The sequence below is a fragment of the Oncorhynchus gorbuscha genome, linkage group LG17 (genome assembly GCF_021184085.1).
Source record: "Oncorhynchus gorbuscha isolate QuinsamMale2020 ecotype Even-year linkage group LG17, OgorEven_v1.0, whole genome shotgun sequence".
In the NCBI taxonomy this organism is placed as follows: Eukaryota; Metazoa; Chordata; class Actinopteri; order Salmoniformes; family Salmonidae; genus Oncorhynchus; species Oncorhynchus gorbuscha.
This window is the reverse complement of record NC_060189.1, coordinates 6816569-6960747: the sequence shown is the minus strand read 5'-3', so window position 1 is coordinate 6960747 and position 144179 is coordinate 6816569. Positions and strand designations below refer to the sequence as shown.

Sequence of the window (144179 nt, the reverse complement as noted above, 5' to 3'; positions counted from 1 at the left end):
CCATTTATGGTGTGAATTTCGTGTGTCGAATGAAATCTAAAATCATATTCTCGGCCCACGATGGCCTATTTCCACTCAGCAGGTTTGTTGACAGATATCTTTATCCACCAAGGGACAAATCAGAGGTGTCCGTATTGTTCTCGTGACCTTGAAGGTCTGGAATTGTTGAAGAAATCTCTGTGGCTGTTTTCTTTCGACAACTGCAAATGGACCTACAGATATAGGATCTGAATTTGACCAGTTTCTCACAGAAATAAAAAATAATCCTGCAGCAATAAGACATTTTAATTGTTGGGTGGATTATAATTGTTTGGGTTGATACATTTTTCATTGGCGCAAATCAAGTCTATGTTAAAGGGGAAATTACAAACTTTAGAAGCATTTTTAAACCTTGAAAATACTACAAGTTAGCATTTTCTGCTGTGCAGGACATTTCCTACAACAACAAGGTGATCAAATTAAGATCCTACATCTGTACAGCAAGAGTTAAGGCAGAGAGGAAGATGTGAAGCGAGAGTTTTCACTTTTGCCAAAAATCTTTCAAAAATGTGTCCAATGTGCTTCTATGGGCTTATTTTAAACCTAAGCTTATCAAACTGTCTTCCTGCCTTTGGAACAATGACTCCCATTGTTAGGGAGGAGACATGAGCATCTCATCATTATATACAGATCTCTGGTAACGGTAGACACACAGACATGAATTGAGTGCAGCCGTGTGGTATCCATATTAGGACAGTCACACATCACTGTACATCTGCATTAGATTCCAGATTCAATTTGATGATTAAACTACATTTTTCCTTGATCAGTAAGACATCTGCAGGAATAGTGCCTTCAGATTCTTCAGCGATTCAAACAATCGTAATAGACAAAGTGATTGATGTCATTCAATGTCATTTGACGTATTTGCTGCTTGGGTCTTAGCTAACACACTTAGGAATCTCTTTACTGCCTCTGGATTGAGTGACATAACCGATAACCAATAACCATAAAACCATGCAACCTTTAACCATCAGCCTGTGAGCCATCCCTCCAGATGTCTAATCTATTGCATTCGGGGGATATCTCAATCATGCCGCTTGTAAAAGTGAGGAAATACCTGACATATGATAAAAAGGGATGTCAGCGAGTGAGATGGCAATAAATCAATACAATTCCCTGTTTTCAAGTGTGACATTGAAAATACAGAAATGATACCTGTATGATGCGCTTTGTATCATACGATGCTGCACTTTGTATCATAAGATCCTGCGTTTTGTATGATACGATGTTGCTTTTTGTATCATGAGATGCTGTGTTTTTGTATTGTACGATGCTGCGTTTTTGTATTGTACGATGCTGCGTTTTGTATCGTACGATGCTGCGTTTTGTATCATGAGATGCTGCGTTTTGTATCGTACGATGCTGCGTTTTATATAATGAGATGCTGTGTTTTGTATGATACGATGTTGCGTTTTGTATCATGAGATGCTGTGTTTTGTATCGTACAATGCTGCGTTTTGTATCATAAGATGCTGCGTTTTGCGTCATACCTGGGATGATTTCTGTATTATGTAAATTACATATCTTGAGTGTTGACAAGCAAAACATTTTGTCACTATGTCAACAATTGACTAATGAAACAAATACCAAAAGATAACTTGTGGGTGAAGGTTTCCTTTAAATAACTATCTATGTCATGTAAACATACCAAACGTAACATATCATACTAATTTGAGTGTCCTCGGATTTACATTTATGTTCCGTCATCTGTGTTACGTCTCGTCTATGAGACCAGGCTGGGTAGAAACAAAAAACGTGTTTCGGCCCTCCAGGACCGCAATTGAACAGCCTGATCTAGAAGTTATTTCAACTATACCACACAGAAGAGCATGTTGCCATAGAGCATATTCTCCTCCAGCTGTCTGCACTCTTTAGCCCGGATTCACTAAACATGTGAATTTCAGGAAGAAGTATAAGGGAGTCAATAGTATGATGAATTTTGATTGTCAAACTTTATCTGAACTTGATTTATTTCTGCTACACATGGAAGCATCTTTGAATGGCTGTCAACTTGACATCTGAACTCAGGGGTACAACTGCATGGTCATAAAACACACTGTTGCCTCGTTTTGTATCACATTCCAATTATAAAACTGGGGGGGGACAAAATTGCAATTTCATAATGTCCCCCCCCCCACCCCACCCCTCCATCCTCAGTGAAAGGTGTCTGAACTATTAGTGCATCTCAAACACACTTCTTCGTTAGTCCAAAGCCTGCTGCTCACGCTCGTCTCCACTGCAAGCAAATCGCACAGATGTTTCCAATACTGTGGGGCGTCAGAATCGCCAGGCATTAACAGTGGACACAAAATCAATATCTCTTTAGCTCGAGGGAATGCCTAGGAGGCACTAACGTAGACATTTGTCTCTTGGCGTCCTTTTTTAGACACTTATAGAATCTTGGTTGTTCTTCTTCCAGGTGTATTTGTGGTCCCACTGTACACCAAGTGGTATTTGTAAAAATGGTGTATTTGCATGGTGGCTACATTAGACAGATAGTTACAGTATAGATACACATAGTTCCTTATTACTTGCATGTGTTATACCTATTTGCAGCAGCAACCAATTTCATGGATTTGCTAAAACATTTAGAATGTAGATAACTGGGCAATCTAAAACAGTCATTCTAGGATAATGGAAGTTTGAGAAAGATAGACAGACAGACAGACTGACTGACTGACTGACTGACTGACTGACTGACTGACTGACTGACTGACTGACTGACTGACTGACTGACTGACTGACTGACTGACTGACTGACTGACTGACTGACTGACTGACTACATAGAACACTTAAGACGCAGTGGTATGAGTCAGCTGAAAAGGGCTCTGGTTGCTCGTGTGCCAAAAATGACCTCTCATGGGTTTTTCTTTCAAGACATTGCTAGTCGTTTATTGACATTTTGTCATTTGAGCCTGGCTGCAGTGCAATCAAATCAAATCAAATGGTTTTGGTCACATACACATATTTAGCAGATGTTATTGCTGGTGTAGCGAAATGCTTGTGATCCTAGTTCCAACAGTGCAATAGTATCTAACAGTTCACAACAATACACAGTAATCTAAAAGTTAAAAGAATGGCATTTAGAAATATATAAATATTGAGCAATGTCGGAGGAGCATTGACTCAAATATGGTAAAGTAAAAATATAGTATATACGTATGAGATGAGTAAAGCAGAATGCAAACATTATTTAAACATTATTAAAGTGACTAGTGTTCCATTACTAAAGTGGCTAGTGATTCCAAATATATATATATATATATATATATATATATATATATATATATATATATATCAATGAGTATAAAGATGATTCTGCATTAGAAATGAACAAATTATTTTTATGATGATGTATCATTTCTACAGTTTCATGGCTTTAAATAATGGCTAACTAGCAGAAGAACAAACTCATCAGCCAGTATTAGATAAGGGAGTATATGCAGTTAAAATGCTGTATTTACAACTACAAAAAATCTAATCTAAAGTTTATCACACAGTGCCTGTGTCCGAAAACACATACTTGCACCCTAATAGTAGGCCGTTTTGAGAGTGTGGAAAGATAATAATATTCAACATTTTGAAAATAGAGTATACTTTAAATGCCCCGATGTCATACTCATTTTTGGCTTTGACAACAGCTGATCAATTAGATATTGGGACGTGCTACCGAAGTCAACGAATAGCGAGAAACAACGCAATCACGTAAGACCAAAAAAGAAAACGCAATTGTAACATTTAGAAAATTGCGTATGGTTTAAAAGCCAGGATGTTATACTCGTGTAAGCTGTCCACCTAGTAGGATTCGATGCACACTTTCCCACAATGCATTGGCTGCGAGTGGTTGGCCCTAGTTATTTTCAAGCAGCCAACAACAAAACTAGGTTACCTAATTGGGAAGACGCCCGAAACTTCTGCGCTGGTGTTCAAATGTAGGTTAAGTAGTTTTAGTTCTCCTTAAAATCATAACGAGTATCGCATCATAGGCTACATCTTTGAAAATGTTTAAATGTTATACCCAAAATGGATTTCTATTTTCTCACTGAAAAGTGTTTATTTTTATTATTTTTTTGGCCTTCGTCCAGAGCTTTTAAACTAAATAATAAACCATCTGTTGACTTGTGAATATGTCCGTTCCGGGGACTCGGCATGTGGCTGCATCACTGATGTCATGTTGATCAGACGTTTTGATTTGAACTGATTGATTGTTTTAGTTTTGTAGGCTAGGATACTTATTTAATTTATGGGTCGAGCATTAACAATCATTCTGATCTTGTTCCCAATGATCAGTGCTTTAGTTTATTATGTATTAACCACATGCTGTCCAGTGTTTCCACGTTTTTCTGTGCAATAGCCTTTTGATTTGAACATTTGAGAAGTTTTAGTGTTTATTTTTTATATAATTTATGTATGTTACAACACTTTGGTTTCACTAATAAATATGTTGAAACGGAACCAAATGATCAGTTTCTTTCTTCAGTCCTTTTTAAATAGGATAGATGGGCTGTATGGCAGAGGTGTGGACTTGAGTCATGTGACTTGGACTCGAGTCACAAATATGATGACTTGCAACTCGACTTTGACTTTAACACCAATGACCCTTGACTTTACTTGGACGTGAGCCTTATGACTCGACCTGACTTGATACCCTCCCCAAGCCCAAATATAAAAAATTATGCTATTAAAAAAAGTGCAGCGCATCAACTCTTCATTTAACGGATTACAATTTGAATCGGACAGCAGCCAATCAAATTGTGCCAGCTGAGAAAAAGTCGTGCGTGGCAGTGCAGAGGAACGTGGGCGGGTGAATTCAGATGGAGCCCTTGGAAAGATGATAGCCAAAATTATTATTTTCGGATATAAAGACAACACGGTATCAACAAAAAACGTATTGCAACTTACAAAACATGCGGGAAGAAAATCAGACCGGCGCAACAATTTCCAACTTTGTTCGACATTTGAAGCTGCACAAAGAACGGTAATTCGTGGCTAATATAGTTGACAGCTATATATTTTATTACTTTACTAGTGTATAATGTAGGCCAACGTTAAATCAATGAGCCTCCACACAGTCAGTCAGTGTGGCTAGGCAGTTGGTAGCCTAAATCCTGTCTGATGTTACTGCTGTTCCTAAAACCATTGACATATGTTAGCCTACTGTAACCCCACAGTGTGTGTGTGTGTGTGTGTGTGTGTGTGTGTGTGTGTGTTAAGGTTGGGCGATTGTGTACAAGCCTACGTCGCCCGACTGCGCCCCATAGTGATCCTAGTATTTCTCATGGCTACCCATGTATTTCCATGGAAATATAACGTTTATTTGGAAAGTAATAAATATATAGATATTTTTTAAAGCATTCATGATTTGTGTAAATGTAATATACTATTACTCCTGTTAAAAATACGAAATGGTAATACATTTGGTGAAGGGCACATTATGACTTGTTTAGGACTCAACTCAAATTTAGGACTTGAGACTTGACTTGATACTTGACGGTCTTGACTTGAGACTTGACTCGGACCTGCCTATCTTAACTTGGGACTTGAGTGTTAAGACTTGAGACTTACTTGTGACTTGTAAAACAATGACTCTGCTATATGGTCTACTAAGGTATAGGTCTAATATGTCTGCCTAGTCTGCCTATAACCAGCCTTCAGAAACTATTCATACCCGATGGTTTTCTTTCCACATTTTGTTGTTACAGCCTGAATTTTAAATGGATTAAATTGAGAATTTTGTCACTTGCATACACCCAATACCCAATAATGTCAAAGTGTAATTATGTTTTTAAGAAATGTTCACAAATTAATTAAAATATTTAAATCAAAAATGTCTTGAGTCAATAAGTATTCAACCCCTTCGTTATGGCAAACCTAAATAAGTTCAGGAGTAAAAATGTAACAAGTCACAGTAGACATAGTGTTGCTGGTATGAGGACATTGTCGATTATATCTGCTACATACATATATTGGTAAATAGATTAGGCTTATAATATTGTGGACGACAATAACGGTTTACTACAGCTGTAGTAACTGTGATAATCATCAACCAACTTCTGGGCCTACAATAAAAGGTCACGTCGTGGATATTTCGAAAGGGGAATGACACACACTCTGCAGTGCTGATGTAAACGTTTGTTAGAATGCCAGTTTCACCACCCGGCTACTTAGCCATCTCCGACAGCTGCAGTTTGCTGCCCAAAAAAAGGCCAATGTCCTTTCGATATACTTTCACATCAGTGTAGAACAGTTTGTGCTTGACTTAGCTTGTCCTCATTTCAGTAGATGCTTTCTCGTGGTCTGTATTCACTGTTTGCTGTGGTGGATAACATCAAATCAAATCAAATCAAATTTATTTATATAGCCCTTCGTACATCAGCTGATATCTCAAAGTGCTGTACAGAAACCCAGCCTAAAACCCCAAACAGCAAACAATGCAGGTGTAAAAGCACACCTGAATAGGACAGGAGAAGTACTCCAGATAAACAAACTGACCCTAGCCCCCCGACACATAAACTACTGCAGCATAAATACTGGAGGCTGAGACAGGAGGGGTCAGGAGACACTAACATAACAAATATGTAACAAATATGTAACAAATATGAAAACATCTGCTAACAATAAAAACATAGACATTCTATATGTGAATGTGTGTGTCTACTAAACAGTAACCCTTTTAATGCTTTTTCTTTCAAAGTCCCATCTTCGTTGCATTCATGGAATACTTCCAGAATTCCATTTTAAAGACAAACAATCTGTGTGTAATAATGGGTGATTACAGCCCAGCTACTCTGATGACCAGAGCTTTCAAGCATTACAACAGTTGTGTTTGTCTTCAGGTCGGCTTCCCAAAACACACAAAGTCTCAGATGGACTAATAATGTGCTATTCTAGGTGATAAACATTGTCAAAAATCGAAGAAATACAGATTTTGGATGTTCCTATACCAATCCAACCTCAATTACAATATTTTAAGTGGTTCTGCTTCTGCCTCGTTCGCGTAGAGAAAAACATAATTGACAGACGACACTAGTAAATACAGATTACTTTTATACTTGTATAGAGTTACCTGCTGCGACAGGTGCGATTGAAATTGAGTTGAGACACTTTTAATTTGATTTGAACAGAGACACTTTGATCAATGATCGCCTCCAAAATAAGATCAAATCAATTGGATTAACAGTGGCACTTGGGAAAGCACTTTTGTCTGGGTCATTACACTGTAATTCTTGGATGACCGCCCCAATGTTTGGCCTTTCTCTCTCTGATCGATCTGATATACACATCTTAATCTGAGAAAAGATAGAGAGAGAGAGACGTCCCTCTGAGTGCATTCTGGGAGATCAGATGGGTGGTATGAGGAGAAGTGAAAGAAAGAGATCGAGAGTGAGAGAGAGACGTCCCTCTGAGTGCATTCTGGGAGATCAGATGGGTGGTATGAGGAGAAGTGAAAGAAAGAGATCGAGAGTGAGAGAGAGACGTCCCTCTGAGTGCATTCTGGGAGATCAGATGGGTGGTATGAGGAGAAGTGAAAGAAAGAGATTGAGAGTGAGAGAGAGACGTCCCTCTGAGTGCATTCTGGGAGATCAGATGGGTGGTATGAGGAGAAGTGAAAGAAAGAGATCGAGAGTGAGAGAGAGACGTCACTCTGAGTGCATTCTGGGAGATCAGATGGGTGGTATGAGGAGAAGTGAAAGAAAGAGATCGAGAGTGAGAGAGAAATAGACAGGCAAAGCACATTTTTATGCACCTGACGAACAAATATCAAGTTGCTGAAATGGCGGTAGATGAAAAATGTGTTCAAAACTCTTAAGCTTCACAGAGGTTGTAGAAAACAGTCATGTGTAACACATTTTCTGTATGACTGTATGTCTGCCTGTCATATTTGCTGAGCAGTGCCTTTTCTGGCATGGCTAACTGATATGGGAAATATTTTAGGACCTAAAATAGGTAAACGTGCCATAACTGATTGTTACAGTGCATTCAGAAAGTATTCTGATCCTTTCACTTTCCCACATTCTGTTAGCTTACAGACTTATTCTAAAATAGATTAAATACATTTTGTCCTAATCATTCTACACACAATACCCAACAATGACAAAGCAGATTTTTCAATTTTTTTGCACATCTATGACAAATGAAAAACAAAAATTACCTTATTTACATAAGTACTCCTTTGGGACTCGAAATTGACATGTTTCCACAACTTGATTGGAGTCCACCTGTGGTAAATTCAATTGATTGGACATGATTTGGAAAGGCCCACACGTGTCTATATCAGATCCAACATGTGATAGTGCATGTCAGAGCAAAAACCAAGCAATGAGGTCGAAGGAATTGTCCCTAAAGCCCCGAGACAGGATTGTGTTGAGGCACGGTTCTGGGGAAGGGTATCAAAAAATGTATGCCGCATTGAAGGTTCCCGAGAACACAAAGGCCTCCATTATCTTAAATGGAAGAAGTTTGGAACCACAAAGACTCTTCCTAGACCTGGCCGCCCAGCCAAACTGAGCAATCGGGGGAGAAAGACAACCATCTCTGCAGCACTCCACCAATCAGGCCTTTATGGTAGAGTGGCCAGTTAGAAACCACTTCTCAGTAAAAGGCACATGACAGCCCACTTGGAATTTGCCAAACGGCCCCTAAAGACTCTACAGACCATGAGAAATAAGATTCTCTGGTCTGATGAAACCAAGATTGAACTCTTTGGTCTGTATGCCAAGCGTCTGGAGGAAACCTGGCACCATCCCTACGGTGAAGCATGGTGGTGGCAGCATCAAGTCAGGATCCAGGGAAAGATGAACGGAGCAAAGCACAGAGAGATCATTGATGAAAATCTGCTCCAAAGTGCTCAGGACCACAGACTGGGGCGAAGGTTCACCTTCCAACAGGACAATGACCCTAAGCACACAGCCAAGACAACGCAGGAGTAGGTTTGGGACAAGTCTCTGAATGTCCTTGAGTGGCCCAGCCAGAACCCGGACTTGAACCCGACTGAACATCTCTGGAGAGACCTGAAAATAGCTGTGCAGCCATGCTCCCCATCCAACCTGACAGAGCTTGGGAAGATCTGCAAAGAAGAATGGGAGAAACTCCACAAATAGAGTTGCGCCACGCTTGTAGCGTCATAGCCAAGACGACTCAAGGCTGTAATTGCTGCCAAAAGTGCTTCAACAAAGTATTGAGTAAAGGGTCTGAATACAAATGTAAATGTGATATTTCAGTTGTTTTTTTTATTGTATTTGCTTTGTCATTATGGGGTATTGTTTGTAGATTGATGAGGGAAAAAAATGATTTAATCCATTTTAGAATAAGGCTGTAACGTAAGAAAATTTAGGAAAAATTCAAGGGGTCTGAATACTTTCCGAATGCTCTGTATATAGCATGCCAAAGTAGAGGACTCTGGATTGATGCAATGGTGTCTTAAAGACAAGCCACAGCTGTACAATTTCAAAGGTCATACTTTATATTACTTTATTATAGCTCATACTTTATTACAGCAATCCCCCTATGCTGACTTTATCCTTAAAGCACACGTACAATCGTCTCTTTCAAATATTAGCATAGAACAGAAATGCAGTAGCATGCCATGAAGTACATTTAGCCAGATTTTTAAACATTTTTACTTTTGTTTCAGTCACTTTCTTCCTGGTTGAATCAGCGTTGTTTCAACATCATTTGTCAATGTATTGTGACGTGGAATCTACGTGGAAAATACACTGAACAAAAATGTAAACATGTAATGTGTTGGTCCCATGTTTCATGAGCTGAAATAAAAGATACCAGAAATGTTCCATACGCACAAAAAGCTTAGGAGTATTTCTGTCTGTAATGAGGCCCTTTTGTGGGGAAAAACTCATTCTGATTGGCTGGGCCTTGCTCCCAAGTGGGTGGGCCTACACCCTCCAAGGCCCCCATGGCTGCGCCCCTGCCCAGTCATGTGAAATCCATAGATTATGGCCTAATGATTTATTTCAATTGACTGATTTCCTTTTATGACCTTTAATTGAGCAAAATCTTGGAAATTGTTGTATGTTGCATTTCTATTTTTGTCATTAACTTTTGTTTTGAAGGTATTCAAATTTCAACATAGTCAAACCTCAAACCTAAAAATATACAAGATCTTCAACGTTATATCAACTATCAGGTTGTGCAGCACCTCCTACTGGAGATCTACTGTATCTACAGCTACCCTTTAGTCTCCCATCCAGGGTTTTAACTAAGCCCAGCCATGATATTTGTCACTGATTATTACCAATGTGCTATCATGAGAATGATTGTTGAGAGATCTCTACTTAAAAAGTCTTTTTTTAAAGTCATTCCAAAGGGTAAATTTAATTCAATCTGAGCATACTCATATCATAAATTACAATACATAAATAGACAATACAATAGGCTTAGAGTTTCAAGCTCTGGTTGATTTCAAGTGTAATGATATTTTGTGATATTGAATTGTGTTTGGTTGTCAAGGATATTTATCTTCTGCTTGGATGGTTCCATCTGTACCATGGACTTAGTCTGGCTTTAATTCTAGTTTTTCTACAATTGAATAATTTATATGTCGCATTCACTTCTCCATCTCAACCAAAACTCTAAATTAAAGATTAGGATTAAATCAAATCAAAGTTGCATTTAAAGTTTGATTTGATTTAGTCCTATTCTTTAACTTGGATTTTTGGTTGAGACGGAGACAAGAATCCAACATATCCATTATTCATTTGTAGACAAACTGGAATTAAACCCAGACTAACAAACTGGAATTAAAGACAGACTAACAAACTGGAATTAAAGACAGACTAACAAACTGGAATTAAAGACAGACTAACAAACTGGAATTAAAGCCAGACTAACAAACTGGAATGAAAGCCAGACTAAAAAACTGGAATGAAAGCCAGACTAACAAACTGGAATGAAAGCCAGACTAACAAACTGGAATTAAAGCCAGACTAACAAACTGGAATTAAAGCCAGACTAACAAACTGGAATTAAAGCCAGACTAACAACCTGGAATTAAAGCCAGACTAACAAACTGGAATTAAAGACAGACTAATAACCTGGAATTAAAGCCAGACTAACAAACTGGAATTAAAGCCAGACTAACAACCTGGAATTAAAGCCAGACTAACAACCTGGAATGAAAGCCAGACTAACAAACTGGAATGAAAGCCAGACTAACAAACTGGAATTAAAGCCAGACTAACAAACTGGAATTAAAGCCAGACTAACAAACTGGAATTAAAGCCAGATTAACAAACTGGAATGAAAGCCAGACTAACAAACTGGAATGAAAGCCAGACTAACAAACTGGAATTAAATCCAGACTAACAAACTGGAATGAAAGCCAGACTAACAAACTGGAATGAAAGCCAGACTAACAAACTGGAATTAAAGACAGACTAACAAACTGGAATTAAAGACAGACTAACAAACTGGAATTAAAGTCAGACTAACAAACTGGAATGAAAGCCAGACTAACAAACTGGAATTAAAGACAGACTAACAAACTGGAATTAAAGACAGACTAACAAACTGGAATGAAAGCCAGACTAACAAACTGGAATGAAAGCCAGACTAACAAACTGGAATGAAAGCCAGACTAACAAACTGGAATGAAAGACAGACTAACAAACTGGAATTAAAGCCAGACTAACAAACTGGAATGAAAGCCAGACTAACAAACTGGAATGAAAGCCAGACTAACAAACTGGAATGAAAGCCAGACTAACAAACTGGAATTAAAGACAGACTAACAAACTGGAATTAAAGCCAGACTAACAAACTGGAATGAAAGCCAGACTAACAAACTGGAATTAAGACAGACTAACAAACTGGAATTAAAGACAGACTAACAAACTGGAATGAAAGACAGACTAACAAACTGGAATGAAAGCCAGACTAACAAACTGGAATGAAAGCCAGACTAACAAACTGGAATGAAAGCCAGACTAACAAACTGGAATTAAAGCCAGACTAACAAACTGGAATTAAAGCCAGACTAACAAACTGGAATTAAAGCCAGACTAACAAACTGGAATTAAAGCCAGACTAACAAACTGGAATTAAAGCCAGACTAACAACCTGGAATTAAAGCCAGACTAACAACCTGGAATTAAAGCCAGACTAACAAACTGGAATTAAAGCCAGACTAACAAACTGGAATTAAAGCCAGACTAACAACCTGGAATTAAAGCCAGACTAAACCAGTAGCTCAAATAGAGCCATCAGCAGTGGATTATTTTTTACTTAACACTTATTTGTCTTAAAATTGCATTGTTGGTTAAGGACTTGTAAGTAAGTATTTCACTGTAAGGTGAAAGGCATTTCACCTGTTGTATTTGGTGCATGTGACAAATGACATTGGATTTGATTTGATTTGAGATACATGTCCTTCAAATGTTGATATTTGTTTGCGTTGTCAACCAAACACAATTTAATATTACTTTTGTAAAACAGCAAATAGCCTCAAATTAAGGCTGTTTTTACAAACTAATGTAACATTCAACCTTAAAATGAGTAACACATCCATGGCCACATTTTGAGGTTACCGTAACTATAAACGTTGTCTTATGTAATCATATAAAGCGTGCATGTTCAAGACAGCATGCAAGGGTCACCGCAGGTCAGTGGAGATCTTCACATTGCTGTAATAATCTGTCAGAATCTCAAACGCCATTGATCACTTGCACTATGTACTTTTATTGTAATCTCAACTGCAATCCAGGTTGTTTGGTTCTGCTATTAGACGAAGCACAGTGATAACACATTAATCTGATGTATAAATAAACAAAATATCTGACATTGTCTTCTCATTTGAACTTTGCTGTGCTTTTAAATGGTTGAAAGCGCAGAGATAAACATTTGGGTGAAAAATAAATTAAAAACCATACATTGGTTGTGAATTTAGATGGTTAAAAGCATAGTCTTAACACACAATTGGAAATGCAACACATTTTTTGTCTTTCTTTTTGAGTGGGTGAATATATGTTGTAATCTCATTGATCAACGTCTCAACCTAATATGACCTAATTATCCACGTTGAAATGACGTTGTGTTTCGTTCCATATGATTGGACGGGGGGAAAAAAAACATTGATTTAAAAAAAAACATATTAACAGAAACTGCTCAACTTCAAAATAGGTTCTCAAGTCATGGATGAAAAACAGGCCAATTCTTAGGCCTAATGGATCATAGTCTCTAAGGAGGAGAGCGTGGAGAGATACAGCTCACTTTCACCCTGAGAACCATAAAGTGCTTATTGCCATGTCCAGCGTATTTTAAGAAGCCTCGGGTGAAAACAGGGTGGCCCTATTTCCCCCTCCCTGCTCTCAACTGTGGCCACACTAAGAAAGACAGCATCCAATGTTCCAGTCCCCGACATCGAACCCACAAGGCAAAGGAAATCGTGGGAGACTAAGGAACACCTGGAGAAGATCTGTAATGCAGAGATGGAACTACTCATGGAAGGAACAAAAAAATAATAAGATAATTTGTGGATGACCTACAGTATGCTCCTCAATGAGTAAAAAAGGTTGAAGTCAAGTAAATTAAGCTCTCAAGTGCCCCTCAGGATACAAGTCGTCTCTCCACCCTGGATGCTCGATGCGTCCGTGTCCTCATCACTGCCGACGCTGCTCCTGACAGAGATATTGGTGATGAATGAGTTAATCTTTAAGGTGTACTGGTTGCCGACATTAAAGTATGTTAGACTGGGGTTGGGGATTTTAATATCGTTATTATTGCATTGGTCGGTTTCATTATTGCTCTGATTGGCATCCATGGCCTTTTGCCTCTGGTAGTACATGGAGAATTTGTTGAAGATAATGGTGATGGGCAGGGCCACCACTAGTATCCCACAGACGATGCATATGGTGGCCACCAGCTTCCCTACAACTGTCACCGGGCAGGTGTCGCCGTAGCCCACTGTTGTCATGCTAATAGTGGCCCACCACCAGCCTACGGGGATGGTCGTTATGTCCGACTCTTCTGACTCCTTCTCCACAAAGTAGATGAGCGCAGAGAAAATGGAGATACCCACAGAGAGAAAGAGAATCAGGAGGCCCACCTCGTGGTAGCTGTGCCTTAGCGTGGCACCCAGTGAGCGTAGTCCCACCGAGTGACGCGCCAGCTTGAGGATGCGGAAGATTCGCATCAGTCGCAGGATCTGAACCACCTTGCCCACGTTCTCCAGTTCCTCGTTCTCCTCGTCCACTGTCTCAAAGGCCAGTGTGGCATAGAAGGGAATGATGGAAACAAAGTCAATGATGTTGAGAGCGTTGCTCATGAAATTACGGGCGCACGGAGCCACTGCCAGCCGCACCAGGAACTCCACAGAGAAGCAGATGACGCACACAGCCTCGAAAATGGCCAGCACCGGGTCTTCAATCTCCTTGTCGTTGAGGTCTACCTGGTGGAACTCGGGCATGCTGTGGACGCACATGGCCACGATGGAGGTTAGCACCACAGCCAGCGAGGCCACGGCGATCCCCTTGGCCAAACATGAGTAGCCCGGGTTCTCCAGATGCAGCCAGATGTTCTTGCGGACCTCCGAGCACCAGGTACCCTCAAACTTCTCCAGGTCCTTGTCCATAGTTGAGAGCTCCTCCATGGACGAATCAATGCTCCCAAACTGCTGCTGCTGCTCACCGCTCCTCCGGTCCCAGTCCTTGTCCTCTGCAAACTGTCTCTGCTCCTGAAACTTGTTGCTGCAGCAGGAGTCCAGGTGGAGCTCCTTGATGCCCCAGTACTCAATCTCCTGGCTGAAGGAGAAGACACACAGCTCCTCCATCAGGTGGATCTTGCCCGTGTGGTAGAAGTTGAGGACATTGCGGAAGAAGCACGGGTTGCGGTCAAAGTAGTATTCCCTGTCGGTGGGGCTGAAGTCGTCGCAGAGCTCCAGGATGTCCTCCTCGGAGACACAGTACAGCAGGCGTCCCAGGCGGGTCCTGGGGAAGCGCTGCAGGATGCTGCGCTCCACGCGCTGCTTAAAACCACCCACGTTCAGGTTGAGGAAGCTATCGTCCGGGCCACACCTGTGAAGGATCTGGCCGTACTGCATGGTGAAACTGTAGCATGGGTGGTGCCTTTACAAGAAGGGAGAGGAGGTCACTGCTCAATGCTGGCTTAGGTCACTTCCCAGCTAAGGATCCATCACCTACACAAGGAAACAGGATGTAGACGTCAGGAATCGACACGAATCACAGCATTACTATACTATCTCTGTTTCAAACCGTGAGATCAAGAAGAAAACATTATTTGCACACTTTTAGAAGGTCCCCTCATTTCATACATTGTGTGAATTAATTATTGTTGCACAATAGAGTTTGGTTCTGAAACTCACCAAACAAATAGTACACCATTGATGTACTGTATCATAAATAATTGTGTCTTATAAAACATTATACACTGAACAAAAATATAAACACATGATGTAAGGTGTTGGTCCCATGTTTCATGAGCTGAAATTAATGATACATTTTTCTCTCAAATGTTGTGTACAAATGTGTTTACATCCCTGTTAGTGAGCCTTTCTCCTATGCCAAGAGAACTCATCCACCTGACAGGTGTGGCATATCAAGAAACTAATTAAATAGCATGATCATTACACAGGTGCACCTTGTGCTAGGGACAATAAAAGGCCACTCTAAAATGTGCGGTTTTGTCACACAACACAATGCCACAGATGTCTCAAGATTTGAGGGATCATGCAATTGGCATGCTGACGAAAAACATGTCCACCAGAGCTGTTGCCAGAGAATTTAATGTTAATTTCTCTACCATAAGCCACCTCCAAAGTTGTTTTAAAAAATTTGGCAGTACGTCCAACTGGCCTCACATTCGCAGACCACGTGTAACCATGCCATGCCAGGACCCCCATATCCAGCTTCTTCACCTACGGGATCATCTGAGACCAGATAGCTGATAAAACTGAGGAGTATTTCTCTCTGTGGGGGAAAATGTATTCTGATTGGCTGGGCCTGACTGCCCTGTGGGTGAGACTATGTCCTCCAAGGCCCACCCATGTATGAGCCCCTGCCCAGTCATGAAATCCATATATTAGGGCTTAATGAATTATTACTGTAACTCAGTAAAACCATTGAAATTGTTGTATGTTGCGTTTATACTTTTGCTCAGTATAGTACTGTGCCTTATCATTGTGCTTACATTACAGTGCTTTCTTTATATGATCATGATACCTTGATATACCTTCCACAGTGTTGGGTTAATTTAAACCCAAATTGAGATATCATGCAACAACAAAATAATTTAAAACAAATATCCCATATTCATGCTACAATCAATGTGCTTCATAAACGCACATTATCCAACTTTTAAAAACAAATCAGATTTAAAAAGTATAAAAGATACATTCTTTCAGTTTCTTCATTTATTAATTTTATCTTTAAAAAATATATAACATACCAATATGCCCTTACCTTGCAGAGAGAAGTATAACAAGCAGTTCAGACCAAGAACGTACCTAAATCAATGTAATAATGAATAATTCGAAATATTCAGAAGAATTGCATCTGAAGTTAATACGACACAATACAAAATATAATAAAACCAACAGCACAGTTCACTATCTAAGAAAGTTAATGATAGACTCCCCACAAACAACAAAAACTCAAGAGTCACATAGCCTACCTGTCTTTATATTAAATGACATTATTCCAGAGGCAATATATACATTTTGGCAAACTTATTTTGCTGAAAGGCACCTCAACTCGCGCTCCTGTTCCTTTCATGTCTCATCACACTGTTTCAGCCGGGATGCTCCGGGCGTTTAGAAGAGGAGCTAAGTGATTCAGTGGCCAAGGGCAGGATCAATGCGTCACTCACTGGTCCATTTTCTAGTGGCGTGCGCGCTGCGTCCCATGAGCCAACGCACGCGGCAAATAAACTGAGTAGAAATCGAAGTGAGATCTCACATATCAAGGATATTCAGTTTAAATTCAATTTGAAACTCGTAACGTGCAAGAAATTCTGAATTTACAACTCCAAAAACAAGATAAACAAAGCGTTTTGCACGAGGGCTTATTAGTCGTTGACATTGACACATCTTTAATATTTAGGCTACTTATATGTTCGACTACTTATTCACCCCAAAAACATGACCAATACCACAGTGTAGGACAATATTATGCTGTATAATATGAAATGCTATTCCCTTACTAGTCCCTCCTATTTTCCACATATTTCTCATGACATGAGCCTGCCTATGTTTCTATCATAACATTAAGATATAAATATATTCTGTTCGCCTATTATAGACTCATCTGGGGGCGTTCCTCAATCTACTGACAGCAAAGCCAACACTAACAGTGGCAAGACTGGGGATAACTGTCAACTGGGAAAAGTAAACCAATAGAAATGGTATCTTTGGTTGAATCAAGTTTCCAGGTCATTTGTCATGTGTAAAGAACAGATTGGACAAGCCCTCTAAATAAAGTAGCAAAGTAAAACAGGCCTATGCATCATCAGACATTCAGTCAGCTAGTAGCCACACTGCCTGTGGGTAGAAACTATCTCATGGGCCTTAAAACCTCTTATGGATCCATCCATTTAAAAAACAATGTGCCTAAAACAACACACCCAAATCTAACTGCCTGCAGCTCAGGACCTGAAGCCTGAAGCTCTTTTGCACACCAGTATCTCTACTTGCACATCATCATCTGCTCATTTATCACTCCAGTTTTAATCTGCTAAATTGTAATTATTTCGCTACTATGGCCTATTTATTGCCTTACCTCCTCGCGCCATTTGCACACACTGTATATAGACTTTCTTTTTTCTATTGTGTTATTGACTGTACGCTTGTTAATTCCATGTGTAACTCTGTGTTGTTGTTTGTGTCGCACTGCTTGGCTTTAACTTGGCCAGGTCGCAGTTGTAAATGAGAACTTGTTCTCAACTGGCTTACCTGGTTAAATAATGGTGAAATAAAAACAATCAAAAAATATATATCTATTAAGAAAAAGGATATGTATATTCTTGATACAATTTGAAAGAAAACACATTGAAGTTTGTGAAAATGTGAATTTTCAGGGGCTCATACATGGGTGGGCCTTGGAGAACATAGGCTCACCCACAGGGAAGTCAGGCCCAGCCAATCAGAATACCTTTTTTTCCCCACAAAAGGAGAAAATAACACATCAGATCTGATAAAGAGATAATAAAAGGAAAAACATTTTGTATTATATTTTGTACCATCTTTGAAATGCAAGAGAAAGGCCATAATGTATTATTCCAGCCCTGGCTCAATTTAGGCTTTGGCCACTAGACGGCAGCTGTATATGTGCAAAGTTTGACTGATCCAATGAACCATTGCATATCTGTTCAAATGTTGTATCAAGACTGCCCGAATGTGCCTAATTGGTTTATTCATACATTTTCAAGTTCATAATTGTGCACTCGCCTCAAAAAAATAGCATGGTAACCTTTCACTGTAATAGCTAATGTAAATTGGACAGTGCAGTTAGATTAACAAGAATTTAAGCTTTCTGTCCAGGGATTTAATTTTTGTTTCCTACAACCTCATGCTAATCACATTAGCCTACATTAGCTCAACCGTCCCGGGGGGGGGGGGGGGGGGGCACCGATCCTGTAGAGGTTAATTAAAGCTGGAGTTCTTAATGGTGAAACAGCCACATCCATTTGTGATATTATAATAGCAAAGAAATTACTGCAAACAATGAACAATTTCTCCCCAGGGACATCATCGCATGTTTGACAGAAGAGCACAATATGTGCTGCTGCACAACGCGTTTTTATCATGCTGCGAGATGCTCGGCAACAAAACCCATGACAACGGTAGTGGTGTAAACAAACACTGTATAGCTTCAAAACATGGTTAAAACTATACGTTTGATCTCATGGATGGCCAGCCTTTGCTTTCAAAACTATGTCTATACATTTGAGTGGTTACATTTTTCTTGCACTATCCCTCAGCTGCTTACCAAAACAAGTGGCAGGCAGCAGGTTTGTTGTTTTCCTATTTGCTAACATCATCATCTGGTCTGTTGAAAACATTTTATGACCTTGGTCCTTGATAATACAGAGAGTAGGAGTGGAGGGCAGTGCAAGAGCGGTTAGTGTATTGTCCTCTACAGAAGGCAGCTTCCATAAAATTAGCCTCTATCTCCATCTACAGGATTAACATGGGACATGCAATGGTATCTACCAGAGCCTTCTAGAGTCAACAAAAAGACTCTGGTATCCACAAGCGATGGTTGTTTTAACAGGTGCATCATCTCCCCATCGACTGAAATAATAATATCACAACACTACAACCATACCACACAATAACAGGATTGTTTATAAGGAGAGATGGTGTCCATTTTCTCAGCATGCAAAAGAAGCACTTCAAGTAATTGTCGAGTGAAGATCTCACCTTTAAAAGTTCATATTCTGTTGACTCCTACCCAATTCATGTTGTTGACATTCTATACTCGTATTTATTGCCAAAGCATAAATTGAAGACAAAACACTTTAAAACACACTTCAAATTTGTATCTCAGACTTTTAAAATAATGTCTGATATACGCCCACACCATTCAAACACAGAAAAGCTGTTTTTTTAAATACTTAATTTCAAAACTATTTAATTTATTGTAATTATTACAGGTCATATTTTATAAAGAAAAACACTGGACATTGATTTTAAGGCTGAGCAAGAGGTTAATGAAAAAAAATCATCCAAATATTGTTGAAAAACTACAGAAAGGAAATTCTATTGTGAAAACATACCTACAAAAAGACATTGGAAACTTAAGCAGGTCAGCCTAACGTACAGCACCAAAAGTTTGGACACACCTGCTCATTCAAGGGTTTTTATTTATTTGTACTATTTTCTACATTGTAGAATCATAGTGAAGACATGAAAACTATGAAATAACACACATGGAATCATGTAGTAACCAAAAAGTGTTAAACAAATCAAAATATATTTTATATTTGAGATGCTTCAAAGTAGCCACCCTTTGCCGTGATGACAGCTTTGCACACTCTTGGCATTCTCTCAACCAGCTTCATGAGGTAGTCACCTGGAATGCATTTCAATTAACACGTTTCCCTTGTTAAAAGTTCATTTGTGGATTTTATTTCCTTAATGAGATTGAGCCAATCAGTTGTGTTGTGACAAGGTAGGGGTGGTATTCAGAAGATAGCACTATTTGGTAAAATACCAAGTCCATACTCTGACAAGAACAGCTCATATAAGCAGAGAGAAACGACAGGCCATCATTATTTTAAGACATGAAGGTCAGTCAATCCAGAAAATGTCAAGAACTTTGAAGGTTTCTTCAAGTGCAGTCGCAAAAACAATTGAGTGCTATTGAAACTGGCTCTCATGAGGACCACCACAGGAAAGGAAGACCCAGAGTTACCTAATCTGCAGAGGATAAGTTAATCAGAGTTAACTGTACCTCAGATTGTAGCCCAAATAAATGTTTCAGAGTTCAAGTAACAAACACCTCAACATTAACTGTTCAGAGGAGACTGTGTGAATCATGGTTGAATTGCTGCAAAGAAACCACTACTAAAGGACACCAATAATAATAAGAGACTTGATTGGGCCAAGAAACATGAGCAATGGTCAGTAGACCGGTGGAAATCTGTACTTTTGGTCTAATGAGTCCAAATTGGAGATTTTTGGTTCCAACTGCTGTGTCTTTGTGAGACGCAGAGTAGGTGGACGGATGATCTCTGCATGTGTGGTTCCCACCGTGAAGCTTGGAGGAGGTGACAGTGTGGGGATGCTGTGCTGACTTGAATCCTATTAACAGTGGCAAGAAAAAGTATGTGAATAATTTGGAATTATCTGGATTTCTGCACAAATTGGTCATAAAGTTAGATCTGATCTACATCTAAGTCACAACAACAGACAAACACAGTGTGCTTAAACTATTAACACACAAATGATTGTATTTGTATTATTAATGTATTTAAACATTCACAGTGTAGGTTGGGAAAAGCATGTGAAACCCTAAGCTAATGACTTCTAACCTAGAGTACAATCATTGAGACGCGATTGGAGATGTTGGTTAGAGCTGCCATGCCCTATAAAAAAAAATCACAAAATTTGAGTTTGCTATTCACAAGAAGCATTGCCTGATGTGAACCATGCCTCGACCAAAAAAGATCTCAGAAGACCTAAGATTAAGCATTGTTGACTTATATAAAGCTGGAAAGGGTTACCAAAGTATCTCTAAAAGTCTCGATGCTCATTAGTCTACAGTAAGACAAATGGTCTATAAATGGAGAAAGTTCAGCACTGTTGCTACTCTCCCTAGGAGAGATGACTGCAAGAGCCCAGAGGAGAATGTTCAATGAGGTTATGAAGAACCCTAGTGTCAGCTAAAGACATACAGAAATCTCTGGAACATGCTAACATCTCTGTTGATGAGTCTACGATACGTAAAGCACTAAACATGAGTGGTGTTCATGGGAGGATACCGTGGAAGAAGCCACTGCTATCCAAAAAAATAACATTGCTGCACTTCTGAAGTTCACAAAAGAGCATCTGGATGTTCCACAGCACTACTGGCAAAATATTCTGTGAACAGATTAAACTAAAGTTGAGTTGTTTGGAAGGAACACACAACTCTGCATGTGGAGAAAAAAAGGCACAGCACACCAACATCAAAACCTCAACCCAACTATAAAATTTGATGGGGGGAACATCGTAGTTTGGAGCTGCTTTGCTGGCTCAGGACCTGGACAAATTAATTCCCAAGTTTATCAAGACATTTTGCAGGAGAATGTAAGGCTATCTGTCCGCCAAATTGAAACTCAACAGAAGTTGGGTGATGCATCAGGACAACAACCCAAAACACAGAGGTAAATCAACAACAGAATAGCTTCAACAGAAGAAAATACGCCTTCTGGAGTGGCCCAGTCAGAGTCCTGACCTCAACCCAATTGAGATGCTGTGGCTTGACCTCAAGAAAGCGGTTCACACCAGACATCACAAGAATATTTCTGAACTGAAACAGTTTGTAAAGAGGAATGATCCAAAATTCCTCCTGACCGATCTGATCCGCAATTACAGAAAACATTTGGTTGAGGTTATTGCTGCCAAAAGAGTGTCAACCAGTTATTAAATCAAAGGGTTCAGATACTATTTCCACCCTGCTCTGTGAATGTTTACACGGTGTGTTCAATAAAGACATGAAAACGTATAATTGTTTGTGTGTTATTAGTTTAAGCTGACTGTGTTTGTCTCTTGTTGTGACTTAGATGACGATCAGATCCAATTTTATGACCAATTTACGCAGGAGTCCAGGTAATTCCAAAGGGATCGCATACTTCTTCTTGCCACTGTAGAATTCAAGGCTTAAGAAGCATGGCTACCACAGCATTCTGCAGCTATACGCCATCCCATCTGGTTTGCGCTTGGTAGGACTATCATTTGTTTTTCAACAGGACAATGACCCCAAAAACACCTCCAGGCTGTGTAAGGGTTATTTGACCAAGGAGAGTGACGAAGTGCTGCATCAGATGACCTGGCTTCCACAATCACCTGACCTCAACCCAATTGAGATGGTTTGGGATGAGTTGGACCGCAGAGTGAAGGAAAAGCAGCTGACAAGTGCTCAGCATATGTGGGAACTCCTTCAGGACTGTTGGAAAATCATTACTCATGAAGCTGGTTGAATGACAGGAGTGTGCAAAGCTGTCGTCAAGGCAACGGGTGGCTACTTTGAAGAATCTGAAATATAAGATATATTTTGATTGGTTTAACACTTGTTTTGGTTACTACATGATTCCATGTGTGTTACTTCATAGTTTTCATGTCTTTACTATTATTCTACAATGTAGAAAATAGTAAAAATAAAGAAAAAAACTTGAATGAGTAGGTGTGTTCAAACTTTTGACTGGTACTGTATGTATAAATGTATGTTTTTCACTTTTAAAAGTATTATTGTCTGTGTCATAATGTTATGTTTAACTTCCTTGATATTCCAGATCTTCTTGTGCTGCATGGGGCAATCATTTTTGATTCTAGCTTTTTGTGTGGTCTCTGTTCTGTGGAATTGAATAACCCTGTTCATATTGTTACCCATGTAAATAATAAATCAAATTTACCCACACAATCAACCATATTTTATGCATTTCATGTTTTCCTCATTCGCCATTAGGAGCCTTATTAAGTTTGTCATTTAGGATAAAGAAAAAGCATATCTCTCTCCAGAAATACTCTCGTGACTGATTTCTGCTTTTTGAGACCTGGAGGAAAATGGACTCAACAATTAAATTGATTTGACCTCGTCTTCTACATTAGTGGATATGCACTTCAAATATAGGCTGTTCCCTGAGCACCGAAGACATTGATGTCGATTAAGGCAGCCCCCCGCACCTCCCTGTTTCAGAGGGGTTGGGTTAAATGCGGAAGACACATTTCAGTTGAATTACATTCAGTTGGACAACTGACTAGATATCCCCTTTTCTCCTGCTTAAAAAATGATGTTATCTATTGCTCTCTGTGTGATACCAATTGTGGACCATAGATGGCAGAAATAGATTGTACACAAGCAAAAAATCCCACTCTTGTTGCCAGCCTGACCTTGATCAACCTGATTTGAAGTTGGCTGTGTTTCCAAGGCCATCAAACAAAAGAAAACAGGGAATACCTGTATGGAACAATGATTTTCCATTGCGTGCTTGTTGACATTAATTACATGACCAAATTTATATTTAAGTCAGTTGAGAACAAATTATTATTTACAATGACAGCCTACAACTGCTTTGTTCATGGGAGGAACAACAGATTTTTACCTTGTCAGCTCGGGGATTCGATCCAGCAACCTTTTGGTTACTGGTCCAATGCTGTAACCACTAGGCTACCTGCCACCCTAGACAGAGTCTATAAGAAAGTTTGGCAAACTCAGACCAAGCTCATTCCAGGAGATGAAATTCCTTCAACATTGGTGGTTAATATCATTGACATTAAGACAATCTCTCTGATTAGCATAAGTGCTCTACCAGCAGGTAAAGTTGGATTTCAAAGTCTCCTGGTAAGTCCAGTATAAAACTCTTTCCAATTAACAAATAAAACATGCAACAACAAGATTCATATGTTATTTCATTTAATATACATTTTTATCAATATAAAAATGAAATTCCATCTAATTATGTAAAGACAATATACTAAAATTGGTCCCTTTTCAATATTTTGTTCAGTAAAAATGAAAGATTAACAGTTTTATGAAACCAGTTGCACAATGTGTGTGTGTATGTGTCGGCATGTCACAAAAACATTTGTCTTTTTTTAAATTTATTTTTAATTTTACATTTATTTAACTAGGCAAGTCAGTTAAGAACATATTCTTATTTTCACTGACGGCCTAGGAACAGTGGGTTAACTGCCTGTTCAGGGACAGAACGACAGATTTGTACCTTGTCAGCTCGGGGGTTTGAACTCGCAACCTTCCGGTTACTAGTCCAACGCTCTAACCACTAGGCTACGCTTTCAAATTAAGAGAACATCACTGCTTAATAAGAGTGTAAAAAAATAGATGTGTGATATTTACTGGCAACAAACAAATGTAGCAAACCACATGAACATTAAAAAAACACCCTGGAAACCTTAGTGCTAGAAAAATGGAAAACAAGTTGAAATAACTTGATGAATATAATAACACTTTGAGTTCTGTATCAGGCTACTATTTGAAGTATTTCATCTAATAGACAGAGCTCCATCATGTTGACACCCCATGCCAATCCATAATCAATACATTTGTTATGAAAAACAAATGAAGTACTGACTACTGGACTGGCTGACATGGATGGTGTGTGTCAGATTCACAGATCTCCGATCCACTGCAATAAGGACGGAATTACAGTGCCTTCAGGAAGTGTTCACACCCCTTGACTTTTACACGTTTAGTTGTGTAACAGATTGAATTTTAAATGGATTAAACTGAGATTGTGTTGGTCACTGGCCTACACAAAATACCCCATCATGTCAAAGTGGAATTATGTTTTCAAAATTTTTACAAATCAATAAAAAAATGAACAGCTGTCTTGAGTCAATAAGTATTCACCCCCTTGTTATGGCAAGCCTAAATAATTTCAGGAGGAAAACTTTGCTTAACAAGTCACATAATAAGATGCATGGACTTACTCTATGTGCAATAATAGTGTTTAACATGACTTTTGAATGACTACCTCATCTCTGTACCCCACATATACAATTATTTGCAAGGTCCCTCAGTCGAGCAGGGAATTTCAAACACAGATTCAATCACAAAGACCAGAGACCAAGGGAGGTTTTCCAATGCCTCGCAAAGAAGGGCACCTATTGGTAGATGGTTTAAAATCAAAAAGCAGACATCGAATATCCCAGTTGACAGACTGCTAGGAAACTGCTCAAGGATTTCACCATAAGTTCAATGGAGACTTTAAAACAGTTAGTTTATTGACTGTGATAGGAGAAAAGGATGGATCAAAAACATTGTATTTACTCCACAATACTAACCTAATTGACCGAGTGAAAAGAAGAAATTCAAATATTCCAAAACATGCATCCTGTTTGCAACAAGGCACTACAGTAATACTGCAAAACATGTGGCAAAGCAATTCACTTTTTGTACTGAATACAAAGTGTTATGTTCGGGACAAATCCAATACAACACATTACTGAGTTCCACTCTCCATATTTTCAAGCATAGTGCTGGCTGCATCATGTTATGGGTATGCTTGTCATAGATAAGTACTGGGGAGTTTTTCAGGATAAAAAAAGAAATGGAGCTAAGCACAGGCAAAATCCTAGATGAAAACCTGGTTCAGTCTGCTTTCCACCAGACACTGGGAGATTAATGAATCTTTCAGCAGGATGATAACCTAAAACACAAGGCCAAATTTACACGAGAGTTGCTCACCAAGAAGACACTGAATTTTCCTGAGTGGCCGGGGTACAGTTTTGACTTCAATCTACTTGAAAATCTATGGCAAGACCTGAAAATGGTTGTCTAGCAATGATCAACAACCAATTTGACAGAGCTTGAAGAATAAAATAAAAAATGGCCAGATGTTGCACAGTACCGATGTGGAAAGCTCTTAAGAGACGTACCCAGAAAGACTCACAGCTGTAATCACCGCCAAAGGTGCTTCTACAAAGTATTGACTCAGGGGTGTAAATACTTATGTAAAATTTGATATTTCTGTTTTTCATTTTCAATAAATTAGAAAACATTTCTAAAAACCAGTTTTCACTTCGTCATTATGGGGTATTGTGTGTAGATGGGTGAGAATAGTTTTAAATCCATTTTGAATTCAGGCTGTAACAACAAAATGTGGAATAAATTAAGGGCTATAAATTAAGTCTGAAGGCACCGTATTTAGTTAGCCTGAGTGTAGTGTGAGCCAATGTATGTGCCGTAGCTGCCCTGTTCTTGGGGCTTATCCTTGGAAACTCAAAAGTTTGCAGTACTGATTGACTTAAAGATCTTGGACTTTATGCCAGCGAGCTGTGGCACAGAGGGCAGAAGTTGTGGCTGCCAATCTCGTTTTCCAGTGCACAGTGCTTACACACGCTGCACATCCAGAACTGGTACTCTGAAATGGTCCAGCCGGTCACGATGCAGGTGGGCAGCTTCCCCTCAGCCCTGGAAGAGAACAGAATAATGGTTGGAGAAGATGAAGCTGTACTAACTACAGGCCTGTCATGTGGAACAGTGTACGTTTTGCTAATACTTTGTTTTACCCGTAAAAGCTGGTACTTTCCTGGTATGTATATAGTACTAACTAAGAAACTATGTGGCAACAATAAATACTATCTGGTACTTACCTGAAAGGATTCAACTCAATCAGTATCTACATAGTACCAATTGTTACCCAGGGATGCTTGCGTCACTAAAGCTCAAAATAAACCCAAGTTTAGAATGATCAGGTAATTACCATTTAACTAAGTAAGTACTACAATGAGACAGCCATAGTCCTGTTATATTACTTGGACAGAGCAATTACACAAGACACAGTTGGAACCTGCACAGGGCTTTCTCCAACAAGGGGAAATGACCACAATGTATATTAGTAATCCCCGATGATCAGCAGAGAGAGAGAGAGAGAAAGGAGAGAGAGCAAAAGAGAGAAAGAGAAAAGGAAAGCGAGAGAGAGAGAAAAAGAGAGTGTAACTGTAGCTATCAGAGGTACAACAGTCCAGGTCTATGTTCAAGGAGGAGGGTTTAGCAGTCCAGACCAGGGTACAGCAGTCCAGACCAGGGTACAATATGGACAGGGTACAGCAGTCCAGACCAGGGTACAAGATGGACAGGGTTTAGCAGTCCTGACCAGGGTACAAGATGGACAGGGTACAGCAGTCCAGACCAGGCTACAGCAGTCCAGACCAGGGTACACGATGGACGGGGTTTAGCAGTCCAGACCAGGGTACAAAAAGGACAGGGTTTAGCAGTCCAGACCAGGGTTCAGCAGTCCAGACCAGGGTACACGATGCACGGGGTTTAGCAGTCCAGACCAGGGTACAAGATGGACAGGGTTTAGCAGTCCAGACCAGGGTATAAGAAGGACAGGGTTTAGCAGTCCAGACCAGGGTACAAGAAGGACAGGGTTTAGCTGTCCAGACCAGGGTACAAGAAGGACAGGGTTTAGCAGTCCAGACTAGGGTTCAGCAGTCCAGACCAGGGTACAAGGTGGACAGGGTTTAGCAGTCCAGGGTACCGCAGTCCAGACCAGGGTACAAGATGGACAGGGTTTAGCAGTCCAGACCAGGGTACAAGATGGACAGGGTTTAGCAGTCCAGACCAGGGTACAAGATGGACAGGGTTTCGCAGTCCAGACCAGGGTACAAGATGGACAGGGTTTCGCAGTCCAGACCAGGGTACAAGAAGGACAGGGTTTAGCAGTCCAGATCTATGTTCAAGATGGACAGGGTTTAGCAGTCCAGACCAGGGTACAAGAAGGACAGGGTTTAGCAGTCCAGATCTATGTTCAAGATGGACAGGGTTTAGCAGTCCAGACCAGGGTTCAAGATGGACAGGGTTTGGCTCTCACCCATTAAGCCAGCCGGCAGGCAAGCTCGATCAAGCACAGCTCAAATATTCATTAATTATGGCTTGGGGGCGCTATTTTCATATCCGGATGAAAAGTGTGCCCAAAGTAAACTGCCTGCTACTCAGGCCCAGAAGCTTGGATATGCATATAATTGGTAGATTTGTATAGAAAACACTCTAGTTTCTAAAACTGTTTGAATAAAGTCTGTGAGTATAATAGAACTGATTTGGCAGGCGAAACTCCGAGCACAATCCATCCAGGGAATTTTTTTGTTTGAGGTCAATCCGTTTCCCATTGGTTTTCTATGGCAAGGCCGTTTTAATAGAAATATCCTTGCAGTTCCTATAGCTTCCACTAGATGTCAACCGTTTTTAGAAATTGGTTGATGTTTTTCTTTAGAGAAATGAAGAAGTAGCCCTGTTATTTTCCTGTGTCACTCCAGGTGCACTCTAATGATTTGGTGCGCACGACCTGGAATATGCTTTCTTTGTTTTCGTCCGGTATTGAACGCTGTTTATCCCATCTTAAATTTTATCGATTATTTACGTTAAAAAATACCTAAAAAGTTGTATTCCGAAAGTTGTTTGGAATGTTTTGACAAAGATTACAGGTAACTTATGAGATATTTTGTAGTGATGTAGCGTGAGTTGGAACCAGTGTTTTTCTGGATCAAGCTCGCCAAATAAATGGACATTTTGGATATATAACGACGGAATTAATCGAACAAAAGGACCAGTTGTTATATTTATGGGACATATTGGAGTGCCAACAGAAGAAGCTCGTCAAAGGTAAGGCGTGAATTATATCTTTATTTTAGAGTTTTGTGTCGCGGCTGGCGGGTTGAATTATGATTGTCTGTGTTTGTTTGATGGGGTGCTGTCCTCAGATAATAGCACGGTTTGCTTTCACCGTAAAGCATTTTTACAATCTGACACTGCGGTTGGAATAACAACAAGTGTAGCTTTAATTTGGTGTATTGCACATGTGATTTCATGTTGTCAAATTGATCCCGCTAAAGGAATTTGATCCATAAGAAGTTTTAAATATATATCCTACTTGAACCAGGCCTTGTAATGCAGTGGTCATGGCCCTCACCCCTCAGGAGCGTTATCCAGTCCAGACATGTGGTTGTTCTTGGGGCTGTGTTTGGTGAAGATCTCCAGAGCCAGGTCTTCGTAGAGCTGTCTCTGCTCAGGGCTCAGGCTCTCCAGGGACTCCAGCTTGATGAAAGCTCTGGAACACGTACTGAAAGCCCGGTTGGCTGACGAGCAGATGGCCAGCAGGGAGTAGATCTCAACCACTGGGATGATGTCCTCGTAGTCCCGTAGGTGGAGAGCTAGAGGGGAGATTAGTTGAGTATTTACAGTTCATTTTAACATCTTGTGTATACTACCCTTGTCCTAAGGGTAAACATTTTTTACCCGCCTTCACTAAACCCCTAAAATAAAGCAGCTTAATTGAATTTTAAACCCCAAATATATTTTGCATGAAGAAACAACCTGTCATTCATCACAAAACTGTGTGAATATCTGAGGGTTTCCCTTCTTCACAATGCAGAAAGACTGCATTTAATCAGTGGACACCAGTTGTTTTTATTACAACACACCTATCACAATTGTTTTCTTTACTAAAGTAGAGGTTTATTATTACTATTATTATTGCTAAAGTTACTGCATAGGTGTAGTCATTTATTTTTTAGAAAAAGATAGCACTTGTATAGCCTAAGAAAGTAGCAGAAATGTGCAGAAAGTAGTTTTTAATTAATTTTATTGAAGGGAAACAATAACAGTCTTACTTTTTTGGCAACATAGTGATATATTCAACTACAAAATACTAGTCTTCTCCCATTTAAAAAAAAAAAAACATTGCCCCCACCCACAAGGTGTATAAACAACAACAATAAATAATAATAAAATAAGATAATAGATACAAAACAAAAAGGTGAAGAACATAAATCAATCCACTCTAATTAGCACATGTAGAACAATATGCAAGTGTGTGTGCATGGACTTTGCAGATGTGCAGCACATAGTATATGTTTTACAGTCCTTTGGGGGGAATAATTGGCATCTCCTCCTCTTGCCTGCCCCAGCTGCAGCCTCAGGTGGATCAGGACAAAATTCAGCCCCCTGAACAGCTTTCACAAGCGCTGCAGAGGCTGCTCCCTTCATTGAATGTGTTACAAGTGCCTTTCCCAGCTGTTCCAGGAACACCCTCCTCTTGTTCTGCATATCAGGCATCCAGGTAGGGTTGATCTTGTTCCATATCATGAAGGCATTGTATGAGGACACATCAATGATGTTATGGAAGCTGACCAGGGGCCAGTCATCCTCCTGCAGCTGTAAGTTCCAATCACCTTGTCCAGGTTTTCCACGCCTTCTTTCTTGTGGTTATAGTCCAGGATGATGGCTGGCTTCCTGTCCTCACGATCAACGATCTCAGCCGTTTTGTGCAGTGTGCTCAGGAGGACCACATTCTTGTTCCTCTTTGGGAGGTAAGAAACTAGAGTAGTGATGGGGGTGAAGGCAAACTTTGATGAGAAGGCCTCTCTCCCCCTTGTTGCGAGGAGTACAGGGGGGAGCTCAGGCTTGTTCTTTCTAACTGTGCCAACCATGGTGATCTTCCTCTTCAGGAGCTGCTGGCTGAGTTCAAAAGGAGGTGAAGAAATTGTCACACGTGACATTGTGCCACCTCAGTCCATTTCTTTATAACTACCGGGTCAACAAATAATCTTTGTACCCTGGTGGTGTACAGCTTTCATGGAAATATGAACAAGGCGATGTTTTACTTTTTCTAATGTTGGGGTCACTATGAAAAGACATCAAATTTTTGTTGAAGAAATATAATTTAGGGGGATTTCTCTGCTGTTAAACACAGTGGCGGGTCATGTTTGACCCTTAAGACAACACAAGGGTTAAGGTCAGTGCTGGTAAAACATTGTACAAGTAATTTATACATGAATAGGTAACCTACACAACTATTTTCCAAGAAACTGACATGTGACCACATTCCGCAAACACCCTTAGAATACAGATAGCTGTTCAGCTACACCAAGCTAATCACACCCTGAATACAGATAGCTGTTCAGCTACACCAAGCTAATCACACCCTGAATACAGATAGCTGTTCAGCTACACCAAGCTAATCACACCCTTAGAATACAGATAGCTGTTCAGCTACACCAAGCTAATCACACCCTTAGAATACAGATAGCTGTTTAGCTAAACCAAGTTAATCACATCCTGATTACAGATAGCTGTTTAGCTACACCAAGTTAATCACATCCTGATTACAGATAGCTGTTTAGCTAAACCAAGTTAATCACATCCTGATTACAGATAGCTGTTTAGCTAAACCAAGCTAATCACATCCTGATTACAGATAGCTGTTTAGCTAAACCAAGTTAATCACATCCTGATTACAGATAGCTGTTTAGCTACACCAAGTTAATCACATCCTGATTACAGATAGCTGTTTAGCTAAACCAAGTTAATCACATCCTGATTACAGATAGCTGTTTAGCTAAACCAAGTTAATCACATCCTGATTACAGATAGCTGTTTAGCTAAACCAAGTTAATCACATCCTGATTACAGATAGCTGTTTAGCTAAACCAAGCTAATCACATCCTGATTACAGATAGCTGTTTAGCTAAACCAAGTTAATCACATCCTGATTACAGATAGCTGTTTAGCTAAACCAAGTTAATCACATCCTGATTACAGATAGCTGTTTAGCTAAACCAAGTTAATCACATCCTGATTACAGATAGCTGTTTAGCTACACCAAGTTAATCACATCCTGATTACAGATAGCTGTTTAGCTAAACCAAGTTAATCACATCCTGATTACAGATAGCTGTTTAGCTAAACCAAGTTAATCACATCCTGATTACAGATAGCTGTTTAGCTACACCAAGTTAATCACATCCTGATTACAGATAGCTGTTTAGCTAAACCAAGTTAATCACATCCTGATTACAGATAGCTGTTTAGCTAAACCAAGTTAATCACATCCTGATTACAGATAGCTGTTTAGCTAAACCAAGCTAATCACAACCTGAATACATTTCCTTCAGAAAGTATTCACACCCTTTGACTTTTTCCAAATTTTCATGTGTTACAGCCTGAATTTAAAATGAATTAAATTGAGATTTTGTGTCACTGTCACGTCAAAGTGGAACAACGTTTTTTGAAGTTTTTACAAATGAATTACAAATAAAAATCTGAACCGTCTTGAGTCAATAAGTTTTCAACCCCCTTGTTATGGCAAGCCTAAATAAATTCAGGAGTAAAAATGTGCTTAAGTCACATAATGAGTTGCATATGATTTTTGAATGACTACCTCATCTCTGTAACCTCACATACAATTATCTGTAAGGTCCCTCAGTCGAGCGGTGAATTTCAAACACAGATTTAATCGCAATCTCTTCATTTTATCTCAATCTCTTAATTCAAAGACTCAAATCATGGACACTCTTCCTGACAGTTGTGGCTGCTTTGCGTGATGTATTGTTGTCTCTACCTTCTTGCCCTTTGTGCTGTTGTCTGTGCCCAATAATGTTTGTACCCTGTTTTGTGCTGTTGCTATGTTGTGTTGCTACCATGTTGTGTTGTCATGTGTTGCTGCCTTGCTATGTTGTTGTCTTAGGTCTCTCTTTAAGTAGCGTTGTCTCTCTTGTCGTGATGTGTGTTTTGTCCTATACTTATATATTTTTTCATTTTTAATCACAGCCCGCGTCCCCGCAGGAGGCCTTTTGTTAGGCCGTCATTGTAAATAAGAATTTGTTCTTGTTACGTTCTATGTGTGTTTATTTCAGGAAATGTTTTCCTGGATTCCTGAAGTACCTGATTGGTCAGCCCCATTGCTGACTGGAGCTCTGAACCCTCCCTCTCGTCAGGGGATACAGCGGTCTCTGCAATAACCAACTCCCTCTCCAGCTGGATAAAAGCCAGTGTTCCTGCCCCAGGGGGTAAAGAGCTTCTTTGTATGCCCATGCCGCTCCTTCCGAGGTATGTGTATGCCCATGCCGCTCCTTCCGAGGTATGTGTATGCCCATGCCGCTCCTTCCGAGGTATGTGTATGCCCATGCCGCTCCTTCCGAGGTATGTGTATGCTCCTCCTTCCGAGGTCCTTCCGAGGTATGTGTATGCCCATGCCGCTTCCTTCCGAGGTATGTGTATGCCAATAGGACTCCTTCCGAGGTATGTGTATGCCAATAGGACTCCTTCCGAGGTATGTGTATGCCCATGCCGCTCCTTCCGAGGTATGTGTATGCCAATAGGACTCCTTCCGAGGTATGTGTATGCCCATGCCGCTCCTTCCGAGGTATGTGTATGCCCATGCCGCTCCTTCCGAGGTATGTGTATGCCCATGCCGCTCCTTCCGAGGTATGTGTATGCCCATGCCTCTCCTTCCGAGGTATGTGTATGCCAATAGGACTTAGTGTTTTTGGTTCATTTAAATTGTTCACGTAAATTATTGGTAATTTGTTCCCAGGGGGGGAAGGGGAATGCACCTTGGGAGTGTTTAGGCGAGAGGCCTGAGGGCATACATAACCAATAGTATTTAATCTGTCTATGCACACTAAGTAAGACCTGGGCGGACCACCCCCTGTATTTTGGTTAGTGCACCAGGTGGTGCTAAAGGTTAGGTTAGAATAGGAAGGCATGTAAAGTAGGAGAGGGGACTCTTAACTTTTACTTTCTTTGCTTTGGTTCCATCTAGACCCTTTTCCCCACTTTTGTGTGAAAGAATAATAAATTCCCTGTAAACTGTATTTCAAATCATATCAAATGTATTTATATAGCCCTTCGTACATCAGCTGATATCTCAAAGTGCTGTACAGAAACCCAGCCTGAAACCCCAAACAGCAAGCAATGCAGGTGTAGAAGCACGGTGTCTAGGAAAAACTCCCTAGAAAGGCCAAAACCTAGGAAGAAACCTAGAGAGGAACCAGGCTATGAGGGGTGGCCAGTCCTCTTCTGGCTGTGCCGGGTGGAGATTATAACAGAACATGGCCAAGATGTTCAAATGTTCATAAATGACCAGCATGGTCCAATAATAATAATAAGGCGGAACAGTCTCTGTTTTTCTCTGCCTCTGTCATCCTTCCCCGTACCTACGATCACATACCTTTTCACTCCACGGGGAGTTGAGATATAACAGGGTGTTGCGTTCCCTCCTCCAAGAGATGTCAGTTAAGAACTATTACGCACTTGCCTAATTCAATTAAATAAAGACCAGGGAGGTTTTCCAAAGCCTTGCAAAGAAGTGCACCTATTGGAAGGGAATACAGGAACCTGTTCAGTTAAACCAAGCTCCTAAAAAAAAAAGAAACATATCAAGGTGGTCTTAATAAATACAGACGTTTACTCCGGTGTAGGCTTTTGTCATGGTCTCTATTGAGATTTAGTTTGTTTATTTTGTGTGCCTTCAGAAAGAGTGGAGATAAACAATCTAATAAGAAATATGATGTGCCATTTAATAGACGCTTTTATCCAAAGCATTTTACGTACGGGTGGTCGCGGGAATCGAAACCACTTATCCTGGCGTTGCAAGCACCACGCTCTACCAACTGAGCTACAGAGTGATTTAACAGTTTGAATGTATGAACAGAGGGCTAGTAAAAAATAAAAAAACACCCCCTCAAGGATGAATGAGAAAGGGTTACGGGCACAGTCATACCTCGGAGAAGGCATAGGCCTACATACCCTTTAATAGACGCTTGTTAAAAGAGAAGGCTGTCTTTCTTATTTGCCGTGTCTTTTCATACCTGGTGAAGCGAGAAGGTTGTCAGGAACAGCAGAGAGAAGAAAGAAGGATAGAAAATGTAACATATAGAGAGAGGGGTACCTGTCTTCATGGCTTTCACCATGTAGCCTTCGTACAGCTGCCTCTGAGCCAGCAGGAAGAAGTGGTAGGCCTCGGCCCCACGCCAGGCGCTGTCCACCATGCGGTTGTCTGAGGAGGTGGCGTCCTCCTCCAGCAGGCCAGCTAGAGCAGATGTAGCCTGAAGGAAGAGGAAGGGAGTGGCTGATGAATGAACACTGTTGTACATCTTATCAGAGGGGAATTAAAGACCAAGCTATAGTATCAGTACATCTGTTATCAGAGGGGAATTAAAGACCAAGCTATAGTATCAGTACATCTGTTATCAGAGGGGAATTAAAGACCAAGCTATAGTATCAGTACATCTGTTATCAGAGGGGAATTAAAGACCAAGCTATAGTATCAGTACATCTGTTATCAGAGGGGAATTAAAGACCAAGCTATAGTATCAGTACATCTGTTATCAGAGGGGAATTAAAGACCAAGCTATAGTATCAGTACATCTGTTATCAGAGGGGAATTTACTGTTATCAGAGGAGAATTAAAGACCAAGCTATAGTATCAGTACATCTGTTATCAGAGGGGAATTAAAGACCAAGCTATAGTATCAGTACATCTGTTATCAGAGGGGAATTAAAGACCAAGCTATAGTATCAGTACATCTGTTATCAGAGGGGAATTAAAGACCAAGCTATAGTATCAGTACATCTGTTATCAGAGGGGAATTAAAGACCAAGCTATAGTATCAGTACATCTGTTATCAGAGGGGAATTAAAGACCAAGCTATAGTATCAGTACATCTGTTATCAGAGGGGAATTAAAGACCAAGCTATAGTATCAGTACATCTGTTATCAGAGGGGAATTAAAGACCAAGCTATAGTATCAGTACATCTGTTATAAGAGGGGAATTAAAGACCAAGCTATAGTATCAGTACATCTGTTATCAGAGGGGAATTAAAGACCGAGCTATAGTATCAGTACATCTGTTATCAAATGGGAATTAAAGACCAAGCTATAGTATCAGTACATCTGTTATCAGAGGGGAATTAAACACCAAGCTATAGTATCAGTACATCTGTTATCAGAGGGGAATTAAAGACCAAGCTATAGTATCAGTACATCTGTTATCAGAGGGGAATTAAAGACCAAGCTATAGTATCAGTACATCTGTTATCAGAGGAGAATTAAAGACCAAGCTATAGTATCAGTACATCTGTTATCAGAGGGGAATTAAAGACTGAGCTATAGTATCAGTACATCTGTTATCAGAGGGGAATTAAAGACCAAGCTATAGTATCAGTACATCTGTTATCAGAGGAGAATTAAAGACCAAGCTATAGTATCAGTACATCTGTTATCAGAGGAGAATTAAAGACCGAGCTATAGTATCAGTACATCTGTTATCAGAGGGGAATTAAAGACCAAGCTATAGTATCAGTACATCTGTTATAAGAGGGGAATTTACTGTTATCAGAGGGGAATTAAACACCAAGCTATAGTATCAGTACATCTGTTATCAGAGGGGAATTAAAGACCGAGCTATAGTATCAGTACATCTGTTATCAGAGGAGAATTAAAGACCAAGCTATAGTATCAGTACATCTGTTATCAGAGGAGAATTAAAGACCAAGCTATAGTATCAGTACATCTGTTATCAGAGGGGAATTTACTGTTATCAGAGGGGAATTAAAGACTGAGCTATAGTATCAGTACATCTGTTATAAGAGGGGAATTTACTGTTATCAGAGGGGAATTAAAGACTGAGCTATAGTATCAGTACATCTGTTATCAGAGGGGAATTAAAGACCGAGCTATAGTATCAGTACATCTGTTATCAGAGGAGAATTAAAGACCAAGCTATATTATCAGTACATCTGTTATCAGAGGGGAATTTACTGTTATCAGAGGGGAATTAAACACCAAACTATTGATATGCTTAATCTGTATTCACTTTTGGAAAATAACAAGAGCTCCCTTTGCACTGGTGTAAACACTATATAAATCAGACCCTTGTAACCAACAACTCCCAACAAATTGTAAATTACATTACTGTTAGCATTAAATAGCGTTCTTTTTTAAAACTTTGCATTATTGGAAAAGCAACCGTAAGTGAGCCTTTCACTGTTAGTCTACACCTGTTATTTACAAAGCGTGTGACAAATAACATTTGATTTGATAGCAGCCAACAAACCACAAAGACACATAGGAACTAAAGGATTGTATGTCTTAATGACTGTGTGGTTTGTGTACCTCTGACGTCTTCCCTTTGGCCTTGTTGTGCTGGGAGGTCTTCACTTGGCTGTGGTAGTTCTCCACTAGCAGGGCTGCCAGCACATACAGCTTCTTCACCCTCAATGGCCGGGTCCTCCTCTTAGCCTCCTCATCCGCTATCTGACAAGTTAACACAGCAGATGACAGTTGGGTCTCTTGACACCAGTGTACAGGAGAATAATAAGAGCTCAGCCAGGGGTCTTTGTCTAATCCGGTCCGAGGCACAATATAGTTAAATACCTCTGAAGGTTATTAGCTAAGGACTGAATTGGAAGATAAGTATTAGATTTTACTGTAGTGGTGAAGTGTGGGTATTTACTGTAGTGGTGAAGTGTAGTATTTACTGTAGTGGGGAAGTGTAGTATTTACTGTAGTGGTGAGGTGTAGTATTTACTGTAGTGGTGAAGTGTAGTATTTACTGTAGTGGGGAAGTGTAGTATTTACTGTAGTGGTGAAGTGTAGTATTTACTGTAGTGGTGAAGTGTGGTATTTACTGTACTGGGCAAGTGTGGTATTTACTGTACTGGGCAAGTGTGGTATTTACTGTACTGGGCAAGTGTGGTATTTACTGATGTGGTGAAGTGTGGTATTTACTGTAGTGGTGAAGTGTAGTATTTACTGTAGTGGTGAAGTGTGGTATTTACTGTACTGGGCAAGTGTGGTATTTACTGTACTGGGCAAGTGTGGTATTTACTGATGTGGTGAAGTGTGGTATTTACTGTAGTGGGGAAGTGTAGTATTTACTGTAGTGGTGAAGTGTGGTATTTACTGTAGTGAGGAAGTGTGGTATTTACTGTAGTGGTGAAGTGTGGTATTTACTGTAGTGGGGAACTGTGGTATTTACTGAAGTGGTGAAGTGTGGTATTTACTGTAGTGGTGAAGTGTGGTATTTACTGTAGTGGGGAAGTGTGGCATTTACTGTAGTGGGGAAGTGTAGCATTTACTGTAGTGGGGAAGTGTAGTATTTACTGTAGTGGGGAAGTGTAGTATTTACTGTAGTGGGGAAGTGTGGTATTTACTGTAGTGGGGAAGTGTAGTATTTACTGTAGTGGGGAAGTGTAGTATTTACTGTAGTGGGGAAGTGTGGTATTTACTGTAGTGAGGAAGTGTGGTGTTTACTGTAGTGGTGAAGTGTGGTATTTACTGTAGTGGGGAACTGTGGTATTTACTGAAGTGGTGAAGTGTGGTATTTACTGTAGTGGGGAAGTGTAGTATTTACTGTAGTGGGGAAGTGTGGTATTTACTGTAGTGGGGAAGTGTGGTATTTACTGTAGTGAGGAAGTGTGGTATTTACTGTAGTGGTGAAGTGTGGTATTTACTGAAGTGGGGAACTGTGGTATTTACTGAAGTGGGGAACTGTGGTATTTACTGTAGTGGGGGAAGTATGGTATTTACTGTAGTGGTGAAGTGTGGTATTTACTGTAGTGGGGAAGTGTGGTATTTACTGTAGTGGGGAAGTGTGGTATTTACTGTAGTGGGGAAGTGTGGTATTTACTGTAGTGGGGAAGTGTGGTATTTACTGAAGTGGTGAAGTGTAGTATTTACTGTAGTGAGGAAGTGTGGTATTTACTGTAGTGGTGAAGTGTGGTATTTACTGTAGTGGTGAAGTGTGGTATTTACTGTAGTGGTGAAGTGTAGTATTTACTGTAGTGGTGAAGTGTGGTATTTACTGTAGTGGTGAAGTGTGGTATTTACTGTAGTGGTGAAGTGTGGCATTTACTGAAGTGGTGAAGTGTGGTATTTACTGTAGTGGTGAAGTGTGGGTATTTACTGTAGTGGTGAAGTATGGTATTCATCATTGGAAGTGTTGCAGATTTTCTATTGGTTGATCATGTCCCTTTGTGTGTGCCCTACCAATTACATTCCAACATTTGCCTTCTTAACGCCACTTCAAGACAAGAATGTGACTTTGCATGGTGTTAAGGCATAATCGTTGGCAGTACCTTGAACATGAGTTTAGCTGCTTCTAGGAAATGATGGGCTTTACGGTACAACTCCACAGCCTCCAAAGGCTTGTTCTTCTCCAGCAGGTGAGAGGCATACTTGGCCAGAAGAGAGTTGATCTCTTTCATGTTGTGGTTTTTGGCCAGCTCCACAGCTTTGTTCCACTGTGAAAAAGCAGAAACAGTTATGAACTAATAAATGTACCTGATATGAATGTATAAGTGTGAGTCAGAACAATGTTGCGTCTTTGTGTTTACATGTGGTGTGGAAAGTAGTGTTTTGTTGTTGGTTAATTGTGATATGTTGGTATGTTTTGTGAATAAATCATTGTTTAATATACAATACCAGTCAAAAGTTTGGACACACCTGCCAAGAGTGTACAAAGCTGTCATCAAGGCAAAGGGAGGCTACTTTGAAGAATCTCAAATATAAAATATATTTTGATTTGTTTAACACTTTTTTGGTTACTACATGATTCCATATGTGTTATTTCATAGTTTATGTCTTCACTATTATTCTACAATGTAGAAAATACTAAAAATAAAGAAAAACCCTGGAATAAGTAGCTGTGTCCAAATATTTGACTGGTACTGTATATTTTCTAATATGTAGAAATTAGATTAAAAAAACAATATGTTTGGGCTTTGGAAAAAATAACCAGTTGAAAGAGAATTTAAAAGCTATTGGTGTGAGGTCCTGGCCATACGTGGTTTTCAACACAACAGGAAATGGAGAGAAAAGTATCATGATTAAAGCATGTGTATCAGGAAAACTGTCCAAAATAACATGCTTTTAATAAACTGCCTTGAGCTAAATGATCTATCACATATCCTAACACTTCTCTCCTGGTCATAGTTACATCAAGCAATTATGTTATGATGCCACTCAAAATCAGCAAAGTAGTATGATGCCTCAAAAGAAACGTGGCACATTAAAGAAAATAGTGTTGCTCATGTCTGTCCTGCTGATGCCGAAGACATCTGAAAAAACACACTTCAGTAAGTAAAAACCATTGACAGTGCAATCCTCAGAACAGAAAGTCCTACTGTGGTCTGCCACTGGTGCAGTGATATCATCTGGTGTGGTGATGTCAAAACCTAGTTGGTGGAGGACAGCGGGGACTGCCAGTTTACACTTTCCAATTTGGAATGAGCACTGAATAGATAAAACTGTCCTAAGCTCAGAACCGCAGCCCCTCTGGAGGTCTCTGACCGTTTGGCCATCTCTCACCTGGTTTAGATGAACGCAGGCGTCGACGGCAGCCTTGGGCTGGTTGCACTTCAGGTAGGCGTTTACCGTCTGCTCACACATGCCTACGGTGACAAACATCTGGCCGATGTCCTACGACGTGCAAACATAAAAGATAGATGAGGGGAAAAGGTTTTCTTTGTCCACGTGGAAATGGCAGAATGGGGGAAATTACAATTGAAGTCTTTAAAGTGAAGGAGATATTTATGGATTTGAGTCCATTTAGTCAGGAAGTGAAATTCAATTCATCAATTGAAAATTCCCCATTGTTCTCCATTTAATTTCATGAAGTGAATTTCAGGTATCACTTCCTGAATTGATTGGGTTGAAAATGAAAACCAAATTGAACCCAACCGTGGTAGAAACCTACTAAACACACTGTATTTATTGACATGCTGATGGAAGCCAGACGGACGGGTAGGAGAGGTGAGTCAGAGAAAGTGGAGAACCAACACAAAACACTAGCTCAGGGGTGGCAGACAGACATTTACAGTCTCTTCACTCTATCCAGCTCGTTAACAATCAGAGAAACTTCAAACATTCCCAAAAGAATTCAACAATGGACAGAGGACTATGTTTTTGCACATTTTGGCGACGAAATATCACCAATTTTCAGTGCGGCCCTCCAGACCTCATTGAATACTGAGGACAAGAAGTGGCCCCTGCACTCGCTTTTTAACTGTAACGTAGGTATAAAAGCACTACTGTCCTCTCTTTTCTACAGCCCTCACCGGTAGCAGTTTGTGGTTCTCCGGTAGAGAACTAGCCAGTCGTTCCAGTCCGTCGTAATCCTCCAGCATGTAGTAACACTCTGCCAGCCTCTCCTGGTTGCGCCCCTGAAGGTAGTATTGGACCGCATTAACCCTGGAGAGGAACATTGGCAACAAAGCATTTGCAGACTACAATACTAGTACACTCACACGATATTATGAAACCACAAGTGTCAATGTAAGAGACAAAATGCTGAGGGAAAGGATCCTGGCAAGACCACTGGACTCTGTTCTGTTGTCTAGAATCACACGTGCAAGGACGGCCTCCCGAGTGGCGCAGCGTTCTGAGGCACTGCAGCGCAGTGCTTGAAGCGGCACTACAGACCCGGGTTGGATCCCGGGCTGTGTCACAACCGGCCGTGACCCGGGAGTCCCATAGGGCGGCACACAATTGGCTCAGCAACATCCGGGTTAGGGGAGGGTTTGACCGGGGCTTTACTTGGCTCATCGTGTTCTAGTGAATCCTTGTGTCGGGGTCGAGCGCCTGCAGGCTGACTTAGGTCATCAGTTGAACAGTATTTCACCCAACAGATGGCTTCCAGGTTAAGCGAGCGAGTGTTAAGAAACGCAATTTGGCGGGTCATGTTTCGGAGGATGCATGACCCAACCTTCGTGTCTCCCAAGCCCATTGGGGGATTGCAGCTATGAGACAAGATCGCAATTGGATATCATGAAATTGGGGGAGAAAAAGGGGTAAAATACCATTCACCATCTTGAAATATAAATAGTGAAAGGCCCGTACCACTTCTGTCGGTCTGCAAAGTAGTCCCCGATGGCATTGTACGCCTGCTCCAGCAAGGCATCATCACAGTCACCTGATCCCGTCTTCAGGAGCTGAAGGACGCGGAACCAGTCCCCCAGCTTAATCCTCAGGCTGATAGCCAGGTCCCTAAAGAGAGAGATGCTATCTGTCGTTAGCTGTAAGGTACAGCATCCATATTAGGACAGCATCACATCATGGAAGTTAAGTCAATAGTGAAAAACTTCAACACCATTTTACCAACTTTAATCAACAAGTGAACATTGCATTAACATTCTAAAACATAACAAAAAACAAGGGTATCCTTTATTGTTTAGTGTCTTCAATACTTAGCATAAGCCATACAGGTAAAGCACAACATCCTACATGACATCCAACACCTTACCTGCGATCCATGTCCAGGTACATTCTCTCGGCCTCCTCGAACCTGCCGAAGTAGGCCGCCACCTCGGCCTGTTTCATGGCTTCGCTCTGCAGGTTGCCCAGGCTCTTGACAAACTCAATGCCCTGGTAGTCCTTACAGCGGACAAAAGCCTGCTCAGCCGTCTTCAGGTCCAGCTTCTGGAGGGCCGCCTCGGCCAATAGGCGCCTGGGAGCAGATCAATAGCACGGTGAAGACTATAATGTTGTGAAATGTCTCTTGAGAAGGTTCAGAACATTTACACAGGCTCACTAGATGTGATTAGGGTTGTAAAATTCAGTAACTTACCCAAAATCCCCAGGTTTACCAGAAATCGTGGTTGGAGGAATCCGAATTCGCTCCTGATTCTGGGAATCTTCCAACCACGATTACTGTAGTTTTGCAACCCTACATGCAAATGCAATGTAAACATAACCTGTGGTATACCAACAAAACCCCTCCTGAAAAAACACACATTTTGAAAAAAGTCCACACTTTAGTGTTGTCACACAGTTGAAGTCGGAAGTTTACATACACCTTAGCCAAATACATTTAAACTCTATTTTTCACATTTCCTGACATTTAATCCTAGTAAATATTCCCTGTCTTAGGTCAGTTAGAGTCACTACTTTATTTTTAGAATGTAAAATGTCAGAATAATAGTAGATAGAATGATTTATTCAACCTGTTATTTCTTTCATCACATTCCCAGTGGGTCAGAAGTGTACATAAACTCAATTAGTATTTGGTAGCATTGCCTTTAAATTGTTTAACTTGGGTTAAATGTTTCGGGTTGCCTTCCACAAGCTTCCCACAATAAGTTAGGTACATTTTGGCCAATTCCTCCTGACAGAGATGGTGTAACTGAGTCAGGTTTGTAGGCCTCCTTGCTTGCACACGCTTTTTCAGTTCTGCCCACAAATGTTCTATAGGATGGAGCTCAGGGCTTTGTGATGGCCACTCTAATACCTTGACTTTGTTGTCCTTAAACCATTTTGCCACAACTTTGGAAGTATGCTTGGGGTCATTGTCCATTTGGAAAACCCATTTGTGACCAAGTATTAACTTAACTGATGTCTTGAGATGTAGCTTCAATATATCCACATACTTTTCCTTTCTCATGATGTTCTCTATTTTGTGAAGTGCACCAGTCCCTCCTGCAGCAAATCACCACCACAACATGATGCTGCCACCCCCGTGCTTCACGGTTGGGATGGCCTCCCACTTTTCCCCCCAAACATAACAATGGTAATTATGGCCAAACAGTTCTATTTTTGTTTCAACAGACCAGAGGACATTTCTCCAAAAAGTACGGTATTTGTCCCCATGTGCACTTGCAAACCCTAGTCTGGCTTTTTTATGGCATTTTGGAGCAGTGGCTTCTTCCTTGCCGAGCGGCCTTTCAGGTTATGTTGATATAGGACTTGTTTTACTGTGGATATAGATACTTTTGTACCTGCATCTTCACAAGGTCCTTTGCTGTTGTTCTGGTATTGATTTGCACTTTTTGCACCAAAGTACGTTCATCTCTAGGAGACAGAACACGTCTTCTTCCTGAGCGGTATGACGGCTGCATGGTCCCATGGTACTTATAATAATAATAATATATGCCATTTAGCAGACGCTTTTATTGCGTACTATTGTTTGTACAGATGAAAGTGGTACCTTCAGGCGTTTGGAAATTGCTCCCAAGGATGAACCAGACTTGTGGAGGTCTACAATTTCTCTGAGGTCTTGGCTGATTTCTTTTGATTTTCTCATGATGTCAAGCAAAGAGGCACAGAGTTTGAAGGTTGAAATATATCCACAGGCATGGCAAATGTATGGCAATTTAGCTAGTTAGCTTGCACTTGCTAGCTAATTTGTCCTATTTAGCTAGCTTGCTGTTGCTAGCTTATTTGTCCTGGGATATAAACATTGAGTTGTTATTTTACCTGAAATACACAAGGTCTTCTACTCCGACAATTAATCCACACATAAAAACAGCCAACCGAATCGTTTATAGTCATCTCTCCTCCTTCCAGGTTTTTTCATCTTTGAACTTATATGGTGATTGGCATCTACACTTGTACCACGACAACCGGCAAAACTTTTAGTCTTTCAATCACCCACGTGGGTATAACCAATGAGGAGATGGCAGAGGCAGGACTTTCAGCGCGATCTGCTTCAGAAATAGAAAGGAGTTCTATTTTAGCCCTTGGCAATGCAGACGCTCGTTGGCGTGCGTGAGCAGTGTGGGTGCAATAATTGAATAACATGGATTTCTACATTTATTTTGCAATGCTCGCGCACGCGACGTGTCCGGTCTGGTCAGCATGTAAGGCACTGCATCTCAGTACTAGAGGCATCACTACAGACACCCTGGTTCGATTCCAGGCTGTATAATAACTGTCCGTGATTGGGAGTCTCATAGGGCGGCGCACAATTGGCCCAGCATCGGCAATTGGCCGGTGTAGGCCGGCATTGTAAATAAGAATTTGTACTTAACTGACTTGCCTAGTTAAATAAATGTAAAAAATCAAAAGAATGACATGCTGCAGAGAATGTCTTTACATCTCACTGGGGTGTTGGGGTGAAGTGGTCTGAATCAGACTGGGGGTGTTGGGGTGGAGTGTTCTGAATCAGACTGGGGGTGTTGGGGTGGAGTGTTTTAAATCAATCAGACTGGGGGTGTTGGGGTGGAGTGTTCTAAATCAGACTGGGGGTGTTGGGGTGGAGTGTTTTGAATCAGACTGGGGTGGAGTGTTCTGAATCAGACTGGGGTGGAGTGTTCTGAATCAGACTGGGGGTGTTGGGGTGGAGTGTTCTGAATCAGACTGGGGTGTTGGGGTGGAGTGTTCTGAATCAGACTGGGGTGGAGTGTTCTAAATCAGACTGGGGGTGTTGGGGTGGAGTGTTCTAGATCAGACTGGGGGTGTTGGGGTGGAGTGTTCTGAATCAGACTGGGGTGGAGTGTTCTGAATCAGACTGGGGGTGTTGGGGGAGTGTTCTAAATCAGACTGTTCTAGATCAGACTGGGGGTGTTGGGGTGGAGTGTTCTAAATCAGACTGGGGGTGTTGGGGTGGAGTGTTCTAGATCAGACTGGAGGTGTTGGGGTGGAGTGTTCTAAATCAGACTGGGGGTGTTGGGGTGGAGTGTTCTAGATCAGACTGGGGGTGTTGGGGTGGAGTGTTCTGAATCAGACTGGGGTGGAGTGTTCTGAATCAGACTGGGGGTGTTGGGATGGAGTGTTTTGAATCAGACTAGGGGTGTTGGGGTGGAGTGTTCTGAATCAGGGGGGTGTTGGGGTGGAGTGACTGGGGTCTGAATCAGACTGGGGGTGTTGGGGTGGAGTGTTCTAAATCAGACTGGGGTGTTGGGGTGGAGTGTTCTAGACTGGGGGTGTTGGGGTGGAGTGTTCAGACTGGGGTGTTGGGGTGGAGTGTTCTGAATCAGACTGGGGGTGTTGGGGTGGAGTGTTCTGAATCAGACTGGGGGTGTTGGGGTGGAGTGTTCTGAATCAGACTGGGGGTGTTGGGGTGGAGTGTTCTGAATCAGACTGGGGGTGTTGGGGTGGAGTGTTCTAAATCAGACTGGGGTGGAGTGTTCTGAATCAGACTGGGGGTGTTGGGGTGGAGTGTTCTAAATCAGACTGGGGGTGTTGGGGTGGAGTGTTCTAGATCAGACTGGGGGTGTTGGGGTGGAGTGTTCTGAATCAGACTGGGGTGGAGTGTTCTGAATCAGACTGGGGGTGTTGGGATGGAGTGTTTTGAATCAGACTAGAGTGTCAGGGTGGAGTGGTCTGAATCAGACTGGGGGTGTTGGGGTGGAGTGTTTTGAATCAGACTGGGGGTGATGGGATGGTGTGTGTGTGTGTGCGCGCGTGAGTGAGTGACGAAGGTTGTTCTTACAACTTTTGCTCCACCTGAACTCCTGATCCTGAAAATGACTCGTTACCTTTGGTATGCATCTTGTACACGGAGCACCTTAGAAATGGAACATTTGCGGGCAATACAGGCATGTCAAAATATCTGTGGCACATCAGGTCTCTTACCACTACACCTTGTTCAGTCAATCGAAGGGACTTCTCACCCCTGACAGGTTGGTTTCAGCACCAAGGGGAGGAAAGGGACATTTCTTCCCCAAAGTTCCAAAATTCCTCGAGTCGGTGTGAAAAATGACATGGGGAGCCGAAGTCCTCTTTCAACCAGAATCCTTTAGCCGAGTGCTACCAAAACAGCGAGATAAATCAACCATACTCCGTCGCGCCAGCGTGGGGATTCTCCCACATAACCAGATGAATATTAGCCTTTGATTTGAAAAAACAAAGGACAGTGATGCTTTCAACCTGTATCAGGGATGGAAAGCCCAGGCTCACCTTAAATTATGTTCTTCAAATACGAGCATACAACTAAACTGAAAATGTGACTAGGACTGATATTTTAAGAATAGGCCAAATCTCCTTCTGTTGCAAGACATTCCACATGTTACACATGCCACAGTTTCTCCTCTGTTTGTTCTTTGAGGAGAACATCATTAAACAGACCATACACTCGTAAAAAGCATTGAGTTCCCACTTTCTGATGTCACATAGGTCCTACAAATATATTTTGACCCCCGACCCAAACGTCTGTGTGGCACGTTTTCTGAGCAAACTGATGCTTGGCGGGTGTGAGCACCTACTGGAAAGGCTGCAAAGGCTCAGGGTAGACATTGATGTCAATACAAGAGTCCATTCAAACTGGGTAAGAATGGAGGACTGACTGACAGAATAGATTATTGAAAGGCCTTAAAGAGACAGTTCACTCCAATATCAAATGATAAGTCATTTTCAGACTTTAAAAGTAGTCTAATGTCAAAAAGAATCACAAGCCATCAATCGTGTAGATCCAGCTGCATGCCTCAAAACTAAATTAAACACAAAAAAAAATGGATATTGTGTTTATCTTTTCCATCCATTTTGGATTGAGGCATATAGCTTGGATGCAGACATCAGATAGCAAGGTCAACATATAGCTGGATCTACACATCAGATAGCAAGGTCAACATATAGCTGGATGCAGACATCAGATAGCAAGGTCAACATATAGCTGGATGCAGACATCAGATAGCAAGGTCAACATATAGCTGGATCTACACATCAGATAGCAAGGTCAACATATAGCTGGATCTACACATCAGATGGCCAGGGACCTGGACTTATCTCAACTTAACTATCAATTTGGAATGAACTGTCCCTTTAAGTGACTCCATGACATGCAGGGTTACTGTCTATGTAACCTCATCCGCAGGCTTTTTCCCCAAAGGGGGCCGGGAACAAGATGACTGTCCATGTATTTACCAGAGTCTGGGGTGAGGGTTGTCTTCAATGAACTGGGAGGCGTCCTCGATGCCCACTTTCTCGATCAGCGCGCGGCTGTCGCGGAGGGAGCGGATCTCAAAGTTGATGAGGTAATCCTTGTTTGGCCTCTCCGGATCCTAAGAGGAAATCTAAGATCACTCCACATTCCCATTGCATCATGGATATTCCGGACCTTTTGGCATCTGACTCCATTTAGCATAGTATACTTTACATAACTAACAGAAATAGACACGTCTTTGCTGTTGTTTTGCACATTCATTTGTGTTCTGCTGGGAGCCTATATGTACAGTGCCTTGCGAAAGTATTCGGCCCCCTTGAACTTTGCGACCTTTTGCCACATTTCAGGCTTCAAACATAAAGATATAAAACTGTATTTTTTTGTGAAGAATCAACAACAAGTGGGACACAATCATGAAGTGGAACGACATTTATTGGATATTTCAAACTTTTTTAACAAATCAAAAACGGAAAAATTGGGCGTGCAAAATTATTCAGCCCCCTTAAGTTAATACTTTGTTTGCTGCGATTACAGCTGTAAGTCGCTTGGGGTATGTCTCTATCAGTTTTGCACATCGAGACTGAATTTTTTTCCCATTCCTCCTTGCAAAACAGCTCGAGCTCAGTGAGGTTGGATGGAGAGCATTTGTGAACAGCAGTTTTCAGTTCTTTCCACAGATTCTCGATTGGATTCAGGTCTGGACTTTGACTTGGCCAACACCTGGATATGTTTATTTTTGAACCATTCCATTGTAGATTTTGCTTTATGTTTTGGATCATTGTCTTGTTGGAATACAAATCTCCGTCCCAGTCTCAGGTCTTTTGCAGACTCCATCAGGTTTTCTTCCAGAATGGTCCTGTATTTGGCTCCATCCATCTTCCCATCAATTTTAACCATCTTCCCTGTCCCTGCTGAAGAAAAGCAGGCCCAAACCATGATGCTGCCACCACCATATTTGACAGTGGGGATGGTGTGTTCAGGGTGATGAGCTGTGTTGCTTTTACGCCAAACATAACGTTTTGCATTGTTGCCAAAATGTTCAATTTTGGTTTCTTCTGACCAGAGCACCTTCTTCCACATGTTTGGTGTGTCTCCCAGGTGGCTTGTGGCAAACTTTAAATGACACTTTTTATGGATATCTTTAAGAAATGGCTTTCTTCTTGCCACTCTTCCATAAAGGCCAGATTTGTGCAATATACGACTGATTGTTGTCCTATTGACAGAGTCTCCCACCTCAGCTGTAGATCTCTGCAGTTCATCCAGAGTGATCATGGGCCTCTTGGCTGCATCTCTGATCAGTCTTCTCCTTGTATGAGCTGAAAGTTTAGAGGGACAGCCAGGTCTTGGTAGATTTGCAGTGGTCTGATACTCCTTCCATTTCAATATTATCGCTTGCACAGTGCTCCTTGGGATGTTTAAAGCTTGGGAAATCTTTTTGTATCCAAATCCGGCTTTAAACTTCTTCACAACAGTATCTCGGACCTGCCTGGTGTGTTCCTTGTTCTTCATGATGCTCTCTGCGCTTTTAACGGACCTCTGAGACTATCACAGTGCAGGTGCATTTATACGGAGACTTGATTACACACAGGTGGATTGTATTTATCATCATTAGTCATTTAGGTCAACATTGGATCATTCAGAAATACTCACTGAACTTCTGGAGAGAGTTTGCTGCACTGAAAGTAAAGGGGCTGAATAATTTTGCACACCCAATTTTTCAGTTTTTGATTTGTTAAAAAGGTTTGAAATATCCAATAAATGTCGTTCCACTTCATGATTTTGTCCCACTTGTTGTTGATTCTTCACAAAAAAATACAATTTTATATCTTTATGTTTGAAGCCTGAAATGTGGCAAAAGGTCGCAAAGTTCAAGGGGGCCAAATACTTTCGCAAGGCACTGTATTCCAATAGCAATAGTAAACATCTGTTCCCGTACAGCTAACTGCCTAACTTTGTTTGCTGTCATATTACCGGGTATTACGGAAAGTGTGACTTTTGCATATGAAGAAAAGAAGGTTACCTTCATGATTTCATCTAGCAGGACCGATTTGATTTCCAGGTCTTCAAAGTTGCAAATGTATCCAGACGTTTGAATGGGTTCCTGATTTAATATGGAATATTAAAATCATGAGAAATTGTATGTCAAAAAAACAAAACACAGCAGAGTGAAGGAAAAGCAGCCAACAAGTGCTCATCCTATGTGGGAACTCCTTCAAGACTGCTGGAATTCCAGGTGAAACAGGTTGAGAGAATGCCAAGAGTGTGCAAAGCTTTCATCAAGACAAAGGGTGGCTATTTTGACAAATATCAAATGTTAAATATATTTTGATTTGTTTAAAACTTTTTTGGTTACTACATGATTCCATATGAGTTATTTCATAGTTTTGATGTCTTCTACAAATGTAGAAAATAGCAACAATAAAGAAAAACCCTGGAATGAGTAGGTGTGTCCAAACTTTTGACTGGTACTGTATGTCAGAGGGACACACCTCTGGGTCCAGGTTCCTGAACACGTACATCCTGGTCTTTTCCATCATGGCAAACAGATCAGGGTTGTCATTGGCCCACAGCATGTCCCAGACGTCCTTACGCTCAAACTTGGAGGGGTCGCCTGTCCCCGCCTGGCTTCCAGAGCCATCATCCGAAGACGAACGCACCTCCAGGTCCAAAAACGTCAGCACTCCCGAAATATCAATAATCGCCAGGCGACTAAAGAAAAACATGGGTTTTTATCAATACAAGATTTTACAATGATTTTTAAAAAACAACGTCACTTTGTTTCTTGCATGAAGTTCACCAAACAGCTTTTGAACCAAGCAAAAACTGTTCAGATAGTTCATAGCAATGCTATGTCGGTTGTACTTCTGTACTGCAAGCAATACGCTTCGCTGTTATAAACTCTTATCAAGATCTGCTACTGAAACACCACGTATGGTGTAATATTACAGTAACCAGCCAACAGTCCTGACCTGGAGGTACAGTTGAGTGAGAGCTGGTAGGCCCGGTAGTTCAAGGAGTATTTCTGCACCAGAGCAACGTTAGGGAGGCTGTATTTGTGGATGGTACCAGACTCACGGCCCTTTGATCACAAACAGACAAACACGGTAAAAAAAAATCATTGATAGACTGATGAACTTAATACTCAATTAAAATCCTGAGAGAAATACCTACCACAATCAGTGTCTTGTCTGTTGCTGTGATGCAACAAATGGGGTCTCTTGTTGCCTAAAACAGAAAAGGAAAATATATGAGGCAATGGGTTAAGAATTAACGATTTCCATGCAACTTTATTGAATGTATTTTTGATAGCTCTATCTTGGAGTTTTAACAGGCATTGTAACTGAGGGTGACATATTCAGCTTGTGTTAACAAAGTGGGTGTTTGTGTGCTTCTAAAAATGCAACTCACAGTGAAGGCCTTGGCAAAGTCCAGGGGGCCCTCAGTGGTCCCAGATGGACTATCATCAATATGATAAACCCTACAGAGAGAGACAGAGAAAATCCCCTGTATTAACATTAACAGCAGACAAATACATTTCCTCAGTGAAAACAATGTACTGAACAAATGTCAAATTGGCTTTTTAACAAATTATCGTACGACAGACCACGTATTCACCCTGCACACCCTAATTAACAAACAAACAAACCAAAACAAAGGCAAAGTCTTCTCATGCTTGGTTGATATCAAAAAAGACTTCGACTCAATTAGGCATGAGGGTCTGCTATACAAATTGATGGAAAGTGGTGTTGGGGGTAAAACATTCAACATTATAAAAGCCGTGTGAGGTTAAAATGGGCAACAAAAACAACAAAAAATCCACCAGGGCCATGGGGTGAGACAGGGATGCAGCTTAAGCCCCACCCTCATCAAAATATATATCAACAAATTGGCGAGGGCACTAGAACAGTCTGCACCACCCGGCCTCAACCTACTAGAATCTGAAGTGAAATGTCTATTGTTTGCTGATGATCTGGTGCTTCTGTCACCAACCAAGGAGGGCCTACAGCAGCAGCTAGATCTTCTGCACAGATTCTGCCAGACGTGGGCCCTGCCAGACCTGAGCCCTGAGCCCTGCCAGACCTGGGCTCTGACAGTGAATCTCAGTAAGACCAAAATAATGGTGTTCGAAAAAAAGTCCAGTCACCAGGACCACAAATACAAATTCCATCTAGACACCGTTTCCCTGGAGCACACAAAAAACTATACATACCTTGGCTTAAACATCAGGGCCACAGGTAACTTCCACATAGCTGTGAACAATCTGAGAGGCAAGAAGGGCCATCAAAAGTAACATAAAATTGAACATGCCAATTAGGATCTGGCTAAAAATACTTGAATCCGTTATAGAACCCATTGCCCTTCATGTTTGTAAGGTCTGGGGTGTGCTCACCAACCAAGAATTCACAAAATGGGACAAACACCAAATTGAGACTGCGTGCAAAAATATCCTCTGCGTACAACGTAGAACCCCAAATAATGCATGTAGAGCAGAATTAGGCCGATACCCGCTAATTATCAAAATCCAGAAAAAAGTCAGCCAAATTCCACAACCACCTAAAAAGAAGCGATTCCCAAACCTTCCATAACAAAGCCATCACCTACAGAGAGATGAACCTGGAGAGGAGTCACCTAAGCAAGCTGGTCCTGGGGCTCTGTTCACAAACACAAACGGACCCAACAGAGCCCCAGGACAGCAACACAATTAGACCCAACCAAATCATGAGAAAACAAAAAGATAATTACTTGACACATTGGAAAGAATTAACATAAAAACCAGAGCAAACTAGAATCCTATTTGGCCCTAAACAGAGAGTACACAGTGGCAGAATACCCGACCACTGTGACTGACCCAAACTTAAGGAAAGCTTTGATTATGTACAGACTCAGTGAGCATAGCCTTGCAATTGAGAAAGGCCGCTGTAGGCAGACCTGAGGTGTAAACTTTATTATTTTGTAACTTCTGTGAGTGTAATGTTCACCGTTCATTTTTATTGTTTATTTCACTTTTGCATATTATCTACTTCACTTGCTTTGGCAATGTTAACATGTTTCCCATGCCAATAAAGCCCCTTGAATTTAATTGACAGACAGACATGTCGAGAAAGAGAGAGACAGACAGGGAGAGAGAGAGATATCTTCCTGATATCAGCTTGAAGGAAAGTCTAATATGCTCTCTCTCTCTCTCTTGCTGTCTGTCTCTGTCCACCCAACGCCCTCTCTCCCATCTCTCTTTGCACCACTATATCTTCCTGAACCCGCCCCACCCATTTCTGTCTGGCTGTTTCTCTCTCTCTCGCATCCTGTCTGTCTCTCTCGCATCCTGTCTGTCTCTCTCGCATCCTGTCTGTCTCTCTCGCATCCTGTCTGTCTCTCTAGCATCCTGTCTGTCTCTCTCGCATCCTGTCTGTCTCTCGCATCCTGTCTGTCTGTCTCGCATCCTGTCTGTCTGTCTCGCATTCCTGTCTGTCTGTCTCGCATCCTGTCTGTCTCCGTCTCTCCGTCAGTCAGTCAGGCAGGCAGGCAGACAGACAGACAGAAATGGGTGGGGCGGGTTCAGGAAGATATAGTGGTGCAGAGAGAGATGGGAGAGAGGGCGTTGGGTGGGCAGAGACAGACAGCAAGAGAGAGAGACAGAGCGAGAGCATATTAGACTTTCCTTCAAGCTGATGTGTTGGCATGCTGACAGGAACATCCCTGGCAGGACAGTAGGCCCTACTATTGCCTGTCTGTCTGAGGTCAGTATCACTGACTCACTGGTCAACCCGCTGTCTACTGTCTGTTTACTGGTTCAGGCAGATGAATGGACATTTTTCATTTCAATGTCAACACCTTGCACAGGATCAAACAAGCCAGAGACTAGGGTGGCAGGTAGCCTAGCAGTTAGAGAGGCGAGCCAGCAACCGGAGGGTTACCAGTTCGAATCCCGGGTCTGACCAGAAAAATCTGTCGGGAAGTGGGCTGGCAATCCAAGATGCCATTGCCTGCCATGCAAAGGCACTTAACCTCCAACCAATTACCTTCAGAGGTCACATAATTATTTAAATAAAGTCCACCGGTGTGCAATCTAAGTGTCACATGATCTCAGTATATATACACGTGTTCTGAAAGGCCCCAGAGTCTGCAACACCACTAAGCAAGGGGCACCACCAAGCAAGCGGCACCATGAAGACCAAGGAGCTCTCCAAACCGGTCAGGGACAAAGTTGTGGAGAAGTACAGACCAGGGTTGGGATATAAAAAAATATCAAAAACGTTGAACATCCCACGGAGCACCATTAAATCCATTATTAAAAAATTGAAAGAATATGGCACCACAACAAACCTGCCCACCAAAACTCACAGACCAGGCAAGGAGAGCGTTAATCAGAGAGGCAACAAAGAGACCAAAGATAACCCTGAAGGAACTGCAAAGCTCCACAGCGGAGATTGGAGTATATGTCCATAGGACCACTTTAAACAGTACACTCCACAGAGCTGGGCTTTACAGAAGAGTGGCCAGAAAAAAAGCCATTGCTTAAAGAAAAAAATAAGCAAACACATTTGGTGTTCACCGAAAGGCATGTGGGAGACACCCCAAACAAGGTACTCTGGTCACGTGAGATCAAAATGTAGCTTTTTGGCCATCAATGAAAACGCTATGGCTGGCGCAAAATCAACACCTCCTCACCCCGAGAACACTATCCCACAGTGAAGCATGGTGGTGGCAGCAACAAGTTATGGGGATGTTTTTCCATCGACAGGGACTGGGAAACTGGTCAGGATTGAAGGAATGATGAATGGCACTAAATACATGGAAAATCTTGAGGGAAACCTGTTTCAGTCTTCCAGAGATTTGAGACAGAGACGGTTCACCTTCCAGCAGGACAATGTCCCTAGCACACTGCTAAAGCATCATTCGAGTAGTTTAAGGGGAAAATTTAAAATATTTTGATAGGCCTAGTCAAAGCCCAGACCTCAATCAAATTGAGAATCTGTGGTATAACTTAAAGATTGTTGTACACCAGTGGAACCCATCCAACTTGAAGGAGCTAGAGCAGTTTTGCCTTGAAGAATGCGCAAAAATCTCAGTGGCTAGATGTGCCAAACTTTTGTGTAAATCATGTTGTGTAAATCAAATGATACAAACCCCTAAAAATATATATTTTAATTCCAGGTTGTAAAGCAACAAAATAGGAAAAATGCCAAGGGGGGTGAATATGTTCGCAAGTCACTGTATGTGTCTTTCTTAGAGGGGTTGGGATTAAGCAGAAGTCCAATTTTGGTTGTACAATTCACAAATAAAGTGATTTTCTCCACCTGCATTGCATGCTGTTTGGGGTTTTAGGCTGGGTTTCTGTAATAGCATTTTGTGACATCAGCTGATGTACGAAGGGCTTTATAAATACATTTTATTGATTGGTTTTAATCTTAAACATCTTCTGACCCCCTTAAAAATCTGCAAAACTCGCTCGTTTCATGATATTAGTGCCACGGGCCAAATCAACAGTTTAGAATAACGTCATGTCGAGGGGTGATTCCGTTCAATTTATTTGGTTTCATTCTGGATATTTTCTCATCAATGACAGAAGATCTTTAATCTGGTTTGTTGCTCTTGTGCAAGGTGCCTGAACCTTGCCACCTGAACTTTCTGGATAGAAACGGAATGAATAGAGTTGACATGATTCCCTATTCTATCCTCTGAACAGGCCCGGTACCGGCAGCACTCACCTCTCCCTACCTTCCTTCCTGGTCCTGGACACCTGGTTGATCTCCATGGCAGTTAGTTTCTTGGCCACGCGGTACTGCCAGGTGTAGAAAGCCTCCTTGGACGCAGCGATCACATGGGTCTTAGTCATGGTCACGAACAGAGGATCTGTCCGAGGTGACATGGTCCAAGGTTATTTCAGTAAACTAAGGATCCTAAATTCAATCAAAATCTGTAACCAAGGGTCGTGTTCAGTGGGACACACCGGAGCTAAACGTAGCAACAGAAACCAAAAATGTAATTATATCATTCATAAAAATCAGTGAAAAACTTCACAGCTAAAATAATATTCTGACTAAATAAACAATTTATATAAATAAACATTATAATTTCCAGAAACAAAAATAGTGACAGGCACATTCTTTCAATGCAACGCTCCAGGCCCACGAAGAGGTCTCCTCAGGTCACAGTGAGGAAGATTCACCACAAAGAGGAAGTATACATTCTTTACTGTTGATTCAGCATGCTCTGACACTTGGATCTCTTTGAGGCTCTCCCAGCCCTCTCAGGTGACAGACTTTGAACTGCCTGCGCTATGGTCTTGGGTAAACGTTTGGCCAGTAGCACAGACTTGGCTTGCAACGTGGGCAGAAGGAATATTACAGAATGTGTAGGAGACCTATAGATGGGGGGAATCTTCAGGGTGTATGTCATGAACAAGCCCATGAAAGGGAAGGATTGTTGGCGGGTAGAACCCCAGACGAGACAGCAGCTCTTTGAAACTGGGTGACAGATCAGCGGTAGGAAGTGCCGGGCTTTCTCATTCCAGAGGAATCTGGTACAAAACCTGCCAAAGTGTTTAAAGTATTCACATTGTCCAAAACGGCAAGGTGTTTTCTCCACTGATGTGCACTTCATGACATTTCTGACATCTACACTTTTGAAGTATTATTAGGGAAATTGAATGAAACTATCGTTGATACATTGTGAAACAACACACTGTTCCAGTTTATTAAAACCTGCTTTAAACATAATATTCTCTCATCTTTCTAAAAATCACTCACCAATGTCAATGTATTTTGAATCCAGTGGGGTCCCAATGGAGTTACAGAGAACCAGCACATACTGGAAAACAAGACATAGTCATTCATTTCTTCAACAGTCAGTCAAAACTCAATCACCTCCAACATATATGGTCAAATTCAGAGGGTGTATTTTACCATACATGGTAATATTTAGAGGGATTTACATTACCATCCAGGGTTATATTTAGAGGGATTTACATTACCACACAGGTTCATATTTAGAGGGATTTACATTACCACACAGGGTCATATTTAGAGGGATTTACATTACCACACAGGGTCATATTTAGAGGGATTTACATTACCACACAGGGTTATATTTAGAGGGTGTACATTACCACACAGGGTCATATTTAGAGGGATTTACATTACCATCCAGGGTTATATTTAGAGGGATTTACATTACCATCCAGGGTTATATTTAGAAGGTGTACATTACCACACAGGGTCATATTTAGAGGGTGTACATTACCATCCAGAGTTATATTTAGAGGGTGTACATTACCAGGGTTATATTTAGAGGGATTTACATTACCATCCAGGGTTATATTTAGATGGATTTACATTGCCACACAGGGTTATATTTAGATGGATTTACATTACCACACAGGGTCATATTTAGAGGGATTTACATTACCACCCAGGGTCATATTTAGAGGGTGTACATTACCACTCAGGGTTATATTTAGAGGGATTTACATTACCACACAGGGTCATATTTAGAGGGATTTACATTACCACCCAGGGTCATATTTAGAGGGTGTACATTACCACACAGGGTTATATTTAGAGGGATTTACATTACCACACAGGGTCATGTATAGAGGGATTTACATTACCATCCATGGTTATATTTAGAGGGATTTACATTACCACACAGGGTCATGTATAGAGGGATTTACATTACCATCCATGGTTATATTTAGAGGGATTTACATTACCACACAGGGTCATGTATAGAGGGATTTACATTACCATCCAGGGTTATATTTAGAGGATGGACATTGACATACAGGGTCATATTTAGAGGGATTTACATTACCATCCAGGGTTATATTTAGAGGGATTTACATTACCACACAGGGTTATATTTAGAGGGATTTACATTACCACACAGGGTCATATTTAGAGGGATTTACATTACCACACAATGTCATATTTAGAGGGATTTACATTACCACACAGGGTTATATTTAGAGGGATTTACATTACCACACAGGGTTATATTTAGAGGGTGTACATTACCAGGGTTATATTTAGAGGGATTTACATTACCATCCATGGTTATATTTAGAGGGTGTACATTACCATCCAGAGTTATATTTAGAGGGTGTACATTACCAGGGTTATATTTAGAGGGATTTACATTACCATCCAGGGTTATATTTAGATGGATTTACATTGCCACACAGGGTTATATTTAGATGGATTTACATTACCACACAGGGTTATATTTAGATGGATTTACATTACCACACAGGGTTATATTTAGATGGATTTACATTACCACACAGGGTCATATTTAGAGGGATTTACATTACCACACAGGGTCATATTTAGAGGGTGTACATTACCACACAGGGTTATATTTAGAGGGATTTACATTACCACACAGGGTCATATTTAGAGGGATTTACATTACCATCCAGGGTTATATTTAGATGGATTTACATTACCACACAGGGTCATGTATAGAGGGATTTACATTACCATCCAGGGTTATATTTAGATGGATTTACATTACCACACAGGGTTATATTTAGAGGGATTTACATTACCACACAGGGTCATGTATAGAGGGATTTACATTACCATCCATGGTTATATTTAGAGGGATTTACATTACCACACAGGGTCATGTATAGAGGGATTTACATTACCATCCATGGTTATATTTAGAGGGATTTACATTACCACACAGGGTCATGTATAGAGGGATTTACATTACCATCCAGGGTTATATTTAGAGGGTGGACATTGACATACAGGGTCATATTTAGAGGGATTTACATTACCATCCAGGGTTATATTTAGAGGGATTTACATTACCACACAGGGTTATATTTAGAGGGATTTACATTACCACACAGGGTCATATTTAGAGGGATTTACATTACCACACAATGTCATATTTAGAGGGATTTACATTACCACACAGGGTTATATTTAGATGGATTTACATTACCACACAGGGTTATATTTAGAGGGATTTACATTACCACACAGGGTCATATTTAGAGGGATTTACATTACCACACAGGGTTATATGTAGAGGGATTTACATTACCACACAGGGTCATATTTAGAGGGTGTACATTACCACACAGGGTTATATTTAGAGGGATTTACATTACCACACAGGGTTATATTTAGAGGGTGTACGTTACCATGGCATTATTTCCCGACTCTACGTCAGCATCCTCCTTTGTGGCAATGAATTTGAAAACAAGAGAAGGCATGACACGCAGAGAGATACTGACATGAGACTGATCAAGCTACAAGTTGTTTCTTACAGTACTTCCAAGTTCTACTTTCTCTTACTGCTTGTCAGATTTGAGTAACACTTTACTTGGAACTGTTAAACGGTTTGATGCTTTGAACATAATAATGTGGATGTTTGGTCAAGCCAAGTTCATTATGACGGGTCATTCAAGTCAAGTATTAGGCCTCTCCTATATCAACAACTACTCCCTTTGTAAATGTCGTCTTGATTCCATTCAACATAGTTGTAAGTTTGTGTCTAGCGACCCAGCGAGGCTGCCAGTCCTTCTGCCTGTGTCGGTGTGTGTAGATGAGTATGTGTAACTTTTATGTTAACAAGGCAAGTCAATTAAGAAAATAATTCTTATTTACAATGATGGTCTACTCCGGCCAAACCCAGACGACGCTGGACCAATTGTGCGCCGCCTTATGGGACTCCCAATCACGGCCGGTTGTGATACAGCCTGGATTCGAACCAGGGTGTCTGTAGTGACGCCTCTGGCACTGAGATGCAGTGCCTTAGACCACTGTGCCACTCGGGAGCCCTGTACAGTGTGTACCTGTGTATGTACCAGTGTGTGTGTACCTGTGTGTGTGTGTGTGTGTGTGTGTGTGTGTGTGTGTGTGTGTGTGTGTGTGTGTGTGTGTGTGTGTGTGTGTGTGTGTGTGTGTGTGTGTGTGTGTGTGTGTGTGTGTGTGTGTGTGTGTGTGTGTGTGTGTGTGTGTGTGTGTGTGTGTGTGTGTCAGACAGTGTGTGTGTGTGTACCAGTGTGTGTTCCAGTGTGTGTACCTGTGGGTGTACCTGGTTGTGTGTGTGTGTACCAGTACTAGTGTGTGTACCAGTGTACGTACTTCTGTGTGTGTACCTGTACCAGTGCATGTGTACCAGACGGTGTGTGTACCAGTGTGTGTACCTGTACCAGTGCGTGTGTACCAGACAGTGTGTGTACCTGTGGGTGTGTGTCATCTGCCTTGGTGGCCAGGATGCAGAAGTCTCCGGACGTGGTGATGGACATGAGGCTCTTGACGTACTTGACAAACTTCTCGTTGTTCTTGGTGTCCCAGAACACCACACAGTACTCCAGCCGGTCAGGCTTGGTATAGGCATACACCACTGTGTTGGAGCAGTAGCCCCACTGTTGAGACATAGAAACAGAGACAGAGAGAGATGAGATGGAGAGTAAATCAGTAGTGTGTATTCATGAATGCCAATGGAAGCTAGGCTTTCCCCAAATACTTGACCAATAAAACAAATATATATATATTTTTTAAATGATCTTTCGTCTTTCTGTGTTTTCATTACTTTGCTGAATTTACAGTATCTCACAGTAGGAATCATACAAGAGAAGGAAACAGCACCTCTCTGTCTCAGTATGTGTAGACCATGTATCTGATGCTGTCTGGACAGTGAAACAGCACCTCTCTGTCTCAGTATGTGTAGACCATGTATCTGATGCTGTCTGGACAGTGAAACAGCACCTCTCCGTCTCAGTATGTGTAGACCATGTATCTGATGCTGTCTGGACAGTGAAACAGCACCTCTCTGTCTCAGTATGTGTAGACCATGTATCTGATGCTGTCTGGACAGTGAAACAGCACCTCTCTGTCTCAGTATGTGTAGACCATGTATCTGATGCTGTCTGGACAGTGAAACAGCACCTCTCCGTCTCAGTATGTGTAGACCATGTATCTGATGCTGTCTGGACAGTGAAACAGCACCTCTCTGTCTCAGTATGTGTAGACCATGTATCTGATGCTGTCTGGACAGTGAAACAGCACCTCTCTGTCTCAGTATGTGTAGACCATGTATCTGATGCTGTCTGGACAGTGAAACAGCACCTCTCTGTCTCAGTATGAGTAGACCATGTATCTGATGCTGTCTGGACATTGAAACAGCACCTCTCTGTCTCAGTATGTGTAGACCATGTATCTGATGCTGTCTGGACAGTGAAACAGCACCTCTCTGTCTCAGTATGTGTAGACCATGTATCTGATGCTGTCTGGACATTGAAACAGCACCTCTCTGTCTCAGTATGTGTAGACCATGTATCTGATGCTGTCTGGACATTGAAACAGCACCTCTCTGTCTCAGTATGTGTAGACCATGTATCTGATGCTGTCTGGACAGTGAAACAGCACCTCTCTGTCTCAGTATGTGTAGACCATGTATCTGATGCTGTCTCAGTATGTGTAGACCATGTATCTGATGCTATCTGGACATTGAAACAGCACCTCTCTGTCTCAGTATGTGTAGACCATGTATCTGATGCTGTCTGGACATTGAAACAGCACCTCTCTGTCTCAGTATGTGTAGACCATGTATCTGATGCTGTCTGGACAGTGAAACAGCACCTCTCTGTCTCAGTATGTGTAGACCATGAATCTGATGCTGTCTGGACAGTGAAACAGCACCTCTCTGTCTCAGTATGTGTAGACCATGTATCTGATGCTGTCTCAGTATGTGTAGACCATGTATCTGATGCTGTCTGGACAGTGAAACAGCACCTCTCTGTCTCAGTATGTGTAGACCATGAATCTGATGCTGTCTGGACAGTGAAACAGCACCTCTCTGTCTCAGTATGAGTAGACCATGTATCTGATGCTGTCTGGACATTGAAATAGCACTTCTCTGTCTCAGTATGTGTAGACCATGTATCTGATGCTGTCTGGACAGTGAAACAGCACCTCTCTGTCTCAGTATGTGTAGACCATGTATCTGATGCTGTCTGGACATTGAAACAGCACCTCTCCGTCTCAGTATGTGTAGACCATGTATCTGATGCTGTCTGTCTCAGTATGTGTAGACCATGAATCTGATGCTGTCTGGACAGTGAAACAGCACCTCTCTGTCTCAGTATGTGTAGACCATGTATCTGATGCTGTCTGTCTCAGTATGTGTAGACCATGAATCTGATGCTGTCTGGACAGTGAAACCGCACCTCTCTGTCTCAGTATGTGTAGACCATGAATCTGATGCTGTCTGGACAAAAAGAACATGACATGTTGCCATCGTCACATTTGATTGATGCCAGAAAGCATTTGACCTCCCTTAACATTGAAATAAATAAACAATTAGCCTATTAGCTCAACTGTGGTTAGTCCTGGTGCTGCAAAACACCCCCGAGGGAGGCCATTTTGGATTTGGAGTCACACCAACTGTAGGAGCCAAATAGATCATATTGTGATCATAAATTCATGATGCATTCCTGTTGTTTGTGTGTTTGCCATTGATCCCCTGTCAAGTCTGTGTTCCCCCTCTTCTGGCCAATGGAGAATACAGTTACCTGCTCCAAGGCCTACTGGGAGTGACTGGAATGGCAGCACAGTCTTTGGACCATACAACACCATGTTTACCATGCTGTTTGTTTCTTTAGTTTCAGAATATGTTTTGGTAGAATTCTATAAATGTTTTTCATCCAGAAGAACAACAAATAGATGTATTATTATTTTCAACTTGAATCAAACTCTGGACATTGGATATGTCTGCGTCAAGACAAACATTTCACCACTCTCCATTGTGGCTAAAGGATCAGAATGGAAATTGTATTGGACAATTTAACCACTACACCAACCAAATCACATGAAAAGCCAAACGTAATTGTTTCTGGTGTGCTTGTGTTGATGTCCTGCAGTAGCTAGCTAGCTAAATCGTCCCTTTCCTAAACCATGTACGGAGATGGCGATTTGGACTTAATTCTCCATACAGGCCAATGATTACAAAGGTGATTCTGATCTAACTATAAATGAATATATTGTGCCACCAGCCTGAGACGATTGAAGTTCAATATGTAGCCTAGTAGACCCACGTTAACTAGCTAGTTAACTTAGCTGGTTCATTGTTTCCCATGAGAGGAAGCTAGGCTAGGAGGCATTTTATCCAGGGAGCCTATCACAACCAAAAGTAAAAGCGTGTAGTACTGTACGACAGAGTCAGGTGAGTTTAGACGAGACTGACTTTATGACCTAAATTATCCTATTTACACTCTGTAGTCAATTTTGTCAACTAGAATAACTTTTTCCTGACTCATATCGATGCCACATAGCCCATTTTCAAAGGGATTCGTTGCTTTCTAAAGGCAGTCACTCTTTAACCTGGGGCAGCAGGTAGCCTAGTGGTTATAGCATTGGGCCAGTAACCGAAAGGTAACCGAGCAGACAAGGTAAAAATCTGTCGTTCTGCCCCTGAACAAGGCAGTTAATCCACTGTTCCCCGGTAGGCCGTCATTGTAAATAAGAATTTGTTCTTAACTGACTTTCCTAGTTAAATAAAGGTTAAATAAAGGATTAAAAAACTTAATAATGTTTGAAGTTGAAACGGTGCTGGAGGTAGTGCTCCTGTTGTCTTTGTGCTGACTTGCAATAACTCTCTGGGGTTGTAAATCAGCTGTTTAACGGGAACATTAACTTGCTTGCCCATGCTGCAGGTAATGCAACTATTTGTTAAATGCTATAGTTGCTTTGTGGACTTCACCGGACTCTACGGTTTTGTGATGAAACAAATGTATTGTATCGGATTTATTCCGCCTTATTGTATATTTACATTTAAGTCATTTAGCAGACGCTCTTATCCAGAGCGACTTACAAATTGGTGCATTCACCTTATGACATCCAGTGGAACAGTCACCTTACAATAGTGCATCTAAATCTTAAAGGGGGGGGTGAGAAGGATTACTTATCCTATCCTAGGTATTCCTTAAAGAGGTGGGGTTTCAGGTTTCAGGTGTCTCCGGAAGGTGGTGATTGACTCCGCTGTATATCACGATGGCGTATTAACGAACGGGTTACAGAGCAAACAACACAATTATCACATCACGGGTTGCAATATGGCTTGACTTCCCCAGTGATTGTACCCATGCACTGCTACTGGACAGAAAGCATTTTTAAAAGAATACTACAGTAGGTACAGTAAGTACTGGTTACAACAGAGCTGTGTCATCTCTGCTAGTGTTCATTTTGTTAGTATCTTTAACTCAGGGGTCTCTAACAGGTCGATAGCTACCAGTAGCTCGCAGACCACCTATGAGCAGCTCCCCAAACAATTCTGAAAGTGCATGCAATTTTCACTTGTTCTACCGCAAACTGTCATAAATACATCTCAAAAGTATCAAGACTCCTCAAGCTCTCAGCTACTATCTAATCAACACAACATTGACATTATCCCACCCCTGGTTAGCAACTATTGGCTTAAAAAGCTAAACCTAATACAATATTTCCCATTTCTTCCGTCTGTGTGGTGTAAGGGCGTTTCTCTATCATTCTGTGTGTAGACTGTTGTGTTTGGCTAGAGGTGTTCCTGTAAATGGCTACCGGATTGATGCATATAATCATGATATGATTCTGACAAGAAGGCTTTTTTTTTTGTGGTTAACATTTAATTGAGAAGTTTTTCAGGAAAGCCTTTCCATCTACCAGAAGACATTATCGTTAGATAGCATTCTCATGGCATGACGTTGCTTCCTCAATGGTATCAAATACTAAATCAACCGATGCATTCTGTTCATGTATTGTGAGAAACTTAAATCAAATGTTGCAATAAGTTTAATAAATGTTTTAAACAGCCACACAATGTGTTCAAAGCATCAAACTGTTTTAACTGTTGAATTCTGTTTTAATGTCTGTATTCCGTGATTCCGTCTGCATCGCAGATTTTATAAGATCCTAAATGGCCTACCTCTCACACTAAAATCATTTTAATTCATCTACACTTACAAACGGCTTGTGTTAACAGTTTTTAAACACAGAGAATTTAACCAAAGTACAAGAAACCCTGTTACCTTCAAGCAGAGCCGATTATTCCCCAGATGATTGTTTTACCTTGTAATCGGGCCTTATGTTGGCAAAGTAAATGTAGGAGTCAACAGCCAGTCCAATCCTCAGTCCTCCCCCTTCCCAAGCAACCTCTGTCATCTGCTTGCCAGGTACCTTCAAAGTTCGCAAATGCTATGCAAAAGGGAGTAAAAATTGCTTTGGTCAAATGCCATATAGCCTAATGACAATATTGTGTACTCTGAAGAGGCCGAATCCTAACTGGAGATCTACGCAACTGGAGTCACATAGAATCCTTTTGACATCAATGCCGATCTGCCACAACTTTGTATTCATACAACTTATTAAATAACTTTTTATTTACACAAACTAAATTTTTGGGGGGTTAGTATCATTCAGTCTACCTCAGAAAGCCGGTTGACTTAAACTAAAAACAAGTCATGTTTGCCTGCAATTTTCCACATTGCCAGGGAACATCTGAAAGCTATGCTATGAGAGGTTGGCGTCTGGGATGTCCTGGCTCTCTCACCTCTCCGAATGGGGTGTAGAACTGCACCACGTTGACCTCTTTCTCCATGCCCCTGAGGGAGCCTGCCACAGCCAGCACGCTGCCACACTGGTTCCACTGGATACTGGCCACGTTCATCTGTGTGTCTATGAACACTGGGCCTGGAGATGGTCAGGAGAAAGGGTTTACAAGGAAGGGGAATTGACGGTGGAGCAAGGAACTTCATTGTCATTATCACGATATTTCCCCAAACTTACTCAAATGTAACCAACTTAGCCAGGGGTTTCCACCCAGCAGGCAAAACTGATTGGAATGATGTTAAAATGAAAACATGTAAATATCTCTTTTACAGTTTAGACATTGAGGTTCTGGCATAATTTGTCAATAAGTCATTACAGCCGACAATTGACTGTCAAGGATTCTGCAATCTCTACAAAGCTCCATTTGCTCCTGCCGCATTCAGCTCGCTCCCCATTCCACCCCCTTCCCATTCCCCTTTCTAACTCTCCATTCCACCCCCTTCCCATTCCACCCCCTTCCCATTCCCCTTTCTAACTCCCCATTCCACCCCCTTCCCATTCCACCCCTTCCCATTCCACCCCCTTCCCATTCCCCTTTCTAACTCTGCATTCCACCCCCTCCCCATTCCCCTTTCTAACTCCCCATCCCACTCCTCCCCATTCCCCTTTCTAACTCCCCATTCCACCCCCTTCCCATTCCCCTTTCTAACTCCCCATTCCACCCTCCCCATTCCCCTTTCTAACTCCCCATTCCACCCCCTTCCCATTCCCCTTTCTAACTCCCCATTCCACCCCTCCCCATTCCACCCCCTTCCCATTCCCCTTTCTAACTCTCCATTCCACCCCTTCCCATTCCCCTTTCTAACTCCCCATTCCACCCCTCCCCATTCCACCCCTCCCCATTCCCCTTTCTAACTCCCCATTCCACCCCATCCCCATTTCTAACTCCCCATTCCACCCCTTCCCATTCCCCTTTCTAACTCTGCATTCCACACCCTCAATATTCCCTCACCCCTTTCAAACTCCCCATTCCCCTTTCTAAATCCCCAGTCCACCCCCTCCCCATTCCCCTTTCTAACTCCCCATCCCACTCCTCCCCATTCCCCTTTCTAACTCCCCATTCCACCCCCTTCCCATTCCCCTTTCTAACTCCCCATTCCACCCCCTTCCCATTCCCCTTTCTAACTCCCCATTCCACCCCCTTCCCATTCCCCTTTCTAACTCTCCATTCCACCCCCTTCCCATTCCCCTTTCTAACTCCCCATTCCACCCTCCCCATTCCACCCCCTTCCCATTCCCCTTTCTAACTCTCCATTCCACCCCCTTCCCATTCCACCCCCTTCCCATTCCCCTTTCTAACTCCCCATTCCACCCCCTTCCCATTCCACCCCTTCCCATTCCACCCCCTTCCCATTCCCCTTTCTAACTCCCCATTCCACCCCTTCCCATTCCCCTTTCTAACTCCCCATTCCACCCCCTTCCCATTCCCCTTTCTAACTCCCCATTCCACCCCCTTCCCATTCCCCTTTCTAACTCCCCATTCCACCCCCTTCCCATTCCCCTTTCTAACTCCCCATTCCACCCCTTCCCATTCCCCTTTCTAACTCCCCATTCCACCCCCTTCCCATTCCCCTTTCTAACTCTGCATTCCACCCCCTCCCCATTCCCCTTTCTAACTCTGCATTCCACCCCCTTCCCATTCCCCTTTCTAACTCCCCATTCCACCCCTTCCCATTCCCCTTTCTAACTCCCCATTCCACCCCCTTCCCATTCCCCTTTCTAACTCTGCATTCCACCCCTCCCCATTCCCCTTTCTAACTCCCCATTCCACTCCCTCCCCATTCCCCTTTCTAACTCCCCATTCCACCCCTCCCCATTCCCCTTTCTAACTCCCCATTCCACCCCTCCCCAACTCCCCATTTCACCCCTCCCCATTCCCTTTCTAACTCCCCATTCCCCTTTCTAACTCCCCATTCCACCCCTCCCCATTCCCCTTTCTAACTCCCCATTCCACCCCATCCCCATTTCTAACTCCCCATTCCACCCCCTTCCCATTCCCCTTTCTAACTCTGCATTCCACACCCTCAATATTCCCCTCACCCCTTTCAAACTCCCCATTCCCCTTTCTAAATCCCCAGTCCACCCCCTCCCCATTCCCCTTTCTAACTCCCCATCCCACTCCTCCCCATTCCCCTTTCTAACTCCCCATTCCACCCCTTCCCATTCCCCTTTCTAACTCCCCATTCCACCCCTCCCCATTCCCCTTTCTAACTCCCCATTCCACCCCCTTCCCATTCCCCTTTCTAACTCCCCATTCCACCCCTCCCCATTCCACCCCTTCCCATTCCCCTTTCTAACTCTCCATTCCACCCCCTTCCCATTCCCCTTTCTAACTCCCCATTCCACCCCTCCCCATTCCACCCCCTTCCCATTCCCCTTTCTAACTCTCCATTCCACCCCCTTCCCATTCCACCCCTTCCCATTCCCCTTTCTAACTCCCCATTCCACCCCTTCCCATTCCACCCCCTTCCCATTCCACCCCTTCCCATTCCCCTTTCTAACTCTGCATTCCACCCCCTCCCCATTCCCCTTTCTAACTCCCCATTCCACCCCCTTCCCATTCCCCTTTCTAACTCCCCATTCCACCCCCTTCCCATTCCCCTTTCTAACTCCCCATTCCACCCCCTTCCCATTCCCCTTTCTAACTCCCCATTCCACCCCTTCCCATTCCCCTTTCTAACTCTGCATTCCACCCCCTCCCCATTCCCCTTTCTAACTCTGCATTCCACCCCCTTCCCATTCCCCTTTCTAACTCCCCATTCCACCCCCTTCCCATTCCCTTTCTAACTCCCCATTCCACCCCCTTCCCATTCCCCTTTCTAACTCTGCATTCCACCCCCTCCCCATTCCCCTTTCTAACTCCCCATTCCACTCCCTCCCCATTCCCCTTTCTAACTCCCCATTCCACCCCTCCCCATTCCCCTTTCTAACTCCCCATTCCACCCCTCCCCAACTCCCCATTTCACCCCTCCCCATTCCCCTTTCTAACTCCCCATTCCCCTTTCTAACTCCCCATTCCACCCCTCCCCATTCCCCTTTCTAACTCCCCATTCCACCCCATCCCCATTTCTAACTCCCCATTCCACCCCCTTCCCATTCCCCTTTCTAACTCTGCATTCCACACCCTCAATATTCCCCTCACCCCTTTCAAACTCCCCATTCCCCTTTCTAAATCCCCAGTCCACCCCCCTCCCCATTCCCCTTTCTAACTCCCCATCCCACTCCTCCCCATTCCCCTTTCTAATTCCCCATCCCACCCCTCCCCATTCCCCTTTCTAACTCTCAATTCCACCCCCTCCCCATTCCCCTTTCTAACTCCCCATTCCACCCCCTCCCCATTCCCCTTTCTAACTCCCCATTCCCCTTTCTAACTCCATATCCCACCCCTCCCCATTCCCCTTTCTAACTCCCCATTCCACCCATTCCCCTTTCTAACTCCCCATTCCAACCCTCCCCATTCCCCTTTCTAACTCCCCATTCCCCTTTCTAACTCCCCATTCCAACCCTCCCCATTCCCCTTTCTAACTCCCCATTCCCCTTTCTAACTCCCCATTCCACCCCTCCCCATTCCCCTTTCTAACTCCCCATTCCACCCCCTCCATTCCCCTTTCTAACTCCCCATTCCACCCCCTCCCCATTCTCCTTTCTAACTCCCCATTCCACCCCATCCCCATTCCCCTTTCTAACTCCCCATTCCACCCCTCCCCATTCTCCTTTCTAACTCCCCATTCCACCCCATCCCCATTCCCCTTTCTAACTCCCCATTCCACCCCTCCCCCTTTCTAACTCCCCATTCCACCCCTCCCCCTTTCTAACTCCCCATTCCACCCCTCCCCTTTCTAACTCCCCATTCCACCCCCTCCCCCTTTCTAACTCCCCATTCCACCCCCTCAATATTCCCCTCACGCCTTTCTAACTCCCCATTCCACCCCCTCCCCCTTCGAACTCCCCATTCCACCCCCTCCCCTTTCGAACTCCCCATTCCACCCCTCCCCTTTCCTTCCCATTCCCCCTAACTTCCCATTCCCCCCTTTCTAACTTCCCATTCCCCCCTTTCTAACTTCCCATTCCCCCCTCCCCTTTCTAACTTCCCATTCCCCCTCCCCTTTCTAACTTCCCATTCCCCCTCCCCCTTTCTAACTTCCCATTCCCCTTTCTAACTCCGCATTCCACCCCTCCCCCTTTCTAACTCCCCATTCCACCCCCTCCCCATTCCCCTTTCTAACTCCCCATTCCACCCCCTCCCCATTCCCCTTTCTAACTCCCCATTCCACCCCTCCCCATTCCCCTTTCTAACTCCCCATTCCACCCCCTCCCCATTCCCCTTTCTAACTCCCCATTCCCCTTTCTAACTCCCCATTCCACTCCTCCCAATTCCCCTTTCTAACTCCCCATTCCACCCCCTCCCCCTTTCTAACTCCCCATTCCACCCCCTCCCCATTTCCCTTTCTAACTCCCCATTCCATTCCACCCCTCCCCATTCCCCTTTCTAACTCCCCATTCCACCCCCTCCCCCTTTTTAACTCCCCATTCCACCCCCTCCCCCTTTCTAACTCCCCATTCCACCCCCTCCCCCTTTCTAACTCCCCATTCCACCCCCTCCCCCTTTCTAACTCCCCATTCCACCCCTCAATATTCCCCTCACGCCTTTCTAACTCCCCATTCCACCCCCTACCCCTTTTTAACTCCCCATTCCACCGCCTCCCCCTTTCTAACTCCCCATTCCACCCCCTCCCCATTTCCCTTTCTAACTCCCCATTCCATTCCTCCCCATTCCCCTTTCTAACTCCCCATTCCACCCCCTCCCCCTTTCTAACTCCCCATTCCACCCCCTCCCCCTTTCTAACTCCCCATTCCACCCCCTCCCCATTTCCCTTTCTAACTCCCCATTCCATTCCACCCCTCCCCATTCCCCTTTCTAACTCCCCATTCCACCCCCTCCCCCTTTTTAACTCCCCATTCCACCCCCTCCCCCTTTTTAACTCCCCATTCCACCCCCTCCCCCTTTCTAACTCCCCATTCCACCCCTCAATATTCCCCTCACGCCTTTCTACCTCCCCATTCCACCCCTCCCCCTTTTTAACTCCCCATTCCACCCCCTCCCCCTTTCTAACTCCCCATTCCACCCCCTCCCCATTTCCCTTTCTAACTCCCCATTCCATTCCTCCCCATTCCCCTTTCTAACTCCCCATTCCACCCCCTCCCCCTTTCGAACTCCCCATTCCACCCCGTCCCCCTTTCTAACTTCCCATTCCCCCCTCCCCCTTTCTAACTCTGCATTCCACCCCTCCCCCTTTCCAACTCCCCATTCCACCCCTCCCCATTCCTCTTTAACTCCCCATTCCACCCCTCCCCATTCCACTTTCTAACTCCCCATTCCACCCCCTCCCCATTCCCCTTTCTAACTCCCCATTCCACCCCTCCCCATTCCCCTTTCTAACTCCCCATTCCACCCCTCCCCATTCCCCTTTCTAACTCCCCATTCCACCCCTCCCCATTCCCCTTTAACTCCCCATTCCACCCCTCCCCCTTTCTAACTCCCCATTCCACCCTCCCCCTTTCTAACTCCCCATTCCACCCCTCCCCCTTTCTAACTCCCCATTCCACCCCTCCCCCTTTCTAACTCCCCATTCCACCCTCCCCTTTCGAACTCCCCATTCCACCCCCTCCCCCTTTCGAACTCCCCATTCCACCCCCTCCCCTTTCTAACTTCCCATTCCCCCCTTTCTAACTTCCCATTCCCCCTCCCCTTTCTAACTTCCCATTCCCCCTCCCCCTTTCTAACTTCCCATTCCCCCCTCCCCTTTCTAACTTCCCATTCCCCCTCCCCTTTCTAACTTCCCATTCCCCTTTCTAACTCCGCATTCCACCCCTCCCCTTTCTAACTCCCCATTCCACCCCTCCCCATTCCCCTTTCTAACTCCCCATTCCCCTTTCTAACTCCCCATTCCACCCCTCACAATTCCCCTTTCTAACTCCCCATTCCACCCCCTCCCCCTTTCTAACTCCCCATTCCACCCCCTCCCCATTTCCCTTTCTAACTCCCCATTCCATTCCACCCCTCCCCATTCCCCTTTCTAACTCCCCATTCCACCCCCTCCCCTTTTTAACTCCCCATTCCACCCCCTCCCCCTTTTTAACTCCCCATTCCACCCCCTCAATATTCCCCTCACGCCTTTCTAACTCCCCATTCCACCCCCTACCCCTTTCGAACTCCCCATTCCACCGCCTCCCCTTTCTAACTTCCCATTCCCATTCCCCCTCCCCCTTTCTAACTCCGCATTCCACCCCTCCCCATTCCCCTTTCAAACTCCCCATTCCACCCCTCCCCCTTCTAACTCCCCATTCCACCCCCTCCCCATTTCCCTTTCTAACTCCCCATTCCATTCCACCCCTCCCCATTCCCCTTTCTAACTCCCCATTCCACCCCCTCCCCCTTTTTAACTCCCCATTCCACCCCCTCCCCCCTTTTTAACTCCCCATTCCACCCCCTCAATATTCCCCTCACGCCTTTCTAACTCCCCATTCCACCCCTACCCCTTTCGAACTCCCCATTCCACCGCCTCCCCCTTTCTAACTTCCCATTCCCATTCCCCCTCCCCCTTTCTAACTCTCAATTCCACCCCTCCCCATTCCCCTTTCTAACTCCCCATTCCACCCCTCCCCATTCCCCTTTTTAACTCCCCATTCCACCCCCTCCCCCTTTCTAACTCCCTATTCCACCCCCTCCCCATTTCCCTTTCTAACTCCCCATTCCACTCCCTCCCCATTCCCCTTTCTACCTCCCCATTCCACCCCCCCTTTAACTCCCCATTCCACCCCCTCCCCCTTTCTAACTCCCCATTCCACCCCCTCCCCATTTCCCTTTCTAACTCCCCATTCCATTCCACCCCTCCCCATTCCCCTTTCTAACTCCCCATTCCACCCCTCCCCCTTTCTAACTCCCCATTCCACCCCCTCAATATTCCCTTCACGCCTTTCTAACTCCCCATTCCACCCCCTCCCCCTTTCGAACTCCCCATTCCACCCCGTCCCCCTTTCTAACTTCCCATTCCCCCTCCCCCTTTCTAACTCTGCATTCCACCCCTCCCCCTTTCTAACTCCCCATTCCACCCCTCCCCATTCCCCTTTAACTCCCCATTCCACCCCTCCCCATTCCCCTTTCTAACTCCCCATTCCACCCCCTCCCCATTCCCCTTTCTAACTCCCCATTCCACCCCTCCCCATTCCCCTTTCTAACTCCCCATTCCACCCCTCCCCATTCCCCTTTCTAACTCCCCATTCCACCCCTCCCCATTCCCCTTTCTAACTCCCCATTCCACCCCTCCCCATTCCCCTTTCTAACTCCCCATTCCACCCCCTCCCCGTTCCCCTTTCTAACTCCCCATTCCACCCCTCCCCATTCCCCTTTCTAACTCCCCATTCCACCCCTACCCATTCCCCTTTCTAACTCCCCATTCCACCCCTCCCCCTTTCTAACTCCCCATTCCACCCCTCCCCATTCCCCTTTCTAACTCCCCATTCCACCCCCTCCCCATTTCCCTTTCTAACTCCCCATTCCACCCCTCCCCATTCCCCTTTCTAACTCCCCATTCCACCCCCTCCCCATTTTCAGTTCTGCCCACACATTTTCTACAGGATTGAGGTCTTGTCCTTACGCCATTTTGCCACAACTTTGGAAGTATGCTTGGGGTCATTGTTAATTTGGAAGACCCATTTGCGACCAAGTTTTAACTTCCTGACTGAAGTCTTGAGATGTTGCTTTAATATAGCCACATACTTTTCCTTTCTCATGATGCTATCTATTTTGTGAAGTGCACCAGTCCCTCCTGCAGCAAAGCACCCCCACAACATGATGCTGCCACTCCCGTGCTTCACGGTTGGGATGGTGTTCTTCGGGTTGCAAGCCTCCCCCTTTTTCCTCCAAACATAACGATGGTCAATATGGCCAAATAGTTATATTTTTGGATATCAATACTTTTGTACCAAGATCCTTTTGAACCTGTTTTCTCCAGCATCTTCACAAGGTCGTTTGGAGTTGTTCTGGGATTGATTTACAATTGTCGCAGCAAAGCACGTTCATCTTTAGGAGACAGAACGCGTCTCCTTCCTGAGCGGTATGATGGCTGTGTGGTCCCATGGTGTTTATACTTGTGTACTATTGTTTGTACAGATGAACATGGTACCTTCAGGCGTTTGGAAATTGCTCCCAGTGATGAACCAGACTTGTGGAGGTCTACAATTATTATTTTTTAGGTCTTGGCTGACTTCCCCATGATGTCAAGCAAAGAGGCACAGAGTTTGAAGGTAGGCCTTGAAATACATCCACAGGTAAACCTCCAATTGACTCAAATGATGTCAATTAGCCTATCAGAAGCTTCTAAAGCCATGACATCATTTTCTAAGCTGTTTAAAGGCACAGTCAACTTAGTGTATGTTAACTTCTGACCCACTGGAATTGTGATACAGTGAATTAGAAGTGAAACAATTGTTGGAAAAATGACTTGTGTCATGCACAAAGTAGATGCCATAACTGACTTGCCAACACTATAGTTTGTTAACAAGAAATTTGTGGAGTGGTTGAAAAACAAGTTTTAATGACTCCAACCTAAGTGTATGTAAACTTCCGATTTCAACTGTACATACACACATAAATATATATTTTTTAACTTATTTATTATATTTTCCTTTATTATTTTCCACTAACTTAACCACCCTTCTACCCATTGGAACAAACTAATGAACAACAACACCCAGGCTTCTACTTCCAGCTTATACATACTATATACATTTTATGAACACAATCTATTTTACAATAGTTCTATTTTGTCCTTCCTCTACCCTCAACCTCACCCATCTTTTTTCTGATGTCCATCCAGTTTGATTTCTATTTGCCATATTTTTTTTAAACTGTGCTGTTGCACAAAAGTTCTTAACCAATTCACTCACTTTCATCACTCTCGTATCGCATGACCTGACACCGTCCGTTATCGAAGCAGATGGCCAGGCAGGGGCAGTCTGGCTCCACGTAGCCCTCTGACCCTGCGTACCAGTGGATCCCTGCGATACTGATGGCTCCAGTCACGTTATGCAGACAGCTGACCGTCATCTTCATCTGCAACATAATGATTATCTCTAAGTCTCCTAGAACTATGTTATCCACTCTTCAGAAGTGGGGTTACATTAAACACTCTAAAAGGATTGAAACGTGCACCTTTACTAAGTGTACAAAAAGCGCTATCCATCGTTACTTTTGGGGTGTTGCTATCTTTTTCAAAGGCTACCAGACTTACAATGAAGTTTCCCTGATTGTCGTAGATGTGGATTTCCCCATTGGCCATCCCAAAAAGGAGGATCTTGCTATCTGGCGACCAGGCCACGTGAGCGAGCTGAATTCCCTTGAGCTCTTTCCCCCAGATTCGGTTACCTAAAAAGACAAACACATCCATTATAAAACAACCACGTGCCATATTCGTCATGATGCTTTTCTCATTACCATTATACAATGGGTGTGAGAAAGCAACAGCAATCCAATGACAACTTGTTCTGACTGTTAAAACTGAAATAACCCGATGGACCCAGTGCATGAATTAGAAAAACAATTCTTAGGTCATCCTCTTTATGGAAGTGTTTCTTAGCCCAAGAATAGGCTTAATCTCTGTTTGGGAAAACGAACCAAACTGTCCAGACATACGTGTTAAAGAGAGGAGCACTTACCATCTACAGATCCAACAATGACTGCCCCGTCCTCGTAAACAATACAAATCTTCTGGCCGTCTGCATTCCAACTCATGCTCCTCACAACGGACTTGTTCCTGTTGTTAATCATCTCCTCGTACCAGCAGCCTATTCACACACCATATCATTATAATCATCACATCACTGTCCATTAATCACGGTACTCCATTCTGCTTGTTTATGTTTTATCTGTCGGCCCCAGCCGCACTCAGGCTCTGTGTGTAGTTAATCCGACCCTCCCTGCCTAGTCAACGGCATTTTACCTGCTGTTGTTGTGCTAGCTGATTAGCTGTTGTTGTCTCAACTACTGTTTTAGCTAGCTCTCCCAATTCAACACCTGTGATTACTGTATGCCTCGCTGTATGTCTCTCTCAAATGTCAATATGCCTTGTATACTGTTGTTCAGGTTAGTTATCATTGTTTTAGTTTACAATGGAGCCCCTAGTTCCACTCTTCATACCCCTGATACCTCCTTTGTCCCACCTCCCACACATGCGGTGACCTCACCCATTACAACCAGCATGTCCAGAGATACAACCTCTCTCATCATCACCCAGTGCCTGGGTTTACCTCCACTGTACCCGCACCCCACCATACCCGTCTGCGCATTATGCCCTGAATATATTCTACCATGCCCAGAAATCTGCTCCTTTTATTCTCTGTCCCCAACGCTCTAGGCGACCAGTTTTGATAGCCTTTAGCCGCACCCTCATACTACTCCTCCTCTGTTCCGCGGGTGATGTGGAGGTAAACCCAGGCCCTGCATGTCCCCAGGCACCCTCATTTGTTGACTTCTGTGATCGAAAAAGCCTTGGTTTCATGCATGTCAACATCAGAAGCCTCCTCCCTAAGTTTGTTTTACTCACTGCTTTAGCACACTCTGCTAACCCTGATGTCCTTGCAGTGTCTGAATCCTGGCTCAGGAAGGCCACCAAAAATTCGGAGATTTCCATACCCAACTATAACATCTTCCGTCAAGATAGAACTGCCAAAGGGGGAGGAGTTGCAGTCTACTGCAGAGATAGCCTGCAAAGTAATGTCATACTTTCCAGGTCCATACCCAAACAGTTCAAACTACTAATTTTTTAAATTACTATCTCCAGAAATAAGTCTCTCACTGTTGCCGCCTGCTACCGACCCCCCTCAGCTCCCAGCTGTGCCCTGGACACCATTTGTGAATTGATCGCCCCCCCATCTAGCTTCAGAGTTTGTTCTGTTAGGTGACCTAAACTGGGATATGCTTAACACACCGGCAGTCCTACAATCTAAGCTAGATGCCCTCAATCTCACACAAATCATCAAGGAACCCACCAGGTACAACCCTAAATCTGTAAACAAGGGCACCCTCATAGACGTCATCCTGACCAACTGGCCCTCCAAATACACCTCCGCTGTCTTCAACCAGGATCTCAGCGATCACTGCCTCATTGCCTGTATCCGCTACAGAGCCGCAGTCAAACGACCACCCCTCATCACTGTCAAACGCTCCCTAAAACACTTCTGTGAGCAGGCCTTTCTAATCGACCTGGACCAGGTATCCTGGAAGGACATTGACCTCATCCCGTCAGTTGAGGATGCCTGGTCATTCTTTAAAAGTAACTTCCTCACCATTTTAGATAAGCATGCTCCGTTCAAAAAATGCAGAACTAAGAACAGATATAGCCCTTGGTTCACTCCAGACGTGACTGCCCTCGACCAGCACAAAAACATCCTATGGCGGACTGCAATAGCATCGAATAGTCCCCGCGATATGCAACTGTTCAGGGAAGTCAGGAACCAATACACGCAGTCAGTCAGGAAAGCTAAGGCCAGCTTCTTCAGGCAGAAGTTTGCATCCTGTAGCTCCAACTCCAAAAAGTCCTGGGACACTGTGAAGTCCATGGAGAACAAGAGCACCTCCTCCCAGCTGCCCACTGCACTGAGGCTAGGTAACACGGCCACCACCGATAAATCCATGATTATCGAAAACTTCAACAAGCATTTCTCAACGGCTGGCCATGCCTTCCGCCTGGCTACTCCAACCTCGGCCAACAGCCCCCCCCGCAGCTACTCACCCAAGCCTCTCCAGGTTCTCCTTTACCCAAATCCAGATAGCAGATGTTCTGAAAGAGCTGCAAAACCTGGACCCGTACAAATCAGCTGGGCTTGATAATCTGGACCCTCTACTTCTGAAACTATCCGCCGCCATTGTCGCAACCCCTATTACCAGCCTGTTCAACCTCTCTTTCATATCGTCTGAGATCCCCAAGGATTGGAAAGCTGCCGCAGTCATCCCCCTCTTCAAAGGGGGAGACACCCTGGACCCAAACTGTTACAGACCTATATCCATCCTGCCCTGCCTATCTAAGGTCTTCGAAAGCCAAGTCAACAAACAGGTCACTGACCATCTCGAATCCCACCGTACCTTCTACGCTGTGCAATCTGGTTTCCGAGCCGGTCACGGGTGCACCTCAGCCACGCTCAAGGTACTAAACGATATCATAACTGCCATCGATAAAAGACAGTACTGTGCAGCAGTCTTCATCGACCTTGCCAAGGCTTTCGACTCTGTCAATCACCATACTCTTATCGGCAGACTCAGTAGCCTCGGTTTTTCGGATGACTGCCTTGCCTGGTTCACCAATTACTTTGCAGATAGAGTTCAGTGTGTCAAATCGGAGGGCATGCTTTCCGGTCCTCTGGCAGTCTCTATGGGGGTGCCACAGGGTTCAATCCTCGGGCTGACTCTTTTCTCTGTATATATCAATGATGTTGCTCTTGCTGCGGGCGATTCCCTGATCCACCTCTATGCAGACGACACCATACTATATACTTCCGGCCCGTCCTTGGACACTGTGCTATCTAACCTCCAAACGAGCTTCAGTGCCATACAACACTCCTTCCGTGGCCTCCAACTGCTCTTAAACGCTAGTAAAACCAAATGCATGCTTTTCAACCGTTCGCTGCCTGCACCCGCACGCCTGACCAGCATCACCACCCTGGATGGTTCCGACCTTGAATATGTGGACATCTATAAGTACCTAGGTGTCTGGCTAGACTGTAAACTCTCCTTCCAGACTCATATCAAACATCTCCAATCGAAAATCAAATCAAGAGTCGGCTTTCTATTCCGCAACAAAGCCTCATTCACTCACGCCGCCAAACTTACCCTAGTAAAACTTACCCTAGTAAAAAATCCTACCGATCCTCGACTTCGGCGATCTCATCTACAAAATTGCTTCCAACACTCTACTCAGCAAACTGGATGCATTTTATCACAGTGGCATCCGTTTTGTCACTAAAGCACCTTATACCACCCACCACTGCGACTTGTATGCTCTAGTCGGCTGGCCCTCGCTACATATTCGTCGCCAGACCCACTGGCTCCAGGTCATCTACAAGTCCATGCTAGGTAAAGCTCCACCTTATCTCAGTTCACTGGTCACGATGGCAACACCAATCCGTAGCACGCGCTCCAGCAGGTGTATCTCACTGATCATCCCTAAAGCCAACACCTCATTTGGCCGCCTTTCATTCCAGTTCTCTGCTGCCTGTGACTGGAACGAATTGCAAAAATCGCTGAAGTTGGAGACTTTTATCTCCCTCACCAACTTCAAACATCTGCTATCTGAGCAGCTTACCGATCGCTGCAGCTGTACATAGTCTATTGGTAAATAGCCCACCCATTTTTACCTACCTCATCCCCATACTGTTTTTATTTATTTACTTTTCTGCTCTTTTGCACACCAATATCTCTACCTGTACATGACCATCTGATAATGTATCACTCCAGTGTTAATCTGCAAAATTGTAATTATTCGCCTACCTCCTCATGCCTTTCGCACACAATGTATATAGACTCCCCTTTTTTTCTACTGTGTTATTGACTTGTTAATTGTTTACTCCATGTGTAACTCTGTGTTGTCTGTTCACACTGCTATGCTTTATCTTGGCCAGGTCGCAGTTGCAAATGAGAACTTGTTCTCAACTTGCCTACCTGGTTAAATAAAGGTGAAATTAAAAATAAAAAAAATAGTCCCACACCATATCATTATAATCATCACATAGTCCCACACCATATCATTATAATCATCACATAGTCCCACACCATATCATTATAATCATCACATAGTCCCACATCATATCATTATAATCATCACATAGTCCCACACCATATCATTATAATCATCACATAGTCCCACACCATATCATTATAATCATCACATAGTCCCACACCATATCATTATAATCATCACATAGTCCCACACCATATCATTATAATCATCACATAGTCCCACACCATATCATTATAATCATCACATAGTCCCACGCCATATCATTATAATCATCACATAGTCCCACGCCATATCATTATAATCATCACATAGTCCCACGCCATATCATTATAATCATCACATAGTCCCACGCCATATCATTATAATCATCACATAGTCCCACGTCCATATCATTATAATCATCACATAGTCCCACGCCATTATAATCATCACATAGTCCCACGCCATATCATTATAATCATCACATAGTCCCACGCCATATCATTATAATCATCACATAGTCCCACGCCATATCATTATAATCATCACATAGTCCCACGCCATATCATTATAATCATCACATAGTCCCACGCCATATCATTATAATCATCACATAGTCCCACACCATATCATTATAATCATCACATAGTCCCACACCATATCATTATAATCATCACATAGTCCCACACCATATCATTATAATCATCACATAGTCCCACACCATATCATTATAATCATCACATAGTCCCACACCATATCATTATAATCATCACATAGTCCCACACCATATCATTATAATCATCACATAGTCCCACACCATATCATTATAATCATCACATAGTCCCACACCATATCATTATAATCATCACATAGTCCCACACCATATCATTATAATCATCACATAGTCCCACGCCATATCATTATAATCATCACATAGTCCCACGCCATATCATTATAATCATCACATAGTCCCACGCCATATCATTATAAACATCACATAGTCCCACACCATATCATTATAATCATCACATAGTCCCACACCATATCATTATAATCATCACATAGTCCCACATCATATCATTATAATCATCACATAGTCCCACACCATATCATTATAATCATCACATAGTCCCACACCATATCATTATAATCATCACATAGTCCCACACCATATCATTATAATCATCACATAGTCCCACACCATATCATTATAATCATCACATAGTCCCACACCATATCATTATAATCATCACATAGTCCCACACCATATCATTATAAGCATCACATAGTCCCACACCATATCATTATAAGCATCACATAGTCCCACACCATATCATTATGTCATAATAGTCAACAGAAATGGACAACACTGAGATGGCTTCAAGATGGCTGAAGTGTTTCTCTGACTTGACATATCCTTCAAGTGTAACACACCTACAGTCTTTCTGACCACAGGCATCCTGATGGACCCCCCCCCCCCCCCCCATGCATTATTATCAGTAAATGTGACTATACAGTGTAGCCTACCTTTGTAGAGCATCCACACAATAATGAGACCATTCTGGTCACTCGTGGTGAGCTTCTGGTACTGCTCATTCCACGTCACAACCTGGACTGCACCTGTGTCATACCAAACAACAAACAGAGTTCAGAGGTCCCACTGGCTCCCAGAAAGAGGCATAAATAGCGCTTTACTTACCACTGTGGCCTTCAAGTGTCTGATTCATTGACAAATTGCTGGGTGCTGCAAGTCCTTTGAGTTTGGCATCGTCTGTTGAAAGTTCACAGTGCCAATGAGAACAAGAGGTCATGTTTTTTTTTTGTGTGTGTTTTTACAATTACAACACTATTGTTTAGGCTACTTACATATATAGGACACTCCTAATTCCTTTATAGGATACTAGTACAGTAATTCCTAACACTAAGTAATTATTCCTTAAGTGTTTCTTCTTCTCTGGATACAAAAGGTGCACATTTTTGCATGATTTGAAATGCTCAAGCCTAAACCAAGCCAATCTCGTCCATATATTTACATATCCAATTCATATATTTATATATTCTTAATTCCATTCCTTTACTTAGATTTGTGTGCATTAGGTATCTGTCGTGAAATTGTTAGATATTACTGCGCTGTCGGAACTCGAAGCACAAGCATTTCGCTACACCCGCAATAACATCTGCTAAACACGTGTATGTGACCAATAACATTTGATTTGATTATCTAGTCTATAGTGAGTTCAATAAGCCTGTCAACATCACAAGCTGCTTGAATCATACCATAGCTCTAAAGTAGCCTAATACAGAGAAGCCCGAGCAAATTAGTTCCTAACACCATTATGCTGCACTTCCACCTAAGACTTACCCCACACCAGTGTTTTATGTTAATGTAGGCTCTAGTGTAATTGTGTTTCCATCGGGAGTGTGACACTAAAGACTTGGGGTGAGTAGAATCAACAACCTCTGCATCACAAAGACAGTTGCTTTGTGACAAGGCGTTAAAAGTCCACAGTTAGCCAAGTCAGAGCAAGTCCGCCAGGGCCTTGGTCCCATGAGACATTCATGCCAATGGAAACAGAAAAGTCTGAGCCCTTTAGGTAACACACAGGGGTAAAGCTCAGATAGAAACTCACCATCCTACTTTCTAATTGACATAATACTGCTGGCAGAGTATGTCTACTGTTGCCAAGCTCATTTAGGTTTTAAATTGTTTTTCACACACAATTAGCTACTCTAGCTCTGTTTCACAAACATTTGGAATCTGGGAGGCAGGTAGCATCACGGTTGAGAGCATTGGGCCACTAAACCTAATTGCTCCTGTAAGTCACTCTGGATAGAAGTGTCTGCTAAATAACTAAAATGAATCTGAATCAAATGGGTTTGTAAACATTGCATAACATAACTCAGATGGTACTCTCAGCCAATCTCAATTTATAGAGGTAACTTGTGTTGGAAAGCCAATTCACCTGTCTGTGTCTCCAGCTTCAGAACTTTGAGAAGACCCTCATCCCCTCCACATGCTATAAAGCCTTGGTCTTTGTTCCATGACACACACTTCAGCCGTATGTTGTTGGGGATGGCAATCTGAGAGGGGAAGAGGATTGTGCATTTAGATCAAATTGATTATAACTGGTTGTTACTGTTGTAGGCAAAAGGGACATTGATTGTATTGCTTATGCCAACAGGCTCTGAAAAAATGTGTCTGCTATCACAGGTAGCAACATGCACTAACGTTAGTTTGTATGACTAACGTTAGTTTGCAGGTCTCATAACTAGCTAGCTAGCAGTAAATGGCTGGCTCAAGCATGCAAGCGACTATGTGCATGATGGTGATGAATACAATATTAATCATAATGGCATGTTGATGCGGTTCTCGTCTTGATTAGGCAACAACAAGTGAGAGACGTATGGAAGCTTCACGCGTATCAACAAAACTATCTGACAGCTAAATGTCACCGAAATGGATGCCTACCTTCTTACTGAGATAAATAAACATCGTTGCTGCCTAGTGACCCAACACACGTTCACTAGAATGTGCTTGCTAAAGCTAACATTAGCCAGCGAGCAATGTTAGAGAGCAAACGATAGCAACTTGCTAGCTAGCTTATGGAAGTAACGTTAGCTAGCTGGAGATTCAGTCACCGTTGACAAACAAACTATTGTAGAATATAGCTAGCAAACTCCGCGCAAAATACATTCATAGGTGAGAATATATTGCATCTCATAACTATGGGTTTCCTTCATAAACTAAATTCACAAGCCAGCTTTCGTTGCAGAACATCGACGTCGCATCGGTATCCCTGGTAACCACACACCGGAAAGCTCTTTATCCGGGCTTCCGCTCTCAATATTGTGGTAATTGTAGTCCATCATTATTTATATCCGTGTTGTGTTGTAGTCCTTGTTCGTTGCACTCCCTTCGGCATGTTTGTCTCTTTATTCCAAGTTTATTATCTCCATGCACTGTTCCCATTTGTGTATGTTAACACTTCTGAAACGGGAAATGCCAGAGCCATGTATTAGAATATCTACAGTATGGCTCAGTCTGGGAAATGTTTGGCAACATTATGTGCATACTTTTTAATCATCCAGCTAGTCTGTAAAATTCCTTGGTCATGCATGTCTCTCAGTTGGTAGGTCATGGTGCTTGACACCAGGGTTGAGGGTTTGAATCACACGACCACCCATACATGAAAATGTAGTTACAACTGTATTCACTTTGGATGTAAGTATGCAAGCATGACCTAAAGTTGTTTTGGATAAAAGTGTCTGCGAAATGGCATATATATACTTGACAATCACTTTTCAGTCTCTCCCTTTTTTAGGGGGGTTATTTATTCTCCATACAAATTGTTTAGAAGCTGGTGGACTTGGAGACAGCCAGCAAATGTATTTCTTATGTTTTTTTTTATATTGTGCTTGACGTATATACAGCACATGCATGTAGCACTTTAATCTTTATGACAAAAAATACAGACAGAAACAATGTTAATGAGATTTGTTCAAAATATGTATTTAATGTGTACATTTGTACAAATATCCAAAATAGAACACTAGAAAATAGAACAATAGAACACCATATATTGACAGAAATGACATTTCGTGTGTCTTGTCTTTCATTTATCCTGCACCACAATAAGAAAACAAATCACTGGTCAGTGACAGAGCCTCTATTGCTTCCTCTTTATTATAGCTGATGTGGTGGAAGATGGAATGTTGTTCAACTGGAAAGGTGCCACCATGGGGAGACAAATATTGTGCAAAAAAAAGAGTCAACTTTGGTCTTGTTCCTAGCTTTAAAAATGAAATGGGGACATTGTTGTGAGCAAATTGAACATTATTGTTCAATTTTTAAATACATTGTTTTAGATCTACAAAAAAACACATATATTGAGGGAGGTTATACAGTACGATGACTCCAAAATGGACTGTTGTCGATCAAAGAGGAAAACTATACAGCCAATTTAGATTGAGGTTAACTGGGTGAGCTCTGAATGGTCTCTTTGCAGCGTCCTCTTCTTTAGAATCAACGCCTGCCTCCAAACTGGGTCACTTTCCTCGATAGGTCATCAAGTGGAAATAACAGTCAAGGAAATGACTTGTCTTCTTCAATGCATATACTGAAGTTTAACAGGGAAGTGTAACAGTTTAAAGTAGAATAGTATACACATGGCCATACAACATTGCAGCTGGTGGTAGAGGCTTTGAGATCTTGTGTAAAGCCCTATGTAAATACCACCCTTACCCATTATAAAAAGGACCGGTGAGGTTAAAAGGATATGTTTGTTGGTCAGCTGCTTTATGGTGGACTGCATCTTCAACTGGAACGCAATCTGAGCCTCACACATACAGGCGTCTTCACTCAGCTCATTCCCACTCATCTCATTCGCGTCCTCTGAAAAAGACATCAATGGCAATAATCAATAAATGCTATATTTTTTTATGAAAAAACTTGACGTTAAGTTACTGCAGTTACCAATAAACAACTTATCTGTTAGCTTTTCCTGTATTATTTTGGTCGTCTAAATATGATAGGTATCAGTATTACGCACAGATTGGTTGAGGAGGATGGGCTCGTGGTAATGGCCGGAGTGGTATTGGTGGAATGGTATCAAATACAGCAAACACATAGTTTCCATGGTTTCCATGGGTTTGATGCCATTCCATTCACTCCATTCCAGCCATTATTATGAGCCGTCCTCCCCTCAGCAGCCCGCCATAAAGTGTCACTTCTTCCACACTTAGGGATCTATTAAAATCATCTTCCATTGTGGATACAAGGAAACAAATTGTGTAGTTACACATTGCACAATGCAATCAAATATTACAATTCCCTGTTACTGTGAGCAACGTAATGTAAAGTGTCACAACTAGTTGACGTAATGTAAAGTCAAAACTTCCAATACAGACAATGCATACAGTCAAGTGGATGTCAAGTAGTTAGTCAAAGATCAGGTGAAGTTTTTTTAGATCATTGAGGGGAAGTCAATGGTAAATCATTTGGGTTTTGCAAAATGTTAACAATCACTTCAAAGCTTTTTAACCAAGGCAGTAGGCCAGTCATTCATTCAAGCTTTAACCAAGGCAGTAGGCCAGCCATTCATTCAAGCTTTAACCAAGGCAGTAGGCCAGTCATTCATTCAAGCTTTAACCAAGGCAGTAGGCCAGTCATTCATTCAAGCTTTAACCAAGGCAGTAGGCCAGCCATTCATTCAAGCTTTAACCAAGGCAGTAGGCCAGTCATTCATTCAAGCTTTAACCAAGGCAGTAGGCCAGCCATTCATTCAAGCTTTAACCAAGGCAGTAGGCCAGTCATTCATTCAAGCTTTAACCAAGGCAGTAGGCCAGCCAATCATTCAAGCTTTAACCAAGGCAGTAGACAAGCCCTTCAATCAAGCACTTGTTCATCATAACACAAACCCATCATGTATACTTTGATTTTCAAGGTCTCCCGTAGATGTGAAACAAACCACAGGTGACTGCATACAATTTGAAATACCCAGGCATCAGTCCAACAAACGTATGAGGCCAAACACAAGTCATTCGACCAGGCTCCCTTGGGTCCTTCTCCTCGATCTAGCTGTTGTTTCCCTAGCAGCTAGCTCATGCTGCACCTTCCCATGATCATCCATTTCCTTCTTCCTTACAGTGGCAGAACTTGCTCCACGGTGCTAAAGTCAGCCGAGTGAACGTAATGCTGTCTGTGGGGCTCAGAGGTTATCTCCAGGAGCTCGCTCTCCTCCGTTTTACCCACCGCGTACATCTCCACACCTGAGAAAAGAGAGAAGGAAGACAGGACAGGACAAAGGTCACTCTTTTGACAAACTCAAAACTGCGATACGGTGCATGATATACATGGGATTGGATGTTTAAGTATTACACAGCTACGGTAGGAGGAAACATGCATTCATATAATGAACTCAAAAAAATTACAGGATGAACAAACCAAAAAAAAGTGAGTCATTTTAGAGTTTGGAGTCATCTTACCACTTACCACAGATATATTCAACTCAATAAAATAGTGTTACATTATACTGTTTAAGAGAAAGGTCTCTCACCTTGGTCTTTAGGGTTCCTGGCATGCTCCGAGATGTCCTTTTGCAACTGTCCATCCGTCAGCACGACGGCCACCCGGAGCACTTTGGCCGGATGCCTTCTCCCTGTGTGAAGCTCCTGTCCAGCAGGTGGAGCAGGGCCAGCACGGTCATGGAACCCATGTACTGAAAACCTCTCACTGCCTTCTTCAAAGCCTTGGTGGTGGTTTAAGGTGAACTAGGTCCGGACTCAGCTGGTGTACCCGGATCAGGCCAACCTGGACAGTGCCAGCGCCGACTCTTCACCAGCTCAAAGTTGTCCAAGCGGACTCTCTTGGGAACCGTCGATAACCAAGGCAGGTCGAGAGCTTTAGCTCTGCAGCCCAGGCTACTCTGCAGCTCTGTGGGTTTTAATGCTAAATAAGCCAAGCCGACGCATCACAACAAACTCACCATCTATTGGCTGTATAAGGTGAAGAGGGGACAAAGCAATGTTAGCTAGCGAAGATGGCGTAAACGCATTGGATAGTGGCATGCACAGTGCTTGACTTTGGCAGGAACACACAGGGACTGAGTTCCCGGGGGCACCTTAAATGTTCCACATCATGAGTTTCTGCACCTCTTGTAGAATAATAAATATAACAGTACCAGCAGCCAGAATGACTATGGCATCTATTTCAGTCCACTTCAAGCACTGGGCATGCATACCATAACAGCAGCACTTAGGATGTCTAGCCTATGAATTCTGAAATAAAGGTGCACCAACCGTTGGAACCTGATCCATTTTGGTTTTGGTTTTGGTTCTGGTTCTGGTTTTGGTTTTGGTTTTGCAAAGAACCTGCTGCCAAGTGTAAACATAAGACAAAATCTTTCACATTAATATTGACCTTTGCCCCTAAATACAAGGCTTGTTTTGTTACCCTCCCATTTCTGTATTACACAATAAATACAGTAAAATAGGTCCCCTACAAACAAAATCTTTCCGGTAACACTTTATTTGAAGGCTACCTACATAAGGACTTCACAATACATTCATAACTCATACATAACATAACACCTTCACAAGCAGTACATTAGCATTTCATAAATACTTATGTCAACAATCGTTGAAATCTGCAGTATAAAGTATCACAAAAATCAACCTGTGGTTGTTGGGAAATGCTTGCTTATATATGGGTTATTCATGGGTTATGAAGTCCTTATGTAGGTACCTATCGAACAAAGTGCTATCCACATTCCCGATAGAGGCTTGTGGTCCTTACGTGAGCATGTTTTCTTGTCTGCATTCAGTGTATAGCCTTCCCGACACTTGCAGGCGTACGAGTTGTTGTTGTTGTTGTTGACACATATGTGGTCGCAGTCGTGTCCCAGGGCACAGGCGTCCACACCTGTAAACAAACATCCTCACAGCTGATTGGTTTAGTCTGACAACATCGTCACCTTGAACAGGATTAATCAGGTTAGAATTCATTCAGGTCAATTATTAATGACTTTCTAATTGGTCAAATGAGGGTTATCATTTGGAATCTTTTTTCCTTTTCTTTTTAAAAATCACTGTTTCACATTAAATATTGAAAGAATTGTTACTATTAGTCAATGTTTTTTGGGTACAGGTGCACAACACCAGTTCTCGAGAGCCGCATCTGCTGGTTTCCATTCTTGATTTTTAAACAAAAGCTAGTTTAGTCCTGGGAATCCAACAACTAGTTTAGACCTGGGAATCCAACAACTAGTTTAGACCTGGGAATCCAACAACTAGTTTAGACCTGGGAATCCAACAGCTAGTTTAGACCTGGGAATCCTACAACTAGTTTAAACCTGGGAATCCTACAACTAGTTTAAACCTGGGAATCCTACAACTAGTTTAGAACTGGGAATCCTACAACTAGTTTAGAACTGGGAATCCTACAACTAGTTTAGAACTGGGAAACCAACAACTAGTTTAGACCTGGGAAACCAGGTATGTTTCCTGGGTGGTCAGTAACATTAGAAGGTGTCAAGGAATGAAAGAAACTGAAACCAGAAGGACTGAGGCTCTTATTCAATTGTGCACCGCTATTATAGGAGGACATGCAAACATGACTTATCTCTCACCTAAGCCTTAGCACTAGCCTCATTCTCTTACCACACAGTGTTTCCCTGAACTTGGACGTGAGCTTCTCGATGACGCCGTAGGTCTCCACGTAGAACACGTGTTCGTCCAATGGCAGACTGGCCATGAGACGCAGGGACTTCATGTCCGCCCTGTCAACCCCGACTGCGTAGATCTCGATGCCTGCCGCCCTCGCCGCCGCGGCAACCTCCTCCACCGTGTCCTGGGGCCGCCCGTCCGTCACGATGATGGCCACCTTGGCGATGTTCTTGTTGGTTAGCCGGGCGCCCGATCCCTCGGTGAAGGTCTCCTCCATGGCCGTCTTGATGGCTAGCCCAGTCATGGTGCCAGCCGCTAAGGATTCGATGCGCGCCAACGCTGCTTTCAGGCCCGGCTTGTCGAAGTGCGTCTTGAGCAGGAACTCAATCTTCACTGTGCTAGCGTAGTTCACAACGGACACCCGTGTGGCGTCTGCGCCAATCTCAAGGGTGTCGACCATGTCAGCCAAGAATATTTTGACCTTCTCAAATTCTTGGGGGCGTACGCTACGGGAGCTGTCGATGATGAACACCAGATCTAGGGGGCGGCTTTTGCAGTGGGTTTCTGCGAGGGAAAAGAACGTGACATAGGTTTTTACCACAGAGGGTGAAATGGTTTGCTCTACACACTTTAATAGGGAACTGCTAGCCAGAGTTCCTCTGTCATATACACTGAGTGTACAAAACATTAGGCACTACTTCCTAATATCGAGTTGATCCACCCTCAGAACAGGCTCAATTCATCGGGGTATGGACTCTACAAGGTGTTGAAAGTGTTCCACAGGGATGCTGGCCTATGTTGACACAGTTGTGTCAAGTTAGCTGGATGTCCTTTGGGTGGTGGACCATTCTTGATACACACTGGAAACTTTTGAGCATGGAAAAACCCAGCAGCGTTGCAGTTCTTGACACACTCAAACTGGTGCGCCTGGCACCTACTACCATACCCTGTTCAAAGGCACTTAAATATGTTGTCTTGCCCATTCACCCTCTGAATGGCACACATACACAATCCATATCTCAATTGTCTCAAGTCTTCATCTACACTGGTTGAAGTGGGTTTAACAAGTGACATCAATAAGAATTTATAGGTTTCACCTGGATTCACCTGGTCAGTCTATGATATGGAAAGAGCAGGTGTTCCCTATGTTTTGTACATTCAGTATATATCAAACACATTCAGGTTTCACATTCAGGCCTGGTGTTGCTTAAGGTTTTAGCAAGTCACCTTAACATGTGCTACGATTTAAAAAAATATTGGCCGGGAACGTTAGTTTTTAAGCGGGCAATCGTGCACGCTTCTTTACACACAGCAACAATATGCTACAAAACAAAGCAGTAGAAATACAAGTCTAAAGGAATCTGAAGTAATAAAGGAATCTGATGTAATAAAGGAATCTGAAGTAATAAAGGAATCTGAAGTAATAAAGGAATCTGATGTAATAAAGGAATCTGAAGTAATAAAGGAATCTGAAGTAATAAAGGAATCTGATGTAATAAAGGAATCTGAAGTAATAAAGGAATCTGAAGTAATAAAGGAATCTGATGTAATAAAGGAATCTGAAGTAATAAAGGAATCTGAAGTAATAAAGGAATCTGAAGTAATAAAGGAATCTGAAGTAATAAAGGAATCTGAAGTAATAAAGGAATCTGAAGTAATAAAGGAATCTGAAGTAATAAAGGAATCTGAAGTAATAAAGGAATCTGATGTAATAAAGGAATCTGAAGTAATAAAGGAATCTGAAGTAATAAAGGAATCTGAAGTAATAAAGGAATCTGAAGTAATAAAGGAATCTGAAGTAATAAAGGAATCTGAATCTGAAGTAAAGTTGATTGGGAATGGATACGAGATGAAACAAAGCTTTGTTTCTGACCTTTTCTCAGGGAAGTAAACATGGTAACTTGGGACGGCAGATAGCCTAGCGGTTAGAGCATTGGGCCAGTAACCGAAAGTAGGCAGGTTTGAATCCCTGTGCTGACTAGGTCGTTCTACTGTTCCCCGGGTAGGCCGTTATTGTAAATAACAATTTGTTCTTAACTGATTTACCTAGCTAAATAAAGGTTAAATTTGAACTTGGAAGTCAATTCATCCAATGTAGTATAGTAAGCACATGTTTATCCTATTTCTCTCAAGATTCACCTGCAGAGGACATTTAAAAAAAAAACAATAGTGACTTTTCCCACAGCACCTGCTCAATCATTGAACAAGATAAGAGATTGGGAAAAGAAAGGGGTAAAAGCACCCACAGAAGGGAGGGGTGGGGGTGCAGGTCGAAGGGGTGGTGCAGTGAGCTGGAGGTACATGACTGGTGGCCATTTCCTGTGTGGCTGCTAGTACTAGTGATTATTGCCATGTGCTTTGGGCCACCACGAGGGAGGAAGATGCAGTAGAGCAATGGTTATTGTTTTTGGTCCAGCGCCTATGGCTTACATGGTGATGACGTGAAGTACACAAAAAAAGCTTATAGCCTTAAGCATCAGTAAGAGGCTGGCTGCAAACCTTAAGAATCGATCCTGTCTGCTAGCAATTGAGTACAGATGCAAAAAAGCTGATGAAAAAATAAACATTGAAAATACAACTTTACAGTAGTAATCGACATCATACAGTATCTTGTTAACCATTTCTCACAATGTAACGTTGATGGGTTCTGAACATTTAACTTTGAAATATAATATCCGGAAGGTTTAATTTAGCTCAAAGGAATGAGTAAATGAGCCTACACATTGACAGTCCTTCCTTTGATAGTCCTTCCTTTGATGTGCTATTTGGTAACATGTTCCTACTATGAATTTCTACATGTATGTTATTGTCTGTCAAGATAAGAATGTATATTTACAGTATCAAATTATTTAGAGAATTCTTTATTCTGTAATCCCAGACGACTGGCCAATATAGGAGATTAGACTACATTCGAAACTTTAATGCACATCATACATGGACGTCAATGGCAAATTATTAATTTAAATATACTATAATCTCAAATATAATTTAATATAAACAGCAGTCTGCGCTGACTATTCCAAATACCGGCTACCGCTGTCTGCGCACTATAGACAGAAAGCATTAAGCCTCTCTACAGAATAATAGACAATGCATGAAAATGAACCAACCTCCCAAGTCAATAGTTCTTTGATTCTGAGACAACTGAGCTGGTTGCTGAAAACTCTGAAATGGTTGTTGCTGACCTTGCTGAACACTCTGAAATGGTTGTTGCTGTTGGAAGCCCTGCTGAAACGTTTGCCGTGGCACGATAGGGCTGTCTGCCTGATGCTGCCGAGGATGGTATCCCCCATGAAGTCGGTATGTTGCTTGGACTTCCAGGGCAAGGAAGGATATACAACAGACGAGTCCTCCGATTAACGATGTCATCCTGTGGCAGGCAGTTGGTTATTTTAATAGGTCCGTATCAAGAAGCAATTCATAATACTAAACCACGAGTACAATAATTTGCTCTCTGGGGGCATATTTAAGCATCTCCGGCCAACACACGTGGGAGAAAGTTGTCCAATCGAAAATTAGACGTGGGAAGAAAGGATCGCAGTTCGGTGTTGGTTCGGGGCAGGTGTGTGACCTGCTTTACGCACACTAGGCTAGGCAAACGATGCGATGGGTTTGGAGAGGATGCAATTTTGTTTTCCATTGTTCATGCAAACTGCGACCCCGAGCGTCACATACACTCACATACAAGCTTATTCGTGAGATAAGTTTTATTCTCAATTTGATATGCATAAATTATTTTTATTAGAACAAATAAAACTAAAACACATCTAGTATAGCTACAAATGATGTATAATTATATTCGTTTTAGTATATTGGTCTTTCAGCTTTATTACAGGTTATTAAAACCGACAGTTGTAATTAAAAACTGAAATACTTTGCCGTTATAATAAATAAATAAACGTTTTATTTTTAAACGCTATAAATGTATTTGCTGACATTTTTCGATTGTTAATTAATATTATTAGTGTAAATCATGAACAAACTTGTTCACAAAAACAGAACCATTGGAATTTGGTTAAATTGGTTAAATAAAATAAAGACTAAAATCATTAGTTGAACATAACAAATGTATTCTGGCCAAAACTGTACCTCTGAAATGCTTGTACTCATATTAAAACAACTGTATAATTTTACTTTGTTTATGAAAAATCCTGAACCAAATTCAAATAATCTTTCCCATAATGCATAGTATTATTTTAGCAGAAAGCAAGACGGTAGAGGTGGGCAGAAATGAGGATCTTAGGGAGGGCAAAGTTACAAGGCTGCTCTTGATTTATTATTGAATTGTGTTGCGCTTTCTTGCACTGCCATAGCGTCATCAGCTGGCTGACTTGCTGGCTGCAACCTGGTGTCTGAGAATTTCGTATTATTCTTTACGTAAATCTGAGCGAACTCATTTATTTTGTATGTTAGTTTTCATATGGTATGTATTCATTTGTTATTTTCAATCACCAATTTCTTATGTTATGTTAATAATTATGATTCATCTTACATGTTAAGAATTTGAAAAACGTACAATGTGTTACGAATTCTAGCTAGGTGGCTTATGTTAGCTGGCTGGCTATGGTTAGGGTTACGATTAGGGTTAGCTAAAAGAGTTTGAGTTCAGCTAACATGCTAAGTAGTTAGCTAAAATGCAAAAGTTGTCCGTGATGAGATTCGAACTCACAACTTGTGGGTTGCTAATTAGCTAAAATGCTAAAGTTGTCTGTGATGAGATTCAAACTCACAGTCTTTGAGTTGCTAGACATTAGGATTATACACCTACCAATCCACCCCAGCCAACCACTCTTCTTTCATTTTTGCCTTAAGTAACCATCTGTCTTATGTAACCATACCAAACATAACATATCATACTGATTTGAGTGTCCCAGATTTACATTTACTATGTTACGTCAACTCTAGGAGACCAGGCTGCCCAAGTGGTCGCATTTGAGCGCTGCAGGTCTGATCTGTGTTGATACAGGGAGGAAGTGTATCAGTGGTGACACAATGTGGACCAACTGGTTCCTGCACCTCGACTCTCACACAGTGAGCCGAACAAGGAAGAAGGTGGGCAGAGCCAAGCACAAGGAAGCCAGATTCTATTGGCCTGTTTCAGCATGTATTTGCATATTTCCCTTATGGAATGGCTACTCCCTGAAAATAACTCGGATTATCCTTTTTAAGAACTTAATTTTTAGAAAGGTTGGCAAAAACAATGAGTGTCTTTGGGGAGAGAGAGGAGGGGACCACTGCCTCTAAAATTAGTGTCTTTGGGGAGAGAGAGGAGGAGACCACTGCCTCTAAAATGAGTGTCTTTGGGGAGAGAGGAGGGGACCACTGCCTCTAAAATGAGAACGACCTACACGTTGAAGCTGTGGGGTGAGAGATTTCTATTGTATTATTAGGCAATTTCCTGTGCTGAAATGTATCCACTTAAAGTGCTCAGCCAATTTTTCTCAATCAGGAACAAATCAGTGATCAAAGGTGTTTTGGCAAAAATCCATCAGGAGAGAGCAGACTCCACTGTACCCAGCTGTGTATCCATGAAGAGTGAACAGTCTATGGGGAAACCAATCAACTTCAGTGCTGGACACTTCACTACCAGCAAGGGTCCGACCTGAAGGGTCCGGGTCTTTTGGTATTGACAGGAATAATAACCACAGAAGGCTGCTGAGGGATGGACGGCTTCTAGTAATGTTACTACGAGCCCTTCCTCCCCAATTAAGTTACCAGCAGACCGCCTGTGGTATTGACAGGAATAATAACCACAGAAGGCTGCTGAGGGATGGACGGCTTCTAGTAATGTTACTACGAGCCCTTCCTCCCCAATTAAGTTACCAGCAGACCGCCTGTGGTATTGACATGTATAATTTCAAGCAGCAGCCTAGTGGTTAGAGCTTTGGGCCAGTAACCAAAAGGTTGTTGGATCAAATCCCTGAGGTGACAAGTTAAAAAAATATTTTGTTCTGCCCCTGAACAAGGCAGTTAACCCACTGTTCCCCATTAGTAGGCTGTCATTGTAAATCAGAATTTGTTCTGACTTGCCTAGTTAAAGGTTAAACAATATATATATATATTGTAACTGATGTTGCATGGTAAGAACTTGGTCTTATTGAAAATAAAAATCACTGTCAAAGAAAAACAACACTCAGAATTAAAATTGAAAGAGCGACTTGGTATTTTATTATCCCCAGTAGCTGTTGCACAAGCAGCAGATACTCTACCTGGGGTCCCACACAAAACGACATATACAGAACAACAAGAACAAATCAAATCAAATTTTATTGGATACATATGGTTAGCAGATGTTAATGCAAGTGTAGTGAAATGCTTGTGCTTCTAGTTCCGACCATGCAGTAATATCTAACAAGTAATCTAACAATTTCACAATAACAAAGGAATTAATAAGAATATGTACATAAATATATGGATGAGCGGCATAGGCACGATACAGTAGATGCTATAGAGTACAGTATATACATGTGAGATGAGTAATGTAGGGTATGTAAACATTATATAAAGTGGCATTGTTTAAAGTGACTAGTGATACATTTATTACATCAATTGTTGTATTATTAAAGTGGCTATAGATTTGAGTCAGTATGTTGGCAGCAGCCACTCAATGTTAGTGATGGCTGTTTAACAGTCTGAAGGCCTTGAGATAGAAGCTGTTTTTCAGTCACTCGGTCCCAGCTTTGATGCACAGACACAAGAGCCCAAACTCCCCTGTACCCAGCTGTCTGTTGATGAAGAGTGAACAGTCTATGGGAAAACCAGTAAACCTCAGAGAGGGAGACTTCTCTACTAAACAGGGATAAGAAGTATTGTGTCATTGTTTTGGGGTGAAGCTGGTTGATCAGTTGTAGTCAACTTCTTTTTCTTACAGAGACAAACAGGAGATATCAGAAGCAGATATTTCCAGTGGTCAGTCTTCCCAAAGTCATACAACAGACCTGGACTTGATATTCCTCATGGGGCGGCAGGTAGCCTAGTGGTTAGAGCGTTGGACTAGTAACTGAAAGGTAGCAAGATCGAATCCTGGAGCTGACAAGGTAAAAATCTGTCATTCAGCCCCTGAACAAGGCAGTTAACCCACTGTTCCTAGGTCATCATTGAACATAATAATTTGTTCTGAGTTGCCTAGTTAAATAAAGTTACAATAAAACATTCATGGTGAGCTGTCATACATAAAAATAGAATTGAACTTAATTTTTTTGTCTAAATTCCCAATGGGTTTACCTAAATGTAAAAACTGCTGAAAAGAAGGCCAAATATCATTAGAATTAACTTTTTTTTTGTATTGGTTGGTTTCAGTTGCTTGTGCAGAATGAATTACATCTAAATGTTAAAAAAAACACTTCTCTTTCTCAGTCACTTGAAGAGACTGTCATCACTTTAGTGAAGAAAGAACTGAAGAGTTTCAAGAGGATTCTGAGTCCAGCTATCCCAGAATGCTTAGAGTCAGAGAGAGGATGCTGAAGATGAGAAGCAGGAGAGCAGGGCCAGAGAGGATCACACTTCACTTCCTTAGGAACATGAAACAGAAGTCTGTTTATTGATGCTTTATACATGGTTTTGTCTTTAGATGTGCTTCTTGACAACAAACTCAAATCCAACCTGAAGAAGAAGTTTCGGTGTGTGTTTGAAGGAATAGCCGTCCTAGGAAACCCAAGTCTTCTCAATAAGATCTTTACAGAGCTGTACATCACAGAGGGTGGAAGTAGAGGGGTCAGTCATGAACATGAGGTGAGACAGATTGAGATGGCATGCAAAAACCAAACTACGCAAGAGACGCCAATCAAATGCAATGACACCTTCAAGCTTTTACCTGGACAAGACAAGCCTATCAGAACTGTGCTGACAAAGGGAGTCGCTGGCATTAGTAAAACAGTCTCTACGCAGAAGTTCATTCTGGACTGGGCCGAAGGAAGAGCTAATCAGGATATCCACTTCATATTTCCACTTCCTGTTTGGGAGCTGAACATAATGATAGAGAAAAAAAACACTGTTTGATTCAAGTTGTGGAAAACTGTTTTGTGTATGTGAAGCATTCTGGAATCTCCAACTTTGACAAGTACAACGTTACGTCTGTCCTTGATGGTCTGGATGAGTGCTGACTGCCCCTAGACCTCAAGAAAAATGATAGCTGCTGTGATTTCAAACAGTCAACCTCAGTGGACATGTTGCTGACAAACCTCATCAATGGATAACTGCTCCACTCTGGACAACTTCCCGACCTGCAGCAGCCAATCAGATCATTTCTGAGTAGTATTTGGACCAGGTGACAGAGGTACGATGTTTCAAAGACCCACAGAAAGAGGAGTACTTCAAGAATAGAATCAGTAATGAGAATCTGGCCAGCAGAATCATCACACATATTAAGTCATCAAGGAGACTCGACATCATGTGCCACATACCAGTCTTCAGTTGGATTACGGCCACTGTTCTAGAGAGACTGTTGGTTGAAGCAGAGGGTGGAGAGATGGCAAGACTCTGAAACAAATGTACTCACACCTCCTGGTATTTCAGATCAAACAGAGGAGTAAAGTCAAATTTTACTTTATCTTGTTCAACACTGTACACCAAGTCAGAACTGTAGGATAAATAAAGGGGGCTTAAAAGCAGACAATAAAAGCTCTTACAATATTCAATGATGACATTTCTCTAAAATAGGCTATAGGCTACATATGCACCAGTAAGTCAGAGCAGTAGGGTAAGTTAGGAGAGGAAAAGGGACACAATGATTAGGGTGAGCCGCATGGGCTAATGACAGCTTACTTCACAACATACACTTCGTATTACCATCTTAGCTACAGTATACATATCTCCCTGGCATATTACATCATTTATGCAGCAGCTTCCAAGACATTTTTGGACTCACCTTATTGTGCTGTGCTCACATGAACAGGAAGGTGGGGAAAGTTTGTCATCAAACTTTGTCATCAAAGTCTGGCATTCTCTGGATTGATGGTGCTTTCAAGACAACTGGGAACTCGGAAAAAAAACATGGTTGAATAATAAGGTCATTGATCTTCAGTTTGGAGCTCTAGGAGAAGGCCCGAGTTCCCAACTTGGAATTCCGAGTTGAATGACTGTTGAATGACCGAGTTGAATGACTGTTGAATGACCGAGTTGAATGACTGTTGAATGACCGAGTTGAATGTATTTTTCCAGTTGGAGCTCGTTTTTTCCCGGCTTCACAGTTGTCTTGAACTCACTGAAGTCACGTTTTCGTAGTTCTGAGTTAATAGTATTTTGAGTGCGGCACAACTCATGCTTCATTGACAGCATGGCCAATGTTGAAAGTGTATTATTTAAAACTTTGAAAAGAACCCCTTAAAACCTCTACGGGATCGATGTCCTCTCCCATGGGAGATATATGATTAGCATGACATTGTAAGTAACAAGAACATTTCCCAGGACATAGACATGTCTTATATGGGCCGAAAGCTTAAATTCTTGTTAAACTAACTGCACTGTCCAATTTACAGTAGCTATTACACAGTGGTTGAAAAAGTACCCAATTGTCATACTTGAGTAAAAGTAAAAAACCTTAATATAAAATGACTCAAGTAAAAGTCCCGCAGTAAAATTCTACTTGAATAAAAGTCTAAAGGTATTTGGTTTTAAATACACTTAAGTATCAAAAGTAGAAGTATAAATAATTTCAGATTCCTTATATTAAATAAAGCAGATGGCACTATTTTCATATTTTTTTAAGCATTGCCAGGGGCTTTCGCCAACACTCAGACATAATTTACAAATATAGCATTTGTTTAGTGAGTTCGCCAGATCAGAGGCAGTGGGGATGACCAGAGATGTTCTCTTGATAAGTGTTTGAATCAGACCATTTTACTGTCCTGCTAAGCATTCAAAATATAACAAGTACTTTTGGGTGCCAGGGAAAGTGTATGGAGTAAAAAGTACATTTTCTTTAGGAATGACTTAAGTAGTACTTTCAAGTATTTTTACTTAAAAGTACTTAAGTACTTTACACCCCTGCTATTACAGTGAAATAATACCATGCTATTGTTTGAGGAGCATGCACAGTTATGTACTTGAAAATGTATCAATAAACCAATTAGGCACATTTGGACAGACATTTTGAACAGTGATGCAATGGTTCATTTGATCAGTCTAAAATGATGCACATACACTGCTGCCATCTAGTGGCCAGAATCTACATTGCGCCTGAACTGCAAGAATACTGTGTGGCCTTTCTCTTGCATTTCAAATATGATATAGAAAATTATATTCAAAGTGTTTCCTTTCAAATGGTATCAAGATTGTGCATATCCTTGCTTCAGGTCCTGAGCTACAGGCAGTTAGGTTTGGGTATGTCATTTTAGGCGAAAATTGAAAAAAAGGGTTATATCCTTAAGAGGTTATTAATCCCAGATTTGGGACCACACAGCCACTCGACTGAATAGCAGGCTAATGATTACATTGCAATGCTTGCAGTTAGCTACTGTCACTGATCCTTCCAAACCACTCATTGTTGAATTTGCGATTTCCAACTTGTTGTGTAATGTTTATCGATTTTTCAATATTTTCTCTTCATTCTTTCTCTTCATATGACAAGGATTATTGATGACTGCTAGATTTTGAAAGTAAGATGATGACATGATCAGTCCAATCAAAGCTACTGTACATAAAACATGATTTGACATCATTTTATCTGTGGCGAATGACCTTGAGCCTTCTTGGATGGGCACTTATACTGTAACTCTATGGCAGCACCCAAAGGCTAGAATTTTCTATCTCTACCCTTAGACTTGGAGGTGACGTGGTGTCCCCATAAGTGACAGAACACTGAGCCAATCACGGTGCAATGCTCTGTATTTTCTACTGGCTTGCTCCACCACCATAGAAAGCACTGAGCTACGCTGAAACATCTGCATTTTGGAGCTGCCTTTCTCGGGAAAACAAAATAGAGACCATGTTTGCATGTAGCTTTATTAACTCGATTATATAAATCTTTTTTTTTTACATTGTTTGCAAACTAATGTGTGACAAGTATTAATGACAAAATAACATGCAAAACAGGCAAGCCCAAAAAAACAAAAACAATTTAAAAAAAAACATTTTTGCAAAAACTCTGGTGCTCAAAACAGAGCCCCACCTGCCCTGAATTACAGGTCGCCACTGATGATAATGCAGGGCCCCATGTCACAAGGTTTTGTAAACAATTCCTGAAAGCTGAAAATGTGGCAGTTCTTCCATTGCCTGCATACTCACAAGACATGTCAGCCATTGAGCATGTTTGGGATGCTCTGGATCGACGTGTACGACAGCATGTTCCAGTTCCTGCCAATATCAAGCAAATGTGTGCTGCATGGAGCAAATGATGGTCACACCAGATAATGACTGGTCTTCTGTTCCACGCCCCACTACTTTTTTTTAAGGTACCTGTGACCAACAGATGCACATCTGTATATTCCCAGTCATGTGAAATCCATAGATTAGGGCCTACTTATGTAAATTGACTGATTTCCTTATGCAAACTGTAACTCAGTCAAATCTTTGAAATTGTCGCATGTTGCGTTTATATTTTTGTTCAGTATATATTATTAGTACAAATCTGTTATTAACAAACTCTTGTGCAAGAAAACAAACAATATAAGCCACTGGAATTTGGTTAAATGCAGGGAAACTTAAATCACTTCTACCAAATTTCCATCAACATGTTAAATCTGCAACCAGAGAGAAAAAAAATTTATAGATCAGCTGTACTCCACACAGAGAGACGCGTACAAAGCTCTCCCTCGCCCTCCATTTAGTAAATCCGACCACAACTCTATCCTCCTGATTCCTGCTTACAAGCAAAAATTAAAGCAGGAAGCACCAGTGACTCAGTCTATAAAAAAGTGGTCAGGTGAAGCAGATGCTAAACTACAGGACTGTTTTGCTGCACAGACTGGAATATGTTCCCGGATTCTTCTGATGGCATTGAGGAGTACACCACATCAGTCACTGGCTTTATCAATAAGTGCATCGAAGACGTCGTCCCCACAGTGACTGTACCGAGGATGTCGTCCCCACAGGGACTTTACAGAGGACGTCATCCCCACAGGGACTGTACGTACATACCCCAACCAGAAGCCATGGATTACAGGCAACATCCGCACTGAAGTAAAGGGCAGAGCTGCCGCTGTCAAGGTGCGGGACTCTGACCCGGAAGCTTACAAGAAATCCTGATATGCCCTGCGACGAACCATCAAACAGGCAAAGCGTCAATACAGGCCTAAGATTGAATCATACTACACCGGCTCCGATGCTCGTCTTATGTGGCAGTGCTTGCAAACTATTACAGACTACAAAGGGAAGGACAGCCGAGCTGCCCAGTGACACGAGCCTACAAGACGAGCTAAATCACTTCTATGCTCGCTTCGAGGCAAGCAACACTGAGGCATGCAAGAGAGTATCAGCTGTTCCAGACGACTGTGTGATCACGCTCTCCGTAGCCGACGTGAGTAAGACCTTTAAACAGGTCAACATACACAAGGCTGCGGTGCCAGACGGATTACCAGGCCGTGTGCTCTGGTAGGTGCTGACCAACTGGCAGGTGTCTTCACTGACAATTTTCAACATGCCTAAATGATTACAGGCCCGTAGCACTCACGTCCGTAGACATGAAGTGCTTTGAAAGGCTGGTAATGACTCACATCAACGCCATTATCCCCTAGACCCACTACAATTTGCATATCGCACAAACAGATCAACAGATGATGCAATCTCTATTGCACTCCACACTGCCCTTTCCCACCTGGACAAAAGGAACACTTATGTGAGAATGGTATTCATTGACTACAGCTCAGCGGTCAACACCATAGTACCCTCAAAGCTCATCACTAAGCTAAGAAACATGGGACTAAACACCTCCCTCTGCAACTGTATCCTGGACTTTCTGACGGGCCGCCCCACAGGTGGAGAGGGTAGGTAGCAACACAAATGCCATGCTGATCCTCAACACTGGAGCCCCCCCAGGGGTGCGTGCTCAGTCCCCTCCTGTACTCCCTGTTCACCCAGGACCTCATGGCCAGGCACGACTCCAACACCATGACTTAGTTTGCAGATGACACAACAGTGGCCTGATCACCGACAACGATGAGACAGCCTATAGGGAGGAGGTCAGAGACCTGGCCGGGTGGTTCCAGAATAACAAACTATTCCTCAACGTAGCCAAGACTAAGGAGATGATTGTGGACTACAGGAAAAGGAGGACAGAGTAAGTCCCCATTCTCATCGACGTGGCTGTAGTGGAGAAGGTTGAGAGCGTCTAATTCCTTGGTGTCCACATCACCAATAAACTAGAATGATCCAAACTCACCAAGACATTTGTGAAGAGGGCACGACAAAGCCTACTCCCCCTCAGGAAACTAAAATATTTGGCATGGGTCCTGATATCCTCAAAAAGTTCTACAGCTGCAACATTGAGAGCATCCTGACCGGTTACATCACTGCCTGGTACGGCAATTGCTCGGCCTTCCGACCGCAAGGCACTACAGAGGGTAGTGTGTATGGCCCAGTACATCACTGGGGCTAAGCTGCCTGCCATCCAGGACCTCTACACCAGGCGGTGTCAGAGGAAGGCCCTAAAAAATTGTCAAAGACCCCAGCCACCCCAGTCATAGACTGTTCTCTCTGCTACTGCATGGCAACTTTAACCATATCTACATGTACATACTACCTCAATCAGCCTGACTAACTGGTGTCTGTATATAGCCTCTACTTTTATAGCCTCGCTACTGTTTTTCACTGTCTTTTTACTGTTGTTTTTATTTCTTTACTTACCGATTGTTCACCTAATACCTTTTTTGCAGTATTCTTTAGAGCCTGTAAGTAAGCATTTCACTATAAGGTCTACTACACCTGTTGTATTCGGCACACGTGACAAATAAACTTGGATTTGATTTGAAATAAATGATAAACAACTACTAATCAGTATAGCATAGCTAGGGGGACATAATGTACTGTATTCTGGAGAAAAATTATTCCTCTAATGCTTGGGTTCATGTTCCCATAATGCAATGGTTTATGCAAAGTTCCATGCTTCCAATAAGTATCACTGGTGCTTGACAGTCTTATCATGGGTCACACTTTGAAAAATTCAGATTGTCCATCTGTAGAGGCTCTTATTATTATTATCTATCCTTATGCTTCGTCACTTTACCCTGCCTTCATGTACATATCTACCTCAAATACCTCATTATTAACTTTCCTGATGCCTAGCCACTTTATCCTGCCTTCATGTGCATATCTACCTCAAATACCTTATTATTATCTATACTGATGCCTAGTCACTTTACCCTACCTTCATGTGCATATCTACCTCAAATACCTTATTATTATCTATCCTGATGCCTAGTCACTTTACCCTACCTTCATGTGCATATCTCCAATTTGTAAGTCGCTCTGGATAAGAGCGTCTGCTAAATTACTTAAATGTAAATGTAAATGTACCTCAAATACCTTATTATTATCTATCCTGATGCCTAGTCACTTTACCCTACCTTCATGTGCATATCTACCTCAAATACCTTATTATTATCTATACTGATGCCTAGTCACTTTACCCTACCTTCATGTGCATATCTACCTCAAATACCTTATTATTATCTATACTGATGCCTAGTCACTTTACCCTACCTTCATGTGCATATCTACCTCAAATACCTTATTATTATCTATCCTGATGCCTAGTCACTTTACCCTACCTTCATGTGCATATCTACCTCAAATACCTTATTATTATCTATACTGATGCCTAGTCACTTTACCCTACCTTCATGTGCATATCTACCTCAAATACCTTATTATTATCTATCCTGATGCCTAGTCACTTTACCCTACCTTCATGTGCATTTCTGCCTCAAATACCTCGTATCGCTACTATCAACAAACTATTTGCTGACAACAGCCATGCCCTTCTTTTCATAGTGTTTCCGGATGTAATTTGTGATGGCATTCTCGTTGTTGAGCTCTTTCCTGAAGAGCATGATGTAGCACTTGGGAGCAAAGTGACAACAGAGGACGCTGTAATTGGACACCAAGATGGCCGCCGCCTCGATGGCCTGCTGGTACTTCCCCGACATGTTGATGTAGACCGGGATGAAGACGATCCAAACCACCAGGAAAATCATCATGCTGATGGAGACAAAACTGGCGTTCTTATACAAATCTGGCAACTGCTTCCCTTTGAACGCAAACAGGAAGCAGACCACTGCCAGCAGGGCAATGTAAGTCAACATGGCGCCAAAGAGCATCTTGGAACCTTTGTTGCACTCCAGAAGGATGGTGGCCTCGTCGAACCTGCTGCTTTCGACAATGAACGGTGGGGCGTAGGTCAGCCACAGCACGCACACGGCCACCTGGACCGCCGAGCAGCACGTTACCACGGCGATGGGTCGGTTGAGGCGCTTCAGTGTGTCGCCGACTGTAACTCTCAGATTGAAAGTGAAGCCGACAAAGATCTGGAGCAGGTTGGCCAGGATGCAGGAGACGCAGACAGTGAAGGCCATGCCAAAGAGTGGGAGACCCGCCAGGCAGGTGGTCTTTGTTGGCTCCCCCAGGAACATACTGATACAGCAGAAGCAGGCCAGCAGGGACAGCAGCTCCAGGAAGCTGAGGTAGCCTCCAGTGGATTTCACTATGGGTGTTCTTCGATCCACAGCAAACAAAATGGCCACCAGAAGGCTGACAACAATCCCCAAGACATCAAATGAGACCAGAACAGTGGTGAAAGCGTCAGTCCACCCCAGGTACTCAATGGTTTTCATCACACATCTGTCCATGTCTGAGGATGTGTACTCCCTTTGTGGATGACAGGCCACGCACTTCTTACCTGAGGGTTGAACCAAATAGACAGTATGTGATATTTGTGATAATAATCATCCAATTTGTAAGTCGCTCTGGATAAGAGCGTCTGCTAAATGACTTAAATGTAATGTAAATGTACTTGTTTGAGGAGTATGCAGGATATATTTACATGAGGACGTTTGGCTTTGAATAGAGTTACGTGAGAAACAGGCGTTGTCTGGTATTATGACACTATTTGAAGCAGTCCACAGTAACTACACTTATGCAAATTACCTATTTGCTTAGAGACCCAATTTGCCCTCAGAACATCCTCAGTTCATCCGGCTATGGGCTCTACAAGGTGTCGAAAGCATTCCACAGGGATGCTGGCCCATGTTGACTCTAATGTTTCACATAGTTGTGTCAAGTTGGCTGGATGTCCTTTGGGTGGTGGACCATTCAAGATGCACACAGAAAACTGTTGAACGTGAAAAACCCAGCAGCGTTGCAGTTCTTGTCGCACAAACTGGTGCGACTGGCACTTACTACAATAGCCCGTTCAAAGGCACTTAAATTTTTTGTCTTGCCCATTCACTCTCTGAATTGCACACACACACACAATCCATGTCTCAATTGTCTCAAGGCTTAAAAATCCCTGTTTAACCTGTGTCCTCCCCTTCATCTACACTGATTGAAGTGTATTTAACAAGTGACATCAATAAGGGATCATAGCTCTCACCTTGATTCACCTGGTCAGTCTATATCATGGAAAGACCAGGTGTACTTAATGTTTCGTATACTCAGACTAAACATTTAGACAATAGACTCAATATGTCCTCAGATCAGTTACAGACCTAAAGTAAAAATAAATTGTGGCCATATAGAACTGTAATCAGATTAGTTGCAAAAATCCCCTCAGACAAATCCCTGGTGGTATGGAAACTGACCTGCTTTGGCTATTGTCTGATGATTTTTCAATTTACATCAAAATCAATAAACATCTTGATATTTTACTGTACTTACCACCTCCGGTAGAAATGTATCCACGACTGCAAAGAGAACACTCCTTGCAGCATGAGTTTATCTTTGAAATTAACTGATATCCCGGATTACATGTCTTACAGCAGTTGGCAAAAGTCACCTAAAAAAAGAGAGAAGACTTTAGGTAGCACTTTACATTGCAGCATGGAATAAAGTGGTAATAATATGCTAATAGTAGAGTAACAACTAATGTCAAGTAGACTTCATGTCCAATGCTATCTATTGTGTACTGTAGATCGAGCTCTTTGCCCCAACCTAAAAATTAATAGGAGGGTAAGTGAACCCACATCCAAGAATAATGATTAAAGATAGGAAGGCTTACTGTAACATTTAAAAACACTGATTTAAGACAGGAAGGCTTACTGTAAAGTTAAGAATACTGATTTAAGATAGGAAGGCTTACTGTAAAGTTAAGAATACGGATTTAAGATAGGAAGGCTTACTGTAAAGTTAAGAATACTGATTTAAGATAGGAAGGCTTACTGTAAAGTTAAGAATACTGATTTAAGATAGGAAGGCTTACTGTAAAGTTAAGAATACTGATTTAAGATAGGAAGGCTTACTGTAAAGTTAAGAATACTGATTTAAGATAGGAAGGCTTACTGTAAAGTTAAGAATACTGATTTAAGATAGGAAGGCTTACTGTAAAGTTAAGAATACTGATTTAAGATAGGAAGGCTTACTGTAAAGTTAAGAATACTGATTTAAGATAGGAAGGCTTACTGTAACATTTTCGAACTCTCTGATGAGATGCTCTCTAATGCGGATGGGTTCATCAGGCCTATATTCTCCAACGGTTATTATCCGATTTTCTGAAACCGACATGTTCCACTCTACGATGTCATATCCTGTAGTAGGGTCACCATTTTGATTGAAAGATATGTGTGTGGTATTGTCCACTATGAAGTTAACCCGCTTGAGTTCCTCAAGAAGCTGTGGACACAACCAGCTAAATATGAACAGCGGGCAGCATCTTATAGTTTACTCTGTGGTGTTATGTAGGAGAGATTGTATGTCTAAAATACAGTCAACCCTATGGATGAATCCTAATTAACAACAGTATCACAATAAAGGTCCATTCAAATAAGATTATTTTTCTAGAATAACAAAAAAAAGAAGATATCTTATGGTAGAAAAAGTACATTTCCAGATCCCCAAAGTAGACTAATATCGAGAGGAGTCAAACATCTGCTATCTGAGCAGCTAACCGATCGCTGCAGTTGTACATAGTCCATCGGTAAATAGCCCACCCAATTTACCTACCTCATCCCCATACTGTTTATATTTATTTACTTTTCTGCTCTTTTGCACACCAGTATCTCTACCTGTACATGACCATCTGATAATTTATCACTCCAGTGTTAATCTGCAAAATTGTAATTATTCACCTACCTCCTCATGCCTTTTGCACACAATGTATATAGACTCTTTTATTATTATTATTTCCCCTACTGTGTTATTGACTTGTTAATTGTTTACTCCATGTGTAACTCTGTGTTGTTGTCTGTTCACACTGCTATGCTTTATCTTGGCCAGGTCACAGTTGTAAATGAGAACTTGTTCTCAACTAGCCTACCTGGTTAAATAAAGGTGAAATAAAAATAAATAAAATAAAAGTATGTACAGTATATGCATCAATCTGAAATTAATGGGAAAGATTGGCAATAATTTCCTCGTTCTATTTGGTGTCTATCTTTTCCATTAATTTGGGGCCGAGGCACATAGCATAGAATCTTTAGAGGTCTGAAAACCAACACCTATTTTTTGGAACCGATTTTGTAATGAAGTGATTATAAAGTGTTAGTGATTACGTCAAACCACACAGTGCAGTGGCTTACCTCCCAAACAGCAAAACTGCCATTTCGTTTACACCTTACATTGTCGCAGTTCAGCAGGCTTCTCAGCCCCTGAGCAATGACTTTGACCGCTAGATAGATGTAATAAGACTCATCCTCGTCAATGTACTTCAATAAGCACCTTCTGTCCAGGCATGTCCTTCCACCACTCTCTGACTGGGATTTGGTGTCGGGTAATGCACAGTTCAGCACACTTTCATCTACCAAGGAATCGGGACATGGAGGATAATGACACATAAATTCATGGATAAAGCTGTTCTGTGCTTTACTTTGGAACATAGAGTCACGGACGTACTCATGAAAACCCGGCACTTTGTTTCTCTTTGGAATGAATCCAAATACCCTCCCAACCTTTTGAATATCGGGCATTTCAGAAAGCTCCTTGTTGGTGGCCCAAGTGTCACATGCAATCCAAATTCTGCTGATCCCCATTCTAAGGACCTCTTTGAGGATGATCCTAACATTCAATTCAGCTGTGAAAATGACAATGGCCTCGGCAGACGAATTGCGAATCTTTGACATGAGCACGGCCAATTCTGTTTGCGTTCTGGTCTCGTTGAGTATAAAGTTTGCTGATAGGATCTCCTTGAAGTCCACACACAGTTTCCTGTCATTGAAGTGATCGATCAGCCTCTCGGCGCCATACTTGCCGAACTCATCGTCACTGCCTATCACTCCCACGCTCTCCCAGGTGAGATGCTTCACCAACTCGGCGATCGCAATGGTCTGATGCTCATCACTGGAGACCGTTCGCAGAAACGAGGGGAACTTGCACTTCCTACTGAGCAACTCACTTGTTGATGAATAACTGATCTGCAAAAATGAGGAACAAAGTGTTGAACAGCGCGAGAGCAGAAGTTACAGTGGTCATTATGTTTTCCCACTTGAAATTAAACCCAACTTATAAAGGCTTTATAGAGCATTGAATGCTTTATGGAGCATTAAAGGCTTTATAGCGCATTAATAACGGCTTTATGGAGCATTAATAAAGACTTAATAGAGCATAAACAAAGGCTTTATAGAGCATAAACAAAGGCTTTATAGAGCATAAACAAAGGCTATTAAGATTATTTACGTTTTCACAAGTACAACACAGACTCTTCATAAATAATTTATAAGCAAAGTTATACTCCATGAAGGGTTAGTCACTATATAAAGGGTTAGTCACTATATAAAGGGTTAGTCACTATATAAAGGGTTAGTCACTATATAAAGGGTTAGTCACTATATAAAGGGTTAGTCACTATATAAAGGGTTAGTCACTATATAAAGGGTTAGTCACTATATAAAGGGTTAGTCACTATATAAAGGGTTAGTCACTATATCAAGGGTTAGTCACTATATCAAGGGTTAGTCACTATATCAAGGGTTAGTCACTATATCAAGGGTTAGTCACTACATCAAGGGTTAGTCACTACATCAAGGGTTAGTCACTACATCAAGGGTTAGTCACTACATCAAGGGTTAGTCACTACATCAAGGGTTAGTCACTACATCAAGGGTTAGTCACTACATCAAGGGTTAGTCACTACATCAAGGGTTAGTCACTACATCAAGGGTTAGTCACAAAATAAAGGGTTAGTCACAAAATAAAGGGTTAGTCACAAAATAAAGGGTTAGTCACTATATAAATGGTTAGTCACTACATCAATGGTTAGTCACTATATAAAGGTTTAGTCACTACATCAATGGTTAGTCACTATATAAAGGGTTAGTCACTACATAAATGTTTAGTCACTACATAAATGTTTAGTCACTACATAAAGGGTTAGTCACTACATAAAGGGTTAGTCACTATATAAATGGTTAGTCACTACATCAAGTAGTCACTACATCAAGGGTTAGGGTTAGACACTACATCAAAGGTTAGGGTTAGACACTACATCAAAGGTTAGGGTGAGACACTACATCAAAGGTTAGGGTGAGACACTACATCAAAGGTTAGGCTTAGACACTACATCAAAGGTTAGGCTTAGACACTACATCAAAGGTTAGGCTTAGACACTACATCAAGGGTTAGGGTTAGACACTACATCAAGGGTTAGGGTTAGACACTACATCAAAGGTTAGGGTTAGACACTACATCAAAGGTTAGGGTTAGACACTACATCAAAGGTTAGGGTTAGCATACCTGAGCCACTAAAGGTAGAGCTAGTAGACGGGCAACAGCTATTGACTTCTCAGAATACCTCTCCCCAATTACCACTTTAACATGTGGTGTGGTTACATTAGGCTTCACCCCCTGCCCCTGGATGTCCTCCATCATGCTCAGTGTTGCTCTGATGGCATTTGTTACATCCCCACAGGTGTCGTATATTTCGTATCCGACCCTCACATTGGGCAACATCTGAGACCTGTTTATCTCTTGGATGGCATAAATCATCACTTGCGATCGGAGGAACATCTGCACGTCGTAACTGCAAACATTATACAATTAGAATGGTTTGGAAGAGCGTACTGTACGTTCTAGTTGCAGTCTTCTAGTTGCATAGAATTTTAGTTAGATATAATTCTAGCTGCATAGATTTCTAGTTACATAGCATTCTAGTTGCAGTCTTCTAGCTACATAGAATCCTAGTTGCATAGAATTCTAGTTACATGAAATTCTAGTTGCATAGCATTCTAGTTGCGGTCTTCTAGTTACATGAAATTCTAGTTACATGAAATTCTAGTTGCATAGCATTCTAGTTGCATAGCATTCTAGTTGCATAGCATTCTAGTTGCATAGCATTCTAGTTGCATAGCATTCTAGTTGCATAGCATTCTAGTTGCATAGCATTCTAGTTGCATAGCATTCCAGTTGCATAGCATTCCAGTTGCATAGCATTCCAGTTGCATAGCATTCCAGTTGCATAGCATTCCAGTTGCATAGCATTCCAGTTGCATAGCATTCCAGTTGCATAGCATTCCAGTTGCATAGCATTCCAGTTGCATAGCATTCCAGTTGCATAGCATTCTAGTTGCATAGCATTCTAGTTGCATAGCATTCTAGTTGCATAGCATTCTAGTTGCATAGCATTCTAGTTGCATAGCATTCTAGTTGCGGTCTTCTAGTTACATGAAATTCTACTAGCATAGCATTCTAGTTGCATAGCATTCTAGTTGCATAGCATTCTAGTTGCATAGCATTCTAGTTGCGGTCTTCTAGTTGCATAGCATTCTAGTTGCATAGCATTCTAGTTGCATAGCATTCTAGTTGCATAGCATTCTAGTTGCATAGCATTCTAGTTGCATAGCATTCTAGTTGCATAGCATTCTAGTTGCATAGCATTCTAGTTGCGGTCTTCTAGTTACATGAAATTCTAGTTGCATAGCATTCTAGTTGCATAGCATTCTAGTTGCATAGCATTCTAGTTGCATAGCATTCTAGTTGCATAGCATTCTAGTTGCGGTCTTCTAGTTACATGAAATTCTAGTTGCATAGCATTCTAGTTGCATAGCATTCTAGTTGCATAGCATTCTAGTTGCATAGCATTCTAGTTGCATAGCATTCTAGTTGCATAGCATTCTAGTTGCATAGCATTCTAGTTGCGGTCTTCTAGTTGCATAGCATTCTAGTTGCATAGCATTCTAGTTGCATAGCATTCTAGTTGCATAGCATTCTAGTTGCGGTCTTCTAGTTACATGAAATTCTACTAGCATAGCATTCTAGTTGCATAGCATTCTAGTTGCATAGCATTCTAGTTGCATAGCATTCTAGTTGCATAGCATTCTAGTTGCGGTCTTCTAGTTGCATAGCATTCTAGTTGCATAGCATTCTAGTTGCATAGCATTCTAGTTGCATAGCATTCTAGTTGCATAGCATTCTAGTTGCATAGCATTCTAGTTGCGGTCTTCTAGTTACATGAAATTCTAGTTGCATAGCATTCTAGTTGCATAGCATTCTAGTTGCATAGCATTCTAGTTGCATAGCATTCTAGTTGCATAGCATTCTACAGTAGTTGCATAGCATTCTACAGTAGTTGCATAGCATTCTACAGTAGTTGCATAGCATGCTACAGTAGTTGCATAGCATGCTACAGTAGTTGCATAGCATGCTACAGTAGTTGCATAGCATGCTACAGTAGTTGCATAGCATGCTACAGTAGTTGCATAGCATGCTACAGTAGTTGCATAGCATGCTACAGTAGTTGCAGTCTTCTAATTACATGGAATTCTAGTTAATAGCATTCTAGTTTTGACAGCAAAGGTACACATTACCTACAAAGACACAGCACTTATTGATGACGCTCATTGATGTTCACTGTATACTCACTCAGTGCATGTCTTTTGCGGAGGAATCGTGGACCCATTAGTTTTCACCTGCAGGTAAATAGGAAAAAGTCCACCCACAACAATGTCCCCAGGGACATAAATACGACGAGGATTGTTGTTGACTGAACAAGAAGGTCCCGAGACTATTGAGGTTACAGTCATAATTAAGAGCAACAAGACCCACATTGTGTATTTACTGTAGACTGGTGCTGAGGTCCTGTCTGTGTAATAACTATGTGTCACTCCCTGTCTATTGAAGACCTGTATATGACAGAGGAAGTTTGAATATTTGCATACAGACTACAAACAGAATTCAGAGTAACAGCATTGTCTGTTTGTTTTCTAAATAAGGCAATGAAATGAATGTGTAGTTCTTATCTATGAAGATGAAAGGAAACCAAACAGTTGTAGAATAAAACCCAGCAATTTATAATAGTATATATGCCATTTAGCGGACGCTTTTATCCAAAGCGACTTACAGTCATGTGTGCATACATTCTACGTATGGGTGGTCCCGGGAATCGAACCCACTACCCTGGCGTTACAAGCGCCATGCTCTACCAACTGAGCTACAATATGAAACTTCTGGTTTGTGGTTTGTTTACAACCATTGTCATTTTCTAAGCACTCGTATTCAGTTTGTTGAGGGGGCTTTCTATACACAATCCAACAGGATAATTGCCTTGTTCAAGGGCACAGCGGCAGTCGGTTTGGAATCTGACACCAGTATCCCTTCAAATGCCAGTTGAGTTTGTCAGTGTGTTATTTTTTAGTACTGTAGCAAGATGACTTTTGAAAAGGTCTTGAGGGACTTGACTTGCAGGATCCGGGTAGAAGTAAATGTTTTAATACAGAGTTTTGGGGTACAATGGTGTAAATAATGTGTGACTCGGCTATCTTGTGTCTGTTGGAGCTGCTGGCATTCTCACTCGAACCAATGGCTGGAAACACTTGCCCGGAAAACAAAGAGAGAGGAGAGACAGTAGCACAGCTACCACAGGCCATCTGAGTAGTGACAGCTGGTTTGTCTGTGACCAATCCTTGTCTGGCATGGTTGGAGATGGTTATGCTAAGGGAGATTTGCAGTAACTCAAGAGACAGGAGTAGTTGTCATTCTTACACGACATTCCACCATAACAGCTCTTCAGAGCACCCGGTTAAATAGTGTTTAGGAGTGCTTTTCCATGGTACAAATAGTAAGAAATAGATATCATTGTTGGATTTCTGGGGATTGTGTTTAATTTACTGTAATCTTAAATAGAAATACTGAACTATTTTAACATGGTTTATTTTAAGCTATTTCCCTATGGCGGACAGAACGTGTTGCTACATTACACTGACTAATGGTTTTCACCACAATAATTACAGGAAATACACATCCCTTTTTACTTCATATTAGTGATGTTTGTAGAAAAGTTTACAGTCGTCACAATCTTACAAAATCGATTGCTTAAAACAGATCAATATCTTTGGTTTAGCTCCAGTGTTTTTCTCATGTGCACCTGTCTGTAGATGATCTTTGACCTCCGCTGTGATTTTCAGACCATGGAGGCAATCTTTTTTATTTTAGGGCTCCTCGTATGAATGTCTCTGGCATAGGTTTTTAAGCTATCATTCAACTGAAAACCGACCCGTTTGTCACGTATCCACCCCCAGGCTGCCCTGCATCACGCACACCTGCCTTCCCTTGTCACGCACATCAATGTTGTTGGACTCAGCCATGATCTGTTTATTTCCTTCCCTATATTTGTTCGTTCCCCAGCTCTGTATTGATTGTATTTTGTCTCTGTTCCTGTCTCGTGTCATGTCCGTTATTTATTAAATGTTTGACTCCACGTACCTGCTTCGTCTCAGCCAGATCGTCAGTTTTTGTTCGCCCAGCCGGTCCAGGAGTTTTTTTGTTTTGTTTTGTTGGTGACGTCGGGGTGGATTCCGCCACGGATGGAACCCGGGGTACCTAAGCCAGCCCGTCGGGCTTCCACGCCCTGGCTGGCCCTAGAGGTTTACTTTCCTCGGTCGGCTCCGCGGCATCCTTTCTGCAGCGGGATCGTCAGGCTCCCATGCCTCAGCCAACTCGCCAGGCTCTTACGCTCCTGCCGGTTCGTCGGGCTTCCACGCCCCAACCGGCTGGCCCAGCGCCCATGTCTCGGCTGGTTCGCCCAGGTGGGAGGCCGGGTGGTGCCCTAAGAGGGGGGTGTTCGGTCACGTCTGCTCCCGCAGTACCCATGAACACAAGTTTGACACACGAGTGTGTCGGGAGTAATTTGTATGCCTTCGTCTTCAAAACATCACAATTTATTTCAGCATATTGATTATGAATTTAGACATTTAAAACCAGTGTTTTGACACTCGGCTATAACTCAAAAATACACGAAAACAGAATATAAACGGTAATTTTAACAATTTTTCAACAGCATTCTATTTAATCCAGTAAAAACTACCGAATGAGCCCCAAAAAATGTCGTTTGATTTATTGATTTTGATGATATTATTGAAATCGTGAAAATACGTTTGTCTTGCCTGTCAGAACTCGTAAACTACAACATAACATGTCAATCTAACATACTACTAAGACCCAACACGGTATTTCTTGAAGCTTAAAGCCACTGTATATTCACAATTACCAAAGTTTGAAACCGTAAATGATTAAACTTCGCAAATTTTTTAAAACTTTAAATGCGTTATGAAATAATGACATGAAAATGATTTTAGGGCAGGTTGTCAGCTCTATCTGCCCGGACGCTAACTTCCAATCATGAGAAGAACCCGGCCCGTTAGAGTAAGTTCGAGATTTCCCCGTCTGCCCTTACGCTAACTCACCAAGACCACCCAACCTGTCTATTAGGTTAGGTTCAAAACAAAGAAATCAAAACGTCTTACCTGCGTGAACATCTGTAGGATGATTTTAAAGAGTAGCTTTATGGTAAACTCCGTTCCCCTCTTTGTCAATTACACACGCTGTGCTGTTCATCAGTCTCTTCCTATCACGAGACAATTTACAATATTGTCACCCATCAGACGATTGTCAATTTAGCCTACATCTATAATTATGATGGGCCAGTGGTCGCTCAGACCTTCTGGGGGGGGGCTGTGAAACTGTGGATGCCACTGATAGACTTATTTAGAAAAATGTCAAGGACGGAGGTGGACATGACTTTAAAATTGTCATGACATTAACATTTTAAATATGTTCCTAATACATCGGCAGCTGTTCTAGCGTTAAACAATTGGTTGTCAACAAACCTTGTTGGCTATTGTAGTCTTTTGACTGTTAACAAACCGGAATCTCTAAAGTTGTCAGAAGTGAAGCATGCAGCATGCAACTAACTGTGCCAGCGCCTGACCTAAAACCAACCCGCACCTTACCGCATTTGACCACTTCCTGTTTGTTGCTGTTTAACAGGAAACCAGACTTTTAGGAAACCAGTTTAAGCAAAGATTGTCTATTAAATTGACAAGATAGTAAAGTAACCGCTCTAATTATGGTAAATACATGTCCTCAGATGGAAGACAGGCAGGAGAATGCGAGATCAGGTGGGACTATTCTAGCCAATGAGAGGACAGATACGCGTGTGAACAGCAGGCCATGGAGCTATACACTGTATATAGACATAATAGGACATTTGAAATATATTTAATATTTTTTAACTTTTGTGAGTGTAATGTTCATTTTTGTTTGTATTTCACTGTTGTTTATCAATTTCACTTGCTTTGGCAATGTAAACATGTTTCCCATGCCTATAAAGCCCCTTAAATGGAAAAGTGAATTGATAGAGGACTCATCTTTGTATCTGTGCCATTATAGTGTCTGACAATATGGGCAGCGCCATTGAGGCTATCTCCATTTTTAAAGAAGTAAATGTTGTTCTTCTTCATTGGCTGATTGCTCCCAAATCATAGGAAAACCCACCCACTGTACTGCTTTAAAATGGTGGAAGCCCTCAATGGCAATGCCCATGCTAAAACAGATTATATGCATGACCAGTCCTCTCTCTATGACAACTAGCACAAGATATAGTCGTTTTTTTTAAGTTGCCGAAATGCCACTTGCCTCTACTTATATCAGTGTATTCGTAACAACTCAACAATTACAAAATGTATATTCGATAAAATAAGCCTCACGTAGTAAAATTCGCAATACATTTTTCTGTTACCAAATTTAACTCTCTCATTTGCCTCCGTACAAAAATTCCTCCCTTTGTGCGATTATTTTTGTGGACAGATTTTGGCCGGAGTGAAACCTCTCGCACAACTCTTCCTCTCTGGTTTAAAGCTACCTAATAACTAGACTGCCATTTTCCGTGTCAAATGTAATGGGGTGGTTCCAAGACCAACAGTAAATACACCAAACCTGTAAGTCTGTTTTTTTAAATCCAAATTTTTACAGTCCCATTACAATAGTTTATTGATGTTCCTGATTGTTTTGTGGCTGCTGTGGTGTATCTGTTATTGGTAATAAGGGGGGAACACAGTGTGAGGAATATGTGAATCATTGTTTGCTGACATTCTGTCCCGCTCTCTTACATCCTGTTAACCCAGTTATCGAAAAAACACACCAATTTAACCTGAACATCAACAACGTTGCTATGTGATTTGAATCAACACTATTGTGTTTCGTGATCTCAAGCTTTAATATTTTGTGATTCCTCACCAAACCGTGTTTTAGGGATCATCCGCAGGTAGAAATCTGACTGCCTACATTTTCACCCGATTCTACATGTAAAATCTGTGAGCACTCGGTTAGCAAATTATAGCCAACACTGTACTCAGTTCAGAGGTGCTAAGTACTCTCGGTCAGCAAACGCTATTGGTGTGTCTGAACCCTTAGATTTGAGGTTGGTTCAGGGGTTTGTCTCATTAGTTCCATTGCGGCGCATATTATCATCTGATATTTATGCAGACAATGTCCTAGTTATCGGCACCCCAAAAGGCTGCACGACTCTGGGTTGGTTTTAATCGTGTTCGAAGCACTTCTAGATGAACACATGATGTCAACATTCCTGTGTATTCATGGTATGGATGTAGGAGATATGAAAATGAAAGTAGTCCTGTTTTGTCTGATTGCTATAGGTCTAGCTGGTGTGTAAGAAATATATTTGCTATTTTCACAGCTGGAATTATGAGTGCAATAGCTGGCAGTGGGGTGAAGGAGCTGGGTTTTGATGAATTAGCAAGTTGTATGTGTGAGGAAGGCTTGGCCACTCACTGGCCAATCAATTAGTTCCATGGCTTAATTATGCATGTGTTTGTCTCAAGTTTTGTAGGTTACTGACGGTCTTTGCTTTGTCATCAACTCCAATTTGGCTGGGAACCAGAATATTATCTTCCTGAGCCCGGTTTCCCAAAGCATCTTAAGGCTAAGTTCATCGTTAGAACCTTCGTAGGAGCAACATTAAATCTCCGAGCTGTTTCCAAAAAGCATTGTCATTAGCATTGCACTTGAAATGCCCGTAATCTAACACCTACCTCAGACCACTAGAACAGCTGAGTAATCTAACACCTACCTCAGACCACTAGAACAGCTGAGTAATCTAACACCTACCTCAGACCACTAGAACAGCTGAGTAATTTGACACCTACCTCAGACCACTAGAACAGCTGAGTAATCTAACACCTACCTCAGACCACTAGAACAGCTGAGTAATCTAACACCTACCTCAGACCACTAGAACAGCTGAGTAATCTAACACCTACCTCAGACCACTAGAACAGCTGAGTAATTTGACACCTACCTCAGACCACTCGTAGAAAAGCTAAGTGTGTCGTTTGATGCTTTTTTTGCCCTCCATGCGTCACTTTATACACAGATCTCCACTCAACATGGATAAACCATGTGATTATGTCTCTATGTGACCATGATAACTTCAGAAAAAAGTTGACGACAAATACCAAGTAGTGAGGGCCGAGCCCTGGTAGACATCAGTAGTGAGGGCCGAGCCCTGGTAGACATCAGCAGTGAGGGCCGAGCCCTGGTAGACATCAGCAGTGAGGGCCGAGCCCTGGTAGACATCAGCAGTGAGGGCCGAGCCCTGGTAGACCTCAGTAGTGAGGGCCGAGCCCTGGTAGACATCAGCAGTGAGGGCCGAGCCCTGGTAGACATCAGCAGTGAGGGCCGAGCCCTGGTAGACTTCAGCAGTGAGGGCCGAGCCCTGGTAGACATCAGTAGTGAGGGCCGAGCCCTGGTAGACATCAGCAGTGAGGGCCGAGCCCTGGTAGACATCAGCAGTGAGGGCCGAGCCCTGGTAGACATCAGCAGTGAGGGCCGAGCCCTGGTAGACATCAGCAGTGAGGGCCGAGCCCTGGTAGACATCAGCAGTGAGGGCCGAGCCCTGGTAGACATCAGCAGTGAGGGCCGAGCCCTGGTAGACATCAGCAGTGAGGGCCGAGCCCTGGTAGACATCAGCAGTGAGGGCCGAGCCCTGGTAGACATCAGCAGTGAGGGCCGAGCCCTGGTAGACCTCAGTAGTGAGCCGTCTTGAAGGTTAGTGGTTAGTGTAGCTTTTACTACTTGAGAAAAAGGTACAGGGACTCTGTTCAAAAGGGTATCTTAATTTGAACCCTGCATTTGTTTCTGTAGCCCACCAGAGGGGTGTAAAGAGGGTGTGCTATCCTCAGTGTATGAAATCTGGATCACCTACATTCGGAGATACGCTCGCCAATCCAAAATGGGTCGATTTTGGGAAGTGTGTTGCCAAATATCTGCGCTATGCTCAGGAAAATGAGAAAATGCCCCAAAAGGTCTTCCAGTGACATCTTTTTCCTTTCACCTCACCAGAGGAGCAAGATGGAGAGGAAGAGAGAAGAGGGTTGTGGCCATAGATCTCCACTGTGTGTGTGTGTGTGTGTGTGTGTGTGTGTGTGTGTGTGTGTGTGTGTGTGTGTGTGTGTGTGTGTGTGTGTGTGTGTGTGTGTGTGTGTGTGTGTGTGTGTGTGTGTGTGTGTGTGTGTGTGTGTGTGTGTGTGTGTGTGTGTGTGTGTGTGTGTGTGTGTGTGAGAAATCAACAAACACAATCTTGGTCAGACGTTTGGCAAGTCAAGATGATGAAAAATACCATATCACATGCTCTGCTCTACTGTGTCAATCTCCAAACTAAATATATATATTTCTTAATGTTAAGGAATGGATCATGAATTGTCTACTCGTATCTGATAATAATTTCAAGTAGCATGCAGACACAATATCAGTCCGATTTATTAAAGGTACACTATGCAGAAATCACTCATTTGCTTGTTGCTGAACTTCAAATAGTTTGCCTAATTTCAATTTGTGACAAAACAAGCAATTGTAGTCTAGGTAATCATTGTACCATCTAAACCGCTTTTGAATATATTTTCCATAAACAAAAATATATTTTCAGCTGATTGAAGCTGGTGTACAGAACCGAAAGTAATAGATACAAAAAAAACTACATTTAACTTAACAGGAAGCATAAAAATAGAGCAGATAAAAAGATGTACCACTTCTTAGACTTGCTTTCAATAATGTTTTATTTAATCATTATTTAAACAAGGCAAGTCAGTAAAGAACAAATGATTATTTACAATGACGGTCTACTCCGGCCAAACCCGGACAACGCTGGGCCAATTGTGCGCCACCCTCTGGGACTCCTAATCATGGCCGGTTGTGATACAGCCTGGATTCAAACCAGGGTGTTTGCAGTGACTCCTACAGCACTGAGATGCAGTGCCTTAGACTGCTGCGCCACTCGGTAACCCTAATAAGAATGACAGATCTACTGTATAATAAAAATGTATTTTTGAATTTGGTCACCCATAAAGTGGATGTATTACAGCTTTAATTAAACTTTAAATGAAACTCACACGGCCAGAGCAGCTAAATACAAAACAGTGGTAAGTCATTTGATAAATCAGGCTTCTTGCACACTGCCGTTTCTGTGCTCAAATCCATGCTTGTGTCTAAATGTGTGTGTTTTAATATCATTACAGCCGGGCCACTATCAGTATGATCATTAAATCAGGGCTAAAGCTATTTATTGTGTCGTGGTGTCGTGGTGTTGTGGTTAGGGGCAAGGAGACATGTTGCAGGTAGGAATGTTGTTTAAAAAAAAAATGCACATCATTGTCCCTTTTCATTATATTACTCATTACATTGTACTTATTCATTCAAATATATGCTGCATACCGAAGTGTAAAACTAAATTACACTCAAATCACATTTTCAGATGTTTTCAGACCTCTGATGTACAAAACTCAGGTCTCAAAATGTGCAGGTTGGCATTTATTGTCATGAATCTTGCCCTGGTGGCCATGCTGCAGAGTGGTCACTAGCTGGCACATACAATCTGATTTTAAACCTTACCCTAACCGTAACCACACTGCTAACCCTAATGCTTAACCCTAACTTAAAATTTACGATGTAGCCAATTTTGACATTGCAGCTGGCCCATTTAGCGTAACAAATCGCTCAGTTTTGCCTCCAGGACAAGATTCATGACAATAAATATCAACCACAACATTGCAGAATGTGATTTTGTAATGTAATGTGCCTTTTAACTTGAAGTGGTATTCCTCTAATTTCAATTCGACATGGCACAAAACAGAATCCAGATGGAAAATGTCAAATTGCAATTCGACATGGCACAAAACAGAATCCAGATGGAAAATGTCAAATTGCAAATCGACATGGCACAAAACAGAATCCAGATGGAAAATGTCAAATTGCAAATCGACATGGCACAAAACAGAATCCAGATGGAAAATGTCAAATTGCAAATCGACATGGCACAAAACAGAATCCAGATGGAAAATGTCTCCACTGTGTCAACTTCAAATAGAATGAACCTAGTGTCTTTGTTTTTATCAGGGTCCATCAGGAGAGAGCCGGCTCCCCTGTACCCAGCTGTGTATCTATGAAGAGTGAAAATTCCATATATCTGCCAATCGACTTCAGTGGTGGAGACTTTACCCATGAACCAAGGTACAGTAAAACAATATATATGACTATATATTTGCAATGAATGAATTACACTAAAAAAATCGAAGTCACGTAGTCAGATTTTTTCAGTCATCCGTTGTACAAAAACAGCAGTGGTGGGAAAAAAAGTACCCAATTGTCATACTTGAGTATAAGTAAAGATACCATACTAGAAGATGACTCAAGTGAAAGTCTCCTAGTAAAATACCACTTGAGTAAAAGTCTTAAAGTATTTGGTTTTAAATATACTTAAGTATCATAAGTAAATGTAATTGCTAAAATATACTTGAGTATCAAAAGTAAAAAAATAATTTCAAATTCCTTACATGAAGCAAACCAGACTTCACTATTTTCTTGTTTTTTTTTAGCCAGGGGGCGCAATCCAACACTCGGACATCTTTTCAAATGAAGCATGTGTGTTTAGTGAGTCCTCCAGATCAGAGGCAGGAGGGATGACCAGGGATGTTCTCTGTTTAGTGAGTCCTCCAGATCAGAGGCAGTAGGGATGACCAGGGATGTTCTCTGTTTAGTGAGTCCTCCAGATCAGAGGCAGGAGGGATGACCAGGGATGTTCTTTGTTTAGTGAGTCCTCCAGATCAGAGGCAGTAGGGATGACCAGGGATGTTCTCTGTTTAGTGAGTCCTCCAGATCAGAGGCAGGAGGGATGACCAGGGATGTTCTCTGTTTAGTGAGTCCTCCAGATCAGAGGCAGGAGGGATGACCAGGGATGTTCTCTGTTTAGTGAGTCCACCAGATCAGAGGCAGGAGGGATGACCAGGGATGTTCTCTGTTTAGTGAGTCCTCCAGATCAGAGGCAGTAGGGATGACCAGGGATGTTCTCTGTTTAGTGAGTCCACCAGATCAGAGGCAGGAGGGATGACCAGGGATGTTCTCTGTTTAGTGAGTCCTCCAGATCAGAGGCAGTAGGGATGACCAGGGATGTTCTCTGTTTAGTGAGTCCACCAGATCAGAGGCAGGAGGGATGACCAGAGATGTTCTCTTTAATTCCAGTTTGTTAGTCTGGCTTTAATTCCAATTAAAGCCAGACTAACAAACTGGAATTAAAGCCAGACTAACAAACTGGAATTAAAGCCAGACTAACAAACTGGAATTAAAGCCAGACTAACAAACTGGAATTAAAGCCAGACTAACAAACTGGAATGAAAGCCAGACTAACAAACTGGAATGAAAGCCAGACTAACAAACTGGAATGAAAGCCAGACTAACAAACTGGAATGAAAGCCAGACTAACAAACTGGAATGAAAGCCAGACTAACAAACTGGAATGAAAGCCAGACTAACAAACTGGAATGAAAGCCAGACTAACAAACTGGAATGAAAGCCAGACTAACAATCTGGAATGAAAGCCAGACTAACAATCTGGAATGAAAGCCAGACTAACAATCTGGAATGAAAGCCAGACTAACAATCTGGAATGAAAGCCAGACTAACAAACTGGAATGAAAGCCAGAGTAAATTAGTGTCTCCGATCCAAGCAGAAGATAAATCTCCTGCAAATGTTGATATTTGTTTGCGTTGTCAACCAAACACAATTTAATATTACTTTTGTAAAACAGCAAATAGCCTCAAATTAAGGCTGTTTTTACAAACTAATGTAACATTCAACCTTAAAATGAGTAACACATCCATGGCCACATTTTGAGGTTACCGTAACTATAAACGTTGTCTTATGTAATCGTATAAAGCGTGCATGTTCAAGACAGCATGCAAGGGTCGCCGCAGGTCAGTGGAGATCTTCACATTGCTGTAATAATCTGTCAGAATCTCAAACGCCATTGATCACCATGCAGTCCAGGTTGTTTGGTTCTGCTATTTGACGAAGCACAGTGATAACACATTAATCTGATGTAGAAATAAACAAAATATCTGACATTGTATTCCCATTTTAACTTTGCTGTGCTTTTAAATTGTTGAAAGCGCAGTGATAAAAATGTGGGTGACAATTAAACCAAAAATCTGACATTGTTTGTGCATTGGAATATGGTTGTGCTTTTAGATGGTTGAAAGCAAGGTGATAACACATTGGAAATTCAACTAACATTTTGTGTGGGTGAATATACATTTACATTTACATTTAAGTCATTTAGCAGACGCTCTTATCCAGAGCGACTTACAAATTGGTGCATTCACCTTATGACAGCTTGTAATGTCATTGATCAATGTTTCAACTAAATATGACTCAACTATCCACATTAACATGATGTAGGTTACCCAGTGGGAGGACTGGGGTCAATTTGAGTTGAACTCAGTCAATTCAGGAAGTAAACTTAAGTAACAATTCAACATTAGAAAAAAGCCTATATATTTTCAATGACTGCGGAATAGAATCTATTAATGTATGTTTTTTTAAACTTTATTTAATTAAATTAAAATCACTTCCTGAATTGACTGCTTACAATTTGAATTGACCCCAACCCAGCTGGAAACATCTGACAATGTGATTTTAGAGAGAAATGTTCCTCTACAGTAAAGTGGTATTCCTTAAATCGCAGTTTAACATACCACAAAACAGCATCCAGATTTAAAAAACAATGTTTTTCCATGTATGAATATGTTATCCAATGTGTTTCCATAGGCTAATAGCATTAAGGGCAAATCCAATGTGTTTCCATAGGCTAATAGTATTAAAGGCCAAATCCAATGTGTTTCCATAGGCTAATAGCATTAAGGCCAAATCCAATGCGTTTCCATAGGCTAATAGCATTAAGGCCAAATCCAATGTGTTTCCATAGGCTAATAGCATTAAGGCCAAATCCAATGTGTTTCCATAGGCTAATTACATTTACATTTACATTTAAGTCATTTAGCAGACGCTCTTATCCAGAGCGACTTACAAATTGGTGCATTCACCTTATGACATCCAGTGGAACAGTCACTTTACAATAGTGCATCTAAATCTTAAAGGGGGGTGAGAGGGATTACTTATCCTATCCTAGGTATTCCTTAAAGAGGTGGGGTTTCAGGTGTCTCCGGAAGGTGGTGATTGACTCCGCTGTCCTGGCGTCGTGAGGGAGACTGTTCCACCATTGGGGGGCCAGAGCAGCGAACAGTTTTGACTGGGCTGAGCGGGAGCTGTACTTCCTCAGTGGTAGGGAGGCGAGCAGGCCAGAGGTGGATGAACGCAGTGCCCTTGTTTGGGTGTAGGGCCTGATCAGAGCCTGGAGGTACTGAGGTGCCGTTCCCCTCACAGCTCCGTAGGCAAGCACCATGGTCTTGTAGCGGATGCGAGCTTCAACTGGAAGCCAGTGGAGAGAACGGAGGAGCGGGGTGACGTGAGAGAACATGGGAAGGTTGAACACCAGACAGGCCAAATCCAATGTGTTTCCATAGGCTAATAGCATTAAGGCCAAATCCAATGTGTTTCCATAGGCTAATAGCATTAAGGCCAAATCCAATGTGTTTCCATAGGCTAATAGCATTAAGGCCAAATCCAATGTGTTTCCATAGGCTAATAGCATTAAGGCCAAATCCAATGTGTTTCCATAGGCTAATAGCATTAAGGCCAAATCCAATGTGTTTCCATAGGCTAATAGCATTAAGGCCAAATCCAATGTGTTTCCATAGGCTAATAGCATTAAGGCCAAATCCAATGTGTTTCCATAGGCTAATAGCATTAAGGCCAAATCCAATGTGTTTCCATAGGCTAATAGCATTAAGGCCAAATCCAATGTGTTTCCATAGGCTAATAGCATTAAGGCCAAATCCAATGTGTTTCCATAGGCTAATAGCATTAAGGCCAAATCCAATGTGTTTCCATAGGCTAATAGCATTAAGGCCAAATCCAATGTGTTTCCATAGGCTAATAGCATTAAGGCCAAATCCAATGTTTCAACAACAATCTCATCAGTTTACAGACAATACCACATAATGACAAAGCAAAAACAGTTTTCTTGAAATTGTGGCTAATTATATTAAAAAGACAAAATACAAATAGCTTATTTACATAAGTATTCAGACCCTTTGCTATTAGACTTTAAATTGAGCTCAGGTGCATCCTGTTTCCATTGATTATCCCTGAGATGTTTCTACAACTTGATTGGAGTCCACCTGTGGTGAATTCAATTGATTGGACATGATTTGGAAAGGCACATACCTGTCTATATAATGTCCCACAGCTGACAGTGCATGTCAGAACAAAAACCAAGCCATGAGGTCAAAGGAATTGTCCGTAGAGCTCCGAGACAGGATTTTGTCAAGGCACAGATCTGGGGAAGGGTACCAAAAAATGTCTGCAGCATTGAAGGTTCCAAATAAATACAGTGGCCTCCATCATTCTTAAATCGAAGAAGTTTGGAACTACCAAGACTCTTCCTACGCCTGGCCGCATGGCCAAACTGAGCAATCGGGGGGTGAAGGGCCTTGGTCAGGGAGGTGACCAAGAACCCGATGGTCACTCTGACAGAGCTCCAAAGTTTCTCTGTGGAGATGGGAGAACCTTCCAGAAGGACAACCATCTCTGCAGCACTGCAACAATGGGAGACTAGTCAGATTGAGGGGAAGATAAATGGAGCAAAGTACAGAGAGAACCTTGATGAAAACGCTTGTGACCTCAGACTGGAACGAAGGTTCACCTTCCAACAGGACAACAACCCTAAGCACACAGCCAAGACAATGTAGGAGTGGCTTCGGGACAAGTCTCTAAATGTCCTTGAGTGGCCCAGCCAGAGCCCGGTCTTGAACCCGTTCAAACATCTCTGGAGAGACCTGAAAATAGCTGTGCAGCTACTCTCTAAGAAGACTTCTTGGGTGTGACGCTACAAGCTTGGCACACCTGTATTTGAAGAGTTTCTCCCATTCTTCTCTACAGATCCTCTCAAGCTCTGTCAGGTTGGATGGGGAGAGTAGCTGCACAGCTATTTTCAGGTCTCTCCAGAGATGTTTGACCGGGTTCAAGACCGGGCTCTGGCTGGAATCCCTGCCAAAGATGCTTCAACAAAGTACTGAGTAAACAGTCTGAATAGCTACGTAAATGTGATATTTCAGTTTCTTTTTCTTTTTTTGCTAAAATGTCTGAAAACCTGTTTTTGCTTTGTCATTATGGGGTACAATTTAGAATCAGTCTGTAATGTGACAACAACAAAAAAGTAAAGGGAAAAAGTGTGTAAAAAGTCAAGGAGTCTGAATATTTTCTGAATGCACTGTATCTACGCGAATGGTTCATGGTATAACCATCATAAAAACAATTCTTAGCATTCAAGGAAAGCAAATTGGCTTGCCCCAGAAGTGTAGATTTCCAGTGACAAGAGGATTTTGAGATATCTATCTATTTCTGATGCTAGAAAGTGAATATTAGTATATTGTATAGATCAATAAAAACAAAGAAGGCTATTTAAATAACTTTAAAAAAACATCTTTACAAGTACAGTATTTATTTATCTGTTATTTTACCAGGTAAGTTGACTTGAGAACACATTCTCATTTGCAGCAACGATCTGGGGGAATAGTTACAGGGGAGAGGAATGAGCCAATTGTAAACTGGGGATTATTAGGTGACTGTGATGGTTTGAGGGTCAGATTGGGAATTTAGCCAGGACACCAGGGTTAACACCCCTACGATAAGTGCCATGGGATCTTTAATGACCTCAGAGAGTCAGGACACCTGTTTAACGTCCCATCCGAAAGACTGCACCCTACACAGGGCAATGTCCCTAATCACTGCCCTGGGGAATTGTGATATTGTTTTTAGACCAGAGGAAAGAGTGTCTCCTACCGGCCCTCCAACACCATTTCCAGCAGCATCTGGTCTCCCATCCAGGGACTGACCAGGACAAACCCTGCTTCGCTTCAGAAGCAAGCCAGCAGTGGTATGCAGGGTGGTATGCTGTATAATCACTGTTTGTCAGTTTTATGTAATTGGTGTCACCACCTTGAAAATCACTTATTACAAAGATATACGATGGCCTTGAGCATTTTCTCCAGTGTGCAAATTGTTACCAGGAGAGGGCTCTGTATTAAAGAAAATGATTAGTTAATCACACCCTTTTAGTGTGTTATAAATCTTTGAGTTCTATTGAAACTATGCCTTTTCTAAAATGTAATTTAGTGTTACTCAATTTAATTAAGTGAAATAACAATTTGAGCAAAATGATTAATTATATAACATTTAGTAAATCATTTTTTAAACATTGATGACCTTACATTTTAGCATTTGTGGCCTCCATTTCAGAAAATCCTCATTTTCCTAAAATGTCTCATTGGTGTTACCATCGTTGGTGTTACTACTCCTACTGATGGCACAATGTTATTATATACGTAAAAAAATATATTTGATGTAATTAAGCTTCCACAAAAATCTTGAAAAATTAAGTACATTTTTTTCCAAATTGCCATGCCTAAATGCCACCATAATTCAAGAAAGACCTACTTGTGCAGAGTGCAGGGTTGTTTAGTGCACAGGAAAGGGTATCCTGAACACAGGTCTCACAGCCACTCCATATGTACTGTATAATAGGCCATGGTTGCATGACATTTCATTTTCATGATAAGAGTCAAATGAAAACATATTTTTCTAAACAATTGAAAGCAAAACATGTTCTGCAAAAATAAATTCTGAATTGCTTCTTCTTTTTTTCAGAACAATTGGTGACCAAGAGCAGAGGTCAGAGTCCGAGATTCCGAGTGGTCAGTACACTTGTTCACTGATTGGCCAGCTTTAGTACTTTCTTGTTATCAATTCATAAGGAATGGATCACTATGATTGTTTAAATTAAATCATTAATAAATGATACATTGTTTTCAAGGGATAGTTCTCTCAAAATACAGCTTCATGATGTTTTCCAGCTTGTCTTGGCTGGAGTCGATCCCCAGGAAAGTTGTTGTGTGTGTGTGTTTCGATAACACTTTGATAACACTTTGCTACGACACAGTGTAGCAGCGAAAAACCTACTGTTGTCGCGACGCCCCAGTCGACTCCCCAATCACGTAAAGACTTCATTTTCACACAAATTATGGTGCAGTGAAATGTGATGCAATAATTTATTCAGTAAACAGTGTCAGTGTGGAGGACAGAAAATGGTTACTGTAGTCTGATGTCTCCTCTCCTACATTACAGTAGTATGATGTCTCCTCTCCTACATTACTGTAGTCTGACGAGGGCTCCTCTCTTACATTACTGTAGTCTGACGAGGGCTCCTCCTGTATTACTGTAGTCTGACGAGGGCTCCTCCTGTATTACTGTAGTCTGACGAGGGCTCCTCCTGTATTACTGTAGTCTGACGAGGGCTCCTCCTACATTACTGTAGTCTGACGAGGGCTCCTCCTACATTACTGTAGTCTGACGAGGGCTCCTCCTACATTACTGTAGTCTGACGAGGGCTCCTCCTACATTACTGTAGTCTGACGAGGGCTCCTCTCCTACATTACTGTAGTCTGACGAGGGCTCCTCTCCTACATTACTGTAGTCTGACGAGGGCTCCTCTCCTACATTACTGTAGTCTGACGAGGGCTCCTCTCCTACATTACTGTAGTCTGACGAGGGCTCCTCTCCTACATTACTGTAGTCTGACGAGGGCTCCTCTCCTACATTACTGTAGTCTGACGAGGGCTCCTCTCCTACATTACTGTAGTCTGACGAGGGCTCCTCTCCTACATTACTGTAGTCTGACGAGGCTCCTCTCCTACATTACTGTAGTCTGACGAGGGCTCCTCTCCTACATTACTGTAGTCTGACGAGGGCTCCTCTCCTACATTACTGTAGTCTGACGAGGGCTCCTCTCCTACATTACTGTAGTCTGACGAGGGCTCCTCTCCTACATTACTGTAGTCTGACGAGGGCTCCTCTCCTACATTACTGTAGTCTGACGAGGGCTCCTCTCCTACATTACTGTAGTCTGACGAGGGCTCCTCTCCTACATTACTGTAGTCTGACGAGGGCTCCTCTCCTACATTACTGTAGTCTGACGAGGGCTCCTCTCCTACATTACTGTAGTCTGACGAGGGCTCCTCTCCTACATTACTGTAGTCTGACGAGGGCTCCTCTCCTATATTTTTTCTCTTGTCCCGACTCCTGGGTGCTGTTTGACTTTCGCGCTCTACTCTACTGTCATCCAGAATTCTGCGAACTGAAGTGGATTTCTCAAGTATGGAGCAGAATATTCTGCTCATATCTGACCAATGTAGGGATCTGTAATTATGTGAATGTTAGTTTGCGCGTAAGAAATGATCATGTAAAATGTATTTATGCAGTGAATTTGTTTCCGCTCAGATCAGTCAAATAGAAAACTTTGATAAATCAGATGTACACATTTGTGCTCAACCACCTGTGTGGAAAAAAATACTTATCCAAAAACCAAAAATAGCCAAGGTAAGTGGACAAATCATATGAGATTGTGTTTTGAATAGAAGATCCCTTTAATTACCCTCTATTACTGCTAGAGCTAACCAATCAAAATGAGGAGTTATCATCCTTCATATCAGTGTTTCTAATGTTGAGAGTCCTTAGGACTGCATGTTATTCCTCCTAATACATTTATGCTGAAAATTATAAATGTAACTGTGAAAAGAATGGTTTCAGGATTAGGAAAAATGTATTTGTAATTTTCATTCTTTAAAAAAATTGAGCTGTACACTACACTTTTTAGTAATTATCAGGGAACATTTAAATATCTGTCAAACTACATCTGTAAAGTTAAGGACTTTGCTATTTATAATACTTGTTTCATCAAATAGATGAACTTCATCTGGTGTACCAACACAAATCTACCCTGAAGAAGAGACATGAATGCATATTTGAGGGAATAGCTAAACAAGGCCACTCAACACTTCTCAATAAGATCTACACAGAGCTCTACATCACAGAGGGTGAAAGCGGAGATGTCAATAACGAACATGAGGTGAGACAGATTGAAACAGCTTCCAGGAAATCAGCAGCACAAGGGACAAAAATCAAATGTAACGACATCTTTAAACCCTCACCTGGACAAGACAAACCTATCAAAACTGTGCTGACAAAGGGAGTTGCTGGCATTGGAAAAACTGTCTCTGTGCAGAAGTTCATTCTGGACTGGGCTGAAGGAAAAGCTAATCAGGATGTCCAATTCATATTTCCACTTCCTTTTCGGGAGCTGAATTTGATGAAAAATAAAAAAATCTGTTTGAATGAACTTATAGATCACTATTTCATTGAGATTAGAGAATCTGAAATCTCCAACTTTGACAGTTACAAAGTTATGTTTGTTCTTGATGGTCTGGATGAGTTTCGACTTCCTCTAGACTTCAAGAATAACAAGAGCTGCTGTGATGTCACAGAGTCAACCTCCGTGGATGTGCTGCTAACAAACCTCATCAAGGGGAATCTGCTCCCCTCTGCTCTTGTCTGGATAACATCCCGACCAGCAGCAGCCAATCAGATTCCTCCAGAGTGTGTTGACCAGGTGACAGAGGTACAAGGATTCAATGACCCACAGAAGGAGGAGTACTTCAAGAATAGAATCAGTGATGAGAACCTGGCCAGCAGAATCATCACACATATTAAGTCATCAAGGAGCCTCCACATCATGTGCCACATACCAGTCTTCAGTTGGATTACGGCCACTGTTCTAGAGAGACTGTTGGTTGAAGCAGAGGGTGGAGAGATGCCCAGGAATCAGACTCAAATGTACACACACTTCCTGGTATTTCAGACCAAACAAGGGATTCAGAAGTATCTTGAAGACCATGACCGAGATCCACACTGGGATAAAATGATAATTCTCTCTCTGGGAAAACTGGCCCTCAAACAACTGGAAAAAGGCAATCTGATCTTCTATGAGGAAGACCTAAGGGAGTGTGGCATTGATGTCAGAGAAGCATTAGTGTACTCACAGATCTTCAGAGAGGAGTGTGGGCTGTACCAGGAGAATGTGTACTGCTTTGTGCATCTGAGCATCCAGGAGTTTCTTGCTGCGTTATATGTGTTTCTCACATTCAACCAAAGCAGAGAGAATCCACTGGTCAAAAAGAGATCTTCATTCAGGGACCAGGAATCATCAATCGGACACAAATCTACGATCGACTTCTACAACAGTGCAGTAGATAAAGCTTTACAGAGCGAGAATGGACACCTGGATCTGTTCCTCCGCTTTCTTCTGGGCCTTTCACTTGAGTCCAATCAGACTCTCCTACGAGGCCTACTGTCACAAACAGAGAGCAGCTCACTGACAAATGTGGAAACAGTCAAATACATCAACGAGAAGATAAGGGAGAATCCCTCACCAGCGAAATGCATCAATCTGTTCCATTGTCTGAATGAGCTGAATGACCACTATCTAGTGTGGGAGATGCAAAGCTACTTGAACTCAGGAAGTCTCTCAGAAGCCAAATTGTCACTTACAGAGTGGTCAGCTCTGGCCTTTGTGTTGCTGACTTCAGAAGAGGAGCTGGATGTTCTTGACCTAAATAGATTCTCCAAAACAGAGGAAGGTCTTCTAAGGCTGCTGCCAGTGGTCAAAGCCTCCAGAACAGCTCTGTAAGTACTTATAATGGTTTCATAACTTGGCTGGGTGTGTTAGACTTAATATTTTGGCAGTTATGTTTGAAAATGTTCATTATGTTGATTCAATTTCAATTGATGTCCTATTCAGTTTGAATAGATGTAAACTCACAGAGAGATGCTGTAAAGAGTTGGCATCAGCTCTCAGCTCAAACTCCTCACAACTGAGACAACTGGACCTGAGTGACAATGACCTGCAAGATTCGGGAGTGGGGCTGCTGTATGCCGGACTGGGGAATCCACAGTGTAAACTGGAAACACTGAGGTGAGGTTATTTACATTGGCCCTTATCAAATGAAGGTGCACAGATATGATCATAAAGTGGATTTTCCTACCCAAATATCGCGACGTAAGGGTGTGTGATTATGTTAGTTTCATGTCGCATGCAGGTAAACATTGAACTCTGATTTAACAATCAGATCCGTCAAATACGAAATGTTGATAAATCAGGCACGCACCTTTGTTGGATCTGAACCACTGCCACTCGTGGATTACGAGTCCTGCGTATCACACTATTGCTTTTTGTCAACTCCGTCACTGATGGCTAACCACCTTCAGATTGATTTTGTTGGTCTATTGAATATATAGAATATTTTCTGCTAAATTATTTAAAAAATCACTCTTCTGCAAGATATACATAAACATTTGAAGTATTTTCTGTGTTAGACTTAAGAGATGGTGTTTGCTTTATAAATGTTGTATTATGTTCTACATCTAGAAAAAACATGCCAAAATGCAGTGTTGAAGTTACTCAAATCAAATCAATTTATACAGCCCTTCTTACATCATCTGATATCTCAAAGTGCTGTACAGAAACCCAGCCTAAAACCCCAAACAGCAAGCAATGCAGGTGTGGAAGCACGGTGGCTAGGAAAAACTCCCTAGAAAGGCCAAAACCTAGGAAGAAACCTAGAGGAACCAGGCTATGAGGGGGGGCCAGTCCTCTTCTGGTTGTGCCGGGTGGAGATTATAACAGAACATGGCCAAGATGTTCAAATGTTCATAAATGACCAGCATGGTCAAATAATAATAATCATAGTAGTTGTTGAAGGTGCAACAAGTCAGCACCTCAGGAGTAAATGTCAGTTGGCTTTTCATAGCCGATCATTAAGAGTATCTCTACCGCTCCTGCTGTCTCTAGAGAGTTGAAAACAGAAGGTCTGGGACCGCAGAACAGTTGAAACTGGAGCAGCAGCACGGCCAGGTGGACTGAGGACAGCAAGGAGTCATCATGCCAGGTAGTCCTGAGGCATGGTCCTAGGGCTCAGGTCCTCCAAGAGAGAGAAAGAAAGAGAGAATTAGAGAGAGCATACTTAAATTCACACAGGACACAGGATAAGACAGGAGAAGTACTCCAGATATAACAAACTGACCCTAGCCCCCCGACACATAAACTACTGTAGCATAAATCCTGTTGGCTGAGACAGGAGGGGTCAGGAGACACTGTGGCCCCATCCAATGATACCCCCGGACAGGGCCAAACAGGCAGGATATAACCCCACCCACTTTGCCAAACCACTGCCCCCATATCACTAGAGGGATATCTTCAACCACCAACTTACCATCCTGAGACGAGGCCGAGTATAGCCCACAAAGATCTCCGCCACGGCACAACCCAGACAGGAAGATCACGTCAGTGACTCAACCCACTCAAGTGACGCACCCCTCCTAGGCACAGCATGGAAAAGCACCAGTAAGCCGGTGACTCAGCCCCTGTAATAGGGTTAACCCTGAAGCATTTAATAGTACTATAAAACAAAATAAATATAAGTTCAGAGTTTTTATTACATATTTGAATCATCTAATGTTAGAATTAACCAATTAATATCAACAATATTTTAAATATATATTTTGATAGACCAAAGTATCAGCTATCATACCATGTAATGGAACAACTTAATTTTGTAGAAAAAAAACAAAACACATAAGACGCAAATTACTGGATTCGTGTCGACTTTGTCAGACACCGTAAAAGGCGTTTTTTAAATTATAGTCCAACAAGTGTTTTAAGGCCTTAAGAGAAATGTTGATTGTCCCGTCTTTCAAACAGCAACTTTTTTTCTCAGTCTCATGGCAAAATATGTCAAATAGAACGAGAACAAATGATCTGTTGGCATTTATAAAATAGTACCAAAACTTCCTGTTTCCATTACAGCGGTTATGATGATTTTTTTTATACTGTATGACTTTTCTCACATGAAAACTGTGAATGGAAATGTGGTTAATGAGTCTATTGTTATGCCTCTGAAGTTATAATGGCCTGTTACTTTCATGAGTAGAATCTAAGTAGTGGATGATTCTTATCCAATTTGTGCTGTCCAACTTGATTCATTTTAGGTTGAATAGCTGTAAACTCACAGAGAGATGTTGTGAACAGTTGGCCTCAGTTCTCATCTCAAACTCAAACCTGAGAGAGCTGGATCTGAGTGACAATGACCTGCAGGATTCAGGAGTGAAGCTGCTCTCTGCTGGACTGGGCAGTCCAACCTGTAAACTACAGACACTGAGGTCAGTAATTAATGGCATTGTTGAAGAGCAGAACCTTGTTGAATTCCTTAGTTTATAATATTTATTTGAAAGCTTTTGAAATAAATATAAATTCAGGGAGGTCTGGTGTTACACTGTGCAAATACAGGTGAATTTTGATTCAATTTGTTTTGTCCAACTTGTTTTCTTTTAGGTTGAATAGATGTAAACTCACAGAAAGCTGTTGTGAACAGTTGGCCTCAGTTCTGATCTCAAACTCAAACCTGAGAGAGCTGGATCTGAGTGACAATGACCTGCAGGATTCAGGAGTGGAGCTGCTGTCTGCTGGACTGGGGAGTCTGCAATGTAAACTGGAGACACTGAGGTGAATTATTTAGCAACTTGACTTTACAACCATATATTAACTTTGACCCTCATTTATTAAATGAACGTGACTGATCATAAAATGGACATTTATCAATATCAACGTGGTCATATGGTGTGTTCGAATTAATCCCACGTCTGCTCTGAGATGTGCGTACAGTCAGTTGTGCTGGTGAACAAGTGAACATCTGTACATGATATATCTTCTCTGCTCTACTGTTCATACAACAGTGGATTCTTCTACCCAAATATGGTGATGTTGGGCATGTCATTATGTTAATGTCAGGCTGCATGCACGTGAACCTTCAGGTCAGATTTATGAAGTGAATTCATGTATGATCAAATCAGAGGGCTTTTTGCATTTTGCAGGATGAAATCTCTTGAGATGCACCATCTCATTTTCAAGAGTCCAAATGGAAACAACAAAATAATACTTAGTAACAAGAACAATATGGCAACTACTGTCTAATAATATGAACAATTAAATAATAAATATGGCTGCTACTGTCTAATAAAAATAACAATTAAATAATATGGAAACTACTGTCTAATAATATAATAATAATTATATTGCAACCTAACATCATAAGAATAGAACTCAACCGCGTCTCAAAAACAAAAGCCGTCAGAACAGGTGAGGCAGCACTAAGTTCAAAATAACAAGGTACAGAGTACAGGCTGTCAAAAGCACGGGTGTAAAATAGAACCCTGCGCAAACCAGCCGGAACAGAGCCAACCTGACAATCAACAATTACACACACAGACATGGGGGGAACAGAGGGTTAAATACACGACATGTAATGAGGGAATGAATACCAGGTGTGTGGGAAAAGGAGACAAAACAAATGGAAAATGAAAGGTGGATCAGCGATGGCTAGAAGCCCGGTGACGTCGACCGACGAACACCGCTCGAACAAGGAGAGGGACTGACTTCGGCGGAAGTCGTGACAATAGTTCCCTCCTGATAACCCTAGTGTTAGTCGCCGCCCCCAATACAATTCCACTTTACATTAGCCACTAAGATGTAGCTTTTATTTTTTAAATTTTGTTTTAGGCTGGACCGATGTAACATCACAAAGAAAAACTTGGAAAAATGTTCCTCAACTCTCAGCTCAAACTCATCACACCTGAGAGAACTGGACCTGAGTTACAGTCAGCCAGGAGACCCAGGAGATCTAGGAGACCCAGGAGATCTAGGAGACCCAGGAGATCTAGGAGACCCAGGAGATCTAGGAGACCCAGGAGATCTAGGAGATCTAGGAGACCCAGGAGTAGAGCTGCTCACTGCTGCCCTGGAGGATCCTCAATATCATCTCAAAACTGTCAGGTAAAACAGTTCTGTTTTTTTAATCTGTCAAATGTATATAAATGTACAATATACAATAAGGTTTTCAGAGTCACTACATGTCCTTGTGCTTTTCCTGCAGTGGCCACGGTGAAGAGTGTTTGCTGTTTCAGAGATGTAAGTTATTTGCTGTTAAATCAAGCTTTTATATCTTGAATATAAATATATATTACTAAGTATCCAAAAAGTATGAAAAAAACAGCAAACTGGTGAAGGCGGACGGCCAACCATGACTTCATTCCATTAGTAATTTTTCACTGCAGAGTGTATGAAGGAACAGCACAGTGGTGAAGGATGGCCAACCATGACTTCATTCCATTAGTCATTTTTCACTGCAGAGTGTATGAAGGAACAGCACAGTGGTGAAGGATGGCCAACCATGACTTCATTCCATTAGTCATTTTTCACTGCAGAGTGTATGAAGGAACAGCACAGTGGTGAAGGATGGCCAACCATGACTTCATTCCATTAGTCATTTTTCACTGCAGAGTGTATGAAGGAACAGCACAGTGGTGAAGGATGGCCAACCATGACTTCATTCCATTAGTCATTTTTCACTGCAGAGTGTATGAAGGAACAGCACAGTGGTGAAGGATGGCCAACCATGACTTCATTCCATTAGTCATTTTTCACTGCAGAGTGTATGAAGGAACAGCACAGTGGTGAAGGATGGCCAACCATGACTTCATTCCATTAGTCATTTTTCACTGCAGAGTGTATGAAGGAACAGCACAGTGGTGAAGGATGGCCAACCATGACTTCATTCCATTAGTCATTTTTCACTGCAGAGTGTATGAAGGAACAGCACAGTGGTGAAGGATGGCCAACCATGAACTTCATTCCATTAGTCATTTTTCACTGCAGAGTGTATGAAGGAACAGCACAGTGGTGAAGGATGGCCAACCATGACTTCATTCCATTAGTCATTTTTCACTGCAGAGTGTATGAAGGAACAGCACAGTGGTGAAGGATGGCCAACCATGACTTCATTCCATTAGTCATTTTTCACTGCAGAGTGTAGTGGTGAAGGATGGCCAAGACTTCATTCCATTAGATTTTTCACTGCAGCAGCAGTGGTGAAGGATGGCCAACCATGACTTCATTCCATTAGTCATTTTTCACTGCAGAGTGTATGAAGGAACAGCACAGTGGTGAAGGATGGCCAACCATGACTTCATTCCATTAGTCATTTTTCACTGCAGAGTGTATGAAGGAACAGCACAGTGGTGAAGGATGGCCAACCATGACTTCATTCCATTAGTCATTTTTCACTGCAGAGTGTATGAAGGAACAGCACAGTGGTGAAGGATGGCCAACCATGACTTCATTCCATTAGTCATTTTTCACTGCAGAGTGTATGAAGGAACAGCACAGTGGTGAAGGATGGCCAACCATGACTTCATTCCATTAGTCATTTTTCACTGCAGAGTGTATGAAGGAACAGCACAGTGGTGAAGGATGGCCAACCATGACTTCATTCCATTAGTCATTTTTCACTGCAGAGTGTATGAAGGAACAGCACAGTGGTGAAGGATGGCCAACCATGACTTCATTCCATTAGTCATTTTTCACTGCAGAGTGTATCGCTCTGGATAAGAGCGTCTGCTAAATGACTTAAATGTAAATGTAAATGTAATGTATGAAGGAACAGCACAGTGGTGAAGGATGGCCAACCATGACTTCATTCCATTAGTCATTTTTCACTGCAGAGTGTATGAAGGAACAGCACAGTGGTGAAGGATGGCCAACCATGACTTCATTCCATTAGTCCTTTTTCACTGCAGAGTGTATGAAGGAACAGCACAGTGGTGAAGGATGGCCAACCATGACTTCATTCCATTAGTCATTTTTCACTGCAGAGTGTATGAAGGAACAGCACAGTGGTGAAGGATGGCCAACCATGACTTCATTCCATTAGTCATTTTTCACTGCAGAGTGTATGAAGGAACAGCACAGTGGTGAAGGATGGCCAACCATGACTTCATTCCATTAGTCATTTTTCACTGCAGAGTGTATGAAGGAACAGCACAGTGGTGAAGGATGGCCAACCATGACTTCATTCCATTAGTCATTTTTCACTGCAGAGTGTATGAAGGAACAGCACAGTGGTGAAGGATGGCCAACCATGACTTCATTCCATTAGTCATTTTTCACTGCAGAGTGTATGAAGGAACAGCACAGTGGTGAAGGATGGCCAACCATGACTTCATTCCATTAGTCATTTTTCACTGCAGAGTGTATGAAGGAACAGCACAGTGGTGAAGGATGGCCAACCATGACTTCATTCCATTAGTCATTTTTCACTGCAGAGTGTATGAAGGAACAGCACAGTGGTGAAGGATGGCCAACCATGACTTCATTCCATTAGTCATTTTTCACTGCAGAGTGTATGAAGGAACAGCACAGTGGTGAAGGATGGCCAACCATGACTTCATTCCATTAGTCATTTTTCACTGCAGAGTGTATGAAGGAACAGCACAGTGGTGAAGGATGGCCAACCATGACTTCATTCCATTAGTCATTTTTCACTGCAGAGTGTATGAAGGAACAGCACAGTGGTGAAGGATGGCCAACCATGACTTCATTCCATTAGTCATTTTTCACTGCAGAGTGTATGAAGGAACAGCACAGTGGTGAAGGATGGCCAACCATGACTTCATTCCATTAGTCATTTTTCACTGCAGAGTGTATGAAGGAACAGCACAGTGGTGAAGGATGGCCAACCATGACTTCATTCCATTAGTCATTTTTCACTGCAGAGTGTATGAAGGAACAGCACAGTGGTGAAGGATGGCCAACCATGACTTCATTCCATTAGTCATTTTTCACTGCAGAGTGTATGAAGGAACAGCACAGTGGTGAAGGATGGCCAACCATGACTTCATTCCATTAGTCATTTTTCACTGCAGAGTGTATGAAGGAACAGCACAGTGGTGAAGGATGGCCAACCATGACTTCATTCCATTAGTCATTTTTCACTGCAGAGTGTATGAAGGAACAGCACAGTGGTGAAGGATGGCCAACCATGACTTCATTCCATTAGTCATTTTTCACTGCAGAGTGTATGAAGGAACAGCACAGTGGTGAAGGATGGCCAACCATGACTTCATTCCATTAGTCATTTTTCACTGCAGAGTGTATGAAGGAACAGCACAGTGGTGAAGGATGGCCAACCATGACTTCATTCCATTAGTCCTTTTTCACTGCAGAGTGTATGAAGGAACAGCACAGTGGTGAAGGATGGCCAACCATGACTTCATTCCATTAGTCATTTTTCACTGCAGAGTGTATGAAGGAACAGCACAGTGGTGAAGGATGGCCAACCATGACTTCATTCCATTAGTCATTTTTCACTGCAGAGTGTATGAAGGAACAGCACCTTTTTCTTTTCATGTCGTTTTTATCAGGCTTATTACGGATGAAGTCGGTCGTCCGTCTTCACTAATGTTTAGAAGATTGTTGTGGATACTTACAGCGCATTGCATAATGACTTTTCCATACTCTGTTCTTCCTTGATTAGCCTCAGTAGTTGCATGTGAGCTAACACTGGACCCGAACACAACATACAGACATCTCTCTCTGTCTGAGGACAACAGAAAGGTGACATGGGAGATAGAAGAGCAGCTGTATCCTGATCACCCAGACAGATTTATGGACTGGACACAGGTGCTTTGTAGAGAAGGTCTGACTGGGCGCTGCTACTGGGAGGCAGAGTGGAGCGGGGATGTGGTTGATATAGCAGTAACGTATAAAGAAATCAGCAGGAAAGGAGTGGGGAAAGACTGTGGGTTTGGATTTAATGACAAGTCCTGGAGAATGTTGTGCTCTGATCAGAAGTACACTGCCTTGTACAATAATAAGTGTACTTTCATACCGGTCCCCTGCTCCAACAGAGTAGGAGTGTATCTAGACTGGCCGGCTGGCACTCTGTCCTTCTACAGCATCTCCTCAGACACAGCAACTCTACTGCACACGTTCCAAGCCAAATTCACTAAGCCTCTTTACCCAGGGTTTAGGCTTTGGGTTGGTTCTTCAGTGACCCTGTGCCATGTAGACACCAAAGCCTTCAAAGAAACACAGTCATAAGTTTGTCATGACAATTGTGACGGCCACACATTTGATGTGTTCAGTGAAACATAATACCAATTAGTGGAAAAAAATATCAGAATTTGGCTGCCTAACTAAACGCAGCCATTGAGCTGCACGTTAAAAAACAGTTTACCCGTGCAGTTTAAAATTCACTTTGCATAACACACCAAGCTTTAAAAGACACATGGTTTTAAAATATCCCCAAAATATTTATTAAAAGAGAACTTGCCCAAGCCTCCCCATTTCTCCTTCACCCAAATCCAGATAGCTGATGTTCTGAAAGAGTTGCAAAATTTGGACCCCTACAAATCAACTGGGCTAGACAATCTGGACCCTCTCTTTCTAAGATTATCTTCCGCAATTGTTGCAACCCCTATTACTAGCCTGTTCAACCTCACTTTCATATCCTCTGAGAACCCCAAAAATTGGAAAGCTGCCACGGTCATCCCCCTCTTCAGAGGGGGAGACACTAGACCCAAACTGTTACAGATCTATATCCATCCTGCCCTGTCTTTCTAAGGTCTTCGGAAGCCAAGTTAACAAGCAGATCACTGACCATTTAGAATCCTACCGTACATTCTCCGCTTTGCAATCTGGTTTCCGAGCTGGTCATGGATCCACCTCAGCCATGCTCAAGGTCCTAAACGATATCGTAACCGCCATCGATAAAAGACAATACTGTACAGCCTTTTTCAACCACCCCGGCAAGGCCTTCGACTCTGTCAATCACCACATTCTTATCGGTAGACTCAACAGCCTTGGTTTCTCAAAAGATTGCCTCGCCTGGTTCACCAACTACTTCTCAGACAGAGTTCAGTGTGTCAAATCGGAGGGCCTGTTGTCCGGACCTTTGGTAGTCTCTATGGGGGTGCCTCAGGGTTAAATTCTCGGGCCAACTCTATTCTCTGTTGTCGTGATGGAATCCCTATTTCTCAACAAAGCATCCTTCACTCATGCTGCCAAACATACCCAGGTGCAGCCGCAAAGCACCATCAGCGGCCGTCTTATTCTGTTAAGGTGCTGTGCAGAGAGATTCTTTCATGAATCTATGAGATGGACCATATGTTGATAAATGTACAGTAGACTGATTTCTAAGGATGCCAATTTTTGTACTAGTGATCTCATGATGGTAATTGTCTGTTATTGTGGGTTTATTGATTCGATATTTGATGCTACTGGTTCTACTATGTTGTATTGTGGTACCGTATGTATTTATTAATGCTGATTGATTGATGCTGCTGTTAGCTATGCTATGGTTGTAAGACAACAACCACCCGGGCCACTGTCTGTTCACCCCGCTATCATCCAGAAGGCAAGGTCAGTACAGGTGCATCAAAGTTGGGACCGAGAGACTGACAAATAGCTTCTAAGGCCATCAGACTGTTAAAACAGCCATCACTAACATTGAGTGGCTGTTGCCAACATACTGACTCAAATCTCTAGCCACTTTAATAATAAAAAATTGGATGTAATAAATGTATCACTAGTCACTTTAAACAATGCCACTTTATATAATGTTTACATACCCTACATTACTCATCTCATATGTATCTACTGTACTCTATACCATCTACTGCATCCTGTCTATGCCGTTCGGCCGTCGCTCATCCATCTATTTATATGTACATATTCTTATTCATTCCTTTACACTTGTGTGTATAAGGTAGTTGTTGTGAAATTGTTAGATTACTTGTTAGATATTACTGCAAGGTTAGAGGATCTGTTAGACTATTGTCACACCCTGACCATAGTTTGCTTTGTATGTTTCTATGTTTTGGTTGGTCAGGGTGTGATCTGAGTGGGCAATCTGTTGTGTGTCTAGTTTGTTTCTGAAGCACAAGCTATTCGCAACACTCGCATTGACATCTGCTAACCATGTGTATGTGACCAATAACATTTGATTTGATTTGGTTGATTTTTATGGCTCTTGACTTTCTATTCTGTTTTTGTTTTGTACGGTATGTGTATATTGTCAAACATTGTTTTTCAAAATGCTTTTTGATACTACATACGATACGTTTTGACTATAACCATTTAAAACATTTGCATAAAAGCTCAATAGGCTTCAATGGTACATTTTTGGGGGGGATTTGCCACTGCTCTTGAACCGTCTAAGCTACAAACACCAAACCAACATTGTCATCTGCAGTCTGACGTAACTTGCATTGCTTCTACACAGCTTTTTGCTACCAATTATACGTTATAAATTATAAAGCTTGTTGAGTAACACTTAATATGAAGGGGTTTACATAACACCTTTCTAAAAAACAAAACAGTCATAACACATTTACTTCTGCAGTATCATTCATAACAACCACCATAACACATTTACTTCTGCAGTATCATAACAACCACCATAACACATTTACTTCTGCAGTATCATTCATAACAACCACCATAACACATTTACTTCTGCAGTATCATTCATAACAACCACCATAACACATTTACTTCTGCAGTATCATTCATAACAACCACCATAACACATTTATTTCTGCAGTATCATTCATAACAACCACCATAACACATTTACTTCTGCAGTATCATTCATAACAACCACCATAACACATTTACTTCTGCAGTATCATTCATAACAACCACCATAACACATTTACTTCTGCAGTATCATTCATAACAACCACCATAACACATTTACTTCTGCAGTATCATTCATAACAACCACCATAACACATTTACTTCTGCAGTATCATTCATAACAACCACCATAACACATTTACTTCTGCAGTATCATTCATAACAACCACCATAACACATTTACTTCTGCAGTATCATTCATAACAACCACCATAACACATTTACTTCTGCAGTATCATTCATAACAACCACCATAACACATTTACTTCTGCAGTATCATTCATAACAACCACCATAACACATTTACTTCTGCAGTATCATTCATAACAACCACCATAACACATTTACTTCTGCAGTATCATTCATAACAACCACCATAACACATTTACTTCTGCAGTATCATTCATAACAACCACCATAACACATTTACTTCTGCAGTATCATTCATAACAACCACCATAACACATTTACTTCTGCAGTATCATTCATAACAACCACCATAACACATTTACTTCTGCATATCATTCATAACAACCACCATAACACATTTATTTCTGCTATCATTCATAACAACCACCATAACACATTTATTTCTGCATCATTCATAACAACCACCATAACACATTTACTTCTGCAGTATCATTCATAACAACCACCATAACACATTTACTTCTGCAGTATCATTCATAACAACCACCATAACACATTTACTTCTGCAGTATCATTCATAACAACCACCATAACACATTTACTTCTGCAGTATCATTCATAACAACCACCATAACACATTTACTTCTGCAGTATCATTCATAACAACCACCATAACACATTTACTTCTGCAGTATCATTCATAACAACCACCATAACACATTTACTTCTGCAGTATCATTCATAACAACCACCATAACACATTTACTTCTGCAGTATCATTCATAACAACCACCATAACACATTTATTTCTGCAGTATCATTCATAACAACCACCATAACACATTTACTTCTGCAGTATCATTCATAACAACCACCATAACACATTTATTTCTGCAGTATCATTCATAACAACCACCATAACACATTTACTTCTGCAGTATCATTCATAACAACCACCATAACACATTTACTTCTGCAGTATCATTCATAACAACCACCATAACACATTTACTTCTGCAGTATCATTCATAACAACCACCATAACACATTTATTGAACATCATTCATTAGGAATTATAAAGTAGAAGTCCCCTCCCCCACATATATTTTTATCAATCCATTGTACAACAACAAGTCTCTTATTTTTACTGTCACAGCACCCGACATCCTGACACACGATTGAAACAACAGGCTTGAACCGGCACAGTGTCAGCCCAGCACGGAGAAAAGGGGAAACACAGATTAGACGTGGGGTTAAAACCTCAAGCAACCACTGGGGGGTTTCCACTCACCACCGAATAGGGAAAGGGGGATGTGAAACTCAGAGTGACAAATTTAAAAACATGACTACATGCTCTCCTCTTACAATGCAAGATTATTTTATTTTATGGAAAAGAGAGAGAGATAAAGATATGACAGAAGGGATCTTCATTTGACCATTTTCTCACAGCAGGAAAATAATCCTACAGCTACAGGAAATGTGAATTATTATGCGGATTATAATTAATGGACGTTATTGAAGGGGTTGATGGGGGAAAAAAAATATTCTCGCAAATCAAGTCTGACATTTTTAATTGGAAATTAAAATCGTTACAAGTCTTTTTATAACTCAACTACACAGAACATTTAAAAATTCAAATAGAATAAGTCTCTGACAACAGGGTTATCATTATAAGCTCCTTAATAGGGCCCTAGTCGTTTGCAAGATTTGGTTGTAAAATAAACTTTTAGTATCTGTGTCCCGCTAGCGGAACAACTTCCTGTGAAACTGGACGGTGCGCAATTCAAATAAATAATCATACATTTTATGGATTTTAAACATTTATGTACATATAAGTGTCTTATATCGACTGAAAGCTTAAATGATTGTGAATCTAACTGCACTGTCTGATTTACAGTAGCTATTACAGCGAAAACATGCCATGCGGTTGTTTGCAGACGGCGCCCCACATCAAAATATTTTTCCACCGGCACAGTTCAAATATAACGATTAAATATTCACTTTTTTTGAAAATCTCCCTCTGATTTGTCATCCAAATGGTCCCAGCTATAACATGTAGCATCGTTTTGTTAGATAAAATCCTTCTTTATATCCCAAAAAGTGAGTTTAGTTGGCGCCATCGATTTTGAGTAATCCTCTCGTTCAACTTGCAGAGAAAGGAATCCGAAAATCTTCCCTTAAACTCTTATTTTTTAAGTAAAAAGCCTGAAACCTTGAACATAGACTGCCTACACCCTGTGGAAGCCATAGGAATTGCATCCAGGGAGCTAATTTTGTATGTGACCTTTTTCTTGCATTTCTAAGAGGATGGTCTCTCGTAAAAAAAGTTCAGGTTTGTTTTTCTATGGATTTTCTCCTACCATATCTATTGTGTTATATTCTCCGATGTTATTTTAACATTTCTACAAACTTCAAAGTGTTTTCTTTCCAATGCTACCAATTATATGCATATCCTGGCTTCAGGCAGTTTACTTTGGGCACGTCATTCAGACAGGAAGTGGAGAAGAAAGGGGCCTAGCCCTAAGAAGTTAATTAAGTTAATTTCCTAAACTTCTACACATTTTGCCATGGGGTGGAGAGAAACATCTGTAGTTTTAAATCTAATTATCTGCAATTCTACACATTTAGCCATTTCTGAT

General features: G+C 42.0%; 5 protein-coding genes and 1 long non-coding RNA gene across 13 annotated transcripts; 1 reads left to right on the top strand and 5 right to left on the bottom strand.

The window, feature by feature from the left end:
* Nucleotides 1-13592: 13592 nt before the first annotated feature.
* On the bottom strand, nucleotides 13593-15095 carry LOC124002289 (potassium voltage-gated channel subfamily S member 3-like). Its single transcript, XM_046309666.1, has one exon. It carries the CDS (start codon nucleotides 15093-15095, stop codon nucleotides 13593-13595), a length of 1503 nt encoding a protein of 500 aa, XP_046165622.1.
* An 11124-nt stretch (nucleotides 15096-26219) lies between these two features.
* Nucleotides 26220-82791, bottom strand: wdr35 (WD repeat domain 35). Of its 3 annotated transcripts, none has more exons than XM_046309064.1 (28): nucleotides 82461-82791; nucleotides 81955-82072; nucleotides 80691-80762; nucleotides 80519-80611; nucleotides 74937-75065; nucleotides 74513-74646; nucleotides 74169-74334; nucleotides 65161-65300; nucleotides 64680-64805; nucleotides 59816-60001; nucleotides 58772-58807; nucleotides 56364-56424; nucleotides 55323-55467; nucleotides 51025-51094; nucleotides 50788-50841; nucleotides 50586-50695; nucleotides 50106-50325; nucleotides 49637-49717; nucleotides 47598-47734; nucleotides 42262-42465; nucleotides 41859-42005; nucleotides 41078-41210; nucleotides 40329-40439; nucleotides 39098-39262; nucleotides 37134-37274; nucleotides 34907-35063; nucleotides 29147-29387; nucleotides 26220-26646 (listed from the first exon to the last, which is right to left on the bottom strand). In XM_046309064.1, the coding sequence occupies exons 1-28, from the start codon at nucleotides 82482-82484 to the stop codon at nucleotides 26496-26498; spliced, it is 3552 nt and encodes a 1183-aa protein (XP_046165020.1). In that variant the 5' UTR covers nucleotides 82485-82791; the 3' UTR covers nucleotides 26220-26495. The 3 variants fall into 3 exon arrangements, with proteins under 3 accessions (XP_046165020.1, XP_046165021.1, XP_046165022.1); XM_046309066.1 differs by lacking the exon at nucleotides 26220-26646 and adding an exon at nucleotides 34765-34826 and having other exon boundaries at nucleotides 29293-29387; XM_046309065.1 differs by lacking the exon at nucleotides 58772-58807.
* A 687-nt stretch (nucleotides 82792-83478) lies between these two features.
* Nucleotides 83479-91736, bottom strand: LOC124001885 (matrilin-3-like). 4 transcript variants are annotated; one of them, XM_046309019.1, is made up of 6 exons: nucleotides 91264-91736; nucleotides 88148-88717; nucleotides 87285-87410; nucleotides 86789-86863; nucleotides 84270-84383; nucleotides 83479-84061 (listed from the first exon to the last, which is right to left on the bottom strand). In XM_046309019.1, exons 1-6 carry the CDS (start codon nucleotides 91520-91522, stop codon nucleotides 84015-84017), a joined length of 1191 nt encoding a protein of 396 aa, XP_046164975.1. In that variant the 5' UTR covers nucleotides 91523-91736; the 3' UTR covers nucleotides 83479-84014. The 4 variants fall into 4 exon arrangements, with proteins under 4 accessions (XP_046164975.1, XP_046164976.1, XP_046164977.1 ...); XM_046309020.1 differs by having other exon boundaries at nucleotides 83491-84061; nucleotides 86789-86860; XM_046309021.1 differs by having other exon boundaries at nucleotides 83491-84061; nucleotides 91339-91735.
* Nucleotides 91737-94721: 2985 nt separating this feature from the next.
* Nucleotides 94722-97640, bottom strand: LOC124002183. Its single transcript, XR_006832940.1, has 3 exons — nucleotides 95967-97640; nucleotides 95756-95836; nucleotides 94722-95664 (listed from the first exon to the last, which is right to left on the bottom strand). It is a non-coding gene; the product is annotated as an uncharacterized LOC124002183 (long non-coding RNA).
* A 5233-nt stretch (nucleotides 97641-102873) lies between these two features.
* LOC124002182 (G-protein coupled receptor family C group 6 member A-like) lies at nucleotides 102874-111212 on the bottom strand. The gene is made up of 6 exons (XM_046309521.1): nucleotides 111089-111212; nucleotides 108965-109250; nucleotides 106816-107646; nucleotides 105701-105910; nucleotides 104960-105077; nucleotides 102874-103982 (listed from the first exon to the last, which is right to left on the bottom strand). The coding sequence occupies exons 2-6, from the start codon at nucleotides 109235-109237 to the stop codon at nucleotides 103042-103044; spliced, it is 2373 nt and encodes a 790-aa protein (XP_046165477.1). The 5' UTR covers nucleotides 109238-109250; nucleotides 111089-111212; the 3' UTR covers nucleotides 102874-103041.
* A 4099-nt stretch (nucleotides 111213-115311) lies between these two features.
* On the top strand, nucleotides 115312-140062 carry LOC124002181 (NACHT, LRR and PYD domains-containing protein 12-like). Of its 3 annotated transcripts, XM_046309518.1 has the most exons (11): nucleotides 115364-115440; nucleotides 117863-117915; nucleotides 119912-120025; nucleotides 126618-126664; nucleotides 128711-130487; nucleotides 130603-130776; nucleotides 132849-133019; nucleotides 133192-133362; nucleotides 134416-134688; nucleotides 134789-134823; nucleotides 138227-140062. In XM_046309518.1, the coding sequence occupies exons 2-11, from the start codon at nucleotides 117872-117874 to the stop codon at nucleotides 138790-138792; spliced, it is 3372 nt and encodes a 1123-aa protein (XP_046165474.1). In that variant the 5' UTR covers nucleotides 115364-115440; nucleotides 117863-117871; the 3' UTR covers nucleotides 138793-140062. The 3 variants fall into 3 exon arrangements, with proteins under 3 accessions (XP_046165475.1, XP_046165474.1, XP_046165476.1); XM_046309519.1 differs by lacking the exon at nucleotides 117863-117915 and having other exon boundaries at nucleotides 115312-115440; XM_046309520.1 differs by lacking the exons at nucleotides 115364-115440; nucleotides 117863-117915; nucleotides 126618-126664 and having other exon boundaries at nucleotides 120001-120025.
* The last annotated feature ends 4117 nt before the right edge of the window (nucleotides 140063-144179 follow it).

Excerpts from the sequence above, each read along its gene's own strand:
- LOC124002289 (XM_046309666.1), bottom strand. The coding sequence starts at position 15,095 with ATGCAGTACGGCCAGATCCTTCACAGGTGTGGCCCGGACGATAGCTTC.
- wdr35 (XM_046309064.1), bottom strand. The coding sequence starts at position 82,484 with ATGTTTATTTATCTCAGTAAGAAG. Across the intron at positions 64,806-65,160 it reads TCTACACCCCATTCGGAGAG|CATTTGCGAACTTTGAAGGT; the intron begins GTGAGAGAGCCA and ends CCTTTTGCATAG. Across the intron at positions 50,696-50,787 it reads CAGACAAGACACTGATTGTG|GGCCGTGAGTCTGGTACCAT; the intron begins GTAGGTATTTCT and ends TTGTGATCAAAG.
- LOC124001885 (XM_046309019.1), bottom strand. The coding sequence starts at position 91,522 with ATGACATCGTTAATCGGAGGACTCGTCTGTTGTATATCCTTCCTTGCC. Across the intron at positions 88,718-91,263 it reads AAGAACTATTGACTTGGGAG|AAACCCACTGCAAAAGCCGC; the intron begins GTTGGTTCATTT and ends TTTCCCTCGCAG. Across the intron at positions 87,411-88,147 it reads GTTCAGGGAAACACTGTGTG|GTGTGGACGCCTGTGCCCTG; the intron begins GTAAGAGAATGA and ends GTTTGTTTACAG.
- LOC124002182 (XM_046309521.1), bottom strand. The coding sequence starts at position 109,237 with ATGTTCCTCCGATCGCAAGTGATGATTTATGCCATCCAAGAGATAAAC. Across the intron at positions 105,911-106,815 it reads GCAGTTTTGCTGTTTGGGAG|CTTCTTGAGGAACTCAAGCG; the intron begins GTAAGCCACTGC and ends TTGTGTCCACAG. Across the intron at positions 103,983-104,959 it reads ATACATTTCTACCGGAGGTG|GTAAGAAGTGCGTGGCCTGT; the intron begins GTAAGTACAGTA and ends TTCAACCCTCAG.
- LOC124002181 (XM_046309518.1), top strand. The coding sequence starts at position 117,872 with ATGGAGAGGAAGAGAGAAGAGGGTTGTGGCCATAGATCTCCACT. Across the intron at positions 133,020-133,191 it reads TGTAAACTACAGACACTGAG|GTTGAATAGATGTAAACTCA; the intron begins GTCAGTAATTAA and ends GTTTTCTTTTAG. Across the intron at positions 134,689-134,788 it reads TATCATCTCAAAACTGTCAG|TGGCCACGGTGAAGAGTGTT; the intron begins GTAAAACAGTTC and ends CTTTTCCTGCAG.